The 144179-nt window shown below is 33.1% G+C and overlaps 2 pseudogenes; both read left to right on the top strand.

The window, feature by feature from the left end:
• The first annotated feature begins 70221 nt into the window (after positions 1-70221).
• On the top strand, positions 70222-113437 carry LOC126735688 (uncharacterized; annotated as a pseudogene).
• A 27174-nt stretch (positions 113438-140611) lies between these two features.
• On the top strand, positions 140612-142637 carry LOC126735687 (arginine kinase-like; annotated as a pseudogene).
• The last annotated feature ends 1542 nt before the right edge of the window (positions 142638-144179 follow it).

Here is a 144179-nt window from a genome sequence, read left to right as displayed (position 1 = left end):
AATATAACTTTAAAACGAATTAAATTAAAATATATAAAGTATATACAAATAACAATTTTATAAGATTTTAAGGAATGTGAAAAAAAAACACAAAGTCTTGGTCTCGAAACTTCTATAATAAAGTTAATCATAACTGTTACATGTTTCACCTAAAGAATTAAGAATCATCAGACCTGAATGGTGGGAGACCAATAATATGCACACACGCTACCAAAGAACTATATGATAACACATTGCTATTGTATATAACACATTGTTATTTTACTTTTAAGTCCTTAAGATCAGCCGATAAAGAAAAACGCATGGACTCATTACTAGAACTATGCTACAAAATGGCAAAAAAAGTGAATTTTTCTTAAACATTAAGGTCATTGACAAAAAACAGTTTTGGTTCCAAGACCGAGCCCTGTAGTATAATAATAATCCAAGTTATTTAACCATATTCAGAACGCGCTACTTACAATCTTTTAACTAAGGGATAAACCAAGACAAGGCCATACAGTTCTACTTTTTACAGCAGATTTTAATGGCTTATATAATCAAGAGCCTTACTCTTGTCAAAAGACTGCTGCGAAAACGCAACCATCGTTGATCTATATAATTAAACAATAAAGTTGCAAATTGCAACGTCGTTCTTTTTGAAAACCCAAATTGGGTTATACTGAGTTGTTTAACTTCAGAAAAGTCATCGTGCGAGATTTAACCAATTTCTCTAGGAATTTGGACAAAGTATGCAATATTTTGAAAGTAATTGTAAAATAGGCAGGCTCTTCAAAGTTTCTACCTATATAAATTAATTACTTTTGCTAATTTCAAACAATTTGGAAATATACTCAATGTCCAAGATGAATTTATCCATTTTACTAGGACTGAAAAGCCATTCTCTCCAGAAGAATTTTTGTTTATAATAAGTTCTTTAATTTTTTTTAACTCATCTAGGTTAATTAGAAAAATATGTAATGAGGTCTTGTTTAAAAAAATATTCGCATAACTCGTTTGATTTAATACAGGATTTAAATCCCTTTAAAGTTGTATATTTTCCAGCTCCCACTCTAGTTATTTGACGAACTATTTATTCGATTGGAATAATATCGTCGTTTAGACAGTCTCAATAGACAGCGGTAGATGTAAAAGTGTTGATTAGGCCAACGAAAAATTGAGTACTTTCTGATGATATAAGTTACAATGATTGGAAAAGTTACCGTAAATAGATGTATCACTTTTTCTTGAAAGATTAATATTGAGTGAATCAAATGCATTAAACAAAATGTTCCGGTCGACTCAACTACTTAGCTCTTAAAATCGGTTAAAATTAGTAGTATAGACTAGTGCTAGATGGTAATTTGACATTTAAGGTTATTACGATCAATAAAGTCAGCTTGGAGCTAGTGTAGAGTGTATTAAAATCCTAAAACTGGCTGACAGCTGCAGGGTTTAGCATGTTTGGGTGCCTGAATACTCAGATATTTCTGGTAATGAGGAAGAGAACTCTTTTATTTGACTGGGATCCGCGAAACTGCCCCGAATCTATAATATCTTCTGGTTTAGTTGTATTAAATTCCATTGTTCTTAATATTCTTATAATCTTTAAATAAAATTTTACATGACAAGTTGATTTTAATCCATCTAAGATAATACCTGTCGGTTTTATTTTTTTGTGATTTATTAAGTTAAATATGTTGCTTTATTATACAATCTTTTATACAAAAGATTCGTAGTTTCCTTGCTATTTCAAAGCCAGGACCCTGAATTTACTAGTAGTAGAAAATTAGCTGTTCAAAAATCTTTATCGTTAGAGCGCAGACTCGAAAGGAATCCCAAGCTCTACTGTGATTATTCTGCTTTTATGCAGGAATACCTTACTCAAAATCACATGGATTTACTACTATCAGGGGACATACCACAACGGTCATTTTATATTTTATATCCCACATCATTGTGTGTTAAAGGATTCCAGTCCCACCACTAAACTTCGCGTAGTATTTAACGCTTCAGCAAAATCTCCCGGGGACATGTCGCTTAATGAGTGTCTTCTCCCTGGACCCAAATTACAAACTGATATTTTCGAGTTACTTCTTGGCTTCAGAATTCATTGTTTTGCTTTCACCAAATGTTTAGGCAAAATTTTAATAAACCCCGCACACGCCGATTATCAAAGAATCGTGTGGCGCTTCTCCAAAGATCAACCTATCGCTGATTATCTACTTCTTACAGTTACTTATGGGCTAACTTGTGCACCTTATCTTGCCATTAGATCGTTATTAGCTTTAGCAGAAGAGGAAAAGATTAATTTTTCTGAAGCTTCCCAAATTATTTAGAGGTCATCTTATGTTGACGACATCAACGGTGGCTCAGAGACCATTGAGGGAGCGAAAAATCTTCAAAGGGATATGATATCTCTTCTTCAGAAAGGTGGTTTTGAACTTCGAAAATGATGTAGTAATGATCCTCGTTTGTTAGCTGATTTTCAACCATCTTTTCTTTATAATGAAAGTCTTTCACTTAATTTCGATTCAGACAGCCCCTTGAAAGTTTTAGGTTTTCATTGGAATCATTCTCTTAATGTTTTCCAGTTTTCAGTTAGTTCAATTAATAAAGGATGCACAAAACGAATACTTTTGTATAATTTAGCAAAGATTTTTGATCCTTTGGGATTAATTTCTCCCTTAACTTTTCTTGTTAAGCACTTAATTCAGCGGTTATGGTGCTTTAAACTAGGTTGGGATGAAACGCCTCCAAATGAGATCGTTTTTATTTGGAATAAATATTATTCGGAGATATCTTCTATATCGGAATGTAAAATTCCTCGTTGTTTGTTCCCTCTCAGTTATAAGACCATAGAAATTTACGGGTTTTGCGATAGCTCCGCAAAGGGCTATTGCGCTGTAATTTACCTATGCTGTTTAACTCCTGATGGAGAAGTACCCACTCAATTTGTATGTGCTAAGTCGAAAGTTGCACCGCTAAAAACTCTTTCGATTTCACGCTTAGAACTATGCGCAGCCGTGCTTTTGTCTCGTTTGCTGTCACATGTTTACAAAATTTATACCTCATCTTTCGCAATTCATAAGATTTTCGCCTGGAGTGACTCAATAATTGCTCTTTCGTGGATCAAAGCGTCTCCACATTGTTGGAGTACTTTTCTTAGTAATAGGGTCTCCTTTATCCAAGAAAGGTTACCCATTTCTTATTGGTATCATGTCTCCTCTGAAAACAATCCTACGGATTTCGGTTCTAGAGGCCTGTTTCCGGTAGAGTTAAAAAATAGTTCGCTTTGGTGGGCAGGTCCGAGTTTTTTACTTAATTCAAACCGCAACTGGATCCATTTTGTAAATGTTTCTTCAAATGTCGCTTCCTTACCTGAAGAAAATAAAACGCTAAAACGATTTTTTTGAAAGCCTCATTTTGAAGTTTTCATCATTTGATAAATTAACGCGCATTGTTGCTTATATCTTTCGCTACAAAAATAACATTTGTTTCCCACTTAAAAAACTTACAGGCGCTCTTACGTCTTCCCAACTTCATGCCGTCACAATGGTTTTGGTTAAGCATGTTCAGTCACGGGCCTTTGCTTTAGACATAAGGCTAATTCAAAGCAATCAATTGCCTTCGAAGCCGCTTAGACGGTTAAGCGTTTTTATGGATAGTGATAATATCTTGCGCGTGGGTAGTCGCTTAAAACACTCATTGAGTTTTAATCACAATTATCCTGCCCTTTTACCTGGTACTCACGAGTTTACAAAACTTGTAGTAACTTATTTTTATTTAAAATATTTTCATGCAGGTGTTTTTGATTCAGTTTCTTATCATGCAACAATTCTGGATAGTATCTTCCAACAGGGTCATTCGTCAAATTATTTCAAAATGTGTACGCTGCTTTAGGTATAGACCCCAGTCTATTCAGCCCCCAATGGGTGATTTGCCTGCTGTGCGTCTCCCAAGTAAAGCCTTTTCTTCACACCGGAGTGGACTACGCCGGGCCTTTTAATGTAATGATGTCAGGCTACCGTGGCAGTCGCACCACTAAGGCTTACCTGTGCCTATTCGTTTGCTTTGCCACCAAAGCTTTACATCTTGAATTGGTCTCTAACCGAGGCCTTTTTAGCTGCTTTACGTAGGTTTATCGCTCGCCGTGGCCGTTGTCAGCACTTATATAGCGATTGCGGTACCAATTTTACTGGTGCGTCTAACCAATTGAATGGTTTTATGGTTAATACTGCCTCAACTGAGGGCATATCATGGCACTTCAATCCACTTTCCGCTCCTCATTTTGGAGGGCTGTGGGAAGCGGGGGTAAAATCTGTTAAAATCCATTTATATCGCGTGATTGGTAATCAGTGTTTAACTTATGAAGAATTAAACACAGTTTTAATTCAAATTGAAGCCTTTTTAAATTCATGTCCTCTTACACCCTTTAGTAATGATCCAAACGACCTGACGGCCTTGACAGCCGGGCATTTTTTAGTACTGTAGCCTCTGACTGCTCTCCCCGAGACTGATGTGACCTCGCTACCTGTAAATCGTTTAGATCGCTGGCAGATGCTCCAAAAAATGCATCAAGATTTCTGGCGCCGTTGGTCTAGTGAGTATTTGCACACGCTACATCAACTTGCTAAATGGTATAAGCCTATTGTTAACCTCTCTCCTGGAACTCTAGTGCTAATTCGCAGTGACTCAGCACCGCCCCTGCAGTGGCATATGGGTCGAGTTAAGGAGGTACATCCGGGTTCGGATGGAGTAGTCAGAGTCGCTACTGTTCAAACCAATAATGGCACCTTAAAGCGACCTGTAGTCAAGCTATGTCCTTTGCCGCTTTCAAGCCACTGAAAAATGCAATGCATTTTTGGTGGGCGGTATGTTCAGTTTTCTTAAATTTTACAACAGTTTGAATCATGTAGTTCATTCTTCATTCTATTTCAAATTTTCATTAAACTTTAAACTTTAACTCAATTTCGCTTGGCTCACTGTGTAGAAACAGTTAGTTAAAGTATTTCTATTCAAATGCATCCAAAAGAATGTTTTGAGGCCTTATAAAGAGGTGCGCTTCCAATATACTGAACCAGTTCGTTGAAACCCATTATCAGAAGAAGTAAATTCGCTAAACCGCATCGCTCACGCATCTAGTACCACCCGATACGATCCCGTGTTTATGGGATAAACCTCATTTCATACTGAGAAAAAGCGAGTAAAAAACTGTAATTGAGAGAAAACAAAGTAAGGTCTCATAACCATTAATTGTCACAAAAACAATAAATACAGTCTACTTTTCTCAACAGTGAGCTTTCGATACAGTGCTTTCTTCGCAAAAATAAAAATCAAATAGACAATTTTTTTCGCTTTTAAATCGTGAAAATATTTTTTGAAAAAAAAAAATGGGAATAAAACCCATACATAATAAAGTTTGCAGAATTAAAGAGTGAAATTCGCATTTTTTTTTATGAAGGAGTTACATAAGTGCTACATTCTGATTAAAATTCTAAAACTGAAAAAATAAACAAAAATTTGTCAACATAGTATTAGTCAAGGAAGTTCATTAAAAGGTAGAGTAAATTGGGTTACCACTTCCAGTTTCACCGAAATTAACCACAACTTTTGATTTTTGATAAAATTGCTTTTGTATTTCATGTTCATTTGATAGAAAATTCATATGTTAAGTTTAATATAAACTTTAAACTTATCTGCCAAAAAATTTAAGTTTTTAGTATTCAAGTACAATTATTTTTGTGCTAATTATGTAGTATGCACGAAATACAACATCGTGCAAATGTTTGCCGTGGCTTCGCTAGGTATCGTAAATGTCCTTAGGAAAACCCCACAAGGAAAAGTCTAACGAGGTTAAATCGATGGACTATATCTTCTTCTTGCAGCGGGAAATAGTTATCCACGACGTTATATTAGTATTTTAGAGAGGAAAGAAGGCAAATCGTTGTACCTAAAGGATTTCCTAGAGAAAATCAATATGTGTCAGGATACTTGGATTAATTAAATCGATTAGAAATATAGCGAATTCCGTACACAGTAAGTTTAGAGTTCGAGAGCCACAATGACAATAATTGTCTTTTGTCCAAAAATATGCAAACCGGTTTTGTGAAATTTGCGAAACGGAATAACAAAATTCGGCTTAATACACAAGAGGATTTTTATAGAGATTTATCTGATATGAGCACATTATATAACATTAATTTAAACAAAATTAAATTATTCTTAATAAAGCCATATTGATATATAATAAATTGCTTTATATTTAGTAGATTTCACAATTATTCAAATAATAAAAAAAAATTAAAGAAAAGCAATTGATGCAACACTGATTAATGATTTTATTCCTTCGTTCCAATATGTCATCTGACTGTGGGTGTAATGCCGTAGTTTTCATTTTTTTGATTCCAAACATCTTGAAGATGTTACTAGAATAAGTTGGATTCGAAGTTTCGTCCTTGGTCTGAACAAAATTTCAAAGGTATACTATGCCGGCAGATCTATTATTTTTATTAAGCGTCCATAACATTAAAAGCTTTCTGCTTTGGTAAAGGGTATGCCTTAACCTATTTGCTAAAGTAGTCCATCACGACAAAGACGTAGAATTTCATGCTTCTGCTTCGGGAAACCCACTGACAGTGTTAATAGCAATCCTTTCAAAGGCACTTCTTTTCCCAGGATTTTTATTAATCCAAGTATCCTGACACATATTGATTTTCTCTGGAAATCCTTTAGGTACAACGATTTGCCTTCTATCCTCTTTAAAATACTAATATAACGCCGTGGATAACTATTTTCCGCTGCAAGAAGAAGATAAATAATTAAATAAATAAGATTTAATTATTACCACTAATTCTAAGTTTAAACTTATAATAACTAAACACAGAATGAAAGGTGCACTGTTCCCTGGGCATTTGAACAACCAAAGAAGAGGCTGGGCAGCTACATTAAGCAAATCTTCAGGAGAACATTATGTTGTGTCCAGTTACGTTATTTTAAAGCTGCGCATTTTAATGCCTTCAATTGTTTTATTATAAAGTTGAATTTATTTAATGTAAAATCCATCACCAGTCCATTTTTCTCTTCTAAGCAACATATTTAAATTTAATCGCAAAACAATCGGTATTAGGCCAAAGTAGTCCTAAACCACCAAAGAGAATGGGATAGCTCTCTTCATTTGTTCCTGCTGTCATTTCTGAAAACACAGGTGAATCTTCGGCTCGAACAGTAATGGGAAGAGAACTCTATATCCCATTTAATCTGAAGTTTGGTTGCCCACCAGGAATCGATGTTACTGGAAGGACTACGTCAATGAATTGCGTAGAAGAATGGATGTCATTCATAGCTAAGTTCGCATTTCCATTCAAGAAGCCAACGATCAAATAAAGGATGCATGATGCCAATGCCAAAGATCAGTAAAACAACGGCGACTTGGTTTGGATGTACTACCCTAAGAGACGAATAGGTATGTACTTCAAATATCCTGGGATGGTCCATACAAAGTTCTGGAAGTCATCAACGATGTTCTTTACAGAATACAAAAGCCATTGCGGGGTATTGCTCAAGTCATTAATTTTAACCGACTCGCTCCTTGTTATGGAAACCACTAAGATGCTAAGCTGCGGTAAATCCGACCAGATTGACATTCGATAAATTCATGGCCCATCACTCTTATGGCCGAAAAAGTTGGTAGGGCGTGAACTATAAGGTGCAAAAAGATCTGCTTACTGCTCCAGCTGAGGATGCTCTGTGGCTAAAGACTTAAAAACGTCTAGAAAAAGTGCTAAGGTTTTCCGAAAAAATCTTATGAAAAGGCTGATAGAACGATTTTCTGGTTACCAAAGGCATCACATTAGAAGTCAACCTATAAGAACGTTTAGGTTGCTTTGTATTCTCTAAAGAAGAAGTTAGTTGCCAAGGATTTTAAATCAACTTAGAGAAGGAGCAGTGTACCGATATTGGGAACGCCGTCCTGGTGAATCCAAAAAAGCTGCTAATGATCAATTGTTGCATGCTTTGGGATCTCGTGTATACAGGTGTGGTTTCAAATTCTACATTTTTGCTTGTTAATTGATATATGAGGCTAAAAATAATTTTCCAATGAGAATCAGAATCAAGAGATATAACTACAGCAAGGGTAATCGGGCCATCGACTTCCCAGGCAAGAGAGCCGCCACCCTTGAACCACAAAACACTCTCTCATACGATTTTTAAAAAGAGATGGGAGGATCCATAGCTGAATTTTATTTTAAAAGCTTCTTAGCGGCCCAGATACAATATAATAATATTAGGAGGGTTAGAGTAATTCTAGGAGGGTTTTCATTAAAAATTAAAAGCTAAAAAAGTAAGTGAAGTTATCTATTAAATTATTTCATTTAATAATAATAATAATAATAATAAATAATAATAATAATAATAATAATAATAATAATAATAATAATAATAATAATAATAATAATAACGTTTATTAATCCATATATACATATGTTTACAAAGCTGTAAAAAAACATCATTGTAACAAAAAATGACAGACAAAATGCAGATTAAAAGGCATAATTTCAGCTTCTTAACGCAGTTGAGGGCTGTTGTAACCTATAAAGTAGAATAATTTATTCAAAAAAAGTAAGTACCCAAAGAAAAATAAATAAATAGTGCACAAAAATCGCGGAAATACATTTAAAACATTTCTACCTAAATAAAATTAAAAAGAGAATATACAAAAATAAAAACCTGTAACAAATGCAAAATTCATATTTTTAAATGCATTGCTCTGTTTTTAAATAATATTCTGGAGCTTAGATTTCATGCATTTTCGGAAGCCGTTTGTCGTTAGCGAAAGATCAGTAATATATTTATTTTGCTACAGATGAAATATTATAAGAAAATGATCATTTAAAAATTTCTTTTCGATGTCGTGGAATATCTAAACGCCGTCTATTTCTAACATTAGCCTGATGATGAATATCAGCTCTAAATACCACGCTTTCCAAAAGATATTGGGCACCTCATCTTAAGAATATTGTATCAAAATACCACATAATATAACTCTCTCTTCGATGACATATTAAGCCACTCAAGATCTTTCAACGTGCGACACTCCATATGGCCTGCGAATACCAAAAATAAACCTTATACATGCATTTTGCAACTTTTGTATACGCATTTTATCTCTGTTGCCTAAACAAGGGCCATACACAGTATCAGAAAAGTTAAAATGAGAAAGAATGAGAGAGTCGCACAGCATTCGCTTAGTATCCACATTTAACTCATGGCGCTGTGAATATAAAGTTTTCAACATTGAATAGGCTTTCTACAATTTTGATGTCACATGATATAAGAATCTTAATCCTACATCAATGTACAAACCGAGATTTTTGCAAATATCTTGAAATACGATAGGCTCGTTATTTCCTTCGAATGTATATTTTCCTCTCTCTTTTATTAAAATTCAATATCCAATTTTTTTGAATAGCGAAATAATTCCGCCTGTGTGACTTTTAATGATTCTTCTTTCTTCCAATATTGTTGTTGTTTCGGTCGGTTTTATAAACAGTGTAATATAGATGAAGAAATTTTAAATCACCAGTATTAGGATCCAACTAAGTTTCAACTAACTTTAGGTTAGTATTATAGTCTTAAATGTAATTTTCCAGCAACTATAAATGAGCCCTATAATTTTCATAACAATAATGTCAAGTTCTATTTTCAGAGACGATTTCTTTAAATTTAAGAAACGAGTAAGCTTGTACAAAACGCGTCCGCATCCTAATGTCAACATTATACTCTATTCTATTTATCTCGGATCGCATTTCCTTTCCATTTGTTCTGGAAAAACAGACGCCAAATGCAGCTCCGAGAAATGAAAAAAATAGACAAGGAATTTACCCGCAAGGCGCACCAATTCAATAAAACTGACAAAACTTGTAAAACTTAAGTAAAGCTACTGGAAAAATAGTCTCGGTGTTTTGTTGTTTTGGCTTAGTAACGGTTTATAAGGAATAACCCTAAAACTATAAAGGGAGCATAATAGAAAGTAAAATGGCGGGCACAGTGGTGGAAAAAGACTTTTACGAGACGCTTAAAGGGAATTGAAGTACCCGTTTGAAATGCCTTTTGCTTTTGAAAATATTGAATTTAAGTGAAGTGTTCGGCACGTTCTATCTATTAGAGCTAGTAAGGACCACTTTACACTTGGGTCTAGTTAAATGGCGAATGTGTTTATGCTAGATTTAATTAGATTTTATTTGTTGATTGGAGTTTATATTTCAAAGTTGTTATTTCTGCATCCTTTTTGTCTAAGCTTTCCTAAGACTATGGAGGAATGATATTCGTTTCTTTATATTATGCAGTTATATACTTTTCAGTTTCATTGCATCATATAATAGATAGATGAGAATCACACCGACAAGTGTTTTTTTTTTTAATTAAAACTTCTTTATGCACGTTGAGGAGTAAGCTGGTAAATGAGTTACGAAAAGTGTGATCGGGCAAGGCAAACGTTAGTTAAGAGAGAAATATAAATTAGTGGAGATAGAAAGGGAGGGAGATATGGTTCGTATATTACTGTAGGAGCAAGAGAGAGTCGTGCACGCGCACATTTTCTTTCTCTCTTCCTCTCATAGCCAGTGCATGGAATGTATATGTTAGAGACCGATAGTGAAAGATGATAAAAATTCAATTGATAAGTGCATTTTTAAAGAAACATTGATTACGTTAATTGAATAAATTAGTGGTATTAATTTTACTAATTGAGCAATACTCAAATATTTAAACTGAGGTAAAGAATAGCATAAGAAACAAAAAAATTAATGAAAAGCTGAGTTGCCAAGATTATGGACGACTAAATGGATTATGGACAGAAAAATTTATGTTATTTTTTTATAATCTCAAAAATATATAATAGTATATACTTTTTTTCATAGACGCACAAACAATGACAATTTTTCTAAAATTAAATGCATAATTTAATAGTAGACCACGAATAATTAGAAAAGTGGTGAATTAAACATTGGTAGTTACGAGTAACGCACTAGCGCTTAAGTAATTTGACGATTATTTGACACTTAATTTATAATTTTTTAAAACATTTTTTTACTTTTTTTAACGCATTAGGCATAAAGTTATTTCGAATTTTTTTATTGTTTTTTCGGTAGCAGAAAAATTTTGTATGCTACACCTGCGTAAAATTTCCTTCTTTTATTCTTGCGAATTGTCAAATTTTTCATTTATAAAAAAAGAGTCATTTTACACACTTGTTACATAGAAAACTATTATACAGGGTGGTCCAGTCTAAAATTAATTTTATTACGTGATAGAGAATTTAAAAAGAAATAGAATTTTTATATAAAATTTTTCTCAGAAATGTTTAGTAACAAAGATACAGGGTGTTAAAGTTAAGAATAATTATAAGTTTATTTATCATAACTTTTTAACTATTAGCTTAATTTGAATTAAATTTTGTATGCAGATTATTGTAGTGAACTGCCAATGACTGATGAAGGCAATTTTTAAAAAAATGCCAGTGGTGTAACATACCGATGGACTTGCTCAATTTTTGCCTCAAATCTGCGAGGCGATAAAATATTTTTTTTATAAGAAGTCAACTGTTAGATTCTCCATTTAGTTTATAAAAAAAAGTTATTTTTGCAAAATTATGATTTAAGGTACTGCTTTTGAAATATCTTAATGTAATTGTTCATAAATACCAGCTAAAATGTTGCAAAAATTAAAAAAAAAAAAAAAATCCAGCTTGGATTTGTAATAAAAAGTTGAATATAAAAGATGATCAAAAGTTACCTTAAGTCATTATTATTTTATTTGACAGGTTTAATTTTTCAAGCCTACTTTTTTTTCCAAAATTTTTGTATCATTTTAACTTTTTAAGAGTATTCAAATTAAGAGTAAATTAGGATATTTTAAAAACCGTGCCTTAAATCGAAATTTTGCAAGAACAACTTTTTTTTCCAAATTAAATGGAGAATCTAATAGTTGACTTCTTATAATAAACTATTTTATCGCCTCGCAGATTTGAGGCAAAAAAGACCCAGTCCCTCCGTATGTTACGCCGCTGGCAATTTTTTTAAAAATTGGCTTCATCACTAATTGACGATTCACTATATTCACTATTCGGTTTGCGTGTGACTTCGTACCTTCCAAAGATACGCGTTGACAAAAGGAGGCGTACCCATCCTCTTTTACAGTAATTCTTTCGGATTTTAATGCTTGGTATACTCCGAGCAGTAATTTTTCGATTATTGTACCTTTTACTAAACGGCCTCTTAAGTTTAATTTTTTTCTCAGAGTTTACTATAAGACTTGTGTCATTTTTAATTATTATTATTATTACTTGATCAATTACGAGACATTCCCTATGATTTGCGGTTGTCAAATAAGTTACATACCTATAACTGAAAAGTTTAATAATAATAATAATAATTACCGACTTAATTATCTTAAATAATTAGAAAGTGCGGTCGTAGTCGCCATATTTATTAATTACAAGATTAGGCAATAAGTATCTTAAAGCTGTTAGCCCGATATACCTACTTTATTAGCCTGAGAAATGTAGGTTTGCGTATGACTTCGTACCTCCCAAAGATGCGCGTTGACAAAAGTAGGCGTACCCATACCCTTTTACAGTAAATCTTTTAGTATTTTAAGGCTTGGTACACTCCGGCCAACAATTTCTTAATTATTCTACTTGGTACTATAACGGCCTCTTAAGCTTAATTTTTTACTCGGAATGTACTTACTATAGACTTGTGTCCTTTTTAATTCATATTTTAACAACAGTTACGAGGCATACCGTATGATTTGCTGTTGTCAAGTAAGTTAAAAATAAGTAAAAAGTTTAATAATAATAATCATTACCTACTTATTTATTTTTAATAGATAGAAAGTGCGGTCGGGGTCGCAATATTTATTAATTACAAGATTAGGCAATAAGTATCTTAGATCTGTTAGCTCTATACCTATTTTATTCGCCCAATATAGGTACCATATTAAGTAAATTACTTGATTGCCATACTGAGTTTGTTTTTATTGGTCCGTTTTTTTGGAAATAGGCAACAGGCTGTAAAAATGATGCCAGTATGCCAGTAATTACCCATAATTTACATTTACACAGCCTATTTTAGAAGGTGATTTTATAAAATAAGGGAAACAATTTTTATTACGTTTTCGATAAGCACGGCAACGTTCGGCGTTTAATTTACGTTTTTTAGCTCTTATTTTCTCTTCTCTGGAGTCAGCTGTTATTAAAGAAGGATGAACCGTTTTACATTTCCGCCTTTTATTTACAGGTACTTGATTCGCATCATCGCGTGATTTATTTAATTTTTGGTCCTGAACTAGTTGTGTTTTTTTTTTGCTTGTTTTCCATAATTCTAAAATTAGAACAATAATATAATAAAATATTTACAATAATTTATTGGCCTACCTGCTGGACAAACTGTTGAATACAATTTTAATACATAAATTGGAATGAATATTATTATAGACACTTTTAAACACGCATACACACTTTAAACACTCAAAAAGCTTTAAGCCCGTAGCCCGTACTTTGCAAAGTTGGTTGGTACATAATATAACAAGCTCAAAGCCCAATAAACAAAATCCGAGCGTTAAAGTCACATTGGCGGTTCCGAAGACTAATTACTCATAAATTTTTGAGAAAATTCAATTTTTTAGAAAATTCGATATAAAATCAAAGCCTAAACCCAAGCGTTCAAATTAAACTGCGGCCTCAGACTCTAACTCACGAATGAAAGGGTATGTTTTCTTTTGCTTTAGTTTCAGTCGTCCACTTGTTCTCATAGGTGTCAATATTAACCCCCATGATTATTAACACATGGCATCGTAACGTAGGTATTCATAAAGTGTAATACTAAACTCTCCCGATAACGGGGAAGTCTATCTTAACTAAAATACCTAGACTTGAAACTGAGATAAACCTCATTAACACCCTGTTTAACTATCAAAAAAGTTCTTTTTGATTTACATCTGTTCAACCTTTTGCTTTTGTTTCGAAGCAAAAACATGCTATTTTTTGCTTAGTTGTAGAAAAATAAAATTAAATAATATTGTAAAAGTATGTTTTTGTACGACCAGCCTATTTTTTGATAGTTTACCATCGTTTTGATATACCAAATGTACATAAATTTCAAAGATTGTTAATTTTTAAGATTGCCGATTTTATGAATGATTTTTAGAATGATCCGGTTCTTATAAAGAGTGTTCCAAAGAACAAGAATACACCCAGTGCGCATAAATTATCTTAAAGAGTCTCTGTGACTTTCAACTTTTTCGATTTTGAATTTTGTAGCCAATTATTAAGGCCAATGGTTCAAAGAACAAGAATACACTTAGTGCGCATAAATTACCTTTAAGAGTCTCTGTGATATTTAAGTTTTTCGATTCTATGGCGGGTTCTTATAAAGAATGATCCAATAAAGAACAAGAATACAATGGGTGCGCATAAATTACTTTAGGGATTCTCTATGCTTAAGTTTTTCGATTTTATGGTTGAATCTTCTTATTTATATGTATCTATGTATATAGGTAGAATCAATTACATACCACTTTTGATACTACGAAAAATTTAAGTTGAATATGATCTGTTTAAAAATTAAAATTTTATCAAGGCTCGTGAGCGTAATTTTGATAATGATCATTCTTGCCATGTACTAAAATAATAATATGAACAATTATTAGGTACTAAAATAGATATTTTTTCAGCTATATTACTTCGTGCCTTATGGAAGATTTTACTCTTTTCCTTATTAAGATAACAATACTACGAATATTCATAAATAGCCAAACTTTGTATTTTTTAAGAGGGCCTTGACCCCGTATTTATATTGCCTAATGCCTAATGCAAGCAGCGAACCGACTTGACTCGACTATACGCTGGTCTCTACGGTGACGGTCGGGGCGGCGTGGCGCACGCCCAATGTCGCTTAGCATGTCGCATCCCGTATACGATTTCTCGGATTATGATCCCAATAGTATTTTCAATACTAAAAACATAAAAATAGTAGATCAGGCGGTCATCAGATCCGTTAATATCTTTCCATCTTTGAGGAAAATTATCATTAAGATATGCCCTTAAGAGCTTAAAGTTATGACTTAGGGCACTATCTTGTTGTAGATAAACAAAATTACATTGGGTAATGGAATATTTTTGAGCAGTTCTGGAATAACCTTCTCAAGGGTTTCTAGGTATCCATGTGCTGTAAGACCTTTTTGAACAATAATTGAATTGAAAAATAAAATATTTGAAAAGTTGGGAATTCAAAGTGGTAATAACTTATTCGTTAAAGTTATAAGAGTTGATCAGAAGAGGGCCGATAAAAAAAGGCCAAATAAAAATCATTTAAAACTAGTCTAAATTTGTCCGCAAAGCAATACGGAATAAATAAAAATTAAAAACTACATCCTAAATGGATAAAATATCATATAATTCCACTCAAACGTAGCAAAGTGCTCGACAAGATATGACACAAAAGATAAGTAATAAAACAGTGATTCCTTAATAATTTTTTTCTCCAAAACGGTTCATTTAATTTATAATTAGCAAGACTGACTTTTCTTTAGTTTAACAACATATTTGGCAGGAGGGGACACGAACGCCTTGTAGCTGAAAAACCTCTAAAAATTATTTGAAGTAACATCTGCAGAACTGTGAATTGAAAATGTTTAGTATACTTTTATAAAGTTTATAAAATATAAACAATTTAAATCTGTAATAGCTCTTAGTGTTAAACAGACTTTGTCAAGCAACAAGAAATTGTGATTTTCTGTATATTTTTCTAAAAAAATCAAAAGTCTAATATTTTAGGTTTGCTTCATTGTATTATAATATACTTGCCTACGTCTTTAAATGTTTTTTTATAAACACTGATTAAATAAATAATAAAATAAAAAATGAAACTTATAATCCTATCAGGTGATTTATATTTGACTAATTAAGACGTAACCAAAGTAAAATTTGCAACATTAGTTTTCTGATAATAAGCACGCAACTGACTTTTGTTTATTTCCCGCCATATTCCGCTTCAACTAATTAAACTTTAACTTTCCTAATTCAAGTATGTTCTTGTTCCTGCCCTAATCCCTTGTGGAATATAAAACTTTTTTAGATGGATACTTATGTTAAAAACCTGGAAAAGCATAATCTCGCAAAGCTAGGCCAAAAAACTTTTTTCTTCTCAGTGCGAAAACTTGTTTGAATAATAAGTAGGAAAGAAATGAGAAAACCAGAAAAGGAGAAAAACCGGGTAATGCACTTGCCAAGGCGCTGTGAACGGGACATATTTCTTTTATTCTCTGGATAAAACGGATTGTTGAGGCCATATCGAATCTGATAATGAAGTAATACCACAGAAAATGCGTTTAGAGGCGTTGTTCGGAAACGAACGGAATTCACCTTATTTATTTGGAGACTTAAAAATAATCATTTTATATATTTATATATTACTTATTATAGATGTTTATTGCCTTAAAGTATTTCCTAATTAGTTCCATTAATTATATATTCTTAGGCAACATGAAAAATTTATAATAAACTCTTTTTCCATTTGGATTTTATAGGAAGCCTCAGGGCAAAAAATAAGTAGTATATATATATTAAGTCTAAGAAAAGCTCTATTTGTAACAAACAGGTTAAAAGGTTAAAGTAATGTAAAAAATAAACCATTTTAATTAAATTGGTAAGAAACTTGATACTTGAGTATAAATGAGCATCGCATCCATTTAAATTATGCATACTTAATTAAAAATTTACTTTAATTATTAGCTCTTGACTAGGTAAATCGGCTATTTTTAGAGAGTATGCTCAATATATATTTGCGAAGTTGCGAAGATTTGTGGCTGCTTAAGTAAATATCAATTAACGTATAATAATTTGGTTGTTGTCGCCCAATTTAGAAAGTAAAATCAAACAACCTGTTGGTTCATAGGTACAATGTATATTCTTAGTTAATTAATGGGATCTAGTTACATTGTTTACATAATTTTAGTATAATTATTATGATTCCAGATAGTATTATGCTATTAGCACTTTCTTAATTATACACAATTAAACTAGGTGTTACGACTTAAAAAAAATAGAGTTTATGGATTTTACCATACTTGACACACAAGATTGCTTAGTATAAGCATTCATACTAGTAAATGTTTAAACACAGAGACACCATCTCAATGTACTAAAGTTATATAAAAAGTTAAATATACAAAATATCTGGATTTTATTATTGATTAGTATTTTTAAATAGGATAAGCATATAAAAAGCGTAAACTTTAAGCTTCGTAGACTAGTGTATAACTTAATTACGATTTTTTTGTAAATCAAAATTTTAAAGTATCTATAAGCATTTTGGGTAGGTAAAAGCAATAGTATAATGCGATTTTCTTTATTTGTAAAATTTAGGGAATTAGTTGTTTTATCTGTATGGGTATGGGTAGTTTTTATGATAAGGATAATTATGAGTAAGTACACTTTTAATGTTGTACTATATTTATATCAAAATATATGTTAGGTGGTTTGTTGAGTTTATGTATCTATTGGTTGTTCACCAAATATATTGTTATTTGTCTTATAGTTAAACTTATACTTGTATCTTTTTAAAATTGTTTTTCAACTTCCTTTTTACCATTTTTGTAAATAGATATAAATAAAGATGTTAAATAGTTCCGTTAAATAGTGTCATGTAAACAGTAGCAAATAAACGACCTATTATTATTATTTTTATTATTATAGTTTTACTAGAGAATGCCTAAGTCAAGAAATATGCTACAGTTAAATGAACTTAATAACACGTTCAAGTGTAGAAATACAATAAAATATTCTAAAACTTTATTTATTTTTGTGTAATATATTAATTGATTTGATTTGCGTTGGATATCATAAAATTACCTATATTTGCATATAGGTTTTTATGATTTTTCTGGTTTTTAATGAATAATAAAGCAACTAATAAAAATTATTTTTTAATTTATTAAGAAATTAATACACTTCTAGCTTTCTTAATTTAAACTTTCCTTAATTACATTTTTTTTGTTCAAAGTGCATCGTACCCTTTTGAATTATGCATTTTTAATTAAATATACAATTTTATTGATTTTTGACTAAATGTGATGGCTTAGCTTAGAGGTTTTGCTAAATATAGGGTTATCCATTTTATGCTTGGGAAAGTAAAGTTAAATAAAACACACAAGATATTCAAATGGAGACGAAATTTTATTTTGTTTTAAAGATTGAATCATTTCATTATATGTGAAACACAATATCATTTAAATGTCCACCGCGGGACCTCTGACAAACTCCAATCCTTTTAAGAAAATTTTCAAGCACTTTTCGGCACATTTCAGGTGATATCTCGGCTAGAATTTCACAAATGTTGGCTTTAAGTTGTTGAAGAGTTTAAAGGTTATTGGCGTAGACACGATCTTTCGCATAGCCCCACAAAGAAAAATCCAAAGGTGTGAGATCACAGGATCTTGGGGGCCAATAGATATCACCTAATCTTGAAATTAAACGTCCTGGAAACTTCTCTTGCAAAAGAGCTCGGTTGGCCTATGTTGTGTGACTTGTGGCCCCGTCCTGTTGGAACCACATGTCTTCCAGATCTTCTTCTTTAATTTCTCTCCAAAAATAATTGGTCAACATGCTTCCATACGGCTCAGAGTTTACTGTTAAGGCTCTCCTACGATTGTTTTTAAAAAAATACGGACCAATGATACCACCAGGCCACAATGCACACCATACAGTCACTTTTTCGGGATGCAAAGGCCTTTCTACGATCACCTGAGGATTTTCAGAACCCCATATGCGGCAATTCTGTTTATTTACGTAGCCACACAGTATAAAATGAGCCTCATCACTGAAGAAAATTCTGCTCGAAAAATGAGCATCAGCAGCTTGTTGTTCAAGCACCCAATTTGCGAATATTCTGCGTTGTCCATGGTCTGTAGGCTTAAGTTCTTGAGTGAGTTGGACTTTGTACGGATGGAGGTGTAAATCCAAACGCAAAACTCGCCACAGTGAGCCGTAAGACAAAAATATAAATTTTGAGCACGCCGAGGAATTGACAAATTTGAGCCTTCCTCCACACTTTGAGCCACAGCAGCAGTATTTTCAGCTGAACGAACGTTACGGTGATGCACGTGCCTTAAAATATCAGTAACCGATCTAGTCTCTTCAAATTTTCTTACTGGGTTCGAAATTGTTTGCTCTGTAGGACGATTATGTCGACCGGAGAATCACCATTTTTATAGAACAATTTAATAAAAAGTAGTTTATAAATTTAATATCGTAAATGTGTGGATTTGCTATGATTTTACTTACCTTTAGAGAATAGACAATGAACTAGTTATATAAACCAGTAATTTAGCCAAATATAAACGAAAAAATAACTGTATAGTAAGTTTGTTCGATATATCATAAAATTACCTGTAAAGTGTCTATATAAGTTACAATTTTTTGGCTTGTAAAGAGTAATGAAGCCTAAGTTTATACACAGATCGTTCGATTATCAATTATTTACGGTGATTTATTGAAAAATGTCTTTTCGCGATCGTGAAATGCGTATGCTCTATCGGCTAGCCTGCTACCACGATGGCTGTCAATGTGTCTTTTTAAAATTTAATAAAAAAATATATTTAGAGACAAATCAGGAGATTAAGACAGCCACTCTAATATCGCCCGTTTAATTTATAAGACCGTTAGGAGAAGTATATGTTATTGTTAAGGTGGCCAAGACATATCGTGTATTATAAATATTCTTCTTCTTTCTCTGCCATTGCTTGTCCACTCTTAAACATAGGGCTCTTCAACTTCCTTCCATTTTTTTCTGTCGTGTGCTAATTGTAATCAGGTCACACCCATTATATGATCAGCCCATCTCTTCTGAGATCTGCCTATGCGCTTTTTTTTTGTTTATCTCGGTCTGCATTATTTTTTGCTACATGCCTTTCCTATTGCCCTTTAAGTTCAGCTATCCTTTTCACTACATCTCTCACCTTTGTGTTCGCTCTTATTCTTTTATTTATTATTTTGTCTCTTTGACTAATAGCCAACATAGCTCTTTCTATGGCTCTCTCAGAAACTCGAAGTTTTTCAGTTTTTTTTCTTTTGAGAGACATTTGTCTGGTCAGAAGTATTTTTAGTATCCTTTCACCCAACTTTCGCGCATTTCTGCTGTTATGAGATCTTTCTCGGAGGCTCTGTTATTTTTTATCTACTTTAGTTCATGTCCTTTTTCATCTGACATAATTTCTAGCATCTCTTTTCTATGTTGAGAACGTGTGTCGATGTCGTATGGTCTGGTCTTCTTGAGGTGGCTAGATCTTGGTAGAAACTTTTATTTAACTTGTTGTTTGTCTGATATAATTGATCCGTTTTTATTTTTTATATTTATTCCTAGCTTTTCCTTCGAAGTATGTATTATATTTTCAGTATTATAATTGTGTTTTTAATAATTTACCCGCAATACTAAATCTATTTTAAGGAAGGCATAAATTGCAAAAAAATCTTATTTTGTATTATGATATTTAAAGCTACTCTGCTAATTTTCCTAGAGACAATAACGAACAATAGAGAAATTATGGTAAACATATAATGGAAAAGTTCATTGTGTTTGATTCCTGGGAATCACGTTAGATTCCAAACATTCTTGGTTGTGGTGCAATTCGAAGCATTGAGAACTGTGCATAGTCTACATATCCGAAGTAAACTATGGGCTGACAATGTATTGTAAGGGTTGACAATGTATTGTATGACCCATGTGATAGACAAGGAGCGGCAACAGATTTCCGGGTGATATTGTACAGGGTTCTATCCTGGGACCCTATATAGCAGCAAGAGATAAACTACTTGGGAGAGCAGAGTGCTGTCTGTCAGGCTGAAGTCTTCAATGTATTAAAATGCGGACGGAAAATTCAAATTGTATCGATCTGACATACAGCAGGGTTACTATTTCGGCCACTGCAACCAAAAAAATAATGTCCAAGCTCGTATTGGAGTGCATAAAGGTCCTGGAGGAACTGGTGAAGGTGTACTGCGGGATCCGGTTATCTGGATTGGCACCCAGATAATTTACATCAGCCTAACTAGCTTGGCGGCTAATTGGAACCTGCAGTTATAGAAAAAAGAACTTAGATGAGATAAGCTAAGGTACACAAAATCTCTGCCTTTCTCTAGGTTTAAATATCTGGCTTGTCTGCTGAGTTTAAATATTTAGGTAACAATTACAGTTTACCCAGCAAAATTAAGTTTTTTAAACCAGAGTGCTTCATTAGTTAACCGAAGGCTATTGGCCCCTGGTAACCCTCAGTGGGGCACCACGAGTTTATTAGGAGAGTTATGTGCAAACCGACCAGTTTGTCTACTAACTGCTTTACAATTACAATTAAATGGCAAAGGCTATTCATCTGTAGAAAGTTTTTTTTAATATTAATTGCTGGTAGCTGTCTCCCTAATGACTTATGACAATATTTTTTTAATGCCATTGATCATCGGAAAATATCTTCTAAAATTTATTTAAATTTAATATAGTTATTTTATATTTAAGATATGAAACTCTTCCTCAATGATCATGCTATTTCGTGTTTGGTCCAATTACAAGGCATTAGAAGCCATTTTAATCAGCTGTTCTTATTTCTGAATACATTCGACAAGTCGTTCTTGTTTATTGTGGCCTTTAATTTAATCAAAATGCGACTTGAAATAAATCCTCACCCTCTAAAACCGAAATGCAACAGTAATACCAGTTGATTATATGAACTTTTCTGCTAGGAGTATAAACAGTCATGACAAATTAAAATAACACTTTTTGTTTCAATAGTAGTGGAAATTTAGGGAATAATTTATATTTTTAGCCTTTTTTTGATCAAAATTAAGAACAAAGCCATAATGCCCATTAAGATTATGCATTCTTAATTAAAAATGCATTTTTATCTATACCATACACCTAAATAAATTAATATGCTCTCTTCGGAATCTTGCAGCGCGTTAGCCGATTAGAGGAGATGAAGTTTTGCTTATATCTGTCCATTTAATTGTGAATTGAAGTCAAAAGTTCTAAATTTATTTTAAGGTAGCTAATATATTTGAAAAAACGTCGGCGAATTTTAATAAATCTGGAGTTCTAACACTAACTATTCCTCTAAGGAACAATAAGCCTTAGTCAGTAAAACTATTCTAAGTTATTTCTTGGATTTTCTCCCACACTGCTGCTGCCCTAACCTTAAGGGGAGATAAGGAGGTGATAGATATTTTAGTCATTAAAGCTAATAGATATTTTTATCTGATTGAGATTTAGGATGGGATAAGCAGCATAAAGGTTTGTTAATTATTATATACTAGTAAAAACAACTTTTAGCCCAACACACAGACCTAATTCCCTTCTTTTTTTTTTGTAATATAAATACGAAGCGGAATTGCCATATGAAAAGAGTAAATCAAAGCAAAATATGATTAAAGAGACTCAAAGAAGCTTAGATTAGTAGCGCTCTTTGTTGAAGCATAACACTCAAAAGGCAATTTTTTAGTTAAATGTGCCACGTACAAGGTTCTCAAATTTAAGAAAGTTGCTTACCTGAGTACTTTACCATCAATTTAATTTTTTAAATTTTAAGGGTAAGACTGGTAGAATTACACCATACACTGAACTTAATTTCTTCATATACTAGATATCTTTACTGTAATAAAGTACTGTAACTTATTGGGATCCTATCATTTCAACAATTATGGCCTTATTCACGAATATGGTAGAGTTACTCCAGTTTTGGTCCAGGTACTAGTTTGGCAGTTGAGGCAGATTATTAATATCCGAAGACTGAGTCCTGTGGGATGATGACTCCATTTGCACCCGATTTAAGGCCACATCCTGGAAGCTTTATGCTTCAAGCTTTTTTAGTAATATGTGATGGTCTACCTAGTCAAATGCCTTTGATAACTCATAAGAAACTGAGGCTGCGGCTTCCGAATGTAAAGATGGTAAAGATGTGTAATGATGTATGCGTTGGCATTTATTAAACCCACACTGATGGTGGTCAAACTAGCTAGGTTCGATTATTTTTGCTAGCATACAAAATAATACAATTGACAGGAAACTAGAAGATTTTAGTTAAACTAAAATACTGGATAAGTGAAGTGGCAAACTTGAGATCGTCAATAATCACATCACAAGTTTCCTCACATTTGCATTGAAAAATTCAGTATCCCAATCATAGGAGACAATATTTAAATACATTAATATTTGACTGAAAACTTCTGGATATAACTAAAATTCACTCTTAGAACAACATAATAACTACATAATATTCGAACTGAATATTGTTTCTTCTATAGAAAAATTATTTTATTTTTTGGAAGTTTATTGTGGCAGTGGGCCATAAGTGATCAAATTGCCAAGGCATGAACAATGTCGGTTTTTGATGGGTAGATCAACGAAGACTTCAATGAATAGGAGACAGCTTCAAAAGAGGTAGATACGTTGATTTTCTATATACAAACTTATTGTCAATCATTCTGTTATATATTATAAAAATTGATTAAAGACCGAAGTACAATGGTGTCAAATAAATATGAATAGGCTTTGAGAGAGAGTCTCATTGTGGACCATTTTTTAAAATCATTTTATTATATGTTACCCTCTGTATAAAGTAATGTAGATTCCTGATGTTTGTAGATAACATAAAAGTTTTCCGATCTATTGCTTCTGCTGATCATGCAAGAGTCTCTAGAAAGACAACCAGTAATTAAATTACATCAAAATGCTTTAAAATAATAATTACAAGATGTATGGTATCATTCAGTGGCAAACATTAAATGGCGTAAATCATCACTGAAATTAAAGATCTATTCTTTGCGCCCTAGTATCGACCTACTCTGGATGAACCATGATCTAAGAATCTGAGCTATTCAGAAAAAGTTGGACCTTCTCTATCGACCATGCTTCAGTGGGTTTTTAATCTCTCATTCACCTAATAGACCATAGGAGTATTTTAAAGTCTAATTTTCAAACTTTTATTATCTTTAAAATAAATTTATAAGCGATGCCTTTGCGACCTGTTATCGTTTTCAGGGATTCGCCCACATCCTAACTTGCTAAATTCATGTTGACCTTTATCCAGCCACTACAAGGGAACACGGATTCTTTTGTACGAAATTCAGTCGAACGATTTCGTCGAACTCTTTCAGACAACTAACAGTAGACTCACCAATAACTCAGTAAGTTGTGATGTTAAGTTGGTGAGGTGCACGATATAAATAGAGGTAGAGAGTACAAACTTTCTGGAGCACATCAATACTATTACGTTCACAATAGAGCTGGAAAAGGAGTCAGAACTGTCCTTCTTGGATTTTCTTTTAACGACCAACTGGATGTTTAAGAACATTAGTCAGTATATGGCAAACCAACATATACAGGACAATACCTATACTACAACTCCAATCATCTTGGTTAAACTAAAATAGGAATCATTAAAATCCTGTATAGGAGGGCAGATACAAAATATAACAACAATGTTAACTTCAACACTGGAGTGACACCAGTACTCATTTATTTCCAGAAACACATACGCAGCGATCGCAAAAAGTTAATGTATGGGCTGGTATACCGGAAGATCATATTGTTGGACCTTTTTTATGAATATAAATCTTAATGTTGAAAATTACTTGAAACTTCTGTAGGACTCCATCAATCCTAGAATAACTGAGTTACTTGAACAAGATGTTATCCTTCTAGAAAATAAACTGATATTTCAAATGCTGTTTTTTATCATTTTTTGAACGACGTATTTTCTGGATGATATTTTGGAGAGGTACCGTAGAATGGCCTGCTAGATCTCCCGATTTTACCCCTTTGACTTTTTTTATGGAGTGATAAAATTAAAGTCTTTGCCACAAAGGCTGACGTCCTCGAAGATCTTCGAGATAGAATTATTATAGGGGCTCTGGGATATGAGGAGATGACGTCAGAGAAACCCTTTCATTATTAAATATGACGTGTTCAACAATTTTGACTAAACCATTTGTTTTTCAAGATATTTAGGTTGGACTGTTTTGTCTCGGACATTCTGTATATGTCACACTTTCTAGTTCAGAAGTGTTTATCATGCCGATTTTATTTTCCAACACTCTCTTCAAAATATATTTTCAAATAAACAACAAAATCTGTATAAAACATCATCTGTTTTACATATTCTTATGGAACCAGTTACATAACTTCCTTAAAATATGTCGTCTCACTATTCCTACAGAGTTCGATTTAAAGTTGATGCTTCAACTACAAAGTTAGCTCGTGAGACACACGAGCTGTATATGTATACACCGAAAATTTACATTTTTATTAAAAGCTGCGTTCATTTTGAAGCCTTAGACTGGTATTGGAATGAATGTTACATCAAAGGCTTTATTATATGTGTGTTTTATGAATAGAAGCTCGTTTTCAATAAAAGAAAATATTTAGTTTCATATTGTTCACATATAAAATGACAAAAAGTCGGGATATTTTATTATGTTGTTGCAAAAATATATAAACGTTAGTTTCATATTCACTATTCTCTTTTGCTCCTATTTTGTAATTTAATTTAATAATTTTACCTATGGGTCCGCTTTTTAATGTTTTATTAAGGGCCAGGCATAAATACTTGTCTAATACAATAGTCAGCGATATTTACTTGTCATCCTATTGACATTAATACTTCTGAAGAGTGGGACTTCAATATGATAGTTCAGGAGCAGTGGGATGATTCAGTGTTTGACTATATTTTTGACTCTACTAATGGTTCAAGAGATTCCAAAGCTTGAATTAAGAAATATTTCATATAAGTCAAACTTAAAGACTACTGGGCTAAATGGAAATTTGTTGAGTGTACTCTTGAAAAAAAAATGCAACGAATGCGCCTGTGCCAAGGCCTCAAGAACCGGGACCAGAGGATAAATGATGCATTCTCTTGCTCGTGTAGCCTTTCAACTAATTATGTTTAATGTAATACGACCTTGTTCTAGCAGTTGCTCTGGAAATCAGTGAAAAATTCCCATTCCACATCAAGAAGCAGTAGTCGTAAGTGTGGTGGTGCTACAGCTCGGCATGTAGGCTTAAAAGTCCCTTTTAGCCAACTCCGGAATTATCCACCCCCACGCCTTTACCCCCAATGCATAGCCTTCACTTTAAGTCAACCCGTTCTTTTAATAACACGTTGTTTCAGTTGAGATCTTTAAGATATTCCCATTGAGGTATCGTTGTCGTTCTTCTTAGGCGACTCCACCTACCGCAAATTCCTAATATGTGGTATGAAATTTTCTTCTTTGTACTGCAATTCAGAGAAAGGACTTAAACAGAAGCAATTCGAACATTTTCTTCTACTAAGAAGGTGTAGACGCCTGTTTAGGCACTTCGACTAAGTCTTTGATCCCCTGTTGGCTCTTTGTGAGCAGTCGTCTTAGCTTAGAGCCGTTATAATCCAGTATCATTTCCCTTTGTCTAGACAGTATCATTCTCCTTTGTCCAGACCCAGTTATTAAGTTCCTGGAAAATTTGTTTTTTAGTAAGGTGAAGATATGGCTCGGGACCTACAAAAGGATTCACAGAACCTTGTTTTGTCAGTTCATCAACCCGTTTATTGCCCTTAACACCCTGCTGGCCTGGAACCCACCTTATTTTCTGTATGTGAGTCTTTCTAATGCGTCTCTGTACTCCTGGTATAGCGTTTGACTGGCCCTGGGTTTTTGGATTATCTTGAAGAAAGCTTGACTATCAGAGTAGATACAAATCCCCTCGGTACCGACTATTGCTTCCCATTTGTTCTACTTTAAAGATAGCAAATACCTTCGCTTGGAAAACTGTGGCATTTCTCGTCAGCGGAAAGGATTCCCTATGTGCTCATTTCCATCCTGTACATTTAGGCTTCGACTGACGTACTTTTCATCCATGTCACATCTGTGTATCAGGCCTGAAAACCGTTTAGCTTGATTTGGTTTATTGACGATTCTTTCCTTGTCGAGACTTCCAGCCAAAAGCTTTTCGTTACCTTAATTTGCCACTCGCTAGATACATCTAGATGTGAAAATTGGTATATTCTTATTTATCTTGTAAGCGATCATCATATGGCCTGGTCACAAGTAAACATTGCTCCTTTATCCGCTATCATTCATCCTCTTATGTGCCGCCATAGCTTCCCTTTTAATCCAGACTATTCCAGTAGCCCAAGAAAAATGTTTAGAGGAGACGCAAGTGTTTTTCTTATGGTTTCAGTAATTCCCAAACAGATCAGTTTTTGTCTGGCCAGTTTTTGTGTATTGATAACCTTTAATACCAGTGGCTACCATACCACGGTTCCGTATGAGACTCTTGGTCGTATGACAGATTTAGACCTCATCTTATTAAGGCTTTTGCTATATTTTTACTGCCTGTTCTAGTTGAGTTTTGAACGTCAGTTTGCTTTGTAAAGTAACTCCCAAGCATTTAACGAAATTTGATATTGGGCCTCAAAAAGGCAAACAAGATCAGTGAAGCCTGTCAAATTTTACCTCTTAGTAAAGAGAAGGAGCTTTTGGGTATTAGTGAGAAGAGAAAACCAGAAAATGGCATATGTAAAAGAAACTAAACAGTATTCTACTACTCAGGCAGCAACAATCTAGATCACAGGAACGAAGTAAAATTTATCCTGAGTGAACAAATGGAAAGCTGCATTAAGAACGTAATAACAGATTCCAATGGGCTTAGGCTGTTGCAATTAGAAACTAGATTTGCTACTTTCAACTTGATGTTTATGCGCCAATTGCAGAAATACCAGTTGTTAAGACTGGGCAATTCTATATACAGCTAAGAGAGTTGCTCGGAGCAATTAAGGCTAACGAAATAACTATCATACTCACCGACTTTAATGTTAAGGTTGGAAACGAACCTATGTTACAGATAACGGGCTCTTTTGGACAGAAGGAGCGAAATGAGCGTGCAAATGTGCTAATTTACTTTAGCCAGGAATATCGTTAGCTCGTTATTAAAAACACATTCTTTAAACTTTGTCCACGTTATCTCTATACATGGAAATCACCAGATGAGTGAGAAATCAGATAGATTACATATTAGGTTTGTTCTCACAGCAGTAAGAAACAAGTATTAGATAAAAAAATATGCGCAAAAGAGTAAAATGCGTTCGCACAGAAACTTCTGATCGGTTTCAAATCAAAAGTTTGATGTTCTTACACAAATTTCTGATAGTCAGACTTGTTTTCGGATTTATTTCAAGCAAAGTGTTAGAGAATTCGTGTAGCCAATCAACGCCAATATTCGGAATATGAACATAACCTCTAAATTGTTGTTTGTGTTTTGTCGTTTTGTATAGTCCCTGATATTCGTTTCGAAAAATTGTATTTTAAATTGTTGGATTAGTTTAAAAATACATTAAGGAAATGAGTGATTTTGAATCGTCGGAAATATCAGAATTTTGTTGATTCCGAGTTATGTTGATTCCGACACAGACTTTTAAAGAATATTTACTTGAGGAACAGATAAGGCCCAAAAATCAAAACTATTTTGATGAAACTGTCTTCTAATCAAATAGAACAGAACTTCTCGACCATTATAGAGTAAACCCAGAAGTAGCAAATAATTACGCAATTTCAAACTCTATTAATAATATTTTTAATTTGTAGTGTAATTATTTTTTTTTGTTATGTTTTATTTATTTTCCCATTTCCCACTGGCATAAAAAAGTAAAGTTATTTTTCTTGCTGTTCTTTTTTTCATATGGACTCCACTTAACCCGTATTTGATATTCGCACAGACGGTTTCAAATCGATCAGAAGTTGTAATATTTTACGCATGCGTATCAAGAATGATTTGAAAACAGCTTCAAACTTGTAAGAAATTTGTAAGTTTGTAAGCTTGTTTGAAGCTTGTAAGAAAGAAGACCACAGCAAAGTTTCATTTCAGACTGAAACTATTAAATAGGAAGAAATTACAGCCAGAATCTAATATTCCAAGTCTTACTAAATCAAAAACAAAGGAAAACATACGAGCCGAACTTCAAAAACTCTATCTGACAAATAATCCTTATGGCAAAAATGATACTGAACAAATACGGAAAAGGCTTAAAACCAACATAAATGTGACTACATGACTACTCGACTGTGATGAAAGAACTAGTCTAAGACCCTGAATGACAGAAGAAATACTGGATTTAATGGAACTGAGGGGATTAGTTGCAAAATCAAACTAATAGATATAATGGGCATACCCGAATTATAAGGAACAAAGTAAAAAACGTCAATATGAATGGAACTATAAAGCTCAAAATCTTCACGGACTCCATGACAGCTTTAATTTCCATAAAACGTTAAAAGAAATGTGGTATCGCAAATACTAATAAACTAATGAAATCGCGGGAAGTATGGTAAAAGAGTAAGTGTAGATTTTGTTCACAAAAAAGTTAATATGTTATGCCTCCCCAAAACTGTCGGAATTCGAATATACTATCGTCCACAAGAGCGGGGTATACCATAAGGACGCTGATTGCCTAAGCAGGTACCCAGATTCTCAGCAGACATCCTACAAGGGCTTGAATGTGCGAAAATCCTATATCAAGGGGCAACAGTAAAAGAACTAAGCCAATACTGCCCAATGGACTGCCACTCAGCAACATCGATGACCATATCCGAAATTAAAGACGAAACTTATGTCATTACCCACCCGAAACAGGACATGACCATCTCTTGTGATAAAAGTAAGCCTCAGAAATTAGACACGACATTAGCACGTCAAGGCTCCATCAAAATTTTCCTCCCATGCAAATGCCACCTCAGCGTAGGCAATGCAGTTATTATACCTGAAAATTTCCCTTCCCCAGAAAACCTTACTACCAATGCAATAGTAACCCACATAATACCTGCAACCTGGTCAAATCTAAATTCCTATATTCTCAATCCCAACATTATTAGTACCCCACCACTCTACAAAAACATTTCTGAATGCCTAAATACAAATTGGACACTAGAGATACCCCATCTTAACCTCACATCCAGCGATAACACCTTAAAGAATATTCTAAAATCAGTAGAGAAAAACTATCAAAATGTAATCACTTATACACATAACTTTCACGGGGACTCATTTTTTCTAATTTGGAACATAACCATTTCAATCTGGGTAGCGTACATCCTAATTAAACAAAATAGAATAGCAATTGTAGCGGCAGTTCCACAAAAACGTGGAGAAATAGACTGTCATGAAAAAAGCCCCTCAACAAGTTTAACGCCAGATACTTCAAAAACAAACCAAAAAATTCAATTACAACCCAAAATCCCATGCCCATTAGAAGTGCAAAAACATTTGACGAAACAATATTATACCCAATCCCCGACCCAGACAATGACCCCGAACCGAGCGTCGAACCAAACGCCATGTCAAGGTTCCGGCTAGATATAAAAAATAGTGCTAGCCTTTTATCACTGTCCCCTGGTAAAAAAGTAGATGCTAGTATAAAACGCATCGAAATAGAATGATTACTTATTATTTTATGCAAGCTTGCATATAGTTGGTATATACTGGGGCCCTTCTGAAGATGATGCATTTCACCATGTTATTTAAGCCTTAATTGTAGTCATGACAATCTAAACAATTGAAGGATAAATATCATAGTAATTTGCAAATCACATCAGAAAATGTATAAATAATTTTGATTTACGCGCGTATATACATATTCGAAATGAAATTTATTGAAATAATAATATATTGAAATGAGATAATAATGGGGAAATATTATAAATATATCGCCGGTAGGCGAGGGACAGCGAGCCTAAGGCACATACATATTTAAGTAAAAGCTAAAAAGAAAACATATTATTAAAAATAATGTAAAAGAAAGGGTCTAATTAATAATCTATAAAAGTTAAAAAGACATACATAAATAAAAGTTATTTAGAAGAGAGGGGATAAACAATTAATAAATAAAAAATATATATTTTTTTGGTTTTCTATGAATAAAACACTTTATTATCTAAACTCGAAATACAAGAAACTTCAAAAGATCTGAGACAAAGGAAAATAAATAAAATTTGATTATGAGTCAAATTATCCTGAAATATAGAATACAAACACTGCGAGTAAGTCAACAATTTCTCAAGACATAATATAAAGATTTAACATGAAATCAAAATGAATAAATATAAAACCATTAAGCACCATATAATAGCACATTCTTACACTTTGTTCTTTCTTTACATGTAAACATACCATGGATGTTACACGTACAAATTCAACCTGAACAGAAAATAAGGGTACGCTCCTACCAGAACCACACGCAATAGTCGATGAAACCAGAACCAGTGCCAAACAGGAACAGCTTACATCCGCGCACTGCCTTGTTGTCAGTCCTGACCATCCCAATCGCAGACAGGGTGAAGCCAGAGCCATGGCCATCCCAGGACAAGCCAGTTACCACTGCGCCAATGGTCAAAGTCCAAATTCGCCCGAACTCACGACGCTACCAGCAGCGGCTTCAACCTGTTCAACCTATGATCTCCAGTAGGGGATGGCAACATTACGAATCATGGATTCAGCTGAAGATACGGCAGGGGCCATCCGTAAAACACAGTAAGCTTATGGGAGAGCTTACTGGAAATGGTCAAGAAGGGACAAAACAAAAACCGCCACAGCAGCTGCAATGAAGGAGTCTCTGCCTACAGGCTCCAGGAACCCGACGGCGTTGAAGGACTGGTACAAAACAAGGGAGAAGTCAGGCATACAAGGGGGTGTCACGTGATGTCGCAAGGGTTGCCAACGGACGAATGAAGGCGTCAAACCCATAGGCGTTCCAGACGAGGAGTCAGACATACATGGGTGAAGGTGTCCTAGGACGACGCATGGAGGCGTCAAACCTGTAGGCGTTCAGACGAGGGGCAGGCGAAAACGCTTTGAACGTCGCCGCGTCGCCACCTTATGGACCGGACCCGGATGCTGAAGACATTTTGTGTTCAGAGACTACGTAGTGAAGTTATATTTGTATTTTGTGGCAACAGACTTAAAAAATGTGGACATCAAAAGGATAGTTACTTTAATTATAGTTAAAATTTAATGAATAATTAGGGCTCAGTTCTAATTAATTATATGTTACTTAGGTACATTGTTGTTCTGATCTTACTAATTGTAATTTTTTTTTCTTTTGGGTCTTCTTCGATCATGATTTCAATTATTAACAATAAAGCTGGAGGCCAGCTTTTTTATGCCGGGGGAATATGTCAAACGAAGATAATTCATTAAAAAACATTTTAAATTTTATTTTATTAATATAAAAATCACTTAAAAATATGTTTTCGGTATACCAGGTCATTTACTCAAAAATTGTGTAAGTTACAATTTCCTGATTGCATGATGAAATAACCAAGTCATTTCTATCGTAAAAAGATTGCAAAAGTACTTTGTCGACAGAACGATGGTTGGGAAAAAACTGGAAATTCTGCTGACAAAGAAAATGAACACTAGGATACGACGAACGAAATTTAGAAGTAGTTACGACCGGGTCTCGGGCAAAAAGAGGTAACCGAAAGCAGTACGGAAAAGCTTTGTGAAATGTTTGCTCCAAGAATAATAATAATGTAAGTACAACATTTTATTATATCGAAGAAGACCACAATTATTGTCACTTTATTAAGTTACGTAACATTACTTTCACTTTAATTAATGAATTCGCTACATATTCCTATGTACTTAAAATTATTAATCCTATTATGTCGATCTTAGTTTATCTCTTGTCAAATTAGCTCTTTTATTTGAGTAACTCCACTTAAATCGTTATAATTATATTTTGCTGTAAATACAAGGTATTTAGTAAACTATACAGTGCGAACGTAAAGGTTGGAATAAATTCATTTAAAATTCAGGGGTATGTTCAAAAAAAAAACGCTCGGACATGTCGATTTTTATTTTTAACTGCGGGTTTTCTTACTATAATTTTATGTGTACAGGGTGGCCCAAAAATAAGTTACGGTCATCAACGTAATTTTTTTAAATGTAAACACCTATTTTTTATTTTAGATTTACCATTACCATTTTTAGAGTACCATGTCCTATACCTAAACTCGACCGTTGACGATTGAACACAATAAAAGGCTATTTTTGGAAGAGTTATTTATATCAAGCAACCTATCAGTTATTGTTTGGTTATTTACATTTGTGGTTGGTGTTTTTGATTGTTAACTTGTCACAATTTGTTGACATCAAATAATTTTGAGTGAACTTAGTTTGATTTAGATGCCTAAGCAAAGTTTTGCTTGTGTTAAGTTTATCAAAAGATAAAATTAAAATTTCAAAAAATGGTACGTCTTAGTGAGCGAGAGCGAATAGAGATTTTGATGATGATTGGTTATGGAAACAGGATGCGCACTCAGATGGAAGTCTATGTAATGTATCATGCCAAGTATCCTGATAGGCCACGTATATCTCAAAGTACTGTCAGTAAAATAGAACAGAAATATCGGGATTTGGGTCATGTCAGGGATAATTATACGAAAGGTCGGTCAAGTATATCAGAAGAGAAGCAAATAAATGTTTTGCTGGCAGTTGAAGAAGATTGCCATAAAACGACTCGCAATATTGCGTTAGAAAATCAGATATCCCAGACATCCGTCGTTAAGTATTTAGGTATAAATAAATGGCACCCTTACAAAGTTCAATTGGTTTATGAACTAAATGAAGATGACCCAGATAGGCGTTTAGAATTTTGTGAGAGACTTATGGACTTGTGCCATGCTAATCCACAATTTTCAAAAAAAATTGTATTTTCTGATGAGGCAACGTTTTGCCTTTATGGTAGTGTAAACCGGCAAAACTGCCGATATTGGGCTACTGAAAATCCGCACTGGATGATGGAGGGCCACAGCCAAGTCCCTCAAAAAGTAAATGTTTGGGCGGGGGTGATTGAAAACAGGGTTATAGGGCCCTTTTTCTTTGAAGGATACTTGAATGGTGAGAGGTATTTAGAGTTTTTAGAAAATGACTTGGTTCCATGCCTTGCCACTTTATACCCCGATCCAGAAGATCCGGATATATTAGATAATTCCTTATGGTATCAGCAAGATGGAGCTCCAGCCCATTACACTCGTCCCGTGCGCCAGTACCTGGATACCGTTTTCCCTGGACGTTGGATTAGTCGGAGGGGTGCAATTGAATGGCCGGCCAGATCGCCGGATCTGACTTCTTTAAATTTTTTTTTATGGGGGTATCTTAAGTCCAAAGTTTATATTAATCGGTCAAACATCATTGAAGACTTAAAAATTAGAATAACGGAAGAAATAAGATTGATAGAACCTTCTGTTATCGATAACGTTTTACAAGAATTTCAGCATCGACTGGGATATTGCCAAGAGGTTCGTGGCAGCCATTTTCAACACTTAATAAATTAATTAAAATATTTTTATGTTGTCTTGCTTGATATAAATAACTCTTCCAAAAATAGCCTTTTATTGTGTTCAATCGTCAACGGTCGAGTTTAGGTATAGGACATGGTACATGAAATGTACTTAGAATTTGATGTAGAACCTAAATCTAAAATAAAAAATAGGTGTTTACATTTAAAAAAATTACGTTGATGACCGTAACTTATTTTTGGGCCACCCTGTATACATAAAATTATAGTAAGAAAACCCGCAGTTAAAAATAAAAATCGACATGTCCGAGCGTTTTTTTTTTTGAACATTTCCCTGAATTTTAAATGAATTTATTCCAACCTTTACGTTCGCACTGTATATTTTGTTTCAATGCTAAAGCGTACCTTCAGGTCCCAGTTACATGCAATGTATGTAACCGTCACACGGCCTTGTCCTAGACTGGCCCAACCCCCGGTGTGACAATATACATCAGCGAATTCTTCGTCGTGTAATCTAAGATTCAACTTATGGCTATTTTCTACAGTATTTATATTCTAACATTCATACCAGTATTCGCACCCTCATGCCCTACTGGAAATCCCGATAATATTTATTGCTCAGTAAAACCTATCACAAAATAATTTAGGATACAATGTCCTCAAGTTTCTTACTATTTACTTAGTTGATATTACATACTTATATTTAATTACTCCTACCCTACGGTTTATAGTTCTATATATTCTTAAATCTTCAAAAAACCCTCGCTACTACACAAATAACACGCACTACCAGAAATAAACCGATAACGTCACTTACAAATGATCAAGGAAGACTTATTGTAAATCAGAAAGAAATTAAGCAGAGCTGGTTCAAATATGCATTGACCCTTTTTCACGATAACCGAAAAGACAACGCGAAAACCTTGCATAAACAAATAAGTGGTCCAACGATCGACTTATATTATCATTTCCAAGAAAAATACCGCCAAACAATGCGAGGACTTGCGACTTATTGGCCTGATAGGCCACGCACTAAGCCTTTCCTCAGAATAATAACTGCGTTAGTAAAATCATAATAATGTAAAGAAATTATGGGTGAGCCACACTTCGGTTTTCTTAAGAGACTGGGAACGAGAGAAGCTATGTTGTTGCTAAAGCTGGTAAAAAAGTGCTATGATCAATAGTATGACGTTTTTCTCGTTTATTGATTCAAAAATCCAAAAATCTCATCCATTCTTTTCTAAGTGACTAACATACAAAATTGACGAAAAACAAATAAAAACACAAAGTCACGGTCTCACAACATGTAATTTAACGGGCTACACGTGTTTCGCTCTAGTTAGAGCATCATCAGGCCTTTGGAAGCCATCCACACACTTCACAGTACATAAAATGTGATGGCTTCCAAAGGCCTGATGATGCTCTAACTAGAGCGAAACACGTGTAGCCCGTTAAATTACATGTTGTGAGACCGTGACTTTTTTTTTGTCAATTTCGTTTATTGATTGCCAAACAGCTTTTTTCGATAATGTCAAACATTATTTACTTCTAACAAAACTACGAGGAATCGAAATAGAAGAATATTCAAATTACAGAGCAACTATATTGAAACTAGAAGGTGAAACTATAAACGACACAGTATCAACCGAAGCTTTCGATGTAACCAAGAGACCACGACAGGGTTTTATTTTGTCTCTGATGCTATTTAACATGTCGAAAAAGTATTTCATTTTGCTCTTAAAAATAAACTCAGGGGTAAAAAAGTCAATACCCAACTCATAGTCAAAACCCATTAATAATATTAGATACGCCAACGATACCATGATGTTGGTTCCCACTTGGAGGATCTTCAGCATTTACTGAATAAGATAAGTATCATCGGTCGACAGTACGTCCTGTATATTAACATCTGCAAAATTAAATCCATGGTAATCGGCAATATCAATGATATCAGTATTTCCTCCTATACCAAGGCTTGCCCCTGGACCTCCGATTAAGACTGATAAAATGCCGAAACGTCAAGAATTGGAGTGAGGTACCAGATGTGGCAACCATATTTCGTCGGGCAGAAGATAGCACCCCTACAATAATTTGAGGAATATGCGGAAGATCTCTAACGTGCAGGATGCATATCGACGCTCGCAAATAAGAACATCGTAACCCGATTTTTGACGAAATTGAGTTAAGACTACTATCTAGTATGAAATTTTCTTCCCTTTTCTTTAAAGTAATAAAAAATTAAGATTTTTGAAAAAAACAGGAATTTAAAAAAAAAGTTTTATCGTATCTGCTTCGCAAGAAAATTGGCGTTAATAAAATCGTAACTTAAGTTACAAACTCTATAAATGGCTAATAAAGAACTTACATTACATACTTAATAACAAAACAAATAAAGTATGTCAAAATGTCAACAAATGAAAATGTCCATTGACGTGTCCGAGCGTTTTTCAAAAAAAAAACAATTGCCTAATTCATATTGAATTTATGCGTGACTTTCCGCCCTATCTGTATAATAATAGTAAAATCATTTAAAAATATTACCACCATCAAACAATAGTTTTCTGGTATCAGTACCAGAAAAGTTTTTTTTATATTTCTTATTTTGATTTTTTGATATACCTTTTAGAAGAAAACAGTAGTGATACTGAAAACCACTGCCCCAATACGAGCTTAGAACAAGCACTAGCACGCTCCCCAATTTTTGATGGAAGTGATTTTGATCCCGGATTTGATGAAGTAGATCCTGCTGTATTATTATTTGGTACTACTCAAAATGGATTACCTGTGTATGAAGAGACGGCTACTTCTGCAAATGTACAGTATTTAGAAAATACTGATGGGGATATTCTGGCTATACATACTGAGGTACTAAAATCATGAGGTATAAAAATTGCAAGGGTATGAATATGAAAATATTTTTTATTGCAGCTTGAAGATGATGCTAATGAAGAAACAACTTCAATGGAAACGACTGTTTTAAAGGAAGTGAATTTATCCGTAACTATAGAAAGTAATGTCGCTAAACAACTTCAAACTGATGCTGAAAAAAATATATCACCCGGTAGAAAAAAGTTTAGAAATGAGAATAATTGGAAAGTTAAAATAGCTAAAAAAAAAGAAATACAGGTCAAGAATATACGTCTTACACTACCAAAAAAATTGTTAAGGCTAGAAAAATCAAAGAAAGTTGTGTAAAGAAAAAATGTCGAATGGAATGTTACCAGAAGATTTCAGAAGATCAGCGAAAGAACATTTTTTGTAAATTCTGGAAACTAGAAAATCATGATAAACACATGGACTTTTTATCAAAGCACGTTAAAAAAATACAAAGGAAGGCAGAAACAGTGAAAACAAATTCAAGACGTCAATTTACAATGGAGTATTATTTTACAGTGGATGAACTCATCATTAAAGTATGCAAAACTTTTTTTTAAACACGCTTAGCATTACTGACATCTGGATAAGAACTGTAATGCTTAAGTTAGATAGAAACACGATTGGAATAGAAAGTCCAGATGGCAGAGACAGAGTCACAAGTACAGATCCAAAAGTTGAAGCTACTAGGAAATTTATAAGGCAGCACATTGAGTGTCTTCCCACAACCGAGTCACATTATATACGTAAGGAGTCAAATCGTAAATACCTACAAGTTAATATACAGTCCATAGCACAGATGTATAGACTGTACTTAGAATGGGCCAAGGAAAAAAATATTAGTCCGATTGCTACTTGCAGACAATATCGGTATGACTTGAGCATGAGTTTAATATAGGGTTTTCTTTACCAAGAAAAGACCAGCACGAGGTTTGTGATAAGTTTTTACTGGCAGATGACAGCAAAAGAGAAGAACTTGAAGAAGAAAAAGAAGACACCAAGCTAACAAAGACGCCCTAAGAAAATTAAAGGAAAAGGACAAGGAGCAGGCAAAAGATGATAAATCATTAATTAACGTTGCCTGTTATGATTTACAAAAAATTTTAGTTACCCCACACAAAGATGTCAGCATTTTTTATTACAAATTAAAATATAGTACGTATAATTTAACGATTTTTGACGTTGGAAATATTAAAGGGCATTGCTATCTCTGGCACGAGACAATTGTAAAACGAGGAGCTAATGAAATTGGAAGTTTTGTGTTGGATTACATTAAAAATCAAAAACAGAATGGTGTCGATACTTTTGTGTATTACACAGATAATTGCGCTGGTCAAAACAGGAATCGGTTTGTTTATGCCATGTATGTGTACGCAGCGGAAAAATATAGCGTAAATATTACATACCGTTTCCTGGAAAAAGGCCATACGCAGAACGAGGGAGACAGTGTCCATGCTCTTATAGAGCGTCAGAAAAAGGGTAAAGTAATTTACACACCAGAGCAGTGGATTATGCTTATAAAAATGGCAAAAGTTACAGGTGAACCATATAATGTTATAGCATACATTAGCATAACCATATAAGTCAGTCAAGATATGGTTTATGACTTAAAAGGACTAGCACAAACACCCGAAAGAAACTGGACAAATCAAAAACAGATCAAAATGGAAAAACTATAAGATGGAATGATATAAAAGAAATTGAAATATTATCTGACGACCCTTTGCAAATAAAAATTAAATATGATTTTGTCGATGAGAATGACCATTGTTTGCTAGATTTAAAGAAGAAAACCATTAGTAAGAGAATGAAACTAAAGTTAAGTTGCCAAAACAAGGGATTAGTCAAGGCTTATGAAGGCCCACTTAAAATATCCAATAAAAAGTTCGATCACTTACAATTCCTATGCCAAAAAGGGATCCCCGATTTATATCATAATTTTTACCAAAACCTTCCCCATGGAGATAATGAGGAAAACGAAGATTCTCACTGAAAATTTATTCCACTTCTGTCGAAAAAGTAGTTGATTTTTATGTTCATTTATTTATTTGTATTTTCTAAAATAAATATTTTGTCTCTTTATCAGTTTTGTTTTCTTTATTTACTTGCAATAGTTTTGGTATATTATATATCTGTATCTATATACAATGAGGGCGTAAAGTCACGCATAAATTCAATAAAAATTAGGCAATAATAATTGTTGTTTTGAAAAACGCTCGGACTCGTCAATTGAGATTTTCCTTTATTGACATTTGCTGGCTCTGTATATCTGTATCTCCACTTATTTGTGTGTAATTTTTTTTAATTTTCAGGTCTTTTAGGCAGGCCTTTATTATAAACATTCTAATATCGTATCTTTAAATAAGATAATAACATTTTAATAAATGCTCGTATATAAATTATTATCGTATCTTTAGATACGATAATAATTTTTTAACAAATGCCCGATATGTAAATCTTATCTCAAGATGCGATATTAAATACCGAAATATGGTCAGATAATAACATCGTAACTATTTTAAACCTAAATTTAAAAAAGAAAACCCGATTTTCCAACAATTTTTTTCTTGAAAAAGGTGCCCTAATAACATATTTACACCGTTTTCAAATTTTAATGCTTAATCCGTAGTGGTTGCTTTACAAATCATAAAACAAAATCTGAAACTTTAAACCCATTTTTCTCAAAACGTGCTTTTTCGAGATACGATGTTCCTATTTGCGAGCGTCGATATGGTCGCGAAAGAAGAAAAAGAAGATAGTCAAAATCTGTGTATTGCAAACACAAAATATCGGTCTCAATAAAATTCCTTTATTTGTTAAAGTGGTGACACGTGTTTCGCTCCTAAGAGCATCATAAGACCTTAAGAAGGTTAAAAACACTCTTGACTGGGTCAATTATACACACACCGAGACTTTATGTTATTCGCTTTTGATTTATTTATATCAAGGTCTCTTTGAGAATATGGACGATTTCTATTAATGCATAACTTAAATGGAAGTGACAAACACATTAATATTTTTCAATAATCTCGTAATACAATTTGTTTGGAGGTCTAAAAATTAGAGAAGGAAGTGGCAATATTGCTTGCAGAATACTAAAGAATAATCAAACAAGATATATTCAGAGCAAATTGTTTGTTATTGGCTTAGCTGAGCGCTTTCGGCGTAAAAGTTAGTTGAATGTCATTTCTTTATTTTTAATATAATAAAAATAAAGTTAAACCTAAAGATAGAGGGATACAATATACTTACTTGTCAGTTATGCATAGAAGCTCCATAAATTGGGAAAAATATTGTCACAAATTAAATTAATGTTAAAGACTTTACATATAACACACACTAAATGCGGGAGGACGGATAATTTTTAAAAAGAGAGGACGTTAGTACCATTTTATTTTTATGCTTAAAAGACGGGAAAAGCAGTGTTAAAATTAATTAGAGTCATCCTACTGTCAACTTCAAAATCACATGTCGAAAATATAGCGGGAAAAAATCGGTCCAGAAACATTGATCGCGAAATTGTCATAAAATGTATGTGTTAAAAAAGTCGTGGAACAAACTAAACTTCAACAATGAATTTGTGTGTGGCTAAAAATACTGTAGTACAAAAGCCAAATGAGTTGTAATTTATTTAAAGGAGTAAAGGCAAACTGAAAATAGCATCAGTCGGAAAAGATGTTAATTATAAAATTGTTAATTATGCAGTCTCCTATGTACAGGGAACGTATAGTCAATTGAGATTTACTTGTATATTTAAGCTTAAGAGATTTTTATTGAGCACAATAGAGATATAGATATATTCATGAAAATCCAGTCGGTTGTAATTTTTAGGAGTAACTTGTTGATGGATTTTAAAATTAGATTTTGGACTAAAATTATGGTTACTAGATCTTATAGTCTAAGATTCCACCATATTACGACCTTCACCCATAACGTTACGGGATGAAACGTATGTTTTCATAAAATGTAGTATATTTTAAAATGTATTCCGCAAAGGTTGCCTGAGAAATCTTGTGCAAAATATTAATTATTAATGATTAAAAATTAATTTTTTTTTAAACATTGCACTCATTCTGTTACGCATTAAATTGTGTACTAATCGAAAGTACGTAACTTGTGAAATATGCATCCACTGGGTTGTCTTCTTTTTTCTTGTGCAGTTACTACACAGTCAGGTGCGCGGAGGTGATTCGTAATAGTAATTTGCACCTATTGAGTTATGCAATAAAACATTACATTAAATTAAAGTTAATTTTATTGCAAACATAGAGTTGCTTGCAAAAAACCTGTGCATAAACCCGGTTGCCGATTTTTAAAAGTTTAAATTCTCGCGCGGCTTAATGCGAGTGACAAATATATATTTATATATGTATACATATATTAAATTCATTCATAAATATATTAAAATTTACCCCTATTACCTATCTTGCAAATTTTTATGAATATATCACGAATTTACATATTTTAGGCTAAAAGTGCTTATAGGCATGTTTGGGACCATTTTGAGGTGCGGTCCAAATACATCATTTTATAAAGACCACTTCCAGGTATGATTTTTGAGCCACACAAAAAACACTTTTTAACCATTTTTAAGCACGTTTTTCTTTTCAAAATGAGGTTAATTCACTATGATGATGCTCCTACTACTAGCATGTACAACTATCGCTCTCTTTCTGTAACTCATACACAGAGCATGCGCATTCGATAAACTAGTGGAATACAGCTGTAATGCTGTGTCTTTGTCTATCGCATTGGATATTATTCTCGGACCTCTCTATCGCTCGCATCAAGCCGCGCGAGAATTTGAACTTTTAAAAATCGGCAACCGGGATTATGCATAGGTTTTTCGCAAGCAACTCTATGTTTGCAATAAAATTAACTTTAATTTAATGTAATGTTTTATTGCGTAACTCGATAGGTGCAAATTACTATTACGAATCACCTCCGCGCACTTGGCTGCGTAGTTTTTATAAAAATAAATTTTTATATTAAACTTAAGTGGCTTGCGATACATAATCCTAAATCAAAATAGCGTCGCCAATTTTTTACCAAATAAAATTACATAAAAACTTCCGTATATCAAAGCCTTATAACATCATATTTCTCCCTAAAATACCCCTATAATAAATCATCTCCTTCAGGGAAGAAAGTCAAGGAAGGAAGAATATAAAAAATAAATTTCTTACCTCTACGGCAATTTTCAAGATAGAGTGCGCAACATACGTGTTTATAAATTGGGCCTTTGTATGGTTGACGGGATTTTTTTTAAAAGCCACGGTCGTGTTGAAAATATATGTATAATGGAACGCGTATGTTTGCTTTCAAGTGGATAATGAAATTTGTCTTATCTTTTCACGAACTTTCTTGGAAACACTCTAAGAAAATTATATTTAACAACAAATTAAATTATGAGACATATATTCAGGATGTTATTATTAGAAGCCCTATTATTGATTAAATTTTTGATAAATATATTTGATTTTTAATCCGATATGAAAATAAATATCACATCAGCATAAATGGGTTCCTTGATCAGGCTTACATCACCTCAAAATTAAAGAAAATTATGAATAAGTCAATTATTCTCTAGAAAATCATTAAGCAAATTAGAACTAAAAACAACAAACCTGAGACTAACAATAAAATTATTTTAATAGCTAAAGTAATTGTTGATAAGAAAGAAAAAGCAGAGGTATTTGTTACTTACTTGTTATCTCTTAAGTTAAATTTACAATCAATAAAAAAATGCTGAGTGGAGAAAGACTTTAATGGTGTTTATAATAATTTAAACTTAAGTGTAATAACTTCCTAACTTATTGACTTATTAAGGTTAAAACTGTTTTTTTATTTAAGTTTGAGGATTTCGTGTAAAGCATCGAAACACGTGTCGTCTTTTTAAAGATATATACTTCAGATACGAGACTTATGAACTAAGACTAAAAAGTTTTTATGAACATATGTCCTAAACGTTAACTTTTGAGATACAGGATGTTAAAGTTTAAAAAAAATCAGTTTTTTAATAATAACTTAAACAATATTATAGACATTTTTATGAAATTTGGTACATGTATTCTATGCATCAAGGCGGATTTTTTTAATATTTACCATGCTTATGTGTACTGTATATATGTAAATATGATATTACATTTAATTTATAAAAATAATTTTAGAAATTATTTACCATTTATATTACTTTACTATTATGTTGCAAAAAAAAAATTAGAAATTTAAAGAGAGTATTATACATACGTTTTCCATTAGAGGCAAAACACAATAAGACACTTTCTCTTTCTATGAATCCCAGGAGAATTTAATTATTTAAAACGAGAGAATTCCAAAACGTAAGGATAACGCCGTTTCCTCAGCCGCAGCTTCTTTATTATTTATAGAGATAAGACGCTGCATGCAGGGGGTTACTTTTTAATTAATTTACATTAACCTTTTTTTTATTTTACCCAAACTATTTTAATATTTTATATGGTTTTAGCTGTCACATAGTCTTATTTTGTTAAAAATTATTCCATCAGAGTAAATTCGCTCAAAAAAAAAAAATAATTTGAAAGTAGATCGATTAAGATTTAATAAAATTGTAAAAAAATACTTGGATTTGTGATCAAAAAACTTTGATTTTCTCCATAAAATCCTTAAAATCCTGTTTTACCTGAAGAAGGCATGGTTAAACTTTTCCTATTCTTTAAGGCTTTAGAAAATTAATTTGTTAATACAAATATGTCAAAATTTTGTTCTATGATTACATAATAGTTATTATTCTTGAAAATAAATAAACAAAAAGTGATAAATTAGACGTAATGTTTTGTGATTATCTTATGACTTTAGTGTATGTTTTTATAATTTTTCTTACTTTTTTCTATGGTTATTTACTCATAAAGCACCTCGTGAAATTGGAATTATTGGCCGCAAATTACTAAAATTAGTATAAAAATTAAAACTTAAAGTTATGTGTAAAATAATCATTTAAGTTTAAAAAAAAGTCGCTTTGAGTCATCCAAATTTTAAACTTGGAAAAGAAAAGGAATTGATATACAAAAAAAATATTCAGTTTATTTGGATGGCGACTTGGATTATTACGGCGGAGTTCTCTAAGAAAACCATGTATTTAATAAGAAAATTAGAAAACTTATAGAGTACACAGTAAAAATTATTTTTTTTGTGATAACAGTAAATACAATTTTCTTCAAGTTGCATACTAAAAAAAAATTTATAAGAAATAAAAATATTATGATATTTAGAGACATTTTAACCCTAAACTTCAAAATCACCAGATTTTATTCCCATCGGGAATTTATGGAAACACCTGGAAAGAAAGATAAGGAAACTTGATATCCAGACTAAAATTAATAAATAATTTTAAATCAAGAACAGAACGTAAAGATTTCAGTAAGTATAATCGAAAAATTAATACATTTTTTGTTTAGTTGCCTGTAAAGCATTTCGACGTCTTTTCTTTCATTTTTCGGGTATCTTTTACCGCAAAATGTTTGACTTATTTTTTATTATTATTAAAGTTTTAAAAGAAATTGAATATGCTTTCTTAAATAGTCAAAAATTTTTTGCGAATAATCTAAATGAAAACCTTAATTTAAAATTTTTGAATTTATGATTTTGGACTTCCAAAAAATTGCATTTTATTCAAAAAGCTGTTTTATATTAAATAATTAGGTGAGAAATTAATTATTTTGTTTTGAAACCTTAGCAAAATATTCTAATTTATTTGTGAAAATAATCTTAAACATACCAAAAATTTGATAAAAAAAATATTTTTATTTTTTTATTTATCTAATAGTGTCAATAAGTATAACACTATTGTGTATGTCAATAAATGTACAGTAAGGACGCGCAAATTGAGACAAATTCATTGAAAATTTAGGGATGTGTCCGAAAAAAAAAATGCTGAGACATCGATCAATCAATCAATCAATCAATCAATGCTTTATTGTCAAGAAATTGTTACAATTTGTAGACAAAGCTGTAAAACAAAAAAGACACAAAAATGCAAACAAAATACAATTAAAAAAAAGAAAAACAAAACAAAATTAAAAAAAAAATAAATAAATAGAATAGATTATCTACAATATATACAGATTAATACAATTTATCTTTCGATTTTTTTCGATTTATTTTATTTTTCGATTTTTATTTTTTGTCGCGATTTTTTTGATAATGAATTCATGTATTTATGTATACATGAACCAAAAGTTGATAGTCGTAGCTCATTTTTGGTCCACCATGTATACATGAACTCATCATCAAAATTTCGACAAAAAAAAAATTAACGTGTCCGACGGTTTTTTTTTTCGAACACGTCCCTGAATTTTAAATGAATTTGTGCCAACTTGCGCGTCGTCACTGTATAATGCGAGCACATGTATCCAAAAAAATATAATAAAACGTATAATTAAAAATTATTTTATTCATCTTATTATGAACAACCTGCACTTTTGAAATGCAGTCGTTAAATATTTCAAATATTAGTAAACACTAAAATTGCACTTGCCAAGATGTCATGTATTATGTTAATTAAAAAATAACTAATGAATGTGTCAAGACGCAGCCTCCTATTCAAGAAATCAGTCTTCTATGCTATTTTTATTAATTCAATGCGTTTATTTATGTGATTTAGTTTTTTCTTCTTATGGGCTTATTTATGAACCGATTTAAAAAATAATAATATCAAATTATACGGAAAAAAAAATCTGATTGACTGAAAACAGATTGCTAATATAGTATTTAAAAAATTATACTATTGGGTAGTATGACATTGTATTCTCAATGTGTCTAATAAAAAAAGTATGAAAAAAGAATAGTGCAAGAAAGATTAATACTAGGGATCTTAGACAGGGTCACACGCTTTTCGTCCTGGAGCCAATGCAGGACATATTTTTTTAAAACACAAAACATAGGGGGGCTCGGATAGGTAGGTAAACAATAGGGAAAAAACAAAGCGATCTCCAAGTAACTAAAATTATTACAACTAGTGCATATACGTTCAAGTTATATTTTCCTTTTGGACAATTTCAAAAATTTTAGGAAAATAGACTTCATTTTATCGTCCGCAATTAAGTTTCCTATAAGTGAAATATGACACATAGGAAGCAAGCCAAACTCTTTCAATTTATTATGCAGAATCATCACTGCGTCAAAATTATTTTTCGCATTCAAATAAAATATGGTTCAAATCATCAGTTGACTCAATGTCACAATTACATATATATGAGTCATTTATTCCTAATTTATGTAAATACTTATTAAAATTACCATGACCCACTAGAAATCTGAAGAAGGGTGTTGTCAATTATCTTGGAAAGTTAAATTTGGAAACCATACTATAACTGCTAAGGGATGCTTTTATTAAAGTGTATGTATTTGAAGTATTTACTAAATATCCAAGATATTTTCTTTTCCAAGTTCTTAAAACCTTCTTTCGAATAATTGGAATTATATCAATAAAGTGTACTTTGGAAAAAATTCGATCTATCTTAATTGCTTTCTTGGCCTCTTTATCTGCTAATTAATTTCCAAGCAATCCTGTGTGTCCTTTTAACCAAATGAATGCTACCTTAGTATTAGGTTTATAAAGATTACTGATGTTGTTTAAATTTAAGTCCGTGTTTTATTAATGAATTAATGGAAGTTTTTGGTTTCAGTATAAGCTTCAGCCAATAGAGGCCTGTTTTTATTCAATCAGATCAGTTTCAATCAAAACAGTTTATGCATTTTATCTATTAGTGGGTTATTCCGATATTGCACATTCTTCATCAAAAGTTTTTCTGCTAAAATTTTTTGTCTTCGTTCGTCTCTGCCACTAAAGTTAATCGATTGAACCTGATATTTAAAAAAATAAAGTAAATTACAAAATTACTAACTTGGACATTTTACGTAAGCGTGTAAAAGATTTAAGCCATAAAATGCAATGAAATCATTTTTTTCATGATAAGTTGATTAAAAATTAAAACTTTCAACGCATTCATGGCACACTATTTTAAAATTTGAAAAATTGATTTTATTTGTGAGTATAAAACAAAAAGTAGTAGATGTATCATCATTGTTCTCAGAATATTATTTTCAATCGAAATACGTAATAATATATTAAGTGCCTCATTTAAAATAAGAAAGTGAGTGTGACTTTCCGGTTAGTCCGGTTAAAACGGAAAACAACTGAATATGTCAAAAGATGCTCTTATAACAATTCCATCAACAAATTAAATTTCATTTGTTTATCTTGAAAAGTAAAATAGTTATTAAGTAGTATATTAATAGTACACAGTGTACGAAACGCCAGTAGAATTCGTAGAAGGACTCCACAATAAAATTTTGAATGCTTCAAATACTATTAAAAGCAATCCAGGTATTTTCGAAAACATTTTAAAATCTTACAAAAAAATTTCAAAACTGAATATTTCAGAAACGGTTGAGAATTGGATAAAAACATATGGGTTAATTTATCTTATGTTGACCCTCTGAACATGTTCCCAAAATTTTCCCTTCTCGAAACATTTTGTATATATGATCTACCATTGGTACTACAACATGGACAGTGCACAACATTTGCTGATGACACTACACTTTTTTGGAGTGGAACAGATTCACATGCCCTCAGCATTGTGATAAACCAGGATTTTCTTCGCTTTCCAGAATTTCAGATTATTGTTTTCTTGTGTCACCCGTTATATTACGGTCAAGTATTCTTTGAAGTCCACTATTGGAGAAATTCCGTACTAATGTCATAAAAAAATATAATAAGCCTAAATACGTAAAACGCATAGCTGTAGAGAGTATTTTATTTTCCATACGATTCTTACAGTTATTTCAATTTATATTTATTTATGAGCATTAAATATTAAAACCCACATAAAAACTTACCCCAATAGCAGAATTTATTTATTCTAGTAATACTAGATATACATAAAATCTATGTACATACACTCCAGTTTTGTATACATGCTACCTTAATGGGGCCATATTCTGTCAATACAAAATTTATGACCATTTGCCACAACATATTAAAGTAACTAGTCACATAAATTATTTTGAAAAATAACTTAAAATGTTTTTAAGGTAATTTTACTTACTCAATGATTTATTTAATTAAGAACAGTAATGCTTGTAAAGTTTGGCTGATGTTGTACTTGCATTTATATTTTTGTATAAATAAATATATTTAAAACAAAATAATGAAATTTTTATAAGGTATATATTATTAAAGATATAGGCAAATGAGTATGTAAAATCAAATAAATTTATTATAAATTAAAAAGTGTTTTCCATATAGATACAAAGTTATATTATTGTAAAAAATTGTTAGAAATAGGTTAGTCTTTATTATATTTAGAATAAAAAATTACTAATAAGGCCTTAATGCCAGTTATTTTGTAACTGTTTTATGGCCTGAAATAAACTCTTGTTAAGAGAAAAAAACTAAAATTATGAAAGAAAAGATTTAGTGAAATTTTTTTTCTTAATTTTTTTTTAGAGAAAGATTATATAGTTTGAAACGTGAGCTAATGAACTAAACAATATAAATTTGGTAAAATGATAATTTATATTAACTTATTCATTTATTTCTTTGAAGGGATCAGTAAACCCTGACACTCTAACACATTTATTGATTTTATAACTAATTTACTAGAATTTCTTGCCTGATCACTATTACTAATTCAAGTTGTTATAACGCCTAGGTGTAAAATATAGGTACACCTGTGTGCGTCATCGCTTATGATTGTTATTTTACAGAAACAAATAGATTTAATTACCTTAAATACTACAATACCTAATCTATTAGCACTTAACAATCTATGAAAAAACTATATTATAATATAGTTTCTAGACTATATTATAATACCCACTTAAATTCATAGAAAAAAGAGGAAAAAATATTATATTTGTTTTGCACATACTTAGTACATTCTTTGCTAATTTTTTTTTATTCCTTTTAAGTCAGGTGGTAGAACATTATACATTTTTGGCGCCAAATAAACTAAAGATTTTAGGTATATAATACTTTTGAAATTATTTGGTATGATTAATTTATCTCTAGCTTTTGCTCTTGTATTATGATTGTGATTTATTGGGTTTTTAGCAATATCATGATTGAGAATGTGTGAACAAATTGATGTTATATATAAAGTTCTTATGTTGGTGATATAGATATTCTGTGGGGTAAAGTTTTGGCTTGTATAGTTAGTGTTAATTTATGCAATATACAGAGTGTTTGGCGGAGAGTTAGTCAAACTTAATGGGCATATAGGCTCAGATAGAAGATATTTTCTTAATAAACTTGTGTTCTAAGTCTCGGGTTTTTTTATATCATTGATTTTGTGTTAATTTCAGGATTATTATTTCAAAAAATTATGCCTTTTGATATCTTTAAATTTTTTCAGCATATTTTTCACGTTTTTTTTTACTGAATCTAAAAAAATCAATATCAAGTGCAAATAATACCGAAATAATTCGTTTTGAGCTCAAAAAATTAATACAAGTAGCAAAAAAAGTTATGAAAGGTAACTTTAACTTGACGCAAAAAAAACTAAAATCTATCAAGATGTTCAGGTAGTTTTAAAAACATCTCCAATTAATACTCTTTTCAATGATATACGATGTGTATAACAAAGCCGATTAACTTGCCACAATTCATGACTTTAAAGGACAATAAAGTAAAAAAAAATATTTTTTAATTTTATGTACATATTTATTTCAAAATTACAAATTTTATTAAAACTGCGCTCCCCTGGCTCTAATACATGCCCTACGTCGCCGTCGCATTTCCACTGTCGTAAGACGAAGCCGCATCTCTTTTCTGATAGTTTGAAAAGCGGCATCGATTCTTTGAATGGTCAAATGAGGAGCTCGTGGAACATGCTATGGGGTTGTTATCATTTGTCGTGGTGTAACTTTTTAGCTTTCTTACGTACCCAAGTCGTTAATTTAGTATTGTATCGTTTCTGTAGTTGTTATTGGTATTGTTAATACTGTTGTTATTGTTGCTGTTAATTGAGTTTTTATATTGTTTTTATGACTTTCCATATTTTCGTATCATTATCGCCACAATGGCTACATACACTATCGAAGAATATGCCGATATTATCTTTGCTTATGGAAGAGCCAATGGTAATATGCGAGAAGCACAAAGAATTTATGAAGAGCAATACCCCAATAGGCGTGTGCCCCACCACAACACTTTTGCGAACACTTTTCGTCGATTAAGGGAAACAGGCAATCTAAATTTTCAAGAACCGAGGATCCATCGGAGGCAGTATGATATTGCTGTAGATAAAAACGTAATTCGCGCATTCGATGAGGATCCCACCACTAGTACAAGGAAAGTAGCTACAGATCTGAACATTTCTACCTGGAAAGCATGGTCAGTTGTCAAGGCAGAAGGAAGGCATCCTTTTCATTACACCCCAGTGCAAGGTAATTTCATACTACATCAACAATTTAATTCCGCAATTTTTACTGGCATCGTGATACTCTATTCTACGCCTTCTATAAGCCGACTATGAGCGACGGGTACAATTTTGCCGCTTTTTCCTCCACGAAGACGTTGAAAATGAACACTTTTTAAAAAGCATCTTATGGACAGATGAATCGACATTTACACGTGCGGGGTTATTTAACAAACATAATTTACATTATTGGGAAAACAAAAACGTAAATCCGCATTTGACCAGAGCCAAGTTTTTCCAAACAAGATTCAGTGTTAATGTTTGGGCAGGTGTGATTGGGAGACACCTCATCGGTCCACACTACTTGCCGAGAAACCTTAACGGGGACAATTACTTACATTTTTTACAAAATGATCTTCCACAATTATTGGCTAATATACCCATATTTAATGAAAACGGGCCTTCCAGAATGACGAGTGTCCTGCACACTATCGGGCCGCCGTTAGAGAATTTCTGGACAATACTTTTCCCAATTCGTGGATCGGAAGAGCAGCATCCATCGCATGGCCTCCACGGTCCCCTGATTTAACCCCTCTCGATCTTTACGTATGGGGACGTGCGAAAGAACTCGTGTACGAGGTGGAAATTGACAATCCAGACCACTTAATTCAAAGAATCAATGCCGCTTTTCTAACCGTCAGAGATGAGATGCGACTTCGCCTTACGACAGTAGAAATGCGAAGGCAATGTAGGGCATGTATAAGAGCCAGGGAAGCGTAGTTTTAACAAAAGTCGTAATTTTGAAATAAATACATAAAATTTAAAAAATATTTTTTTTTATTTTATTTTCCTTTAAAGTCATGATTTGTGGCAAGTTAGTCGGCTTTGTGTTACACATCGTATATCATTGAAAAGAGTAATAACTGGAGATGTTTTTAAAACTAAAGTTACCTTTCATAACTTTTTTGCTACTTGTATTAACTTTTTGAGCTCAAAACGAATTATTTTGGTATTATTTGTACTTGATATTGATTTTTTTAGATTCAGGATACATTACAGACTAAATACAAATGTAAAAAAAAGGTGAAAAAATTTAAAGATGTCAAAAGGCATAATTTTTAGAAAATCCTGAAAATAACACAAAATCAATGATATAAAAAGACCCGAGACTTTTAGAACACAAGTTTATTAAGAAAATATCTTCTATCTGAGCCTATCTATATGCCCACCAAGTTCCACCCTCCGCCAAACACCCTGTATATTTTCAATTGAAAAACATAAATAATTCGGTCTGTTTACCCCAGTAAGCGAAAAAGTAATGTTATTTGTTTTTGCTACATTTAGGCGTAATTTATAAGTTTCCAACCAGTTTTTTATTTTATTCAGGCCTTCTATAGCATACTGTTTTGTTTGATCCCAACTCGAACCATTAAAAAGTAAGGCAGTATCATCTGCATATAAAACAATGGTTCCATTTGTAAGTTTAATATTAGGAAGAGAATTTAGGTAAATTCTTAACAAAAATGGACCAAGTACAGTACCTTGTGGCACTCCTATTTTTATAATTTCGATATTGCTTTATATATTATTAGCCTTAATAAATTTTCGTCTATTTTGTTAATAATTTTTCATAAGCGTCATTGCGCTTCCTCTTATTACTACGCTGCTCTAGAGCTTACTATGTGGTACCGTATCAAAGGCCTTTGCCAGGTCAGTAAAAATACCCAGATATTTTCTGTTATTAACTAAATGGCTAGTGTTCAGCAGAAGTAAGTTTGCATAAAACATCTGTAGTACTACAACCTGGTAAAAACCCATATTGTTTATCTGATATAATATCATGACTATTTAGGAAGTCTAATAATCGATCTTTTAAACTCTTCTCGAAAATTTTAGTAAAACATGTAATTTGGCTAATTGGACGATAATTTTTTAGGTCCTGGTTTGTGAATAGGGGTAACAACTAATATTTTAAAACTAGATGGTATTTTCTCTGTTTCATAAATTTTGTTTATTATGTGTAGTAATGGTTCAAGAATTTCTACATGGATTTTTTTAATTAGTGTAGCAGATATACCATCAGTACTTAGACAACTTCTGTTTTTGAGATTTTGAATATGTTTGATTAGTTCATTTTTAGTAACCGAAGATAAAAACATAGACCGACTGTGAGTTTTTTGAAGGCAAAGGACATTGTTGGGTTTTGGAATTTTCTTTTTCATTTCAATACCAACATTTGTGAAGTATTGGTAACAGAAGTTAGCTGTTTGAAAGTCATGTTCAAAAGCCTTCCCGAAGTGATCATCAACTTTAATATGACACTTATTCAAAGTTTTTTTTTATTAGTAGCGCCATTTTTTTCATATCATTTTTTGCTAAGGTAAAATGAGAATCATGCGTCTCCATTCACTTATTAATTAAACATTCAGTTATTTAAAATTCCTTACATCTTTCGGATACAGTGGTGTCCAGGTGATAAAAGGTTTAAAATTGGTATTGGATATACGCCTTAGGGTTCGATTTCATTTCAAAAAACCCTCTATTTATAATTATTGTTTTTTTATTTATTTACAGTCTGTTGTTGACAAGAACCAAACAGTATGATACGGTATAAACATTATGTATATAGTGGTCGGTCCTTGTAAACAACAGAATGTAAATAAATAAAATTAAAAATAATAAAATAAAAAAGAAAACAATAATATTAAATAGAGGGTTTTTTGACATGGAATCAAACCCTGGAGCGTATATTCAATACCAATTTAAAACCTTTTATCGCCTGATGATAGACACCACTGTGTCCGAAACATGTAGGGAGACTGTAGGATTTTCATTTTACCTTAACTCCACTGCAAGTATGGACTATTTCTTCACTATTTTTTTTTCTTTGTTAATTTCGGTTTTATAAAAATTTCTTTATTGTTTTTCTATTATTTTAGTTGATTGGCTTCTGTATCTTTTAAACTCATTTTCAAGTTCTATATTGTAGTTACTTATCAGTTTTTTTTTTAAGTTTGTCCCTATGTCTAATTGAAGAGATAATACCATTTGTCGATATTATAATTAATTAAACTATTAATTTTACATATCTTTAGCTCTATTTGCATGAAAAAAAGTAAAAAAAATTTATTTATTTATATTTTTTCGCAATTTAAAACAAACTAAATAACAATTTCGTTGTCTCCAAACACAAATCAATTTAATATTTTATTTAAAAATAAATCGTTTTTATCCAATTAAACTTTAAAACCAATTAAAAAGAAACGTTTAAATTTTTTTTATTTATAGAAAAAAACTGTTTATGTAACTGGAGAAAAATGTTTATATTTATTTTATTGTGTCTTAATTTCAATTATCTAAATCAAAGTAAACGTTTACAATAAATATTACACATGCGCTATAAATCACTCTTTCCATTCAAAGCATATACATAGGTACTTACTTTGATTAAAAAACTGCTATATCAAACAGAGCTGTAGAAAAGTGGAAACGTTCAAATTGAATAAGCTGAACACTAATATATTAAAGGATATACACTATAACAATACTTCACTTATTACAATTTTTCACACAACAATTTCACAATCACTACGTATTAATGTTTTTTATTATATGATAAAGTTATTATAAAAATGGTGTAAAAAGTCTATATTATTATATATAGGTACCTAAGTTCTAAAAAACTAACGTACTATAACACTATAAGTTCGATTACATATGTTACTCCGATATGTTGTTAAATATTGTTTGATTATTATGGGATTATATTTAAAATAAATATTATAAATTACTTTTGCGAAAGTTTTACGAATATAATGAAAATAAAGTTTTGCGCGTCGTGTCGTAATTGTGCGGATTTTCGAAAACGAACGGAACAGACGCCCTGCGTCGAAGTGCGGCGTCCGTCGGCACGCCAACGAATGAGCGTCAAAGGGCGCTTCGAAATACAAGCGGAAGTTCTGAGAAGTAGTGCGCATGGGGATGTAAAATAGGGATGAAGAAATTTTATTCATCTTATTTTATCGTCATATAGAAAAAAGGGTATAATTATTGGTTTTTTTTTAATTTAATTAAAAGATTGTATTTTACATATTTTATAAAGATTTTATAATTTTATTTATTTATTATTGTGTAATAGATTGGTGGTATAAAAGTAAACCTATTTTTTTTGGGAAAATACCGATTAAATAAGGTTTATAATAGGGTTTTCTTGGCAGTCTATTTCTGTTTTATATCCAACGGATTAATAATTTCAGATTCGAAATTTTCAATAAAATCTCATCAACATTAATAGCAAGACTTGTAACGAAATAAGTAAATAAATCATTTGCTTTAATGTGAAAAAACTTTCTAGATTTTTCTTAGATAAAACTAGTAAAATAATAATAATAATAATATTAATAATAATAGTATGAGTAACAAAAAAAAAACAAAACCCATGCCACATATAACCCTCCCAATCATAATATAGCAGAAGTTTAAGACACTCTCAAACAAAAACTAAGTGTTGCTGCACAACGACTTCGAAGATATAAAGAATCTAACCTTAGGAAAACATCCAATAGGCTGTTTCAGAACAACGAGAAACAGTTTTATCGGAGGCTTAGAAATGTCACCAATAACGACAGCGGAAAACCACCATCTAAACGACAAGTCAGGGAGTTTTGGGAGTCAATCTGGTCCGTACCTATACAACTCATAATGTCGAAGCACCCTGGATACAAAAAGAGATTGATAGAATGGAAGAACTAAGACCAATGGACGAGCCGATTATATCTCCTAAGCTGTTGAGGCGGATAGTGGAAAATTCCTTCAACTGGAAAGCAACTGGTAACGACCGAATTTATAACTTTTGGTACAAACGGTTTAAATGCACTCATACACATTTAGCTCGTCATTTCAACAAATTTTTGCAGGAACCAACCACAATACCAACTTACATTGCGCAAGGACTAACATATTTAGCTTACACCAGATGATGATAGCTTGATTTTTAACATACCTAATTATAATTTTTTAAGGAAAGATCGGACTGGGCGGGGTGGCGGGGTTGGTATTTACGCAAAGAAAGTTATTATGTTCTCTTTAGTAACATTTCCCCATATAACCGATGAGTTTGAGTATTTAAGTATAAGGTTTATTGCAAATAAAAGAAATATTTTATTAGTAAATATGTATAGGCCACCCTCTTCTAGCATGCCTACATTTCTTGAACTTGTTGAAGAAATTTTTACTATATCTGTTCCATGCTATGATAGTATAATTTTTATGGGGGACTTAAATATAGATTTACTGAGACCAACTGCAGCAACTCAAAACTTTAAGTATCTTTTGGAAGTATTCGATCTTCGACAACTGATTAACAACCCTACTAGAATCAACAATCGGTCTAATACCCCTATTAACGTCATTGTAGCTAGCAGTAACATCGAGTGTATTAGCTCTAAATCTACCTGTATATCGGAGTCCATAACTGATCATAATCTAGTTCAAGCGATTTTAAACTTACCAAAATCTAAATTATGTAAAAAAGTTGTTAGGTCCAGGGACTACAATAGTATTAACATGACTTCATTTGGGAAGGCCCAGCAGCTACAGTGGCATAATATTTATTATATTTCTGACATTAATCAAAAAGTGTCATTACTTACCAATAATATTCCCTATTTAATAAATAAATACGCTCCATTTAAAATAAGACTATATAAGTATGGACCATTTACGCCGTGGATAACGAGTAATATTAAATATCTAATTAAATTAAGAGACAAAGCTCGCAAAAAATATACTCGACAAAAAACTCTCGTAAATTTGACATATTACAGGCAATTAAAGAATTATACTAAACACGCAATTAATCGCGAAAAAATTACTTTTTTTAAGCAAATGTCTATAGAAAAGGGTAAAAAATTTTGGAACTAAGCAAAAAAACCTAATTTTACTAAAAAAAGGATTGACCCTATTCCTAAAAATCTCAATTTACCCTAGGACTTAATTTTTTTTTTCGAACACCGTGGGCCCTACTAATTCAACATCATTAGAAAAACTTAACTTTTATAATTCAAATACATTTAGTCACTTTGAGACGGAATTTAATATAAGTCTTATAACTGAAAATAAAACTGTCGATATTATAAATAAAATAGGGTCAAATGCAATAGATGGTGATGGAATTTCCATTGGAGATCGTAAACTATGTCTTCCTTTTTGTCTTAAGCCATTAGTTAATATTTTTAATTCCTGCATCTTAGAAAACCAATTCCCCGATGATTGGAAAAAAGCGATACTCATTTCCTTACCAAAAATACCTTGTCCAACAGATTATAAAGACATTAGACCAATAAGTATTCTCCCTGTCATTTCAAAAGCTTAGAACGTCACGTATATATTGAAATAGCTGACTATGTTTATAATTTAAAAATTATTCCTGATTGCCAGTCAGGATTTCGCAAATCTTTTAGTACTATAACAAGTCTTATCAGTATTCTTAAAGAGGATTCAAAGGAAATACTTGCCTAACTCTTTTAGATCTAAGTAAAGAATTTATTGTCCGAACGGTGAATGATGGTGAATTTACATTTTCAAGGTTTTTGTCATTTTAAAAAGGGGTGCCTCAGGGTTCCATATTAGGCCCCTTACTTTTCTCTTTATATGTTGCTGATATGAATCAGTGTATCGAAAATTCTAAGCTGCACCAATTTGCTGACGACTCCCAAATTTATAATTCTTTTAAAATATCAGACGTGAGGTGGCACAGAATAAAATTACCCCCGACTTAAATCAGATTGCTTTGTTTGCTGAAAACCATAACCTCAAATTAAATGCTTCAAAGTCATGTGCAATGTTTTTTTCACAAAATAAAAGTTATCTTCTAGATTGCATGGAAAATTTTAAAATTAATATTAATAGAACGGTTATACCAACCGTTGCGGAAAAACGTAATCTAGGGGTTATATTCGATTCAAATCTCAGCTTTGCCTCCCATATTAAGAACAAAATTAAAATTGCTTACGGTCGTATAAAAAACTTATATCTATACAAAAATCAGTTACCATCAAACACCAAATATTTGCTTTGTAATTCGCTTGTACTATCTTTGGTGGATTATGCAGACATTGTGTATGGCGACTCACTAACCGTATCTCTGTCAAGGGCGGTGCAAAAACTGCAACATAGTTGTATGTGTTTTTCCTTTAATATATCGTATAGAGACCACATTACTCCTTATCTAAATTCACATTTTACATTAAATATGAGAAATAGAAGGAAGTGTCATATGTATAATTTAATTTACAAAATAATTAAATCACACTGATAAAAAATATATGTAAATTTACACACCAGATCATTGGCCACTTTGATGCCATATCACATAAGCGTATAATTACATTTCATCTGAATTTTACATTTTAGTTTTACTACATGTATGTGAAAAGTTTAAATGTATATTTACAACTTACTATTGATTATCACATTAAAAATGTAATTATTTAATGTAAAAGTAGAATTATAGCAAATGTATAATTACACCAATTAATGTAACCAAACTTACGTAGATTTAGTGTGTAATCTTACATAAACATTTGTAAAATTACACATGATATTTCCTACGTAATCTATGAATTATTACCCCGAGTTTTTTTTACTTAAATAATTGTATTATAAAGAAAATGCTAGTATTTTTATCTTCAATTAACTTTATTTGCCAAATAATTTCCACAGGCACCACCAATTGAATCGTGAGCTTCTTCTATGGAAATTGTTTGACGAATAAAGTCAATTCAAGTCATATCAAATTTCGGATATGAAAATACTGATTTTTATTTATAGTACATTTATTTAGCTGTTATACATATTATTATGATTAATTTTTATATTATTAAAAAATTAAAAAAAAAAATCAGTTTTATTTCACCAGGTTTAATTAAACAAAATCTGTACCTAGTTAAAAGAAAATAATTTTCATACAAATTTATATTTTTTATGTAATATGTACTAAAATTTAAGATAAAAGCATACTAAATAAACTCTGAATTGCCATATCAATTAATTTAATTACATGTTCATATTTTAAATACTCTCGAGAACTGTATCTAAAATATGAATTTGTTATGAGAATTATCAGAAAAGCAAAACACATAGTATTATAATACAAAATATCTACCTTAAATAATAAGTATCTATATTAAATTAGGAACATAGTAATATATTAGGTTATCATAGTATGATGTTATTAAAAATTGTCAAATAAAAATTATGTATAACCAGTTTCACCTGCTTATTTAGCAGTCATAAATATATGTAGAAAAAACAACAAAAAAAAGTCATTCTAGACGTAACAACAAAATAAACATTAAATACAAATTTGTATTCGAAAATAGATACCTAAAATAATACGTATATTAAATTAGGAACATGGTAGATAAATTTAGGTATTATGTTTTCATAGTAGGTATGGTATCAAAAATGGTCAAACTAAAACCAGTTTCATCTGCTTATTATTTAACAGTCATAAAGTAAAAATAAGATAAACAACAAAAATACAGTCATTCTATACACTAACCCAGAACAAAAAAAACAGTAAATAAATTAATTTAAACAAATTTATGAAAATGCTTTGGTAAGATTTTTCATCAAAGTAAGAACTTTCCCTTTTGAAGTTGATTTAGCTTTTGTGCCCGAATCAGAATGAATTTGAAATATGAAAAATGAATGTGAATAAATGAAACCTCGGTAACATCTCCAGAGTTATAGCTGCTGTTTTCGGAAAAATCAGATTCATTACAAAATAAAGTCCAAAACACACTAATAGGCTTTCAATAAATGATGTGTCCTCATAGATCTCTTGCTTTTCCATAAAGACTTTGTAATATTTAGTTTCGCCTTAGCTAAAACATATAAGATCAAAAAATTGCTTTTAATTACTTACAAGTCGCCAAAATTAAAATATATTGAGACAATTGTTCAGGATTTTCCGGCTGATCCTAAAAAAAATTATAAGAATTTAATTTATAATAATTTGATTATTCTTACATGATAAACTAAAATTGATTTTGACAAGTCTTCTTTAAAATATTTTCCATAAAATTTTACACATTCTTCTATTTGGTTAATTTTGTCATAGTCAGGATTGCATAATTTTTTTTCGACACTATATTTAATTATTATTTAAGGCATATATTTTCAGGCATTTCCTTTTTTAATGTGATTATAAATATGCGACTGTTAAAAATTAAAAATTGACTTTTGTTAGTTTGTACAAACTGACAATTTTCTAAAGAACACTTGTAAATAATTTTATTAAGTTTGCTTCCCGACACGACAGGTTTATAATGACTTTCGATTTACGAAAAAAAGGAAACCGTTTTCTTTTTTCGTGCCGGTGAAAATAAAGATGTTTTTCATGTTTAGAAATAAAGCTAAATGTTAACATAAGTACACACATATATGGCACTTAAACATTACTTACCTGTTTCTTTTTCTTTTTCTAAACAATATTAAACACTTTTTTTTAAACCACACCCCGGAAACGCATGCACTTGCAAATCCAAACAAACATTTATGACCGTGTTTGGACCTATGTTGGTCGGCTAGTCGGCTGCAGCGTGGTCGGCATCGGTCTCGTAGTCACATGGCCCTCATCCGTTAATCGTATTGGTTAAGTTCACAAAGTACAATGTAAATTTACATTTTTTATGTATTTTCAAATTGTAATGTGTATTTTTAAATGGTAATGCGTACTTTTACACAGTAGCATTTAGTTCTAAATGGAAATTCACAGGAATTTTGAGAGTTATTACATAGGTTATTGTAAAAATATACTCAAAATGTATTTTTGCCATAAGCTATGGAAATATGCACTCACTTATGTGCTTATATACAGTTCTAATTATTTTTATGTAAAAACACTTTAAAATACGTGTAAAAAAAATGTAAAATTACCCTAATTTTTATCAGTGCAGATCAGCCGCCATATTTAAGAGACTTATTTTTTCACCATGATTATATACACAATGTAAGAAATCCAAACTTGATTAGAATTCCATTTCATCGAACATTAGGTTTTAAAAAATCATTCCAATATGTAGGTATTCATATGTGGAACAAGTTACCGGATTACATTAAAAATAGTTCACCAAAGAAATTTATTGCATTATGTTAAAGACATTCTTCTTAATTCTCAACTAAAAAAGGCATTTTAATAAATTCACACCACCAAAATTAAAAATTTTGGAATATCTATTCATTTTTGCGTCGTGTTGCCCTGGTTTTCCAGCCTCGGCTCGTGTTTTTTACCGCCCTTCCTCCTCTCTGTCTATTGCACAAGTGGTACCTGTATTAATGTAATTGATATAGTAAATTATTACATTATTTTTTTTATTATTTTTAGCTTTTATATGTTTTTAGGGTTTAATCACTTATTTTCTAAATAATTATAATTGGGAAACTCTTTATTCTTCTTTTAGTTGTAATTAGGTTAGTATTTTTAACGGTCTGAGCAGCACATGCGCGCTAGCTCGTGTATGTATCAGTTGTTTTTATAATCGCAGTTCAGTCCGCATTACTCTTAGCATTGTGTAAATTCTTGTAATAAAAAAAATTTAATTTTCTATGTACAATGTTTAAGTGGTAATAAAAGTCTTTTGAATTTGAGTTCATCATTTGAGACATCCTGCAAAATATAGGCCTATCACCTGCCTACCTACAATCTATATAAAAAATATAAACTGCTTACAGCATGCATTGCAAAAATAATTTATAAGCACTGCAAAGACCACGGAATTATCGCTCTAGAACAAAAGGGCTGCATTAAAAGTTCTCAAGGATGTAAAGAACAGTTACTTATAGACACTATAATTATGGAACAAGCAATACAGAAGCAGAGAAACTTATACACCGCCTTTAGGGTATTCGATACCGCTCCACCACTTATCAATTTATTAAAACATATGATGGGTTTCTGGACCACACATATGCTTAATCAAAATCAACATGGATTTACCGTTAAAGATACCAGGGAAAACCTATATAATATTACACATCTAAGGTACATGGATGATATCAAAGTCTATGCTGGGACATCAACGCATGTCAACTCATTGCTGCGAACAATTGAAATATTTTCCCACGACATTAAAATGAGCTTTGGTACCGATAAATGCAAAACTCAAACAGTTATCAAAGGTAAACACAACACCAACAACTTTGAATTATAAGATGGTAGTCCCATTCGGGCTATGGAAGAAGGGGAAACCTATAAGTACTTGGACGTACATCAGTCAGCCCATACAGAGCACAAGAAAATGAAACGCTATATATAATACGCTATCCCTGTCTTAACGTATTCTTTTGGAGTCATTAGGTGGACAAAGACTGATATAGAGGAGATTGAAAGGAAGACCAGAATAACTCAGTCAGCCATCGAAAGACTTACTCTTCCCAGATCCAAGGCTGGCAGAGGACTAACTGATATTTCTTTTCTCTTCAAAAAACAAGTAGCAGATCTTCAAAAATACTTCCTCACTATGACGGAAACTTCTTCTCTTCATAGAGTAGTAGTGCTAGCGGATAACGGATACACACCCTTGAATCTCCGTGCAGGTATAGCAGAACCCATAACTGTAACAAGATCAGAGTACACAGCCATTAAAGTTAACACATGGAAGCAAAAGGCAACACACGGGAAGCATCCTCACGAACTTAATGCCGAGCATGTCGATTATGAAACGTCGAACTACTGGTTGACTCGTGGAGATCTATTTCCTGAAACTGAAGGCTTTATGATGGCTATACAAGACCAAGTGATTGCTACAAGAAATTACCTTAAGTACATTACTAAAGTTGAGAAAGTAATCGACGATCGATGTAGAAAATGCCTGCGCGTACCGGAGACAATTCAACATATAACATCAGAATGCACATCTCTATCAGCTGCCGAATATCTGCACCGAGATAGCTGTGTGGCAAAAATTATTCATCAAAAACTGGCAAAACTTTATCATCTAATTGGCGAAACTTGCCACGATTACCAGTACAAACCAGAAACTGTACTTGAAAATGATGACTTTTGCCTCTATTGGGAAAGAACTGTTTTGAGGGCACCGACTTCAAATAGACCAGATTTAATCTTAATAAACAAAGCCCAAAAGAAAATCTTTCTAATTGACATAGCAGTGCCAAATACCAATAGTGTCCTAGAAACGACACACACTAAACTTGCTCATCGACACTAATCTAGGTCACGAGATAAAACAACAATGAAGGCAAGATAATCTATATGTATAATCCCTCTAGTTATTTCATCCACTGGAATTGTCCCTTTAACACTGTCCAAAAACCTTAACGCATTGGGTCTTTCCTCCTGGACAATTATCACTAATACAGAAATCTATTATACTGAATACATGCAACATTGTTCGAAAGTTCCTAAATCTACCATAGCAAAATTCATTTTGCCTTCAGGCCGATGAAATTGACAACACCGCTATCAGCGAGCTAAAACAGAATAATAATAATAATAATAATAATAAAAATAATAATAATAATAATAATAATAATGTACTTTATTTTAAACGCAGATGTAAATGAGTTAAGTAAAGTAATAACTTCCAATTTAGTTTTTTAGTTTGCTGATGATACGTATTGTATTCTTATTGCCGAAAATTTATTTATACTGTCAAAAAAAACAAGCATTGCCATAGCCAAAATGTCAAGATGGTGTCGCCAGAATAGGCTGAAGCTTAATATCTCGAAAACAAATATTGTCTCATAGACTCATCAGACATCATGGTTGATCGCTTAGAGGGTAAGAGTATCCCTTAGGTTCTAGAGAGTAAGTTTCTGGGAGTGTTAATTGATCAGAAACTTTCCTGGAATGATGGAAAAAATGTTCTCGAATGAGTGGAATTGGAGTCCACCATTTTCAAATTGTTGCGGGAAAGAAAAGTAGCAGGTCAAGTGGAATCTCCCAAGCAAAAGCCAGGACGACCTACAAAAGTCCTTGATGAAAATGCTAAATGTATAATTCGAAGAAAAGTTCACTCTTTTTATTTTAAAAAGGAAATACCCACCCTAGACAAAATTTTAATGGAGCTTGGCCGAGATGACAGTATTCCGTTGATAAGTAGAAAACTTTTATGGAAAACTTTAAAAAATATGGATTTTGCCTGGGAAAAGCATAACCGCAAAGCACTTTTACTGGAGAGCGACGAAATTGTTTGTTGGAGACGACAATACTTGAGAAGTATCAAGCAGTACCGCAGGGAGCAAAAGAAAGTTTTTTATCTTGATGAGACGTGGATTAACGAAGGTTATATAGTCCAAAAAATGTGGCAAGACAAAAATATAACCAGTGCTCGCCAAGCTTTCATAGAAGGCCTGTCTACGGGTATTAAAGTACCTTCGGGAAAAGGAAAAAGACTTATAATCACACATATTGGAAGCGAAGAGGGATTTTTAAAAGAAGGTCTGCTAACCTTTGAGTCGACTCGCACAGGAGATTACCATGAAGACATGAACTCAGACGTTTTCGAGGACTATTTTGGTGAAATGATAAAATTTCTTCCGGCTAATTCGGTGGTGGTTATGGATAACGCAAGCTATCATTCACGGCGAATAGAGAAGACGCCAACTTCAAGTTGGAGAAAGCAAGAAATTATCGATTGGCTGACTGCAAAAGGTATTGCGTTTGAAGCAAATTTGATAAAAAAAGAACTGCTGGCAATAGCAAACTTACACAAAACTCGTTTCATGAAATACGCCGTGGAAGATATAGCCGAAAAATATAATATAACTGTACTGCGCTTACCGCCATTACATTGCGAACTAAATCCTATAGAACTGATATGGGCGCAGGTAAAAGGATTTGTAGCAAGACAAAACACGACTTTTAAAATGAAAGATGTTAAGCTACTGTTTGATCAAGCCATTACGGAAGCGACACCAGAGAATTGGCGAAAAGCAGTCCAGCATGTAATTAAGCAAGAGGACAAAATGTGGGATCTTGACAACCTCATCGATCAGACAGTCGATCCTTTAATTATAATGTCAAGAGGTGATGACAGTTCGTCAGATGACGAAGAAGACTACAATCTATTATAATTTAAAATTGTTATACACTGTTCAAAAAGTGCCAGATCCAAAAGTGACATTTTCAACTGTTTCACTCCACATATTATGTTCAATAAATTTGTGAAAAAAATATATTATTCCATTTAAACAAAAGTAACTTTCTAAAATAAAATAGCATTTAAGTACATTAATTATAAGTTAAAAAACAAGTCCCAGTTGCACGCCTTTGGCGAACCGTTTTCAATGTTTATCAGTGGGTAACAATGGGCAAAACTCATAAATTGACCCAAAACCGGGTGGCACTACCTGCAATCAACGAAAAGAAAGAATTTTACATTGAAACTAATACCCAACTAAGGTAGTGGCATAAAATATTGGTGGATCACCAGGTACCACTTTTGCATACCTAATGAGGTTTTATTGCTCTACACACTTCTGAGAGTATAATCGGGAAAATTCATACAACTTGTTATGTAATAAGATATTTGGGAGACTAGTTGTGTTTGGAATCTTTATTATCGTACTATTATGCATATGTTCAATCAATTATTCAGTACAGTTTAATGTTTTAGTACAAGTCATAATACAACAATTGCAATAGGAAGTGCTCTAAACATAGTTCTGCATCCGACTGGTAACTGGTTCTTTGGTACGTCCCGACCTGATTTGAACTATAAAACTGAACCGTTAGGACTTATAATACTTTTATACCCAATAAATCTAACAAGACACTACATTATTTTGTAATATACCCAATTTTCACAAATTTAGACATACCATTCTTCTGCATTAAAGGGACAACATGTTTAATATTAATGTTAATTTCAAACCCGTTTTTTTTTCTTTGTTTCATGATAACGTAACACCGCTTTCCTGTAATCATAACTTACCCCACACGTAGCCATTACAAAAAAGACCGAAGGCTAAAGGCATTACAATGTACCATCTAAATCAGGGAACAATGCTGTACGTATAAAAAAGGGTCCCCGTGCCAAGATATATTAATTATAATTTTCAGCGCAGCGTGGATTCTCCCAGGCCCTCTTCTCCTCTTTCTATTTTTTTTGTATTCTGCACTTTAGCTCTGTAGTTCAGACAAATAAATAATGGTTCACATGTTATTTTCAACACTTAATAATAAATTACCACTTATTTCGTAGAATTTATTTATTATTTCTTTCAAGTTCATAGCGTTAAAAAATATTTAATGCTATATGTTTCTTTCTCTCTCCTTTTGTTACTTTTTTGCTAATTTTAATAATTAGTTCGGTAATACTTTGTTTATTTTAGTTTATTTACATTGATTTTGCATATAAAAGTTCACCCGGTATAACACACGCGTTTCTTGATAAATTGTTAATATTTAAACTCGACCTATCTTACATTTCCTTACTCTCTTACTGCAATGTTCCTTCCATAAAGCCTTGTTTTTTTATCCTACTTTACCCTATGGACCCCTCGGGGCGAGAAGAGTAAGCTATTTGACCGAGGTCATCCGCCAAAAACTTAAAATACGGAACATGTGTGCGATACCGGAAAGCTGTAGTACTACAGCAATTATTCGATCGGTACCTAAATCTCATGCGAGATAATACCGAAGTGCATCACGTCTTTGTCGATTTAATGAAAGCTGATTGGAGTGTTCCTTATATCAACATCTTTTACTTCATTTATTTTTTTCCTTTCACGTTAAATTGTGTCTCTTCTTATTTTGTTTCTATTTTATTTCGCTCATTACATAGTCACTAAGGGTGTGCGTCGAAAACAGAAGGATCACCTTATTTCAGTGTCACTGGAGCAGCGTCCCTATTTTTTTACAGTCTGGCCTTGATAACTTGATAAATAATTAAGATTGAAATAACCTTAATATAAGTTACTAAACATATATTATAAACAGGCCCGAAACACTATGAACTATTTTTAATAGGGGCTATCCCACAAAAAGTTGTAAATTAGACAAGACAATTTTCACGAGTTTTTTCGATGAACTGTCTGTTATTAATTTCGATTAACTGATGTTAAGATGATGATGATGAAGGTTATCTTGTGTCTTTTCCAGGAGCAAATGCCGCTTGTTCTTTCAATATTTGAGGCAACAGAAAAGTCCTCAGTCTTTCGCGTATTAGTATAACCATACTTGCTTATAATATTAATGCGACTATTCTGTAGTTGTTGTAACCTAGCGGAGTGGAGTTTCTTATTTTAATATAGGGATAAAAGTGCACGTTGTCTAGTCATTGGGCCACTCACTTCTTTTTCCTAATTCTTTCTGCAGATCAAGTGTACCGTAAACTGGGGCTACTTGCACACGTTTTCAGCACATTTCCCAATGTACCCCCGTACATTGTAACTTTACAACTTTGCAAAAATTACATTGTACCGACCTATTTAAGGGCTACCCATGGCTGGTATAAAAATTGGAAGAATGAAGCCATTGGTCCCAAAAAAAAATTTGTTTGTGGGGTGTGCAAGTTACCCCATGGTTGGGGCAACTTGCACATCCATGAAAAAATGTTTATAAATTGCATTCTAAAGCATATTCTGTGCATGTTACCCCTTAATCATATGAAAAAAAAACTATAACAAGGGCCACCGTTACAACCAATTAAAAATCAATATTTTTAAAGAAAAAATAATATATTGTCAAAATATATGAAGCTTAAAAATAAATTCTGTTTCTATAAATGCTTAGAAATATTAATAAGATGTTATTAAAAAATAAACAAACTTTATCTAGCAAAACTTTGGTAAAATAAAGCACATTCTTTGAAAAAATTATTATTGTCAACTGGGAAGTCCTCGTCGGCATCACTGTCATCGACTGGAGATTCATTGTCTTCCGAATCCTCACACCATTCGCATTCAAAATAAGTGTATTTGCTGTCTTTATTACAGGGTCCACAAATCCAAGCTCGACACTTCGTGCATTGTATCCAATCAATTGCGCATCTGTAATCTTTCCAATTAATCTTGTAGATACCACACTGAGAGTTATTAGTCTTTCTTTGTCTCTTGCTTTTCCTGGTAGGGAGTTGCTGAGTGCATGGCAAAACGCTAGATGAAAAGGGTCCTGGTTCTTCGGCTGTAGTTCGAAATTCCTCAGAAACGGTTAGAGGATTTACAGAAATATTAGGGTCTGTAACAGTGCGAGACGCATCACTTTCAGGTTCGACTTTTTTTCCCCTTTTGCGTTTTTTCTCAACCCCTGTTCCACGGTGCTCTTTTAACAAATCAACCAAGCTGTTGTTTAATACTCTTTCGATGTCTGCATTTTCTAGTCCACCAGGAATGCGCTTCAAAACATCATCGGGATTTACAGGATGCAAACCAGTTGCTCTAAATCCTGATTTGAGATTCTCTGCTACATTTTGACTTACCCCTTTCCACAATCTGTCCAGTAGGTTCGGAAATTGTTCTTTCGGGATACAGCCTTGGAACCGCGACTCCTTTCTCCACTGATCGAGAATCTCTCTCCATTTTCTTTTCATAGGCGCAAATACGGTCACATCAAGGGGCTGCATTAAATGCGTGGCATTGGCTGGGAAGGGAGTTATGTAGATGTTATTTGTACCATATGCCTCTATCACCTATGAAAAGTGGCTTGCCAGGTTGTCACCAAGGAGAATTGTCTGGTCGTTATTTTCTCTGGTGAATTCGACGTGAGGCAGGAAAACCTGGAAGAACCACATTTCGTGTCGTAAGTTCATATCGAACCATTTGCTCGCACTGCTCGCATATTTTGTTCCTCGTGGTCGACCTTGCGTCCAGTTGTCATAAAGATTCAAAGCTTTATATACAACCATTGGTGGTAAAAGGTCTCCGTTGGCATTTCCATAAACCATTAAACTGATCGTAGCTCGGGAATGCTCCTGAACTCTTTTCACTCTCTTCGTGTTCCTTGACACTACCACCTTCCTGGACCCAGGATCATCTGTAACGTTGGTTTTATCATAGTTATACAAATGTGAGCTTTTAACTTCTCTAATTGCTAAGTCAATATTATTAAAGAAATTTAAAACTTCATTACGATCCACTGATGCTCTGGATCTCTTTATGTTTGAAGCCATTCTAACGCTTAAATGGTTCCTTTTTATAAATAATTGTAAGAAATCAGGTCCAGGGAAGTTATTTTTGAATATTCGAACATTTTTTCCTTGTTTGTCCAAGAATTTTTTTATTACGTCACTAATATCAACTTTTGTGAGAGGTAATCCCCAATTTGCTACAACACCCAATGTCTCTGAAATGAGAGCCTCTTCTTGATCTCTTAAAACCTTTGGACGACCAACTGATGTCGAGTGTGCACCAAGAAGTCTTCGACCTAACGTAGTCCGTTCTACTTTGAAAGTTTCGGCTGCTAATTTCCTCGACATACCCGCATTTACTGCATCTACCGCTTGGCGCAAGGCGTTCTCTGAGTAATTCCGGTAATTTCTTGCTCCCGGGGTTTTTTTCTACGTACGAATCATTTTTATACTTTATTTACCTGTATCAACAGAAAGCCGGCGATAAAATACAAAATAACATAACCTAAAAAAAAAGTAAACAAAAATACACGTGGTGTGCAAGTTACATCGGAGCGGGCAAGTAGCCCCACATTACAGTACGACATTTAAAACTTTTGCCCAATTTCGATTCTTTAGTTTTCTAATTTGACGATCAAAGGAACTTAGCTGAAGTGAAGTTCAGTCGTAACTATATGAAGCTTAAGTCCGAGTATATTATCTTAATTAGTTACTACGTAGTTGTTTAAAGCAATCCAGTTGCAGCTGATTTTCGAACATTTTGAAGCCAAAAAAATAAATCAAGAAAACAAAAAATTAAATTGCCGTTTTAATACGTTTTAAAAACTTGAAACAATCGCATATCAAAATAATTGGCAAATGTTAAACCACGAAAACAAGAGGATAAATTCTCAAAAATTAAAAATATTTGCTTCTAGAATTGTTTAAAACAACTTTTGCAGAAGTTGTGTGTTATTAGATACCGGAAGATTGTAAAATTTATTGAATGTATCCGATTGTCTGACCATCCAGCAGTTTTGCAAATAGTCTCCAAAGGAACACTTTCTCGAACACATCGAAGCGTGTATGGTTGAATGCGGCTTTAATTTGTTATGCTACCTCCACACTCTCGGCGAGTGTCAAGCGAGAGCGAGGAGTGTAGTATGTGCGCTCGCCTCATCTCGGCCTTCCGCGCCTGGTCTCGACATATATTTGTCGGTTTTTTAGGCGCCGATCAAAGGAAGCATGAGGCGAGAGGTCGGTACGGGCGAGCGTAGCGTACATACTCTCGTTTCTATCGTCTGCCGTCGTATTTGACGTCGTTCTGAAATTCTGTAGTTAGCTGGTACGACTTTTGCGAGTGTTTTATAGTTATTTTGTTTTTTGGAAGTGGTTATTAAAAAAATGGCAGAATGGACTAACGAATTTACGGTACAGTTTTTGGAAGCATATCAAGTGGGAGATGTGATATGGGACCCAAAACATAATTTCCACAAGGATAAAAAAAAGATTAATGATGCATGGGTTCGATTAAGCGTGAAACTGGATATTTCTACACCAGTTTTAAAGAAAAAAAAGATTCTTTAATGGCTACATTTAGAAGCCATTTAAGAAAAAAAAAGAAATCGATTAAATCCGGAGCTGGGGCCACCTAGATTTATAAGCCTATATGGTTTGCTTTTGAAGTTATGAAGGCTTTTTTGGGAGGAGTGTACCAATGAAAATCCATCATAAACACCGAAAATTTTGAGGTAAGATTAAAAAAATTGTTTATTTTTATTAGCAACATAAAACAATAAACCAAATTAAATATTTTACGTGTTACAAAAATATGAAGTAAACTTTTCTCCTATTTGAGTTGCATGTTGGGTTGATCTGCGGGGTATATTCTGTAATGGTGTAATAGCACAAGTACTATCTACTCCTTGTCTCCATGAACCAGATTAAATAATGGATCCATCATCATCTAGTATATCAAAGGTGCCAGTAGGGGTATAAGACCGTTCTGATGTTTTACTTATTCTCAGAAAGTTATGTAGTAATACACACGTCATAGTTAGTCATAGTGATACTTTATCTACTTCCAGTGAACATTTTCTACCACCAGACGACTCGATGACAATTTTTGGTTATATATTCGTTTTGGTGCCTGGATACGGTTTCATAACATGAATACTAAGTTCAAATGCTCCGTCGCCCAAAAACATAAAGGGTGCTTCTATATTTGAACCTGGCAAAGGACAATGTTCTGACAGATTAAGTTCGTTTGAGCAAATTTTTTCCCACAACAAACTATGCTTAAGTACGCCACCATCACTTATCCTTTCTTGACTTCCAATATCAGCAAAAGTCAAGCAAAAGTTACTGTCAACCAAAGCTAAAAGAACTATGCTAAATAATCTTTTATAGTTGTAATATTCAGATCCGCTGTTAGCTGGGCATGGTATTCATGCATGTGCTTCCCGTCGATTGCACCGACGCAGTGTGAAAAACTTCTAAATCCCTTTTCCATTGCCATCCATTCTTCTGCAGTTGAAGGCATCTGCAAGGAAAAAATTATTTAAAATTTAATTTGTTACTTTGCAGTATTTTATTAACTTTAAAAATGTCTAAATATTCTATTTTTATCATTTATAGGAACAAAATACTGAAACCGAAGAACTGCAAAGTGTAGCTGACATAAGTAGTAAACCGTTAACATCAAATGTTAAAATTATTGGCAAAACAACTTCAAGCGCAAACAATATAGGCAACCCCAATTCGAGTCAATCTTCTTCAGCATCCAGATCAACTCCTCGCCGACGTGGACAAGTTCCTCCTGAATTACAGCAGGCTGGGCGCGATATGAAAGAAGCCTTTTCGCCACTACAAAACGTGCTGAATAAAAGACCTCCTGAAGAAGACGAATGTGATCTTTACGCAAAAATGCTGGCAAAAAAATTAAGAAAGCTTCCCGACGAAGAAAGGCAGCTGTTAATGTAAAAAATTGATGGCATGTTTATAAAACGTTTACAGGCATCACGTTCTCATTCTTCCTATTACAATCAAACTACATACGATAATCAACCTTTGCCCTCGTCCTCAGAAACATACATTTCTATTCACCCTTCAACATCCTTTTCCCATTGTTCTGATTATCCCTCTCCCCTATCCCCCCAATCTATATATTCTGGGAATCAGTATACAATTCTCCCAGAAAAAAATGTAATAATTATGAACAAGAAAGTGTCCAACAACAGATATCCCAGTCTTCCGCAAGTCCAAGTCACATAACTAGTTTGGAACATGCTTACTTGATGATGGTAAAATTTCAATGAACATTAAAGATATTTTTTTTTTTGTAAAATAAATAGAAATAAATGTGTTAAGTTCAAATTTAATGCTGACCTTTATTTCATCCTTTAAGGCTTCGTTGAGTGCAGTGCACACTTCAGGTATAATTTTCGATATAATTTGGCTCAAAGACTCTTATAACTGTCGCCAGTAGTCAAAAATCTTAATGTCACTGCTAGACGTACTTTAGCCGGTATGGCTTCTCTGAGTTGTGTGTTTTGTTTGGAAATAAATGGTGAAATTTTGGCTAATAAATATTCGAAATCTAGTGACATCGAATATTTTTCGAAACCTAGTGACACTTTGGTAGTTCGAGAGTGGCTTGATGAAGATTTTCGAGAAAAGTGGATTAGCAGACGTGGTGCAATCGAATGGCCTGCGCGGTCTCCGGACCTAACCCCACTAGATTTTTTTCTTTGGGGCTACTTAAAAAGCAAAGTTTATAAAACCCCACCTGAGAGTATTGAGAATTTAAAAAATAGAATATTTCAAGAATGCAGAGAAATTAGCGGGCAGACCCTTGCCAATGTTCGTAAGGAGTTTGAAAATAGGCTTTTTTATTGTCTTGCAAATAACGGCGCGCGTTTTGAACATTTAATAAAATAAATTAGTTAAACTAATTAAATTTGTTTTTCTACACTACCGATTTACACTTTAATTGCTTCTTGGGCAATCAATTTTATTTTTTTTTACAACCATTGGTAGCATAATGAATGCCCTTTAAAATAATGTATCACACTATGGGGTAGCCATTTGACATACCAAAGTTTGGCGTAAATAAAATATTCATTATTTCTAGACATTTTCGCTAACTATTTGCTTACACATTTACTGATTTTATTTTTTTTGGTCCGTTGAATAGAGAATTTTACGCTGCTTACTATGATGTATCACACAATGGGGGTTCCAATTTGAAATATTAAAGTGAGGTTAGCTGGAGGTGAGGAGATGATTGACAGAACTTCAGTAAATGCATAATTAAACGTCCCCCTGTATATCTAATTTGACGTGTTTCATTTCATATCTAATTTGATCGTTTTAAAATGAAAGCACTGTATATAATTACTGCACGAATCATCCCCTAAAGTATGGCCACGTACTTAACTAACACTTTGAATACATAATTATTATATGTATTCTGTTTTAGAATATGCAACAATGTATGGTATGGTACATACATGGGTTCCATATTAATTTATGTAGTACTTAAAAATTACTACCTTGTTCCATTTTTATGTATTTTCGTCATCCACCATCTTCTTTTTTTACTTTTATTATCCGCTTTCACTTTAGTTAGAAAATAAGTTAGACAATACTTATAATACGCACACGTAGTCATAGCAAAAGCACAAGCAATTTCTACTTCGTCCATCTTAAATTCGTACTGAAGTGCCGAGAGTGTGGATGCTTGTTCCCGTTACCTCCCCTCGCAAAAAGTCTCGGCGAGAGTGTGGAGGTAGCATTAGTATCAATGGCCGCTAGTGAAAGCGTCTTTTTAACTTATTTACTTAAGGGCTGGGATTCTAAAATCACGACTCGATCTCGATACAATCACGACTTGGAATTCGATCACGACTCGGTCGTGACGACAAGAGTGATTCTAAATTTCAATCGTCGACTAAACTCGTTTTATTCAATTTGATTTAGGTTTCTTGGTATATATTTGTTCTTTTCCCTAATATTTGACAGATAGAAACGTCAATTGTCTTTTCTATTGATAAACACTAAGAATTTTCATTTATTTTGTTAATTCTTTTCGCCTCCGTGTTTCTTTATTTAAATATATGCCTATATTAATTCTTTAAAATAAAAAATTATTGTTTAAAATCTCCACTACCTATTGGGAAATAATAAATGAATTCATGGTAAATCAGAAAAACTTGTTAGGTCCATTCATTTTTGGTTTCAATATGGCAACATGGGTGCAATCAATAGGACCTATAACACCAGGGAAATTGGATCTCTCCATGAATGTTAATTTATCTCTCATCTCTTATATTTGGAAAATTAATGAATCGGTCAGCAAGGTGATTGTCAATAATTTCAGTTGTTTTATGAACCCAATGACTTGCAGTAGTTTCGCTAATTCCTGTGGCATAAGACTTGACATACTAGAACTGTCCATTTAAGGGTAACTCTGCTTCCTCTGCCTCTATTTTTAACAGAAGGTTGTGGAAAATAGGGTCGAATTAGATCTATTAGTTAGTGGTATGACTATTGGTAATTATGAATGAAACAAATACTTTTAAAAAAGGATTATGCACGTATTAAATAAGGAAGAAGCTATATCGTCTTGTGTATTTACCACCGGCGTCTTTTGTCTTTTTGAAAAATCTATGTAAAGTCCTTGGCTAAGTTCATTTTATCTTACGAATTTTCAAAATTTTTCTTTTTTTTATGCAGGGTGATTAAAATCGTTACTGAAATACTGATAATTTTAACAATTTTGCGCTATTTTTTTTAAAATTGAATACCCTGTATCTAGTAACGCTGTTTGATAGATCATTCTTTTATCTTCCATTTTATAGCAACAAATACAACAAAATTTGATACAACAAAAGTGCAACTTTCGAAGCAGAATTTCAAGACTTAAACAATCGAAAGCTTTAGACAAATCACAAAAACTGTCGCAAAAAGGCCACTCTTGGATGACCACTTTTTGATTCCAAACTTTCGACCAAAATTCACCTTTACGGATTTCAGGCAAGTAAGAAATGTAGCCCTGCTTCACAAGGGGCCTATTTAAATTTAAAAATTGGTTCAAAAATTTATATTAATAGTTGACAGTGTACATTAAAAATACGAGTAGTGAGTGTATCTGGATTTATTACATTGCTTTCTTCTTAATATAAAATAATTTTTATAATTACTTAAATCCTAACTTATCAAGGTTGGCTATTATTGGTAGCTTTCTTTGTATTTATTTTAATTTCTGTTTGACTTTTTGTGGGTGTGAACAAATTAAATTGATTTTTGTCACTTGTAGCCTTTTTCTTCAGCGGTATAAAAAAGCAATTCAACATATGCTATATGCTATGCTAACCATACAGCGCTATTGTCGACTACGGTCATCAAGCAGAACAAGTCGCAATAGTTTTCAATAAAACTGTATAGACCAAATTAGAAGAATAGCATTCCTCAACATAGTGGGAGACATGAGAATCATATTCACTAGAGCTATGAATGTTATGCTGTGTATGACGCTCCTGCACTACTCATAATGACTCGCTTTCGCTCTCTTGGAATTAAGAAAAATACTCGCTTCCACTACTAGAGGCTACAGGATACTCGCCAAACTGTGCATTCAAAATATCCCGCAAAATCTTAATTAGTAAACAACAACTTTGTTTGAGTCTAACATGTACACAGGGGCAAGAGGGGTGTGTTTTTTTACATACATATTTGCCGATTCTCTGTTGTCAGGTCGACACAAATTTCAAACGGAGAAATTTTTTAGAAATATTTAGAAAATTTTAACAACCATTATAACGTTAATTTAACTTATTTGTGTTGTATTTTATAGCAAAATTTAAAATAAAAAGATTAATCTATTTTAAGAATAAATATATTCATCATGATCATTTATCATTTTATCATCAACATTAACTGCATCTAAGATTAATAGTTCTACAGTAACCATGGGGTCTAGGTCAATAATTACTATTTCTCATCCAGGCCGTTTTCGTTTAACTGCTACACATTTCCTGATTCTGCCAAGGAAAAAGTACAAATAAGAGTTTTATGCTATATATTATCTTATTCTATATATCTTATTTAAAAGTGATATAGTATTTTATTGTGTTATATTTGTTTAATTAAATGCAATTATTCAAATGTGTAATATTACAAAGATTTTTATAATAACATACATTTTATTGATCAATTAAAATATCATAATACACTTTTTTTATTTTTTTGTTTAATTTTGGTAATACTATATTTTTATGTACATTATTCCAGGGTAAAATAAAATGATGTCCTGGGGACCTAAGTACTGATGATTCCACCGCTTCAAAAGCTAAAGTTAGTCGTCAAATTATGGAGAAAAAAAAAGAACAAAAAATTAAAATTCGAAGATTGCAACAAACAAATTTGCGCCAAAGAAATCGAATTAGATGTCTCAAGTCATTATTGAAATACTTAAGAAATAATAACATAATTTTCGAAAAAGCCTAACATACTACATATTTTATTTGACTTGTAAAATTTCTTGTTTGTATATTACTACTAATAAACTATCTAATCTAATCTATTGTACATAGTCTTTATTCTTAGGTAAGCTTTGTATTTTAGTATAAATTAATAGGATATGATTGGTATTAGGTATTATATAGGTCAGTGTTAAATGTCTCAAAACTATTGTATAGGCTAAATACCCATAATAAAAATCTTAAAACCTATAAAAACCCTGCAACTCCTTCACAATTTGAACATCCTTGTAGTTTTAACTCTTTCCGCTGAAGCAACTGAGTTTTGTTCAATACAATAAAATTTTGTAAAATGTTAAAAATTTGTGTCTTAAAACATGATTTATTAAGAAATCTATAATATTAATAAAATATTTAATTTCCATAAAAATGCTTTTTATTAGGACCCTCCTCTAATGCAGTCCATTGAAAAAACACATAAATAGCTCATAAATGGTAATATTACTTATACTCAAACTCTGTAATAATTAATGATTATTTATCATGTGAATATTTGTTGACGGCGTCACTGGTAGAGAGTGTTTGTATCCGTGGCATCAACAATGCGATCGAGCGGTGTTGCGAAGCCATTACCGTTTTCTCGTTTCTTCATACTTTATTTACATTTACTTAACTTATATTGACTTCGATATAGAGTATCTTATCATCAACTTGATATTTTATTAAAGGGGGCAGTAGTGTTGTTTTGTGCCTTTGGAAACAACATAAAATTTTTATGATAATATAAAGTGATTTTTGCCATTTCTCTATAACCATTTGGCATCATTGCATCAGAGATGTTTCAAGCAAACAAACCTGCCCATAGTTCCACGAGACGCCACTAAAAAGCACCCGATTCCCGCCGGTGATCGTGTATGTTCGGAGAAAAATTCGGTCGTTTGACGTGAATGACAAGAATAACGACACGAATGTTCCCGCTTTTTTTGCGTTTGTTGGTTGTTTACTTTCGTAAAAAAGTTCCAACTAATTTGAACGATTATTGCGATTATACTGAACTTTCCTTTGTTTCTTTGTGAAATATTGACTTTATTGTTGCTTATAGTGTTTTAAAATAATACCTAAAAAGCTGTATTAATTCCAATTCAGCGATTTTAGCTGTAAAGATGGACGGCCCTATCAAACCATCAGAATCAGGACCAAACTATCAACAAAAATATGTGTCACTTATGCAGTAAAATGTTTTCTTCCATTTTAGCTAAGAACAAACATATTAAAGTTATTCATAAGCAGCAGCTCCCAGATAACCCAAAGTCACAGATTTCTTGTCCCTTATGCAAAGAGATTAAGTATTCTTGTGAGACTTATCAAAGACTTGAAGCTCATTGACAGGTAAGTCATGATATCAAAATAGAGTCCTCAACTTACCATTTTTCCATCGAAGAAAGATTTGAGGAATGGTTAAGAGAGCATAAAATAAGCCAAACTATGCACTCGTTCTCACAAGAAAAATTGAAGACAAGATTGAAAAAGTATATTGTTGCAATCGAAGCGATTTTAGAGGTAAATTTGTAGCAATTTCAATTCTAGCAAAGTATTTATTACATACTGCACATATTCATTGTACTATTTAGTGAAAGATTGTTAAACATGTACTTAATGTGTAGCTGGTGCAGGTAACATTATATAGTCCTTTACTGTATCCACACAAGGGGCCTGGATGATCACCAGTAGCATGTTGATCATCCAGGCTTCTGATTCTGTTTTAGGTGAACTCTTTGGGGAATGTTCTTCCAATAATATTGAAGCTAGCCATAGTCTAGAAATTGAAACTTTTGTTAATGAGAAGACGACTGAAAATTAACAAGTAGCAGTACAACGATCGAACAAGCAATCAACAAGAGAAATTGAAATTAAAAGTGTATCAAACTTTTAAAAATCTTTAAATGATGAAACTTATGATAAGTAAGTTACCTTTTTATAAAATTATATAAGATGTATTAACATATACCTGTAAATGTCTAGGTGCATGAGACAACATGCATGACATTCATGATGGAACAAATAAATAAGGCAAATACAAGTAAACAAAAAATGGACAAATAAGTTTATTTTCCATCAAAGAAAAAGAAGGAGCAGTAAATAAAAATAATAAATTGTGTATTTTTTTCTATTTATCAGTATTTTTTTTATATAAGAGTAGGTATATTTTTATAAGTTTAAGTATATATGTATGTGTGTATTATAATTTTTTATGTAAGTTTTAGGCAAATATTTCAAAAAACATTACCTATCTCATAAGTTTCTTGCAGTTTCTTCTTATGAGTATTAATCGAAACTGCGAATTGTAAATTAATATTTTAGCTATTTAAGTTTCTTTTCAAATCAGTCATATACATGTCTTTGCAGCATTTATAAAATAAAACTTTTAATATATGGTACATTTATATAACAGTATAACTAATCCATTGTGTTTCCACTTACCAAAATTACCTCTCTACCTGGTATAAAGTTATTTAAAAAATAGGTACTTATTTCAGAAAGATTAATAATATTTATATATTTAAGATTAAAATTAAAGTACAATACTATAACAATATTCTATAAATTTTGTACAATGTTTTATAAATTTTGTTTTCCATTTATTTATTTTTTTTAAATATACAATACCCTATTGTTTAAGTTGGGCTTTTCCTTTTGATATGTCCACATATAGAGAACTTAAAAAAATAATAGTTATTTGTATAACAAAATGGAGCAAGTGCATAGTTTCCTTAAGTGGATGAAGTTTGATCCAGCAAAAGCATCCACAGTGAGGAAATGACATTGCTCCTACAGTACTTCATTTTCTACTTTCATTCTTATTAATAAGCACAATTTAATGTAAAAAATTAATTTTCAGTTTCGTGTTTGTGACCCAATATCTTCAATATTGCGGAGGGTTGTTGGGTGGGGTCAGAAATAAAACAGAAACCTGTTTACCTAAATGTCGACGTTTCGACTTCAGTCATCCTCAGGACACTGAAATAGATTCAAGTAATTACAGAGATAAAACAGTAATTTCAAGTACATAAAAAACACTATTAAAATAAATGTTCTTTAAGTGTACAAAAATTAAAACAACAAAAACCACGACACAGTTAAAATTACAATCCGTTAAAAAAAATTTTATAAAAAAAAACAATATAAAATTAATTTTTTATACATTACACCTCTTACCTAAGTCTAGGTTTCTTAAGTTATAATTAAACCACATTTATAATAGAAGCGTAGAATTATTTTTAACATGGGTTAATTTGTAGGTGTTATTGTGGGCAAACTAGAATCAACAATAAGCCAAGAAACAAATGTTGTTATTCTTCCGAGCGTTTGTTTATTTAATTTTTATGATTCAATGTTATGTTGATAAGTTAAGGATTAGTAGATCAGGAAGATGTATGTATCTATACGTTCGACATTTAGGTAAACATGTTTCTGTTTTATTTCTGACCCCATCCAACAATCCTCCGCAATAGTAAAAAATTAATTTTATAAAAAATAAGCAAGATATAGTCAAATAAAAAAATTCAATTATGCAGGGAAATAAAAATTTTCTTATAAGGTAGTAGAAAAATAAATTTTTTAAATAACACTTTCTCAAAAATAAACTGTAGTAATTTTAAATATTATCCAAAATCAAATAAATCCATGTCCGCCCAAGGACATTTTTAAAAATATTTATTCAAAACAAAAAATTCAATTTCCATTTCATTGGATCATTCAACCAAACTGCATTTTTTTGATACTTACATTAGGGTATTATGTATAAAATTAATAATTCAATTTTCTTGTTTGCATCCTTTATTTATATTTAATTTATTATTTAAAGAATCAATAATTATTATTATTCCGGAGGCGCTATTTTTTATTTTAATTAAATTATTATTCCATTAATTATTATTTACATTAATTCTTATTGCCAGAGACCGTTGCTTTTAGCAGCAAACATTGCTCTTTTGTTGGTTGCCCGCCATTCACACAATATTTAAATATCCGAATGGGACAGTCGGAAATAGCCGAATGGTGACGGGAATCGGGTGCTTTTTAGTGGCGTCTAGTTCCACGGCATGCTACTTCTAGCCTTTCAATGTTCTAAGCGCAAAATAAACATAAAGGAAATTGGCACCAATCGAATGACAGGCATCAGTAACATATATTCAGTTAGTTTCAAGACTCTCAAAAAGGGTCAAATCTTTTGGTGTACACTCCAGAGACCACCAATTAAATATAGTGCAAGCATTAGGCATAATGCCAAGTGTTCTTTAAACAGAAGCATATAGTAAAACCCTTGAGGCAGAACTTTAAAGATACTCATGCAAGTCCGCGATACTAATTAACATATAAAAATATTTAAGAGTGATGATAAAATTACGATAAAAAGCCGAAAAATTATGATCTTTATTTAAGGCATATAATAACTGGAAAAAAAATAAATGTTTAGAAATCAAAACTGCTTCCATTTTTATTAAAAAAATCTGTAGTACCTGTGAAAATCCAATCTGTAGTAAATTTCTCCTAAATTCTAAGCCCCGCGGTTACACCGGCAAAAATACCATGTATCGGCCTGTAAATACTTTTAGAAAGGGCGCGTTCAGTTTAAAATGGAAAGGCATTTTAGCTAGAACGGTAAATTTCTCTTAATGGCCCAAAATGGAGGCTGAGTAGTGGGTATATTCCAGTTGAAATGACCAAACATTTGGTGGAGAGACTCGCACGATAAAATACCTTTGCTTTTAATATGAGAGGGTAAATAACAATTATTTTGGATTTTATGACAATTGAAGGGTGGAAAAGCTAGAGAGCCTAAGTGCCAAAAACATAATTTTACAGGAGAGCGTGTTTTAATTTGTGGTACTTAGGTCGCCTAGCTTTGACGTGCTGAGAAGATTTTAAATTGGAGGGCCTAAGTACCGTGTTATTATTATTGGGTATTTTAAATAACGGATTGTGAACAAAACTAAAAAACTTTATTTCTCGAAAATTTTAGTTAAAAAATAACATTCTGTATTAATACAAAGAAAAGAACCAAAACTTAAAATAAATGAACAAATTAAACTAGTTTGGAAGACATCTGTAGAATTCCTTATATTCTTCTTTACCAAGATACGGTACCATCTCCAATAAATTTTTCCTTTTATCTTGGTTTATTACTACTCCTTTAGGTTTTTCCAGGAATGTTCACAGCTGAGAAAGCTGTGTCCACTGATAAGAAATTTGTGAGTAATTTCTTTAAATTGGCCATGAGCTACAAGCCAAATTAGCAAAAACAGCATCATGCGATTTTTATTCTGGCCAGTACAGTTATCTGACCAGATGATTAACCGTTCCTTGTAGCAGAAAGTATTAGGTTCGTTGAGTACTGTAAGAAGACAGGAGGCAATCTCGTCACCACCTCTGGAAGCTGTGGCCTCATGCCACATACACATGTAGGCCTTATTAATATTGCTAATGTGTACTGCCAAGTTATAACACGAAAGCTGTCTTTTATAAAACATGTCACTATGGGTTAATGTTGGAACGAACATAACCTGTTGTAAGTCTATAGAAATGACAGTAAACTGACTAGATGGCAAGGTTGAATTAAAAACATCATTATGCATATCTGCAAGAGCAACTTTGTATTTGCTATGATGCAAAGCTAATTTCGTTTTGGCCTCAGAACTTTCGGAGTTATTCAAATTAATAGAACATGCCAAAAAATCGCACGTCTTGCATGTGTCGGTCCTTGGTCGATGAAACGACAGATTGGGGAACTTTGTCTTAAATATTCGACTATAATATTTGTATGTAACCACGGAATTTGGATATTTATCTTTGAATGCATGAAAAACCCGTTTGATGTTAAGATCCGGACTAAGGTAATTTTTAGAAGACTGACTTCTTCCATAATGACTCTCCTCTGCCGGAATTGAGTTTATATGATTTATAACAGATAACTCATCCCTTTCAGTAAACTTTAGGTTTTTTACTCCCCTTTTTTCTTTAAAGATGTATTCCCCATTTTGCTTTCTTAAAACAAGATTGTGTACTCTCTTGTCGGACAAAGCGAATGTTTTTTTACATACGTGAAGTAATTTTCCTGCTTTATCTGGAATCTGGTAATAAACTGAACATTGCCTTCGACTCGCAGCTGGCGTGTCATAGTGGCCATGACGCCTTCTTTGAATTTCGGCTATTTGTATGATTCCCATTAGGTAGGTTCCTTGGTTTTTTTCATCAAGTGAATAGAAATCTTGGTGAAGCTTTAACCTTTGTTCAAAGGAAAGCACGCGGCAACTGTACTTGCATTTATAAGTTACCTACAAAAAAACAACCTTAAGTATCCAATGAAATGTATTAATCAATTATTTTAAGATCATTTAAATCAACAAAAACAATACTGATGTCAAAACTAGGTAGGTACCTAATACAAAGAATTGGTAATTTGGTCAATAAAATTAAGCCATTTAAAGTTAACTAAAAAGTTTTTGTGCGAATTACTCTCTTATAAACAAAAATGCTCAATCATTTTATACCAAAAGCATCTACACCATGTTGTACCTACCTATAAAGTTAAGAGGCGTGGTTTTTAACCAAGCAACATGCTGGTCGTGAAACGTTATTGATATTTCCGCGTTAAATTATTATTGGAAGCAATTCGACATAACCATAAACTTACCATTTCCGCTGGCAATGATTTTGCAGGCCGCAATCTGCCACTTTTAGTTTGATATTCCTTTCCACTGACTCTTCTTTTATTCCTGTCATTTTTCTTATTTATTTTAACCTCCATTTGCACGTCTTCTTCCATGGCAATAAAAATTTAACGCAAACACGTTCGAAGCAGAAGGTAAACTGACAAATAAATAATAAGGAACAATGCGACAGGCGCCGCTGTTGGCACTTAGGCCCACAAGCTCGACCTGCCTTTCTGGAGATAGGTCCTACGTTTATGTCATGCGTGTTTACTGGCGCTTTCAATGGTTATATGGACTTAGGTCGCTTATAGGACATCCATCCCAGTAAATAGGTCTGTTTTTTGCAAAAATGTTAATACTAAAATTTTTGGCACTTAGGCTCTCTAGCTTTTCCACCCTTCAATTATAAATCTCATATATATGTGATAAATCTGAAGCATAAAGTAAAAAGAATAAAGAAAAGCGTCGTTTATATCAAAGAAGGAAATCATACCAATCAATCGATACTTTTAAACTCACAGAACACAAATATAGAGAGGTGCGGGTTGCCTTGTTAACGCGAAGAAATTTTGGCCCTCTACTGAAGTTGCAATAATTCGAACTAATTTTAACATTTGTAAGTCGTAACTATTGGCAACCCGCCTAACTAATCAGATTTAAAAGAAAGCATGGTCATATCCGGCAAATTTGAGTTCAATAAAGCGCGGGAAATTTGAATTCTAAGACGGGCTTGAGAAAACTACTAAATGTCACAACCTGCGGGTACTCCATTCGCTTAAAACAGATTGTCATCCATACATGAATACAGGACAATAATGAAGTAATAAAATATGGAACAGTAAAAGACACTATACATATTATGTAAATGGAATATGTAGTATTCAACTAGTTGTTTAACAACATTATATTTAATAGTAATAAATTGCCCATTAACAACAAAGTGATATAGAGTTGACTTGTTTTCAATGTACTCAATAGTTAACTCTTTTATAGTGGCTATATTAGTACTACCTTGATCACAAATAGTTCCACACACCTTCATCCCAGTTGAGTACAAGTCTTTAATGCAGTTAATTCTAAGGTTTTTTAACATCTCTGTCTAAACTGTATTTTGTGTAAGAAAATAAGATACTGACATTTTATACGTTTTTTAAAAACTTTGAATCATGAATACAAGAGCTTGGTATGCTCGATTGGAGTGTTTACTCAAAGCTTTCAAACCCTGAAATTTGTTGACTATATTTTTTTCTAAAAAAGTCTAGAATTTAGAAATGTTCTATCAAACATCAAGTCACAACAATGATCTAAATCACTCATAGACTCGGTCAGCAATTTAAGATGTTCCAAAATTGCTCTGATTTGTCCAGAATTGAAAGATATCTGGAGTGTATAGCTTAAAGAGCGCTTAGAGATGGTAATTGGAAAAAGTGTCTTAAATATATTTGTAAAGCTATGGACTGCGCTTAAGGATTGAAAGGGTCATCATTCACTGACCACCTGCAACCAGAAGGTGGGTGATTTGCATTTAGTATTTGAGAGTTAATGAATTCTTTAGTTACTTCATTAAGATTTTCTTGTATAGACTGAAATTTTCCATCACTATAAAGAGACTTTAAAGAAGCAATATATGCTCTTTATTTTTTCAGAAGTAACCTAAATTTAGGTAACTTGCTCATGGTGGATTTATGGACATTATACATGACTTCTCAATATATAACAAGATCAGCATTAGTAAGAATGCCCTGTTTTACTTTCTAAGAGAAAAGAATATTAATCAATAAAATTTTTTGAAATATTGGAACAAACCCTGAAGGTGAACTAAGGAATAATTAAGGGTAAATTATTACATTTTGAAAACAAAGACCGACCGATTAACTTCCATGCTTTTTCCATTCGTTTAGTCCATGTTGTCTTCACCAGGAAACCCTATGCCTAGAAAACTTACCCCAATTTAAATTCTATGCTATGTAAATAGAAAGCCAATCATTTCTGCTTTTTGACCCACGAGGCGATGCCTTCCTAAAACTAAAAAGTCAACGTCAAAAGTGTCAGTACTGTCAAATTTTCCTAATGTCAAGTCACCCTAAGATGGCCGCCGTCCGAAAGTCCGCTTTGGCCAATCAAGTTTCATGAAGCTGTTTAAACTCTTGAGTTTTGATGTCATATCCTAAACGATTTGCCATCTCGGACCTCTTGTTTTGACACTTGACAGTTAATATAGTTCCATAGGTTAAAAATGGCGGCGCTACCGGCATTGGTAATTAACAGTCAATAATGATATTTTCCACAAGCATAACTGTCAATATTGTCACTATTTTGCCTTCTTTACGTAAATTGTATACTGCAATGTAATGTGTCTAATATAGAAAAAGAAAGACATGTCCATTAATACCTCTAAAAGAACATTATTTTAATGATGTAATATTTCAATTCTAAACTAAATAGATCTTCAAAGCTTAGTGCATTTACCTATAAATTTCTGTGATAATATATATGGATTCTGTTTGGACTTTTCAGATATTCAAAGAATTCAAAAGTTACTCATGTTTACTTGGAATACGTGGTAAAGAGCATGCAAGAAGTAAATTAGCTTAATATGAAGAAGAGAAGAATTTTACACTCGGTATGTTTTTTTTTCAAACTTTTAAAATACAAAACTCCACTCTACTTGGCTAATAAAATTGTTTATAGAACAGATGTACACAATATTAATATGCGTAAAAAACATATTTTAACAATTATTTTTCATAATTAAGAAATTATCAAAAGATCCTTTTCATATAATGTATCGACATATGTTAATAAATATCAAATTTCAGATTTCCAGTTCAACCAAAAGTATTTAAGAAACGAATTGGGGACTTACTGCTTTGTAGTCAGTGAGCTGATGTCGTGGTGTTGATAGGCCCTTATTGTATCTAAATTTGCATTAAATTATCTGTAATTATTTCTTTCAATTCCGATAATCCTCTCTCCTTCTTAAATCCTTACACTTAATGCTTAAATAAGGAGGAAGCTATATTGTCTAATGCAGACCATATACCCAAGCGTGTCGTTTACCAATCGCCAAAAACTAGGCAATCCGCTATACTCACAATTCACAATCTTATTTAGAATCAGGCATATCGAGTGATCGTATCGAGATTTTAGTGCGTGATTTTGGAATCACAATGATGGTTTTAAAACAATATCAATAAAAAAATAAATTTAGTTCGTGAAATGTCAGCGTCGTCACCTTCATTACCGTTATTTAATTTAATTTTTGTTAGCAACACTAAAAATGTTCAGACTGACCAACATCAAAAGGACACAACCACTATAAAAATGGCGGCCCTCAGGCAGTGGTCATTTTTAGGTATCATGGCCATACGCATTAGCAGTCCAGGTATATTTATTAATTTCGTGGTTGCATCTCGTTTATAATTGACCTGACACATGACTTAGTTTGATTGATTCTTTTCCTGCTGATAACGCTAAGCAAGGAAGGTTGTTGGACTTTGAGTATTAGTTATTTAAAATAAGAGGTATGTATTACCTGATAGGATTGGGTTCAGTATTTTTGTTTGTATAAATCCCTACTTTAGGTAAATCTTGGTTCTCTGTTCTTACATACTGGAACCTTAAAAAAGGAAGTTAAGCTAGTAATAGGTCATATAAGGTTGTTTCATTAAACATACATATCATCAGGAAATGTGTGTTTTTATTCCTAAATTCAACCACTTAAAATACTATTCTACGTAACCTCAACAATATGTAACAGCGCAAATTTATAATTAATTATATTATTATATACATACAAAAATACATATTTTAAATATATATGTATATAAAAAATGGCTTGAATCATTTATCAATATGTATGAAGCTAACTCTTTCCTCTGCTCCTTTAACGCAGTCACATAATCTCTTCTCCTTTACCAGCACGGCTTAAACGTCTCGATTTGTAATACATCCAGGTTCAAACAATAAACGTCGAATATAAGGGATATAATGACCAAGTTATCGTCTTTGCTGTCAAACAATGGCAAACGTGTAAGCTAATCGAAGTGTGAGGGTCATTCCCCTGGAATATCGGAATTATCTACTATACGTAGGATCATCCGTACTTAATTCAAAGATAAAGAAGTTATTAGAAGGATATGGAGCAGGAGCGAACAACCAATTTGTGCTAATTCTCTTTCGTTAAAACTACATATTTTTTTAAATCAAACGATTTAACCCCTAAAGCCGTTTAAATACCACAAGCTACCCCGAACAATTTGCAATATTTGTTCATATTTATTTAGACATCAAGGCCTTTCATGTCTAAAAAATTAATGAAAATCGATAATGCTAATTTTCCACAACTTCTAATCAAAACTGTTTTGTAAAAGCAGCATACTAAATAAATGTTATTTTATATCTAGTGAAGCACTATGTGTACACAACTTTGCTCTTTCCTATCTAAAACATCTAGTGTGAGTGCTGCCCAAGAATCTCTTCGGTATTTTTTCGATTTCTTCGGCATACTAATTCTCCTACCAGATTAAATAAAACTAGTTCTACTAGTATAGACTATATCGCTAAATCTTTTAATCTGGAGTTCGCTGACTGTACTATTTTAAATTCTGGTTTTTCAGATCAAAAAGTAATACCAATTGTATTCTTTGAGATATACGAGGCATGTTTTTAAAGTAAGTACCGTCTTGATATAAAAAATCAACAAGTAAATTTTTTCAAACAAAACTTTATTAACCTGAAAGAGCATTCTTTCCTCTACTTCTCTACATAAGTTCCATTATTATTATTAAGGCGCTTGTCGTATCTTGGAACCAGCTTTTGTATGCCGTCGTCAAAGAAGCTTGCCAGACTGGACAAAAAAAAAAAACGTTGGGACACAATTTCGTAGAGAACACTTCTTGATACACCAGGAAATTATTTAGCTAAGGACGACATTGCGAACCGTCTGTTTTCTTTCACTTTACAGTCCAATTTTTGAATGAGATTAATGGTAATGACTGTAAGTCGCCCACTTCGTTCCTCATCATGAACGTTTGTGCGGCCATTTTTGAACACCCTAAACCCATTTCCTCACCATTCCTTCACTCATAATGTTTTTACCATAAACTTCACTGATTTTACGATGAATATCAATTGCTTTTAAGCCTTTAGCACAGAGAAAACGAATCATACCACACACTTCTTAGTCGGCGGGATTCTCGATCGAAAAACATGCCTCGTATATTTTCTAAACTTTAAGTACTTACGTCAAACAACTGATTGGAACTTCCTCTCTGATCATAACGATACTGAGTTTTCTAGGTTTAGTAAGTCATTATCTACAAGTATCTATATCAAGTATCTATATAATCTATACAATCTTCAGTCCTTTTTTTTTGCTGAATGCAACCAGGAATCTTTTAAAGCTTCAGATGAAGCAAGGTTTTAAATAACATAAATATACTGGGGTACGCATCCTGTTATAAAGGCTTTGATTCTTGGTAGGGTTACTGTTGGACTTTCAGCAATAACTTTATTCAGACAGCCCTGTGAAGATATAAGGCCCATAGTGTGTGGCATTAAATTAGGTGTAACAAACTCATATCTGAGTGCATCAATGACTATTATTACAGTTTTTTGTACTAAAGGGCTGTACGCAGCTGTGGTATTAATAGAAATGTTACCTACAGGGTGAGTTTTTTAAAGTGTTATAATGCGATATGTCAAAAACGGCTGGAAATTTTTTTTTGACATTTTGGTGACATTTCAAGTATACCGGGGGGCACTTTTTGTGATATTTTTGACATTTGTCCCTTCACTCCCCTAAGAGGGGGGGAGGGTCACTTCCTTATTTTAAATAGAATGACGTGTTTTTTATTCTTAAATACGAATCTACATAAAATATGAAGTCTGTTTACAAAAAATTTTTAAAATTGCTCTGCTGGTTACGGAATTATGATCAAAAATGTTTTGATTAAATTTAAAAATAATTCGAATATTCTACTACAATAAAAACAAATTATTTCCTACTTTTCAACTATTTATCGTCTATGTATTATGCCTAAGGAGCTGTTCGAAGTGACCGCCTTCGACTTCCAAACACTTTCTTATCCTTTCTTGACATGAGTTTCGTACCCGCTGTAACATTGCTGGTGTCACTAATGAACAAGCAAAACGAATCCTGTTCTTCATGTCCTCCTGGAGTTGTAGGTGCACTAGCCATTACTTTGTCTTTTATAAATCCCCATAAAAAAAAGTCAAGGGGGGTCAAATCTGGCGAACGAGCAGGCCAGTTGACAGGACCACCTCGACCAATCCACCCGTTTTCAAAAATCTCATTTAAATAAGTACGGGCCTGTATGGCATAATGGGGTGGAGCTCCGTCCTGCTGAAACCATACGTTAGGATTTAAATTTTGGTTTAGTAGACGAGGTAACTGATTTCTTAAAAAAATCTGTGTAGACCTGTCCATTTAAATGACCTTGGAAAAAATGCGGACCAATAACTCTATCCTCGAAAATACCACACCATACGTTCACAGACCAGGGATGTTGATTTGGTACAGTTCTCATCCAGTGAGGATTATTTGCTGCCCAGTAATGCATGTTGTGCCTGTTTACCTTTTAGAAAAACAAACAACCAAAACTTGAATATGTTCTAATTTAAATAACTTAAATCTTACCTGCCCGCAATTATTAAAAGAAGCCTCATCAGAAAAAATAACGTTTATAAAAAAATGGTTATTTTCACGCATTTTTGTTGAAATCCAAGTGCAAAAATTAATGCGATTCTCAAAATCATGTCCGTAAAGCTCTTGATGAAGTGTAATGTGGTAAGGATGAAACTTGTACCGGTGCAGAATTTTTATAATTGATGATTGACTAATTCCAGCAGCTAAAGCAAGCCGCCTGGTACTGATTTGAGGATCAATAGCTACTGCTCCTAATACAGCAACTGCCTTATTTTCATCTGTTTGCGTTTTAATCCGATTTCGTCGTTTACTTTTTAGACTACCAGTCATACGACTTCTGGTCTCCAGTCTCTTAAAGGCCATATGAGATTTTGGAATATCCGGAAACCTCTCGGCCCACACTACTGCAGCCTGCCTATAATTTTTTCTGCACTCCCCCAAAATTAACAACATATCTACTTCTACACTGAAATTCGCATCCATTTTTTTCTTTTTAAACATAATTTACTTGTTAATAAAACGTCAAAATTTTTATGTGACACTGCTTGTTATGTTGCCATGGAAATCCTACTGTTACTAGGATTTTCATTTCCATCCATACTAGTAAAATAAACAGTAGGATTTCCATGGCAACCGGCTGTTATTATGGTAAAATATTTGAATTATTTTTAAATTTAATCAAAACATTTTTGATCATAATTCCGTAACTAGCAGAGCAATTTTAAAAATTTTTTGTAAACAGACTTCATATTTTATGTAGATTCGTATTTAAGAATAAAAAACACGTCATTCTATTTAAAATAAGGAAGTGACCCTCCCCCCTCTTAGGGGGGTGAAGGGACAAATGTCAAAAATATCACAAAAAGTGCCCCCCGGTATACTTGAAATGTCACCAAAATGTAAAAAAAAAATTTGCAGCCGTTTTCGACATATCGCATTGTAACACTTTAAAAAACTCACCCTGTATATGGGTCGGAGGATCGTTATTAAATGCTGTGATGGGGTTTGACATAGGAAAAAAGCCCTGAAGATATAAAATGACTGTTAAAAGTAAAAATGTTAAGTTTTTGGGTGTTTTCATAGTTGTCATTTAGTGGCTGTTAGTTTCCTGGGTAAATTAAGGTCTTATTTAATTTAAGTTCATAGTTTTGATCTACAAGATGGTCACTTTTAGTCAAAAACTTTACATTTAGCAAAAATTAAAAATTTTTAGAGTTAGAGTTAGATGTTATAAAGGGCTATAACTGCCAAAGGATATAAATAAAACTTTTCCATACAACTGTTAGGAGTTACAAAGAAACTGTTAAATATTACAAATGCAAATCCGGCAAGACCTACCATAGCAAATGGAATAAGTGCATCATCGTCAGCGACAATAAATCAGACATCAATTAGTAACCAAATTCAAAGTATGGTTAAGGGCACAGGAAGAGTTTTGGATATAGCTGCAGCTACCGAAAGAAAGTGGTACTATGTGGGAAATTTACATCCTGACTGTACAGAGGAACGCCTAAAGGATCATTTAATCAAGAACGATATAGATTTGTCCAGTTGTGAAAAATTAAATAGTCAGTTTGATCATAAAGTAGCATTTAAAATATCTTTTGAGCCACAGTTGGAGAAACTTGTATTAAACAGTGATCTGTGGCCTTTGAATGTAGTGGTCAAACCTTTTTCATTTCGCCCTATGGGACGTCGCTTCAACGGGATGAATACTTCGCAGAATTTTCGAAGAGGCTTCAACAGGAACCAGAGAAACTAAGTGTGACAGTAGGTGAACCTAAGACACTAAATATTGTATATCAGAACGTAAGAGGGTTAAATACGAAAATAGATGAGTTTTTAGAGAGCATTTGGACTACATCTGATGAATATGATATTGTAATATTAACCGAAACATGGTTGCATAACTCTGTAAATGATTGTGAAATATTTCCAAATATATTTAATGTATTTAGAGTTGATAGGGATTTTCAACTAAGTGGAAAAACCAGAGGGGGTGGAGTTTTACTAGCATCCAAAAATAATTTCTGTGTAAGTACTGTTGACACAGGATTTATAGATGAAAATATTGATTTTTTATGTGTAAAACTTACAAAGGAAAATTGTAAATGTTTGTATTTATTGACATTATATGTAGCACCATCTTGTACTCTTAACTCGTATGAAAGATTATATGATTTTCTAGAAAAACAGCAATATCTGTTTGACTCTGACATTATTATTATAGGTGACTTAAATATCACAAATCTTAATCGATATTACCAAACAGGAGAGTCAGACAGGTTTGTAGAGACATTTTTGCAATTTTTAAATTTTTATGATGCTACACAAGTCAATTTTGTTTCCAAAAGCTTAAATCATATACTAGATGTAGTGGTTACAAAAAGTAACTGTACTGTTTTAAGAAGTGACTTTTGTTTTGTTAAAGAAGATAAACACCACCCTACTCTTAAAGTATCCTTGTCATTGTGCTGTAATAGTAATCAAAAAGAGTTGGCATCTTTATCGTCAAGGTATATTTTCGCAAGGCTGACTTTTTATCTATGTATTACCTTTTTCTAAAAATAGACTGGAGCTTTCTGGAGTCTCACACTGATATTAATAAAGCAATTGATGAATTTTATAGAACTTTATATTCAATTTTTGATATATGTGTTCCTAAAGGCGGAAAAAAATGTAAAAAATATCCTGTTTGGTTCACAAAAAATATTATAAATAAACTAAAATTCAAAGAAAAAGCTCGGAAAAAATACAAATTAAGCAAAAATCAAGATCATTATCTTCAATTTAAAAAACTTAGAGTTGAAATTAAAAAGGATATAAATACCGCCCACAGAAAATATTTAAAGGCAATACAAGACAAAATCAGTGTAGACTCTCCATCTTTCTGGTCATATATAAATAATAAGAAAGGATCTGTGCATATACCCAACAAAATGTTTATGGACAATTCGGAATTTAACTCTGGTGAAGAAATATGTAATGCATTTAGTGACTATTTTAGTAGTGTTTATTCGAGGGAAGAGGGTAATAACCCGAATACATTAGAAAATATTTATTCACCGGAAATAATTTTAAATAATGAAAATATAGATGATGTAATTGATGTTATTAAGAAATTAGAAGAGAACAAAGCAATAGGTCCAGATAATGTTCCAAGCTATTTGTACAAGGGATTTTGTGATATATTAAGTTACCCATTATGTTTTTTGATTAATCTAAGCCTTAAAACAGGAATTTTTCCCAATGCTTGGAAAGTAGCAAAAATATGTCCAATCTTTAAGAAAGGCAATAAAAGTAAAATAAAAAATTACAGACCTATTGCTGTGCTCTCAGCACCAGCTAAAGTGTTTGAAACCATTATTTTTAGAACTATTTATCGTACTGTTAGATCTAGCATATCAATATTTCAACACGGATTTTTAAAAGCTAAATCAACTGTAAGCAACTTATTAAGTGTCACTCAAACTATATCTGATGTGCTGAATCAGAGAGGTCAAATGGATATTGTATACACAGATTTTGAAAAAGCTTTTGATAAGATATCATTTAAAATATTATTGGATAGATTAGATAGAGAATATGGTTTTCATAATAATTTGGTGCATTTTATTGAGTCCTATTTGTATAACCGTAGACATATAGTTGTGATTGGGGGACATAGTTCGCGACCATTTACTCCTACTTCTGGCATACCACAAGGCTCCAATTTGGGACCATTATTTTTTCTTCTTTTTATTAACTCTCTGACGCAAGTAGTAACTCATGCTACATGCTCGCTGTTTGCTGATGATCTCAAATTATATTATCAAATAAATAACATAGATGACTGTAGAATGCTACAAGACGATTTAAATAATGTTGTACAATGGTCAATAGAAAATAGATTATATTTTAATGTCAATAAGTGTGTAGTTATGTCTTATAATAGAAAACAAAGAGATATATTATTTCCTTATAAAATACAAGATAGTCTATTGACTAGAGTAGAAAAGGTTAAAGATTTGGGTGTGTTATTTGATAAAAGATTGACTTTTAATCTACATGTAAACGAAGTGGCAAACCGGGCATGCAAAATGTATGGATTTATTGCCAGAAGTACTAAGGATTTCGTGAGTGTTTCCTGTCTCAAGCAGTCTCATTTGTACGTAGTTTGTTGGATTATGCATGTATAGTGTGGTCGCCATATTATAACTGTTACAAATATACGTTGGAGCAGGTGCAAAATAAAATGCTCCGCTATATCTATTTTAGAGAAAGGGGGGTATATGACCGTGAGGTGTCAACCACGACATTACGCGAAAGATATGCCCTCCAATCATTAAATAAGAGGAGGCAAAAATTTGCAGTTATTTATCTATATAAAACAATAAATGGGCAAATAAATGATCCTACATTTCTTTCAAGGTTGAGTGTGAATGCTCCAGCGTATCTTACTAGAAGATGTAAGACATTTAATATGTCGGATGTAGCTCTTAATAATAGACATTTGAGTTCACCATTATTTAATTTGTGTGAAACTTATAACAGAATTCAAGAAAGCATTGATATTTTTAATACAAGTTGTGCTGAACTCAAGTGTCGGTTAGATATAATTTTATAGTTAGTGCTGGCCAGATTAAGTTAGTATTAAGTATTATTTTGAATTATTTTTAAAACATTTGTTATCTTTATTATTATTATTAGTGTATTATTATTATTATTATTATTAGTAGTATATTAGTATTATTATCTTTATTATTATTATTATCATTAGTATGTACTTTGTAATAGGACCGTTTACTTAGTAAACTTCTGTAAAGTACATGAAATAAATAAATAAACAATAAGTTTTTACCAAAAAACTTTTATTTGTAGAGGCTTCTAACTATTTTAAGTTTATTTGAAATCTTTTGGGAGTCTTTTTAATTTCTTTAACATACGACTTCTTAAGTTATTTTCACAAAAAAATAATTAGTTTGCAGAGGTTTATAACTACTATAAATTAATTTAGTTATTGACTGTGAATATCTGGACAAAAAAATATTAAAATTCCTGGGGAATTTCAGGAGATTCGAACATTATATTGATTAAATAACAGCGGGCGCGGACTATAAATAGGTTGTTGACAAACGATATATGCTGCGTTCTAGATTTGGTCGCTGGATATCGATAGAGCGTTAGCTTCACAGATATAAAAAATATTTAAGGCATTCAATGTTTTAAGAGTATATTCCTGCTTCAGCAAGGATAACCCGATAGCAACTTTTTTGCGATTTTTCTAAAGCTCTTGACTGTGCAAATCATAATATTAATAAGTTGCAGCACTGAGGGCTTTCTTGTAGCATCGTTGACCTCAGCCATGTTTTCAAGCAGCGAAGAGTAGAAAAAGAGCGCTCAGAGCTTGCATTTGTCACAGGCAGTGTGCAAAATATACGAAGATAAACATTGATAGTCGGGAATATTTCAACATCACAGTTCTCGAAAGCTTGTAATGCAGTAGTTGGAAGTGGATTCGCTGAATTCTTTTTCTTCTGCTACCAATAGCACTGCCAGTGGTTCAACTCGCTTTTGAACTTAAAACGCTGCACGATGTTGTCATCAGTTATGAGTCCTTTGAATCTTTCTGTCAAACAGCTGATAAGATTTTCTTCACAGATGGTATCAACAAAGGAATGTATACCGAGACCCTGTAGTAATCTTCGCAACTGTTAATGCTGTAATTATCGCGTTTCGTTTGTTGGCCACAAATTCTCGGTTTTTGTTCAGGAACATTCAGTTTTTGTGCTAGTTTTTTCGCATCTGAATAAATACTTCTGAAATTTGCATCATCTTTTTCTCTCCGATCTTGAAACGTTGCAAGCAGCGTATCTATCATCATTGATGCTTTTGCATTATCGATGGACTCTTTCTGAAGAAGTACGCTGAGTGAATAAGTCAATGATAAAGTGTTAGAAAGACAGAAAAGTCCAACGATAAATTCGAATTTGCACAAAGCTGCAATTAATTAGGACTGTTGCTTTTCCGGCTGTTTCCTTGTTTTTCCACTCACTGATTTTTGTCAAAGATTCTACAATCAACGACATTGTGGAGGCAAATTGAACAACAGCATCATGACGTTGAACCCACCTTGTTTCGCATAACTGTACCAGGTATCCTCCAAGTTTCTTTGCCAATGCAGTCGTACGTTTGGGAAAGGACTTCTTGAAGAACTTGTTAACCTCACGTATAGTGCTGCATACCAAGTCAATCACTCGCATTTTGGTAGATTTAGATATGGTGCTGTTTAGTTTGTAAGAATAATAGGGTGTTACTATAGCGTTTTCCGCTTCTTTCCGGATTTCGTTAGCAGCTCCACGATCTGATAGCATCACAGCACACGCATCAGTTCCTATTGCAACGCAGTTGAGATTCATTTTCTTAATTTCTGAGAGGACGATTTTCCCGAGAGCAATCCCGGTAAGTGATAATTCCACATCAGGTTGGCTGTCTTCTTGAGCGTTTTTAGTAGAGAGTTCTTCAGTTTCTTCTTCCGAGTCGTCAGAGTCACTAGTTTCTGCAGAATTATTCTTTGACAGTTTACCAAAAGCATCAATAAACGTCATGAAATCTTCTCTGATGCTTGGTCCATTTTCAGTTGAATCAACATATCGTAGAATATTGTACTCAACATTTTTATTAATGAGTTTGGAAATGTACATGGCAAACGTGAATAATGTCCTACAAAGTGTGATAGTCAGCTCAACAAATTGTGTAAAAGCGTTCACAGTAGATGGACAAATAATTAATATAGAAAACTTTATATTTCGATATGAAAAATTGATTGTTGAAGATTGGTCGATAAATTGTAACGTCCGTACAAAAGCTTAAACTGCAGTTTCGCAAAAGGTGATATAAATTAAATTAAACAACAAAAATCGAAAGGGCCTAACAAACTCTTTCATTGTCTCGCACGTTGACAGGAAATAATTCACATACATTTATCTTTCATTTGCGTGAGATACCTCATGCCTAACTATTATCTGGCAATCTAATGTACATATCCTATTTGGAATTGAAGACAAAATTAAAAAACCATTGCAAAAAAAACCAATCGCAATGTCATTGTTAGCTTAAGCATCTATTTGGTGGACGTGGAGAAGTGGTTTAGGCCCTTTGGATTCCTAACTTTTTAATTTCATCAATGAAAAATGGAGTACCTGGGCTTTTCCTGAAAGATCTGGAGATTTGTCGAAAAAAGTAAAACTTCGCTTGGGTTACTTTCTTTAAAAAATTTTCTCTTGTATTTCAGCTTTGCAGCACTCAATTGATTTTGGCTTTTCTTGCATATATAAGTAGCTCTGGAAGATGCGTTCTCAAGATGAACCTTTAGAATTGTATCACCTACATTAATCATCAACCTAAGTGTTGCACAAAAGTTCCCCTCATTCTTCATTGGAGGCTCGTCTGGTTTCATTGGCCCATCATCTCTATGACCACGGAACGATACATTTTGCCTGCCCAAAAAAAGTGGGCTGTGCTTCAGAGGTGCTTCACTCATCACTCCTAGGTGACATTATTCAGTTTAATAATTTAAAAAAGCAGTGAAAAGTCTGAGTGGAAAGAATTTTTTAAATTTTCATAAATATATAAATTTGAAAGTTGCATCTATTTTTTCATGTAAATTGGTCGATATAAAACTGTGCAAATCGAAAAGTTTTTGGCGGGGGGGGGGGGAATTTCCTTCATTTCCCCCCCCTTGGATCCGCCCCTGGCTTAAGTAATATCTAACTAACAAAAGAAAGTTTGTAAGAATAGATATGACGACGTCTTCTTATAAGTCCATAGAATATCGGGTGCGACAAGGTTCAGTTCAGTTAAAAGTTAAAATTAATAAAACGGCCCTCTGTTGGAGCCGTGAGGTACACCGGAAAAGACTTGAATTTCTTCATTAATTATGTTATATATACCTGTCAATTCGAATTTGATTCAATAAAAAATTGTGAATCCACTTTAACTTTAACGTCAGTATAAAAACTGTCCACCTGACTATGGTTCTCAAAAGCGTCCAATAAGTACTGCTGATATATAAGCAAATTGGTTAAGGTAGATTTTTAATTAATGAATATTAACGCTCTTGAAGCATTCATTGAAAATATTAACCAAAAATTCTTTAAAAAAATGATTGATAATATAATATAGCTCATTGTCAGAATATAAAATTATACTGACTATCCACAGAAATTCTGATTTAAATCTCATAAAACATATTATTAGGGAAACTTGTGATTAAATTACAGTGACTTAATTATTTGAAATATTAATAAAAATACGAGTGTTTTGCAGAAGTATGGAAATTTAAAAAAGACGGAAAGAATATAAATATTTTTGTAACTAGCTTTTTTATTTTGACAAATGTATAAGATATTAGTCAACAAGAATCAGTTATTTAATATTCGTTTCGTACATAAGAAGAGAATTTCTTTAAAATGTAACTTAAAACTGGCAAATATAAACTATTTTAATAGTTAACGCGAAACTTAATTTAAAATAATAAATTATCGCTAACAAAAGCAGAAAATTGTTTTATTAAATGGAGGAAATTATTTAAGTAATTACTTTGCTCTGTCTTATAGTCTTTGACAGTTATTGTATTCACTCCAACGAAGTATTTTACGAGCAAAATGAATTTTAACCGTCTCCTAATGTCTGCATTATTATAGAAAGTTATTGTCTGCTCTGTTCTCTATTTGCATAAGTTTTACTGCATAATTTTGCTGCATACTATAGTAGATTTCTTATGGTAATAAACAGACATAAAAGAACATAGCCTGTTTACAGTCAATTAAATAAAGTAATATTTTTATTGTAACAAATAACATTAAATTTTTTTTTATTCATAAGTCTTGGAACTAACCAACTGATTACATACACTAATGACAAATTCATATGATTTTAAAAATTTGATGTCAGTTCGATCAGTACATCCTGAATTATAGTGGTTTAAGTGAAACTATTTTTGTGTTCTTTCAACAAATGGAAATACTGAGTTTCATTGTTGAAAAACATGAGTTTCCGTTGACCTGGCATCTAAGATATTTGTATGACTGAACACGTTAATTTGTTGGTTCTGTACCTGTAGAATACCTCTTCCAACTTGATTTTTATTAATGACCAAATTGTGCGCTATTATTTGCCATATGGTCCTTAAGGGTAGTTTTCCAGTGTATATTCGAATATTTTGTTTGAGTAAATATTAAAAAGTTGTGGTAAAAGCGTTGATTGAATAGACGTTGATTCGACGTACGACATTCGACAAAGTGTTAAAGTAGGAGTAGATACTCAGTGACGTCTTGCCTTGTTGACATCGTGACCGTGTGTTTTCGTTGGAGAAATGGAATGGGAACAAGCTAAAGTCATAGCCTTTATTGAGGCCTACAAACTAAACACAAATCTATGGGATTCAAACCAAAAACTATAAGAACAAGAACTTGAGGCACGATGCCCTTATGGAAATTGGTAAAGAATTTAACATCAAGAAGCAAGCGGTAGAATAAAAAATTAAAAATTTTTAAAGACAATTTGCAAGAGAAATAAAAAAAAAAGGACAGCAAGAAATCTGGCTCTGGTATGGAGTGTATAAAAGTAAATGGTTTACTTTTAAAAGTATAAAATTTTTACTAGACAAAAATAAGACTTTGAGAGCTTATCTATGTATTTTTATTTTTAAACGACATTTTTCACCCATTTTTACCTGTTTTTACCAACCAAATTTTAACCTGTTGTTAACTGACAGAATATTTACAGTTTGGCAACAACATAATTGTTGTGGCCAGTATAATAATTTTAAGAAAAAAAGAAGTTATTTTGCTCTGTAATTTAGTAAGTTAATATGCGGGTACAATTGAATAAAAAAATACTGATGCATCATCTTCTCGGAAAGAAAAAGATCAAGCCTGGGAAAAAATTGACAGCAGAGTTTAGTGCAAAAAACCCTGTGCCAGGGGTAGTTCGAACCCTAAATAATCTTCGAACAAAGTATGAGGGTATAAAAAAAGATCTAAGAAAAAAAGTAGCCAAGAACAAATAGGAAATATTTAAAACTGGTGCCGGTAGTGCAACCATAACACTTACCACCTATGATGAAATAATTTATAATTTAATAACACTGAGTGTTTAGGGACTGCCTTCAAGGTATGATGATGATAGTAAGTGACAGAATATGGTAAATCAAATTTGACGTTCCTATATGGGATTTTTTAGATGCATGTTCTCTTTTCATTTCTCAGTCACATAACAGTGGCATGGCCAGCAAAGAGGGGCAGTTGAGAAAAGGGTGTAACCTTAAGTCGGGCATTAACATATTAAATAAAGAGAGATTTAACCAGATGAAAAATAGCAAAATACTCATACAGATTAAAAACAAAATTTAGAATATTATACACAAACTTCTTGCAAAACTATGCAAGCTCCAACTCTTTGAAAAATTTGAGGTTATAAATTTCCTGGTAAACCTTTTATACGCTGCTTTTTCCTATTGTTTACTTATTTTACTATTAAGCAAGAATTATCCCGGTGGTAAGACAAACAAGAAGTTCATAATTTAATTTTTAATGTTACCAGCAGGATAACTTTTCCAGACACTCTACCAGCCGGCCCATAATTTGGCCCTAAGGAAGCATGCTACTGTGTGAATGGCTAAAGTCTCTACTGTATTGAAATTCGGACAAAAATTCCTGAATTGCGAAAACCGCAATACAATCGTACCAATCTGCTAAGAAAGAGCTATCTGCTATCTGGGCGATAGGCGGTTATTATAAGGCTCTGAACCTATAATTGATATAGCCATGTGTGTAACTATTGCATTAATGAATAAGTGAGTCTACTCAAAAAGTAGACACTCCGGAGATGGACTAAAGCACCTGGCATGAGACACAAGTAGATGGGCCCACTGCTTTTCCCAGCAGACAACTACTTCGGTTGGAGAGACGTGAAATTTGGCTAATGATGGGTCTTTTTAACTGGACACTGGCCTTTAAGACATTACCTTTACACCATAGGTATTGCGGACAATTCTGTAGTGTTGGTAGGAACATGAAAGTGTAGACCATGTTATCGGGCAGTGCCCAGTACTCACGCGCACTAGCTTCATACATCTGGGTAACACCTGCGGTTTCTCCAATGACATTAAGCCTTTAAAACCAGAGTGCCTCATTGGTTTTTCCAATGCTGTTGGCCTCTGGTAACCCTCGGTAAAGAATGATGGGTCAATTAGGAGTCCTATGTGCATACCAGCTCAATTGACTGCTCACTGTCTTACAATTACAATTACAACTTTGCATTGCTTTTCCACGAACCGTATTCTCCAGATAAGACCTCTGACCTTTCGCAAATCTAAAAAAAGCTTCAAGGAAGGAAATTTGGCACCAATGAAAAGGTGACTGCCTGATTAGAGGAATATTTTGGTTGTTAACACAAATTGTTCTTCAAAAAAGACATCGAAAAAGTAAAGTAGCGTTGATACTGCTCTGTCTCATTACCACGTAAATGCAATTTAAAGTCTTAATACTTTTGTCTTACTTTTTAAAAAACCAAAAACATTTATTAATAAAAAAAATTGTCCTATATAACATAAGGGATCACATATTTATAAAAAAATAGTATAAACTTAGCCATAGGGAAAGAGATAAAAAGATACAATCAGGGATATCCACCTTTCCCTGGTTCACATGCGTCTAGTTGCCCTTTTCATGATTTATACAGGGTCGGCCAGCGAGATCCCCTTAAATTTCGTGAAGTAAAAAGCATCGTATGTCTTGTGCCAGAATTTCGGGAATAATTTATTTTTTTTTGTAGCTGGTCCACGTGTCAGGGAGAACAAAGTTTTTGGTTTGTCTGGAATTCAATTTACGGCAGTCATAAATATTCATTTTAACAAGGCCCTATGATAATTTCCTAATTTGTATTTAAATGTTAATTTTTACACGTTTTTACCAATATAAAAAATTATAATATTAAATGCCTAGATTAAAGAGTATCATCTTAGACTTTCTTATGATTGTCTACTTTTTAAAACTAATTTTCCTATGATTTCACTTCCACATGATTGGTAAATAAAATAAAGAGCTAATCATTTATGCCTTATAATAAAAAATGGGTGAAGGTATAAGTAGGTTTTTCAAGACTATAAGAAGCGTTACACAACTTCATTAGCTATGACCATATTCTTATTGCTATTTTGCTAACACAGAAATGTTTTGTGTATTTATGCTTCCGAAACCCCAGACAGAGCAAATAAAAATTTTTGAATGACTGTACATTCGTTTTGAACCTTCTTTCCTCAACTTCTTATCCAGCAACTCCAATAGTCTATCCAGAAAAAAAACTTAATTTAAACATCCCAGGAGCTGCACAACATTGATGTACTATTAATATAAGGAGCATTCTTTAAGGCTCATCACAAGTTCTCCTTGGCTAAATACGGTGTACTTCATCTTAACTGTACTAACCAACGTGAGTTAGTACAGTTGAGATGAAGGCTCTCATCATGGTAGATGCGAAATCCTAATGAAGAAAATAGCTTCATAGAAACTCATCAGCCACTTTCCACCCACTTTACTTATCTAGGGAATTCATAGCCTCACTTCTGTTCAGCTTTTAGATTATGTTAATGTTGGTCCAATATTAACAAAAATTACAAAAGTTCAGGCAATGCATCAAATTATATAATCACAAAAAATCTTTGAAAACCCTTTCCTCCTTAATATCCTACCATTAAAAATCCTCTTTAGAAGAACGTCTTTTAGAACGTCAAACAATAAGTTCCTGACAAGCCAATTCTATAGGGCTACAGCTTTATAAAATCAAGGATCTGATCACCATGATCATATTATGAGAACCCTCAGAAGCAAATCAGCTTTACTAAAGAGAGGAAGAAAATCTTTGGGTGAATCATAGCTACAGCAATCAGTTCTTTCTGCACAAGAAACTTTCATCGAGGAACGCAACATAGGCTTCAGATCACGCGAGTTATGTATTTTATATTGAAAATACACTTAAAAAAAAATAATTTTATTAAATTTGACAACCAAAAAATAACTACGTTTAAGACGAAAATTAATTATGGAGTGTTTTTCTATATCTAATATTAATTAATCGTAAGCTAATTAGTATAACAAAATAATATAAACTAAGCATAACAACAATATAAAATAAGCACTTTCATCAGAACCTTGAGGTCGATGTCCGGGTTGTACTGGAACTGGGTCACATAACTCTTCCCTCCTCAAGTTCGGAAAACATGGGTAACTTTGTTTTGCGAAGAGGAATCCGGGCATCGGGGTGTTCTTTCTTAGGCTGCTTCTTCCTCTGCATATATTTCCATGAGCCATAAGCCATTGCACATAGGATGACAATGGCTAGCATCGCTGTGGGGGTTATCCAGTGGTAATTTATGGTGGAGGTTTCGATGAGATGAAAGTTTACCGAAGACAACGTTTTTTGAGCTACAGCCAATTCTTTGAAGTTCACCTCTTCTAGTTGAAGGTTTGACATTGGAATTTTTGGGCCTATGTCTGAGAATTTCGGTAGCTGCATCACATACTGAAATTCTATTTTCTTCTCCTTCGCGTAGATTTTGTTCTCTATCTCGATAGGGCAGTCCGGTATGGTTATAATGCTGGCCTCTTTGATTTTGTGTAGTCCTTGTTGACATTGGCTTCGTATAATGGTTTCACCAGATGGTATCGCAAGGATTTCTTCTCTCTGTCTTCTATTTGGGGGGCACTCTTCTTTTGAAGTCCAGTAGTCGTTTTTCGCAAGCATAATATAAGGGTTGGATAGAGAGATTGTTTGGTTCAGGATGGGGATGGGGTATATTTTGTATAGTGTGAATTCTTTTGGAGAGGTAATTGGTGTGTGAATAGAAAATAAAACTATTTTATTTTTTATGATTACTTGAACTGAGAAGAATTTGTAATGATTAATAGGTTCATCAAATTTTGGGACGTGATTTTCGCCATATAAATTTGTAATATTATTTACCATTTCGGTGACACAGCTTGGGTTTATTATTGAGTTATGCATTATGTTTGCATGAGCAAAGGATATTGCGTTTTCTATGTTATTTATAATTTGGTTTATGATATTTGATTGAAACATTATGTTATCCAATATAAGGGATGCATATAAGATATTTGTTAGGTCTACTTCTAAACTTTCTAATATTTTTAATTGATTTGAAAGCGTTTTTTGATTATTCGTGAGTTCTTTAATGCTTTTCGTATAGGTCTCCATAACGCTGGTCAAGATGATATTTTTATTATTTACTTCTTGTTTTAAGTTTTCTTGTTTTTGGTTAAGAGTGTCAAAGTATTGGTCGAAACTTTTTTCGTCGTCTGAGTCGAGAGAACCAAATAACCATTTATTAATTTTACCAACAGCGTTGAATAGTCCTCGTTTCGGTCTTAGGGGTAGTGTGTGGAACAACTTGGTATTTGATAGAATGGATTCTAAAAATTGATATGTTTGTGAAAATTTTTGTCTTGTTAGGGTTGCAAAATGTTCTGCTTTATTTAGGTTCGTTAGGGTTTTATTTGAGGCATCTAGGATGTGTTTTATATTAAATAAACAATTTTATATCTGTGTTAAATTAATATGGTAAAGAGCAGTATGCTGGGAAATCGTAATAAAGGTTTTGCCTTGAGATGTTGGAAGGAGAGGATTATGGATTTTTTTAAATTTCTAAGGTTGTAACGATGCGTAGTACGAGAAGGACCAGGTAGTGCTTCATCTGAAATGATTTTGCGTTGAGGTTTTATTACGTTTTTGTGAATGTTTTTCTTTGTATTTTTATTTTGAGAAATAATGACATTTTTTTTAGTTGTTATAGGAGGCTCAACTTTTTTATATCTGTTACTTTCTTTTATTTTTGATTTTTGGGGAAAGGTTTTAGTAAATAGGGGTTGGTCAGGATCTACGCTAATTTCTTTTTGCCTGTCTTTATTAGCTTTATTTAAATTAGAAGTCTGTTGTATAGTAAGTGATTCATAAATTTCTTTATTCATGGCTTTTATATTTTCCGAGTGTTTTTGAATGTATTGCGTCAATTTTTGTTCTTCTGAAAGTTCGAGGGGATTTTTATAGTCTAGTTTTCCTCCAGCAATTTGGAAAGGGGTGTATTTTAATGAATTATGGGTCTAATTATTATACGATAGAATAGCATAGTTCATAAGATTGATGAAATTTTCATTGGAACTTTTATTTTTTAGGGTTAAGGTTATTTCACTCAATGTGGAGTGTAGGCGTTCTATGGGGCTGTTTGAGTTTGGGTTTCGAGGGGTACAATAGTGAAGTTCAATTTGATGTAGGCCGCAAAGGTTTTGAATGACCTCGTTTTTAAATGTCGAAGCATTGTCTGTCGTAATTTTTCTGGGCAGGTCATAGTGGTTGAAATAAATAATTCATTTATTGGCAATTTACTTGTTGGGGTTAGTAAGGGGTACGCTTGACCTAATTTTGAGAAACTGTCGATGATGGTTAGGAATGAAGTATTATGTGTTTTATATACATCAATGTATAAGTAATCGAATGGTTCATAACCAATAGGGGTGGGTTTGAAGACTAATTTATTTGGGTGTCTTTCGTATTTTGTTTTTTGGCATACTTCCCTCAAGTTTACGTATGTTTTTACGTCGTTACGTACGTACGTGTTTTATAGAAGCGTAGGTTCGTATCCTACCGACTGCGTCAGTTATGTATTTTATATTGAAAATACACTTTAAAAAAAAACTAATTTTATTAAATTTGACAACCAAAAAATACGTTCAAGACGAGAATTAATTATGGAGTGTTTTTCTATATCTAATATCGATTAATCGTAAGCTAATTAGTATAACAAAATAATATAAACTAAGCATAACAATAATATAAAATAAGCACTTTCATCAGAACCTTGAGGTCGATGTCCGGGTTGTACTGGAACTGGGTCACATAAAGTCCAGTTCAGAGATCTATTAGAATCTTTGATGTGTCGCAGATGCCGCACTAACTAGTCCGTGCGTCTATGTCGTATTTATTGTCGCATGATATACACGTTTAAATGGCAAAATTTTATATAATTTACCTATGAAATCATTTTAAATATACATAAAACCCCATGTTGTACACTATTTTTTATTTGTCTTTTGAAAATGTCAATTTTTAAAAAGAAAATAATATCACAAGAAAATAATATCAAAAAATTGACCGCGGACTAAAATCCAAGCATTTTACAAATCATTTTAAATACTTGCAGCACTCCCAGACTGTCACCTCTTTTTAGCTAGTCTATTAAACAAAGATAAAATGCCTACGATCTGGCGATTCCTACTTTAAGTTGTGCAAGTGATTGTGTATCTCTCTCTATCCCACTGATTTTGAGGATTACGGGGCCGTACGCAGATAAATTTTTGGACCGTTTTTGTATTATTTTCGTCGTGTTTTTAAAGAGATCTTTACGGATGGGTCTATCCATAGCCGATCGATAGTTCTAGCCTGGACACTTATCCCCGCTTCCATCGATACCTCACAACAGAAGCCGAAATCATGCGAGGCGACGACCGCATCGCGATGGCAAAAATTCCGCGCTGGGCCACGTATTTTGCGTTAATTCGAAATAATATTTTACTGCAGTTATTATTGTAGTTTATAGTAAGATTATGCATTTAAACTTTTATACTACCAAACTATTTTGATACTCGCTTTGAGTTTTAAAAAGAATAAAAATTCGGTATTTAAATTAGGTGGGTAAATTAACAATTTTATTTTTAACTTACATTTTACAATCTTAATTTTATTTAGAATAATGCCTACCGTTTGCTGCATTCCTGTTTAAGCTCAGAAAAAATTAAAATGGATTTTAATTTTTTTTTTGGTTTTTTTTGATTATCTTCGGAATCATTCAAAATTTCTATTTTTTAAATAAGCAACAAAAATTTGGCGTAGGTACCTACCTAATTTTGTTTTCGGCATTAACGTTTTTACGAAAAAGTAATACAGCAATACAAAAACTTTCCCATAGCAACCAAGATAACCCACAAAAGTGTCAAGAATAAGTTTTTGAAAATTTTTTTTTTCAATAATCTTCAAAACCACATAAAATATAATATATATTTTTTTATATGGCATATTCTTTTATAAGTAAATAATGTGCAACTTTGGGGTAAATTATCCATTTTCGTATTTTGAGGGTAGACGAATTTGAAACACCGTTTATGTATATTTTTCCAATAAAATAAATAATAAAAAATATTTAAAACATTTATTATATACCTAAAAATACGTAATAATAAAAAAAATATATTATCTTGTAAAATGTAAAATATTAGGTCCCGCGGTATCTCCACTTAGTCGTTCCACTGTACGGCGTGCGCCACCAAATCTCGGCTTCAATTTTGACGCCACGAAACCAGTGTCACGGCTAGAACTCTCGATCGGCTACGGTCTATCGCCTTTAAAATAGTTGTTGGATGGGTCTATCACCTTTAATAGTTGGGGGGGGAGTCATGTGAGGTTATTATTTGATGTGTTTTGCCGGTTTTGCTTTTTTACACGTTTATTAAAGTGGAGAACTTAGAATTTGGCCTGTATTCGTCTAAATTTTTTGCAGTTTTTAATGTGAGGAAGTGTGTTTTTTTATTTGTGTTTGTGGATTTGCTTTAATATTATACTTAAAGACCTTAAAATGTTTCGACCCTGGGAAAATAGGCAGGAAAATTTGGCAAATGAAGAGGACAGTGTTTGTGCCGGCTTATGGAGACCGTGGGTGCACAAAAAAGACAGTAATATTTGTGGTGAAAACAATAAGAGTGATCTGGACAGTGATTTAGACTCATATAGTTCTGATAATTCATTTTCTTGTGTTGAGGAAGCAGAGGAAGAAGCCAGGGAAGTAAAAGCTATAGGGGAAAATCAAGGGGTTTTAAAACGTAATTGCTTAAGTACAGACGCCAAACAAATTTGTTTAAATGTCTATAACAATCTAAGGAATGATCCTCAGATCACAAATGATTGTAGTGCTTTGCAAAAAACAGCGTTTTTAACAGAGGTTCCATTTAGTACAATATGCTATTTTGTAAAAAAAGGGATTAAAGACAGAAAAAAAGGAAAGATCCAGGACAATCAAAGGGACTTGACATGGACATTGCTAAATTGCTAAGGGAAGTTGTGTATTCTAAATACAAAAACAACGAGGTTCCAACTATAGAAATGGTTAAGGACACCTTATTGGCAAGGGACAAACATTTCACAGTCTCAACCTTGCGGAGATACCTAATAAAACTTGGATTCAAATTTAAGATGGTTAACAAATGGGCTGCTGTAATGATAAAAGATGTTCCACCGAACCGAGGATCTCGGATGATCATTATTCATTGTGGTTCAAAAGAAGGTTGGGTGAAGGATGGACTGAAATTGTGTGGCAAAAAAATAGAAGAGTGCAATGTGGACTATCATAGAAACATGCATGCAGATATATTTGAAACGTGGTTTGAGAAAACATTAATTCCAAATTTAAAGAAAAACAGTGTCATTGTTATGGATAATGCATCATACCATTCAAGGCTTTCTGAGAAAATCCCAAACACATCTTCACATAAATTGGAAATTGAGACATTTTTATTAAAACATGATCTCTATTTTCACGAATCTTATACAAAGAAACAATTATTGGAAGTTGTAAATACCAAATCATGGGAAAAGCAGTATGTAGTAGATAACATAGCTAAAAAGTATGGTGATATTGTCCTCAGACTTCCTCCATATTATTGTGTATTTAATCCTATCGAGTTGATTTGGGGACAACTAAAAAGGAGAATTCACAGGAAAAATAAGTATCCAAAATTTGATAAAAAGGGTTTAAATTTGATTAAGGAGGAAGTTATGAATTTAGGAAAGGAAGAGTGGAAAAAGTCTGAGGAAAAAATTATAAGATATGAAGAGGAATATCGTAATTTGCATCAGATTATTTTGAATGGAGGCGACCGTTTCATTATAAATTGGGATAATGATGAATCTGATGCAGAAATTGAAGATCTGTGGCTAAACTAGTTATTGTTGCATATGGTAAGACAACCCTTTTTTTATTAATTAAACAAGTTAATTTTTTTTTTATAGCTTACTGCCTCTGTTTGTCCTTCAGCGATACAATAAGGACTGCTTCTTCCTGCCTTCTCTGGGAAAAAGTCCATTTTTTACCATAGTAAGAAAACCCCTTTTTTACTAACTAAACCAGTTTAATTTATTTTTACAGTTACTGCCACACTTGTTCTGTCTCAGAGAGGCAAGACTACTTCTTTCATAATTCACTGGAAAAAAAAAGCCTATTTTACATCTGAGTTGTAATTATTTAAAAAATTAATAATTGTAATTTTATTATTAATTTAATTTAAAAATTATTTCCGCTACTCGTGTACACTTTTTAAATCTGTTTTAGTATCCAAATGCTTTATTGCGACTGTGCGAGATGAAGTTGGAATCCATAGCGGCAACAAAAAAACTGATTCCTTCCTTAATGGAAGAAACTTCTAAAGAAAAAAAGGAAAAATTGAGTTTAGAAAATTGTATTAACTCTTTGGGCCAGATTCAAATGAGTAATTTTAAGAATTTGTATAAGAATTTTAGTTTTTAGTATAAGCATTTATTTTTGTTAATTTTCATCTAATCTCTCCTATTATGCACAATAACTATATATGAGGCAAACAAATTAATAAATATTACATTCAGGATGCAAAGTGTGTTTTTTTTTATAAGTAAAACTTGTGTCTTTTACACACATAAGATATAGACAGCTAGATGATTTCTAATGTAAAAGTTTATTTTAAAAAATATACTTCCACTTTTCTGATTACATAATTACAATAATATATCATAATATGTATTAATTTAAAAAAACCAATAATAAAGGACATTGAATGTGGCAGCCAAAATTCCCGTTAATAATAACCACCAAATAACAATAAATCTCAATACCCAAAAAAAGGAAATTATAAAATTTGAAGATTAACCAAAACATTTTTCCCTTTTGTGTCAAAAAGTAAATCTTAAATGCCTTAATCCACAGAATAAATGGGTCTAAGTAATTCGTACCACCTATTCTCTCATCACTTGTTATAAACATCACACTGATGGCGCTAAAAACTAAATTTATTAAATTAAAATTTTTGGTTAGACTCATTTTACGTGCTTAAATCTTATATTTAAATAAAATATTATCTTGCTATCAACTATCCTGAATTTCTAACTAAATAAAACTAAACCGAAAAATCCCCAATAATAAAGTTTTAAATACAAATAAATTTTAAGGCCGGACCTGTGCAACTTTTCACGCTTGAGTGACTGTGATTGAGGTCAGACGTCTAACAAAATAGTACGTGGGCGCATGTAGTCAAATTTTAGGAATCAAATGTATAAATTCTTGAAAAAATGCTTAAAGCATTTATTTATTTTATGGAATGATTAAATATCGCTTAGAATATTATTTGACTCTTTCTACATAAAATTTTGCGATTTAAACATGCATGTTGTGTGACAATTCAAGCAACACCGGCACACGTACTATTCGCGGAACATCAAAGATTCTAATAGATCTCTGAACTGAACTATTACTCGCGTGATTAGTCATAAATAGAAAAAGTCTAGAGCCAAACAAAATTGGGAACCCAGTGCTTAGGAATCTGTCTAATAAATACCTGGATGATTTCACTAGAACTTGTAACGCAGTATTCCTATACAGTCACATTCCATACTAAGCAATGAACCTGAAAATTTGTGGAATTATTAATATCCTATCAGCTATAGGGAAACTCGTTAAAAAACTAATATTAAGAGATCTAGAAGCCACCACTAAGAGACTTGAGATTATCTTTCTGGAAGAATTCGGATTTTAGAGAAAACACTCCATGGAGAATTGGATCACCAGACTTCATATTTTAGATGAAATAAACTGTAATGACCATACAGGAGCACTCTTCCTCGATATCACCAAGGCATTATATTAGGAACTTATAGGTAAACTCTAACAAATTCTTGCAAAATTTCTGGGCACCAGAGTAATCCGCGCCCTTATGCAGGCCAAAAACTTTCAGCAAAACATTTTGTAATTTTTGAAATTTTTGTTAGCTAAATCCGAGTTTTTGCTGACAAAAATTTATTTAAGTCCTACTAGCTCCTAGCAAAAATTCTACGAGAGTCCACTCCTATTTAACATCTACATGTGACCACGAAGGAGAAAGAAGATGAATGAGACCTTTTAAAAAGGCGATACTAGTTTCTCCCTCGCCTCTAAATGAGGTATGATAATACCTGATATTTTGATAACAAATAAGTTTTAAAAACAAGTAAGGAGAGTAGTATCGCATTCGATTTATATTTGTGCGAAGAAATTTTAATCACTTCACGATTTGTTAAGAAGTATCCTAATTTGCTACCCATATCCCATAGTACCGTAAGCAAGATCAAAAAACAGTTTCGGGAAAATGAGCATTTAAGACAAACAAAAAATCATCATCGGAGGGCGCTCAGTGAAGAGATCAAAATTAATGTTCGCTCTCTCAAAGAAAGTCCCCCCTTTCTATACTAGGCATATAGCTAGGGAACTCGAAATTAGCCAATCTTCAGTGACAAGAGTTCTTAAATCTGAAAAATATCATCCTTATAAAATAACAATCCCCCAGGAACTCACCGAAGATCCGAAATAAAAGACTCTCAGTTTTGCGGACAAATGATGGAACTACTAGACAGGAATGTTGTAATAAAAAGTCTTATTTTCTGATCAATCAAAGTTTATGTTGAAGATGAGGTAAATCATTAAATTTGTCATTATTGGGCAAATTTAATGATTTTTGAACGAAGGCCACACTCAACATCCAGAAAGAGTCAATCTTTAGGCAGGAACTGTTGGTGATGAAGTTATGGAACCGATTTTCTTCTTGAACATCTTAATAGAGCTTATTAAGATATTTAGAATTCTTGCAGGACCTTTTTCCGAATTGGGCTATTTTGTTCAAGCTTACTTCCGGAATACAAACATCTGGTATCAACAGGACGGTGCGTCTCCTCATTTTGCAAGACCTATTCGTAAGTACCTGGATGTATCTTCAGGTACATGGGTTGGCAGAAAAGGACCCTTTAAGTGGCCACCCAGGTCTCTGGATTTAACATCTTTGGACTTTTTTCATGGGGTTACTTAAGAAGCAAAGTTTTTAAAACCAAACCGATAAATATTGATAATTTCAAAGAATGAATAAGACAGGAGTGTAGGCTAATTCTGGTGAAGTAAGATGAGTTTCAGCTCCGTTTAGGGTCATGTCAGTTAGTAAATGGACAACATTTTAAACACCTATTACAGAAAGGCTATTAAAATCATTTTTTGAATTAGATAATGTTTGTTAAATATCTTAAAAGACAAGGAGTAAAATTGAAATTTGGCATGCATGTATAACCTCTTTCAGCTTTTAATATTGGTCATTAAAAAACAGGATTGCCATTAAAAAGAATAATCAATGCCGTCACATCTCACATTTAAGACACTTGGCATCAAAAAATTTTACACTAAAATAAAGGCAACTTAAAATACTAATCGACATATCCGAGCATATTAAAAAGAAAAAAACATCTTTAATTTAGTGTCGTACTGCATACAGTGAAGACAAATACGTATCTTTGCTAACGTACATGCACCCTAACAGAATTTTCCTAAAGCCAGGTTTACACGGGTCAAGTAAACGGTCAAGTTACTTGCCTTACGTGGTCGCGTTCTACTTTATTTGATTCACAACTTGATTCAAAAAGCGTATTACCAATGTAAGTCGACAGTTAAAAACATGGTGGAAAATTGTATTGTCATACGAAATTGTGTTGTTAATCTCACAAATAAATACTCTCCTGGAAAAACTTGGAGGAAGAGAGAAATCTTGAAAAAATGATATGGTGTCGAAACTTACACGGGAAGAAAGTCGAGGACCTTTCACAAATTTAATTAGGGAGCTGCGATTTAAAGATTCTAAAGAATATAGAGTGATGCTCAGAATTACTGCTAAAGAATTTGCTATTTATTAGGCTTAATAACGCTATAAGTTCAACAAGAGGACACTATTATGAGAGGTACTATCAAACCAGAAATCTATCTATCGTGATTCCCAATTTATCATGATTCTCATTGCTTGTGAAACTGTATATGACTGCATAAAGATTATCGTAAAGGTATGTGAATAGATATTAATACAACATTTTTAAATTGTTATTTAGACTCCTTCATAAAAAAACAAACAAATTCAATTGTAACATTTAGTTTGTCAGGTTACATGTTTGCGAGATAATATCTCCGATAGCAGCATCATCATTTGCAACTGTGTCCTCGTTCAGGACGGGGTAATTGGTGCTGTATACAGGAGTAGTTGCAGTAGATGAATCCCGAGAAAGGGTTGGTAATTGAATTGCAGTTAATACGGAAGCCGCAGAAGAAGAATTACTTTCATTTAACGCATTCAATTGACATTTTTGTATTACTCTTTGAATTTGATTTTGCGCCATGGCAATTAGCAAGGGGCAGTTTGTCTAAACTGGCTGCAATGAACTTGCCAAAAACTTTATGTTCACTGATGGATTTAAAAGTTATTATTTCCTGGAGTTTTTGGACTTTTACAACAGTTGGGGTTAGTGCCTACTTCTACGCAAAACCTGTTTTACCAGTCGATTCTACTCAAGAGTATGTTTTGCTGGTCGAAGGTCTTATAGGAGTCTTACGAGAGATTTGGAGACGGTTCTTCAATGAGTTGTTCCTCTAGCAGATCTTGTTGATTTTCCCTATAATGTAATATTTTTTTTTTACTTAATGATTATTTTTAATTTTTTGTTTAATTTTGCAGGTTCCTGATATATATGATGCATGGAATAAAGTTGCGAATGGGTTTGTAGCAGGATGGAATTTTCCTTTCATTTGTGGTACCATTGATGGCAAACATATCTTGATGGAGGCTGGCAGTCAATACTGCAACTATAAAGGGTCCCCCAGTGTGGTACTATTGGCAATTGTAGATCACGATTACTGTTTATTTTATTTTAAAGCAGGAACAAAGGGATCTAAGTCAGATGCTGGTATTTTTTAAAACAGCGAAGGAACTCTAGAAGAAGGATTACTACCCGATGGTTATTTTTCAGTTAGTGAGGATGATTTACCACTAAAACCCTATCTACTTAAACCACATAGTAGATACCAACTACCTCTTACCGATGAAGCACCGATTTAACCTCTTATCAACTCAACCAAGCACCTAAAGCCAGAAAAATTGTAGAAAATGGTTTTGAAATCTTTAAGGTAAATTTCGTGTTTTTGAAACAAAAGTAAAGATAAACGTTTCCTCTGTAAATAAACTGGTTAGTGGTGGAATTGCAATTTACATCTGGTTACGAAAAACGTCACCAGATCAATACTTCAATAATGCACAATTGGTTGATTGTGAAAACCAACACACTGGCGAAATAATACCTGGACAGTTGAGACAAGAGATGCGAAAACTAAGAACCATACGAAGGTACCTGAAATGAGGGTGTCGCAGATAGCAAAACATATGCAAAATACATGCATAATAAAATAGGGGATTTTTTTATTTTTGAAGAAGGAACAGTGCCTTGGCAACGAAATTTTATAAATTAAGTACCAGTTATTAAATAAAAACCCTCTTGACTTACTATGCTTTTCGTTTCATTTTCAGCTGTGTAGCTATCTATTACTTTTTTCATTTGTCGGAACCACTTGACAGTTGGAACGTATATATCATCCGGTTTAGCTCCTGATTTCTTAGACTTTTTAACCTTGAACGCATCCTGATTATAGGATGTTCTCATTATCGTTATTTTTTGCTTTAATTCTGTCACACCAAAAACTTTCTTTTGCATCCTGTTCGGGATGTCCTCTTCAGCTGCTTTTCGCATGTTTTTATTGCGATAATTTACACTAATCTTCTTGCATTAACACTCTTTTTTATTATAGGGTTCAAATAAATACATGGTTTCTTTTTCTGACGACTTCGTCTTGCTTCAATTCATTCAGTTTCATCACCAAAATTATTTGTTTATTTGTGATCAACATGGTAAAAAATCTGAAAAAACACAAAGTATAAATCCACAATCCATGCGCAAAAACTTGTTTATTCTCGCTTTTCCTATTTACATTGGTAAACTGATCCATAAGAGCCAGGGAATAATGGTTGCAGTCAAGTAAAGTTACTTGTTTACCGTGTAGAACCACTTGACTTGCCTCGTCACTTGATACAAGTCTCTACTTTACTTGACCGAAGTTGTTGAGACGATGCAAGAAGAAAAAATATCTGACTTTACTGCTCAACTTCACCATTTACTTCACTCGTGTAAACCCGGCTTAATGGATTTACAGGGTCAAGTTGACGCCAAGCCTCATTTATGTTTGTCCTTCCTGGGCATGCGTGAACAGCCCATACTAACAAGAATTTTGAATGAGTTAACTGGAATTTGGACATAGAAATACTGCAAAAGCATATCAGTAAACTAAAGATGCTTTAGGTTTATCGCGTAGTTATTAGTAAACAACTCTCTCATCCACAACCCTCATAGATAAAGAGGGCTAAAAAAACCTTGGACTGCACTCACTGCAGCAACTATAGAATATCATGCAGGGACTACAGAATATCTGTCATGACCAACTTAGCAGGACAGGAATAAGCTAGGCGACATTACTTTTAATTAACCAAGACAAGTCATAACAGAAAAAAAAAGCATCTGGTTGCTTTTCATTTTTGAAATGAAAGCATCTCTTTTAAAACAACCTAAAAACTGTTCATAGCAACATAAACGATTATTTATAATCTCTTGACGTGTAAAAAACAAAGTTACAGGAAATATTCCGAAGTAACAGCGAGGTCTTCCACTCAGACCATACTTCTCTCCCCTTCCTCTGTCCAGGACTCGCTCATATCTTACACTCGGTTTGGTAACAATAGGTTTTAGATATGGATTTGCATAAATATTTTCGAGTAGTGTAGCTGCGGAATCCGTTGCTGAATATAAATCGGGAGATGAATCGGAGACGCAGGAAAACGCCAACACAAGTCGTTATAATCGAGGGAGGGAGTCAAAGGGAGATTAGAATCGCCGCTGTTTTAATGGCCAAGGGAAGTCGTTAGCATTATAAAACACGTACGTACCCTTCGATGTTTCAAATCGTCTTTTTTGTCTTCCTAATTTTTTACTATTTGAAATATTAGTAAATTAAAATAATAATAATAATAATATTTTTAATTAATCATTAAAAAGTTAAGTTATTATTTGTAAGTTTGGCTATTAATTAGAAATCAATAGTCCTGAATTGAATTGAATTGTCGAAACAGTGGGCTGCCAAGGCTACCCAAGTATTTGAACCTAGCGCCCGTGAGTGCTGGGCACTCCCCGACTACATAATAATAATAATAATAATAAGACGTTTATTAGCCACCAATACAAAAAAAAGCATAATTACAGAAGGTAATATGATTATATACATGGAATTGAATATTAGAATATTAAACAAAGAGAGCATATTAAAAACAATAGGTTATATAAAGAATTTAGTTAACACAAGTAAGGCAACTAAAAAGCCATGCATTCAGACTTCCAAAAAAAGAAGGAAACAACTTCCTGAATTCTGTTAAGGCTTATAATAGAAGAAGTGAGAGAAAAAAAAAACAATTCTTATAGACAAACTAAAAAAAAAACAAATAGGTAGGCATATACTTATGAGGGGAAAAAGCAGTAGGGGGAAAAATGGATGAAACGGAATGAAAGAATTCTTCTTTTTTCTTCTTTTTTTTTTTTTTTAAACAGTTAATTTTTGAATAATAAATGTTAATAGAATATTTTACGTTGCATTCAGTTAGTTACTATGTGCGTAGTATTTTAATAAAGAAAAGCATTCAAGAAAAATTAAGTTTGATTTAAAAGAAGAAGCTTGGTTTTTAATTTAAAAGTTTTTTCAGTGACAGTCAAATTAATTATTTTGAACTTATTAATCAAATTTGGTACGACATAAGAAAAGGATCGCTTAAAGAGTTCTTTGCTATGGCTAGGAATTGTTAAAAGATTTTTACGTCTTATATTAAGATTATGCACATCAGTACGATAGGTAAGCTTTTCAAGTAAATAAGGCGGAGTTTTTGATTTAAGAATATTGTAAGAAAAACATAAAATATGTAATATTCGTCTATTGTGCATATTTAGCCAACCTGCTTCTTTTAATTTATAAGAAATATGTTGCCGTCTTCTTATACCAAATATAAGTCTTAAGCAAGAGTTTTGAAGTTTTTGAATTCTACCTGAGTCGGAGTTATCGAGACATGGTCCATAAATTGTGTCGCAAAAATTTAACGGTGATAGTACTAAAGCATCACAGAGCAGTTTTTTGATACTTGAGCTTAAAAAATGTCTTTGACGATATATTGTTTTTAAGGCAGAATATCCATTTTTTAGTTTAAGGGTAACATGTTCTTTGAATCTAAGTTTATAGTCCATTACTATTCCAAGATTTTTTGCAGAGTTTTTAAAACTTATTATATTGTTATTAAGGTGTACATTTAAATTATTTAAAATATTAGTTCGATGATTGTCACTACAAAAAAGAATAGCTGCTGATTTAGTGGGGTTAATCTTTAGAAGTAATTTTTGAGTTTCTATATTTAAGGTATTTAAATCCTCATTTATATATTGATTAGCTTGGACAACATTAGTGTGATGAAATGAATAAAATAGCTGGGTGTCATCTGCATAGCAATGGTGCTTACAGTGTAAAATTTTTTTAGTAATTTGTGAAGTATAAAGAGTATAAAATAAAGGACCAAGAATGCTACCTTGGGGTACCCCAGAGGTAACATCCAGTGCATTTGATTTATTGTTATTAAGCACTACTCTTTGTTTTCGATTAAACAAGAAAGAAGACACCAATGCCAACGCAGACTCAGCAAAACCCATATATTCTAATATAGCCAGTAATATTCTGTGATTTACCATGTCAAAGGCTTTAGAAAAATCTAAGAGAATCAACACCGTAGCTTTATTTTTATCAAGTTCCTTAAAAATATCATCAGTCACTTTAGATAAAGCGGTTGCACAACTATACCCCTTACGAAACCCAGACTGGTATTTAGGAATTAAATTATTTACATTTAAATATTGAACTATTTGATACTCCATAACTTTTTCTAATATTTTTGATAGTATAGGAAGTACAGATATTAAGCGAACATCATTAAATTCAATAGGATTTTTTATTTTGGGCAAAGGAATAACATTGACTTCTTTCCATTGATCGGGAAAGCAGTTTTGTTCCAAACATACGTTTATAATATGAGTGAGTGGTTTAATTATGGCAGGACAACAAAGCAAAATCAGGGTAATGTTTAATTGATCAACGCCAAATGCTTTAGATTTAATAGATTTTAAGTAATTTATTATTATATCTTGTGTCACCAAATTAAATTTAAATTCAGCCAAATGATTTAACCTATGTTTTTTAAAATACCCAACAAATTCTTCGTCAGGGTTATTATTGTTTTTGTTAATATTATAAAAAAAAATATTAAGTTTATCTACATCTTGCATAAGAGGAGGAAGTTGTATATTTGATTTATTAGAAATATTTAGTTTATTAAGTTCTTGCCATGTTTCTTTGTTATTACATACTCTAAATCTGTGAGCCAGGTATGCCTTTTTTTCCGCCCTAATTGAACTAGTTGCAAGATTTCTGTACTGCTTATAATTTTCCCAATCCTCGCGACTTTTGGTGTTTCTAAATTTACGTAAAGCCGAGTTGCGAAATCTTTGTATAAATCTAATATTAGGAGTAATCCAGGGGCAATATGGTCTAGTTTTACCCTTTACGTTTTTTTATAGGAGCATGTAAGTTAATTAATTCTAATAAAGATTGAGTAAAAAAAAAACTTTATTATTTAAATCGGCCATATTATACATATTATGCCAGGGAATCGATTCAATATCAGACTGAAATAAACAAGTGTTGATATTTTGTAAATTTCTATAAGTGAAATTATAAATTTGAGGCTTAGGTATATCAAAGTTTATGTTGCAGTAAATTAGCATATGATCCGATATTTCAATATCCCTTATTCCACAATTCTCCACCGACTCTAAATTTGAGAAAAGTAAATCAATTAAAGACATAGTGGTGTTGGATATTCTGGTAGGGTCAGTTATAAGCTGTTGCAAACCATATAATTCAGTAATTTCGCTTAATGATACCTTAAAATTCAAATCTAAAAAATTTATATTAAAGTCACCCAAAAGTAAAATAGACTCATAGTTAACATAAAAGTCGGTCATAATATTTTCAAGACGGGAATAGAATAGATGTATGTCGCTCTTGGGAGGACGATATATATTACCAATTAAAACTTTTTGATTATTTACTTTTAATTCGATCCAGACATGCTCAAGATAATCGCATGTTTCCTTAAGAACTTCACGATAGTCGATACATGATTTTACATAAACAGCTATACCACCTCCCCTGCTTAATCGATCTTGCCGTATGAGACTATAATTTTGCAATTCTATGACTTCGTTGGTAACCCCTGCATGTAACCATGTCTCTGAAACCCCAATCAAATCATATTGATAACTATCTACATGTACTTGAAAGATATTAAAATTATTTAAGATGGACCTTGCGTTAATGTGTGCACATGAAAACATTATTTTAAAGCAAAATAGAAAATTTTTTGTTAAACAATTAAGGTAAGTAAGTACAGGAAAAGGAGAAAAAAAAGGGAAAAGGGGTTAGAATAGGGAGTATATGCTTACAAAAAAAAGAGAAAAAAAAAACAAAATTAAACCTAACAACTATCTATAATTATATACACATACATACATATACATATATTTTTCCCTTTTAATGAACACCGAGTTAAGTAAATTAAACACTTATTTACTTTATTTTTATCGTGTTTGTACTATCCTACTCAATACAAAGAAACTTTAAGCAAAACAGAAAATTATAGTACCTATAAATACGTTAAAAAATAAATCATTTGCATTTAATTATTTAACATTTTCAATTTTTTGGCTTTATTGTTATTATATGCATATATATTTAGTAATCATTAGCGTAGAAATATCATTAAACAATATTAGTACCTAACTTTCAATCATGAATATTATCTACAACTTATTGTTTACAAAATAATGCAATTCAGAAAAAAAACAAAGAAAAAAGCCTTTAATTTATTTTTATATCAACTAGGCATGCAGAGAAATTTTTAAATTTTTATTATAATAATAGTATGCAAAAGCCAGTCGATCTTTAAATATAAGTTTAGTTTAGAGTATAGGAACGTCTGTATTTATTTTTTAGGAAGATATCAATAAACATTTTCATTATAATAGTAAAATACATGCACAACCTAATGACCAAAATATTAACGTATTTAATTAGAGAATTCATTAGAGTACCTGTTTTATGTGAAGTCCAGTGTTTACCAGCTGTCATTTTTTCCATTGAACTAACCAACACTAGTTTCGCGATAATTATTCACCTACGATTAAGTCATTAAGAGCTTGTTCATCACGAATTAATTTCCGCACATCACCTGTTTGCACATATACCAAGCCGTTATAAGTCCACGATTCGGAACTAAATGCCTCTCGTGCCTTTTTTAATAATTGTAAGTTTGTTGATGTTAATAGTTCTGTGATTAGAATACGCGAGCCTTTAAGTTGTTTTTTGGCTGAAAACACACGATCTCGCATCCAACGGCAAACAAACTGGACCACTAGGGGGCGGGGCTTTTGGTTCTGATGTTTTATGTTTTTCCCCATACGGTAGCAGTGGGATAAGTCAGATTTATTTATTTTTACAGAAAGTTTGTCATTAAATAAAGTCGCAACCATATTAAATGGATCAGAGGAAGACTCCTCTAACCCGTGTAAGACTAACGAGTTTAGGTTTTGATTTACTTCCACTTGGGAAGTTTTTTTTTGTAGGTTGACGACGCTTAATTTTATCTCCCTTACCTCCTGGGAAAGCTGCCGTAAGGAGAGTGTCATATTTTCTTGAAAAGAATTCAGTTTATTTAAAAAACTGCTGTTTTCTTCCCCATTCATAAGATTTTGCGAAGATTGTTTGTAGTTCGTAAACTCTGTGCGCAAAAGGTTAAAACCATCGGCAAATTGTTTTGACAGTTCCTCCACACGTGCACTGACTGATTTTAAATTAAGGTTTTGCCCTTTATTTGACATTTTTCTTCTTATCCTTCACTTTACAGGGCTTATAGAGGCACTAAATAACTGCACTGTGATAGAAGAAACTAAATTTTTGACCACTGGATTACAAAATTTAATAACAAAGGTAGGAGCACAAACAACTAATGCTTACTACTCAAGCGCCATCTCGAATTCCAACGGTTTCATCCTCCTCACAGCACCATCGGCATTCCGGGTTGTCCGCAATACCGATAGTATGGAGATGGCTTCTTAAGTGCCAGTGACCGATTAAAAGACCTGTCACTAGCCGAATTTCGCGTCTTTTTAGGCGTAGTAGATTTTTGGTGAGACAGGCAGACGGCCCACCTATGTGCGCTTTGGCCTGTCTCATACCAGGGGACTCAGTCCATTTTCGGTGGGTCCACTTGTCCAGCAGACCCTTCATTGATGCGATCGCAACGCATTTGGCGATACCAACTATGGGTTCCGGCCTCATCGGCACATTCGCGGATCCCAGTCTGGCAAGAGAGTCCGCTTTTTCCTTACCTGCATGGCCTGCGTGGCCAGGTATCAAGACGAGCTGGACCCTCCAGCCAACCTGCACCATTTTTTTCAGGACTTTTATGCACTCTAGTACAAGCTTGGAGCTTACCTTTGCGGCCGTGATAGCCTTAATGGCAGCCCTGCTATCCTAGCATATTGATACAACTGTATTGCGGTGTCCGCAGCTTAGGATTTTTTGTCCGCATTTTAATACAGCGAATACTTCGGCCTGGAAGACAGTGGCGTGCTCTCCCAGCGAGTATGCCCTACTGGTATGTGGGATCCCACCACAAAGCCTTGATCCAGCTCTGTTATTCATTCTGGAGCCATCTGTGTACCAGATGGTCCCCCTATTAAGCAATGCAGGTCTGTTGGAATGTTGCCACTCCTCTCTGCCTGCAATGTGCGTCACGAATGCCTCGCAGTCCACAGTCACTGGAGCCATGCAGTCACTGCCCATCAGAAGGAGAGGACATTCCTGTATGGCCCGTGACCAAATTTTTGCGACCGGTCTCGACAACACGTAGTTCGCCGAGGACGTATAGCCTGTACGCAGTCCTCATTGCCTCGAATTGCACAACGAGGTCCAGAGGCAGAAGGCTCAGCAGAGTCTCGAGCGCTCTAGTTGGCGCCGTCCGCATGGAACCCGTTATACTGAGACAGTCAATAGTCCTTAATTAATGTTATGAAGAGAACGTATCTTTTCTGAAGAAACAAATTATATTAAAATTAACAGCGTTACAGCTAACTTTAAGCATTCTTTTTCGACCACTCGACCAATCTACTTAAAGCCGATTGAAGGTCAATTTACTGCTTCCATTACTATTAACCTCTATAACCTTCAATCATCAACAAAAAACAAACTATCCTGATATATACTTATCCGCTATTACTTATTCAATAGCAAGTGATTCACGTGGTCGAACAGCTTTGAGTAATTACTATAAATGTTATTAATATAAACAAGTCGAAGCCATGAGGAAATCAGGCTGCACTTCCTTTGTGTCGCAGACCTCATAGAAATTTTCTCTTCTTCTAATAAGAAGTAACTATTCGTATTTAAGGCACCTGCGATAATTGACTCACAGAGCTTTGTGAGCCACATCGCAGGAAGTAAGACTCGAAGCTTGCAATATAAACTATCGGTAGAACCCAAACCCAAAATCTAGCCTATAAAGATCCTAATTAAGAAATTGATTAGCTTGGATTATATCAGTAATTTGAATGAAAAATATCACTGTCATCTGCACAGCATTGGCGTTTGCAGTGACGATTTTTTTTGTTAGTTATGAAAAAATTTTAAAACGAACTTATGGGTTCCATCTGTATCATGTGCAGCGCGTTCAGACTCTCGAAGCAAGAGTAGATTTTTGTCGTGTAAGATGTTGAGAAGGATGCGAGATGGAAATTGGTTTAAAAATATCTTGTGGGGCGACGAATCAACCTGCCGCAAAGATGGATTTTTGAATCTCCATAATTTACATAGCTGGCAATTGGAAAATTCACATATTAATAGAGAAGATAAATCGCAATACCAATTTAAAATCAATTTGTGGACAGGGATTATTAATGGTGAAATGATAGGACCGTTTGAGTTGCCGCAAAATCTCAATGCTGAATATTATCTCCATTTTTTGCAAAATATTCTCCCCATCCTTTTGGAAAATGTTACTTTAGACATTCGCAGAAATATGTGGCTGCAACGCGACGGATGCACTACGGTGTACAAGTTACAAATTTTTTAAATGAATCCTACCCTAACCGATGGATCGGACGTCTAGGACCTATACTGTGGCCCCCACGGTCACCTGACCTAAATCCTCTTGATTTTTTTTATTGGAGATGCCTCCAAGAAATTGTATACAGGAGACCCATACAAAACATTGAAAATCTGCGCGAGCGCATCCAAACTGCTGCTCAAGAGATAAATAGACCTGGCCACGCTCAACGGATTAAGCGATCCTTTATAAGAAGTTGTAGGGCGTGTATAGCAGCAGGTGGTGGCCTTTTTGAACACCTTTTGTAAAATTGCAAAACACAAATAAACCGAATTAATTTACATCGAAAACAAAAAAGATTTTTTTTTTAACAAAATAGTTCTTTCGGCATTAAAACAACAATTTTTTTTATTGAGGTTAACAAAAAATTCAAAAAGTTTTTGTCTTTAATACGGAATGGGATAAATAAGTTTTTACGCTAATGGGCACCAAGATTCTATTATTATTTTATTGCGTCATAGGACAAACTTTTTGAAAAGAAAAAAAAATCCGATATTGCAATTTTGAAAATTTTTCTTGTGAAAAATATTTGCATAACTGAAAAATTTTAATACGCATCATAAAGCGCATCTATCGGCAAATATTATCCAACCGAAGAAATTGTGATTTTTTTTTCATTTAGTGACACACCATAAAAAAACTGATTACAGGTAGGTATTTCTTAAAATTTCGCAAAAATCAAAATATCTCGAAAACCGTAACACATTCGTCAGAGCTATGTTGGATTATTCTGATTGGAAATAGTCCAATCTATTAGGAGTTCTTATTTGGACCACTATTTACGGGACACCCTGTATATACACTATATACTTTAAGAATCGTTGACGAAATTCCATTCAGTATTACTTTTTCCTCCCGATTGGTTGAAAAGGACGATATCAAAACTATAGCAGAATTATAATGCTACGGTATTGGCCCTTTAGGATTTCATGACATGTCAATTGACATGTCAAAAGCCTTGGTAAAATCCAAATGAATCAATACTGCAGCACTATTATTATCAGAAGCTTTATTAATATTAAGCATTACTTGAGATAATGCGGTTTGACAGCTTTAACCCATACGAAAGCCTGATTGATTTCTGGAATCAAGTTCTTGTTACTGACGTTGCAAAAAAATAGCAAAATGTGTAGCTGTTGCGTCGTTAAAGCGAGAGTTTGCTAGACAGCTGGACTTTTCGAAGATGTATAGAGGTATCTGGCCTCCATCAGACAAGGTAAGACATAGAGGTATATGTCTTACCTTGTCTGATGGAGCCTATCTGACCAAATTATTACATTTGAGTAGGCGCAAAGTTTGACTAGTGGCTGGTCTTTTAACGGAATATTGGCATTTAATACACATTTCATTCATCCTAGATATTGTGGACATCTACTACAGCTATTAAACGTAATCGGGAGTATCGAGCATTTATACGCACTTGGCTCAAATATTTGAGGAAGTTTTTGGTATTAGGGTAGCAAGATTTCGAATATACAAAAAAAATTCAGGGAAGGTGCAAACAACAGTATGGATTGTTAAGGCAGCATCTGTTCTGCACAACTGGGTCCTTAAGACCTTTATTAGTTTATATTTTTCCAGAGTATGTGTTGATTCGGTTCCGTGGCAATGGAAAATGTTATAAAGTCGTTTAGTTTATTTTAAATAGTTTTTATAATATTTAGAAATATAACTTCACCCAAAAAAATATGTAACTAACAATATATACAGGGTGTCAATTTGAAAACTTCTCACCCCTATTATCTCGAAACGGGTTGGGTTTTTATAAAATCGCTAGGACACGTCGATTTTATTATCGAGGGGGAACAATTTTTATGCAGAAATCACTTCGCCTCTTTCAACCCCCTACCCCCAGAACCTCCCTCTCAAAAATCTTAAATGGCAATAGGGGTTGAGTGATACCTCATTTGAAAGAACTTTTTATTCTCTACATTTTGGCACCTTATTTTTTAAATTTGAGTGCTGCGTTGCCAAGTTAGGGTTATTTAAACATTATTAAATTACTTATTATTAAACATTATTCCTGTAAGTGTTTTAATTACGTTAAAGCTATGATTTGCATTGAAACATGTTATTTAGGTTAATATTACATTGAAACATGTCATTTAGGTTAATATTATTTTTACTAAACATTTGCATAGCCGTTACAATTATGGTCTTTACAAAAGCACGCCTAAAATTTATTTTATTAGCACATCTACTTTAAGAGGTGTTCAAAGTGTTCTCCATTGTTCTCCAAACAAAAATAAAGTCTATTCTCAAATTCTTCCCGAACATTCTGAAATACCTCTTCTGAAATAGCCCTACTTGCCTCTGTAATTCTTCTTTCTTTTTAAATCTTCGATATCATCAGGCTGAGTTTTGTAAACAACCGATTTTATGTGCCCCCATAAAAAAAATCTAACGGCGTTAAGTCTGGTGACCTAGCAGGCCATTCTATCGGTCCCCTTCTACCAATCCATTGGTTAGGGAATCTGTTATTCAACCACTCCCGCACTGGCCGAAAATAATGCGGCGTAGCTCCATCTTGCTGAAAGTGTAGTTCGTTTTCTTGCAAAATGTTACCAACTTGATTTTCCAGTTCAGTTGTTATCAAAGGATCAATTACCTCTTCAAGTAGGTGTAAGTAGAGCTCTCCAGTTAAGTTTTGTTCAATAAACAACGGTCCTATAACAGCATTTCCAAGAATACCGGCCCAAACATTAATTTTTTGTGGCCGCTGTGTAGCACCCTCTCTGAATGATTGAGGATTGTCCTCACTCCAGTATCGACAATTCTGTCTATTGACATGGCCGTTTAGGAAAAAGGTACATTCATCACTGAAGCAAATGTTGCTTACCACAATTGCACGAGTGTTTATTAAGTTGGACATAATTTCGCAAAACTCTATTCTCCTATCAAAATCGTCCTCATGAAGTTCCTGTAAAATTTGCATCTTGTACGGATGATATTTATGTAACTGTAATGCTCGTCGTACAGTTTCATGTGACATTCCAGTTAGACGTGCTACTGTACGGAGAGAATTGGTGGGTTCTGCAACGAATGTTCCCAAAATCTCTACTTGAGCATCTTCGTTTAAAACACGCCGACTTGCCCTTTTTTTGTTTCCAACTGAACCCGTTTCATTAAATTTAGCTACTACGTCCAAAAGGTATCTGTGACTTACATTACAATTAGGATTTCTATTATTAAAAACTTCTGCCGTTCTTCTTGCGCATCTTCCTTGCTCGCCATAAATTAAAATCATTTCAATTCTTTGCCTAAGCGTGTATACCATAGTAACTAACAATAACACACAAATTATCGAAATAAATTTTAACTGATTTAAATACCTAGTGACATTGACTGGTAGGAAAGTTCACTAAATACTATTTTAAATTTCGGATCATATCATCGAACTGTATTGAGACGAATTCCATTTCAAACGAAAATAAACAAAAAAGAAAAAAAATTAAATGTTTATCTTTCATGATCAAAAGAATTTGTCGGATTGATAAACACTTTCAGTGAGAAATGCACCGGTTCGCTTTATGGTCAAACACGTTCCAATAGAAATCATAGCTTCAACGTATTTAAAACACTTACAGGAATAATGTTTAATAATAAGTAATTTAACAATGTTTAAATAACCCTAACTTGGCAACGCAGCACTCAAATTTAAAAAATAAGGTGCCAAAATGTAGAGAATAAAAAGTTCTTTTAAATGAGGTATCACTCAACCCCTATTGCCATTTAAGATTTTTGAGAGGGAGGTTCTGGGGGGTAGGGGGTTGAAAGAGGCAAAGTAATTTCTGCATAAAAATTGTTCCCCCTCGATAATAAAATCGAAAGCGATTTTATAAAAACCTAACCCGTTTCGAGATAATAGGCGTGGGAAGTTTTCAAATTGACACCCTGTATAATAAATTTCTAAAAAACAACAAGATAAAAAATAATTATTCCTTACCAAGTCTAAGTGTCTTTCTCTAGGAATAGAAACATTTCTCAAAAATGTATCAGCCTCTGTTCCTGTACCACTTTTATTGGCTTTTAACATTTTATTCCGTTCAACGTTGTGCGTGGTTCGGATACTTTTAATTTTATTTTTTTACATCGGTAATAATTAAATCTTCTATTTTCATTCCGGAACATAAATTTTCATAATTTTTTGCCAGCAATAATACATTTTTTTAATCGTCAATTTTATTTTTGCAAGTGCACTCCTCCTTCTGGTATAATTCCAAAAATTTTGCGATATAGTCATCCCTCCATTTAAAGTTAGACATTTTTAACATAAAATATAAATTTCTGTCTCTTAAGAGAGCAAAAAAATAAACAGAATAACACGAGAGCAAAACATAACCTCTAAACAATCACAACGGTCTTTCAGTGCGATTAAACACTATAGTTCGTATGGTCAACCACTCTTCAATTTAATTAAATCAGTCGCATAGAACCACGATAAGTGAAAATATATTTCACTTTTATTGAAACGCAAATCAATAAAGCAATATGGATCACATTAGACTATTTCACTTCAATGGCATAGATTCAATAATATTGACTAGTGAGAATCCACCCTAATTTCGGCTTTCAACGCTTTGATGGTTGCAGGCTTATTGGCATAACTGCATGACTTCTGATTAACCACAACCAAAAGGTTAAAGGCGTTAAGTCCCAAAAGCATGAAAACGCAAGCAAAACCATAATCGGGAATTTCTAATTTATATTAATGATCTGTCAAGCTTTCCGAATGATTCTAAACTTATTCTTTTTGCTGATGATAAAGTATCATCCCACAGATTCTCAGGTTCTGCATTATTTGGATGTGACACAAAAGAATGTATTGGATTGGTTTGTATCAAATCAACTTAGCCTTAACAGGTCCAAAACTCAAAATCTAAGCTTCACCTTTCGTTGAAGTAATCCAAGTCTATCCTGTGATGACTATTGGTTTGTTGTGTGAAACACGGTATGAGATGAGATATAAGATGAGACAACGTCTTCCTGAAACCACATGTCGTCAAGATCAATAGCTTCCAAATGAGGCACATGAAACTGTGTTACACGATAACGGTCACTATTCACCATTACTAAATTAACTTCTTTGTTTTTGAAGAAAAACGGTCCAATTATTCCTCTAGACCATAATGCACACCATACCGTGACACGTTGTGGATGCATTGCTTTCTGATGAATCATTCGTGGATATTTTAAGCTCCAAATGCAACACTTTGTCTATTAACGAAGCCACTGAGATGAAAATGCGCTTCCTTACTGAAAATGCTTAAGGATCCAATTGGTGAATTCTCTTCACTATCTGCTGGCAGATAGTGAAGATAGTAGGTTACGAAGATTAGAATTCGCTGAAGAGCGTCTGTTGAAATCTCCAATTCTTGTGTTCCATGACGAATTAACGCCTCTGGCCTTTCTGTCAAACTCTCGTGATGTTTTGCTCTGAACGATCTCTATGAGCTCATATCGTATATCACATCACTAACCGAATCAGAACTTTCGAACTTTTTGAATCTTCTTCTCACACTAACTTCCATCTGTGAACTTTCGATCTGTCACGTCTAGTGGCGAAGCGTACGAGTAGACAAGGTAGACGCTGTCTACCCAAAATTATCCAGTTATTTGTCATTAATTTATCACGTATATATTTCATGTAATTGTTGATTTAAAATTTAAAAAAAAATTAACACAGAACGTAGTCGCTCTCCTTACTATTATTATACACGTTCGGCGGTTGAAAAATTTCGAATATGATTTTTGTGTAATGTGTAAGAAGGAGACGGAGTAGAGCGAGAACAAACTTCGCTCCACCCTGGGCGGCTATCGCGTCGTCGGCGTCATTGCGCTTATCAGTCCGGTTGAAGTTCGGTTGCAATTCCTCGCATACCTATGTACGTGTTAGCAGATCATGTTTACAATTTACTTCAACCTTTGGTATGAAGACTGATACAGTAATAAAATAAAAATGGTTTTCACTGCTGATCAAAAGATTAATACCATTAAATGGTATTGTCATGCGGATAGTGCAGAAGAAGTTGTCGGCCGTTTTATATTTGCATATCCTGATCAGCAAGTCCCTACTGCTAAAACAATTTATAATATCTGGCATAAGTTTGAGCAGTCGGGATGTGTAAATCGGTGTGCAAAATATTCTAGTAGCGATCAGGAACCTCGTCGAACACCTGACGCTAGGATTGAAAAGGAGGTCAATGTGTGCTTTTGTGGAAGTAAGTGAACCTTGTTCTAGCTCCCAAATTTCTGAAGAACTTAATATTCCAAGTCGTACAGTGCGCGATATTTTGAAAAGAAATAAGTACAAAGCCTATAAAATTAAAAACACTCAAGAAATTTTTCCAGAAGATCAAATAAAATGCTTGGAGTTTTATGAAACCTTAAGAAAAAAAATTGATCAAAATGACGACTTCACAAATAATATTTTATTTACAAACGAGTCATCTTTTTCTCTTCTAGGTCGACATAATTCTTCAGTCGTGAGATATTGGTCTCGGAAAAATCTATATTTGAGTGTACAATTACGAATTCAATACCCACAAAAGGTAAATGTGGGCTGGTATTTTAGCCAATCACATTGTAGGGCCTTTTTTTTATTGATGGTACCTTAAACTCTGAGAAATATTTACTTTTATTGCAACAACATATTATACCCGCTGTACGAAACTTGGATGTTAATTTTGAGGAAATTTGGTTTCAACAAGACGGATGTCCCGCTCACAACGCTAGACGAGTGCAGGACTATTTAACAAACACTTTTCCTGAACGGCTTATTTCCACAAGAGGTACCATACCATGGCCCCCGCGATCTCCTGATCTGACGCCTTGCGACTACTTCTTATGGGGCTATTTGACGGAAATTCTTTACCAACACCAACATGAAAGAGCCGTTAATTTGGACGAATTGCGACTTAGAATTATTAATATTTCTAGGTCCATTACACCTGAAATGTTAGCTAATGTACGTAGAGAATTTTACGACAGGTTGGGATACTGTGAAGCCCAACAAGGAGGTGTATTTGAACACCTTATTAAATAATCCAATTAATTAGAATTATTATTTTATTTAAGAGTTATTTTTCATTTTATTTTAGAATATTGCATTTAATTTTCACCAAAGGTTTTTAAGATTTGCATATTAAAGTTGTTTTTTTGGCGATTATGAGCACGTTAAAAAACAACATAAATTTTTATCTTTCGTGTGCGCGTAAAATTCCAATACTTGATTCGAGGCTAACCTACCCATCTCCAAGTGCTTGCTAAACATCACTGCAGAGACAACCAAAGAGACGCGCAACTATGCGCTAATAAAATATCCGATTATTTTCCATCTTTGTCTCTCTTCGTGAAAGATGAACGTAGATGGCGCAGATAGCGTTTGCCGCCATAATTCAAACTTTAGCTATTAAGCATTTAATGAATTATTTCAATTAAAATCAGCCGTTATGTCTCAGAAGTCAGAACATTATAATTATGTTCTGAGACAGAACGGCTGATTTTAATTAAATAAAATAAAAAGTTAATGATATGTTTTTAATTGCTCAGAACGATGGCAGACTTCAATTAAAACAATGCAATTTAATAACATTTAAATTAAGGAACTAAATAAACTAAATATAATTCTGAAACGTTATGTATTGTATTTTCAGTACATGGTATAACTAACTATAAGATGTGCATGCATTTTCTTAATTATTTTCATAATTTATAATTTAAGACGGTAAGAGTAACATGCATATACATAAATGCAATTAAAATACAGAAAGATTTTAATTATCACAGTACTATAATAATATTCCAAAAAATAAATCCTATGGTGTAACACTCCATGGAATACCTATTTTAACTACAGCCTTGACAATTACCTTAATGAACATATTTCTGTTCCTAACACAAGTCAAAACACTGAAATCTGTATCCTACAAAAAACTACAACTACTAACTACTGTAACCAAGTTCACCTAAATCCGGTAGGTAATAAAATACGTAAAATTTAAGCACTCATCCAAAATCTCAACTAATGATGTAAAACAAAACAAAATTAATCAGCAGCAACAACTATTCAGCCATATTGAAATTCACGTGTTCATGTTGAGCAAGGATTGCACTGTTGCCGTACTTAATTATAATTTTAGAAATACTAGAGAATTGGACACAAGCTATCCCGTATTTTTGCATTCATTTAGACGGAGATGGAAGAATGTTTTCTCTTCACTGCTCTGATAATTAAATACATTTAGCATTGCGAAAAATTAGTATTGTGGAGCCACCTTAGCTCACCTTTTATAAAGGAAGAGAGAGACAACGAAATACAATATATACAGATTAAAGAGAACAACAACAATAGGATAAAAATTTCTATATAGTTGCACGTCTCTTTGGTTGTCTCTGATCACTGCCAGCAAGCCGAAATTAAATTCACATTGCGAGCGGCACGGAGAATCGGCGTCGCTATCGGTGGGAGGTTACCGATTCAGTCGTTCTCTGTCTACTCTCTATCTATTAGGTCTAATACATTAAAACTCAATCCGTAAAAATTCAATTCGCCAAACGTATATAGTATCTAAACATGATTAATCTAAAGGCGCGCCCCGCCTACCGCACCGATTAAAATAAAACCATGCATGTAAATGCAGGGCTGACACGCAATTAATGTATACGAGCCCCAGGAAGACACATTGATATTTGTCTTCCGAAATTCGGAGCATCTAATCGAACCAAATACGCATCAAGCAGGCGACACAGGTCTGGCCACATCAGCATTCATTGAACATGTTTCTTCAACTTTTTAGTGCTGCCTACCCTCCGCTGGCAGTCACGTGATCTCCTCGGTGGCACTAGCCAGCCAATGTGATCTACTAGTAGCATGATAGTGTCTAGTTTGCAAGTAGTGTTGGTTTCGTTAACTGTATTTTCTATTAATTTTTTCTGTTAACAATGAATATGGTCGACAGTAACAAGTGGTCGGGTAAAGGCATAATTACCTTCCTAGATATATTCCGAAATTATCCTTGTCTGTGGGACGCTTCGTATGCAGACTATATCAACAGAAATACCAAAGACTCAGCATATAAGGAGATATTGCAGAAACTTGAAGAACGAGGACTGAAAGCAGATACTAGTTAGTTGGTGTCTTTTTTCTGGATAAGCGGAGTAACTAACTCTAATAGCTCTTTAAATGAGGAACTGACACTTTTAAAATGTTTGCATATGATGATGGATCTTCCAATTCTAGTTTCTTAAAAAGTCTTGCTGATGCCTCCAGATCGTTTCTTCTTAATATCCAGGATCTAACCCACCATCGCCTTTTCTTTCGTTTCAACATCTGTTCACACAACTCTAACTCCAATATTTAACACACGTCTTAGAACTTCACGACTCACACCAATAGATGACATGGTATACACAACACATTATACATAATGTTTTTAAGTCATCAACAGAAACTGTATTAACAGCTAGTTAATCTAATGTGAACCCTTCAGATCCGCTGGCTGATGAAGATATTTATCAGCGGCTGGTTAGAAGCAGCTGCTAAACAGCCTAATCTGACCGCGGCTTTACGTCTGCGAAATTTACTCGCAGGAAAGACATTCGAGCTTTTGTCTGTCGAAGTCGACCAGCTATTTTATTATGCTGTTGAGGGTTATTGTTTACGGACACGCTTGATCTGGTCGGCCGCAATACATCTTCAGTTTTGTTTCGTTTTGATGAATCTGCATTTGGTATTTAGTGGGGGCCCGTGCTATAGTAATTTAATAATTAGTATTTTTATTTTTGTGTGTATAGAAAAGGTTTTTTTAGTAGATATTTTAGTGGTTATTTATGAACGACTGTTCGATATTGGCAATTGTATTTTTGTTGAGTTTTTATTTGTCTTTAATTAGTTTTAAAATTAATTAAAATAGATTTTATGAAGTTATGGTTATACCTATGTTGTGTTTTATGTAAGTTGTATTTATTTTTATGCTATGTATTATTATTTTTTTCTTTTTTATATCACTGAATAATTTTTCTCTTTGAGTTCATATTTTATGCGCTTTCATTCCTTATTTCATTAAAGTGAATAATATTGAATACTCTTTTTTTTTTAATTGCCGATTTTTATTGTTTGTCTACCCTTGAAAAAAAAATTCACGCTTTGCCACTGGTCACGTCAGAATCATATGACATTATGACTGTCAATTATGGCGCGCAATTTTAAGTTCTTATTGAAACAACCTTTCCTTTAGTTTATATTTTTTTCTTAAATATACAACATTTATTATTCTTGCGACATATCCTCTTATTATGACTTATATATCTTCTTATTAGGACTACTCCTATTAGACAATAAAATTTTTAAATTACGAATTATTAAAAAGTTTCGAAATATGTATCGGTGGAGCCACCTAAATATTACACTTCGAAAATGCAATTAATGTATCTAGAGCCGAAAAGGTAAACTATTCGTAACTACAAACAAACTATCCTCTCTTATTTCCTACATGAGTAATAGAAATATTAGAAGTAACTGTTTTATCAAACTGTTACCTATAATACTACTGCGGCTGTTACCTGTAAAATTCAACATTATATTTTTTTCTGTTTTGAAATATCGGAAATAATAAAATAAATCTTAAACCATGCAATTTGTTTCTAACCCATTTTAAATCTACATATAAGAAATATTACGTAATAATACTAGTGTTAACTTCAACAAAATTATACACTTTTAAACGATATATCCCCCTGTCCCGACAGGAACTTTTCGTTTTGTGCCTTTGCTGCTGATTTCAGCAATTGTCCTCTATAGCAATTACGAGTTACAGCGTGCCCGGAAAAGATTTTTATCTGCAAAGAGGGTTCGGGCTATTAGAAGGAACAATTGACGATAAATGTCGTCACCCATCAATCAGAGGGTCGGTCTTGGAACGCGCCAAATTAAAAGGGCAGGAGGCAATTGAAGATAGCTATGGGTGTAGTAGACCTTTTTGGTTTTTATTTTTTTCCGTGTTCTCGTTTGTTTCGAGTGTTGGATTTAAGGGCATTTGAAATTGTTTAAGAGGTATTAAAACAGAGGAACAATGCAGGATGTAGCTCTTATATATTTTAACTCGATGATGGTTAATATTTTAGGAGATAACTTCCGACCAGTATTATTGTTGTCGATCCTCTCAAGAATGGTTGGGAAATACATGATTAAACAGATAGCTGACTACTTATATAGGGTGTTTCAGAACTATGGGATCAAATTTCTGGGGGTTGTTCAGTGCAACAGAAGAATCCATTTGAGTATAGGAACCCATGTTCGGAAATGCGTCACTACGCCACTACGGCCCTAAGACGCGTTAAAATTTGTAAATAACATTAATTACCTAAATAGGATCTGCTGCATTTATTTTTGCCTTTTGTACATGATACCATAACAACAATTGTTTAAAATCAATTATCAATGTCAATTTTACTTACAATTCTTAAGCATTTATTGCTTATGGAAAACTTTACCAATCAAGAATTGGCGGATATGCATTTTGCATACGGAGCAACAAACTGCAATGCACGAGCAGCATAGCGGTTGTATCATGAACGTTATCCCGAACGACAGCATCCTGGACACAAAAAGTTTATTGCGGTTCATCGGCGGCTCGCTGAGACAGGCATGTTTAAGACCAAGATGCATGATACTGGTGTTGCTCGAACCGTAAGAACGGTCGAATTTGAAGAAGAGTTGCTTCAGCGAGTTGCCGATGAACCATCAAATAGCACACGTGTCGCTAAGAATATGAATACGAGTAATGCTTCTGTCTGGCGGGTACTACACGAGCAACAACTCCATCCTTACCACTTCCAGAAAGTTCAAGGTATGACTGCAGCCGATTATCATCCTAGAGTTCAAATTTGTCGATGGCTTCTGGATCACATTATTGCACAACCAAATTTTTTACGATATGTTTTGTGGACCGATGAAGCCTCCTTCACAAAAGACGGTATTTTTAATAGTAGGAATAGCCATGTTTGGGACGAAGAACATCCTTATGCAATTTTTCCAAGAAAACATCAGAATCGTTGGTCTGTCAACGCACATAGGGGTATTTCATTAATCTATGCGGCCAAAATTATTTTTTTGTTTTTATCTATGCCAAAGGATATTTTAAAGTAAATAACATCTTATTTTAATAAGTCAAGTATATTTAATATAAGAAAATTAATAATAATAAAATTAATAATGATAAAAAACTAACATTCGTCAAATAAAATATCATCTTCGCTGTCTGATGGATCTGCAGTAGTTACGCTGTCTGGAGGACTGGCAGGCATCAGAAGTGTTATGGTTTCTGGTAGAAAAGATCCCAATTTTCTTCTGTTTACTTTCCTTATGCGACTTAATACCGGATCGGAACTTAAAAGAAGCCGATTAAAAATGTCCCTGTTGCAGTCCTTCCTGGAGAATTTTCGGGCAAAATAATAATAATAATAATAATAAATCGTCTTTTATTAATCATGCATATACATTACACAGATCTAAATGTTTTATAGGTATATACATATAAGATTAAGGTTAAAGAATACAAATGGCGAAGTTTAGCCTTAGGCTACTCTTACACTTAACCATCCCTATTCTAAATCAAAAAAGAAGTGAAAAGTAAACATAATTCATAATGACACTAAGTATTTTGTAAATTTAACAAATAAGTTTTAAACTGAGACCTAAAGCCGTTTAAACTAATATCTCTTAAATAGGGATCTAAGGAGTTATATAAAGATACTGCATTATAGGTAAAACCTCTTTGAAAGAGTGCTGAATGATGTTGTGGCATAGTAAAGTGATTTCCATAACGAAGTTCACGGTTATGAATAAATGTTCGAAATACTAACTTTTCCCTCAAATATACAGGAATATTTGATATTAACAACCTCATTAGAAAAGTAGCAAAATGATGCTTTACCACACCCGACATATTTAACCAATTTAATTGTTTAAATTCTGCTGAGACATGATCATATCTCCTCAGACCAAATATGAAGCGACAACAGTTATTTTGCACAACTTGCAATCTATTTTTTGTCACTAAATCTAAACAGGGGTAGTACACTATATTACAATAATAAAAAATTGGCAAAACCAGAGATTCACAGAGTTTTTTCCTAATATTAAAGTCTAAGATAAATCTGTTGGCATAGAGAACTTTCATTTTTACATAACTTTTTTGAAGTAACTTATTCACATGATCTCTGAACCTTAAATCAGTACTAATGATAAGCCTCAAGTTCTTCGCATTTTTAGAAAATCTCAAAGTTGTGTCGCCCAGTTTCAGGTGCAACCTACCTTCTAGCAGTTTTCTTCGCTTTTCTGCACAAAAGAGAAGTACCTCTGTTTTTTCAGGATTTATCTTTAAGTTATGTTCTCTTGAGTAATCATTGATGGATTTTAGATCGTCATTGAGAGATGCTTCAGCTTCTGCTGGTTTATTGGGGTCAAAATAATGCAAAACCTGTTTATCATCTGCATATGACTGTGAATCTGAATTTTTGATTACCTGGAAAATGTCAAAAATGTATATTAGAAATAAAAGTGGTCCAATTATAGATCCTTGTGGTACACCAGATATCACAGTCTCAGCAGAAGAAAACTTGTTACCAATTTGTACGCGCTGTTGTCTATCTGTCAGGTAGCACCTGAAAAAGGAGACAGAGCATTCGTCAAAGCCCAGATATTTTAGTTTAGCACACAGTAAATCATGGTCTATCAGATCAAAAGCTTTAGAGTAGTCCAGGGAGACTAGGACAACCGCAATATTTTTGTCTAATGCCCTTATTATGTTGTCAGTTAAGTTCAGAAGAGCAGTAGTAGTACTATGTCCAGACCTAAAGCCTGACTGATGAACTGGGAGCAAATTATTAAGATTTAGGTAATTTAATACTTGTGTGTGAACAGTTCTTTCAAGAATTTTAGATAGGACAGGCAACAGGCTTATGGGACGAAGTTCATTCACAGCAGTTACTTTTCTGGTCTTAGGAACAGGAAGAATTATGGACTTTTTCCAGTCCTCTGGAAAATACCCAGCTTCTAGGCAAGAATTAACAATATGTGTCAAATGAGGTAGGATAGCAGGAAGGCTAAGCTTTATCATAAAAAGTGTCAAATTGTCATGACCAGAAGCATTGGACTTAATGGAATAAATTTTTTTTTTCACTGAACTGGAATCTATCATATTAAATTGAAAGTGCAAGTTGTTCTTAAGTTTATTTGTGTTATAGAAATGTATTTTTTGGTCACATTTATTTGATTTTTTAAATACACTCAAAAAGTAGTCATTTGCACTATCAGGATTAACAGAGTCAAGTGGAAATTCACTATTAGAAGTTTTTGAGCTTACATTTACATTCATATTTTTAAGATTTTTCCAGAGTAACTTACTATTTTTTTGTTGTTCCAAAAAACTTAAATAGCCCTTTTTTTCCCTTCGAATAGAAGCAAGTGCAAAGTTTCGAGCCCGCTTATAAGCTTCAAAATCAGCTAATGACTTTGATTTTTTATATTTTAAGTTAGCCTTATCACGTTCCTTTAATATGGCCTCTAGAGCTGGTGTAAGCCAAGGTGCTGGGGGTTTATTAACGCGGACGGTCTTTATTGGTACATGTTTGTCAAATAATTTTATTAGGTTCTGTGTCAGAAATTGTACTTTGTCATCTATATTTGGAAAATAATATATGTTATCCCAGGGTATTTGTAAAAGCTCTGTATTAAAAAAGTTTTCATTAAAATGTTTGTAACTGCGGAATGATATTATTTTCCGGACTCTTTTAAGATTTGGTAAGCGTATATTACAAAATGCCAACTTATGGTCACTTATCCCGATAGCAGAGATGGTGCCAACATCCATAACAGCATCTGCATCACTAAAAAATATAGGATCTAGTAATGTTGATACTCTATCAGTGACCCTTGTAGCCTCATCAATGGTCTGAGTGAAACCAAAAACATCAAACACGTCGGATATTGGATTATTGCTGTTAAAAAAATTAATATTTAAATCCCCTAGAACCGTTACATAGTCGGAGGTTGATATTATTTCTGGTAGAATATTGTCGAGTGCATTTGCACAAGCCCCAATATTATTCATAGTACGATATATGACCCCAGCAGTAATAAAGACCCTGTTTATATTAATTTTTAGCCACATATTTTCAAAACCATCTATATCTGTACCTATATTAAGGTTAAGAATCTCAGCCTTTAAGTGAGATTTAACAAAAAACAAAAAATCTTGACGGTATGCTCGGAAATGTTTATTTCGGGCATCTGCAGCCTCTTCGGAGAGCTGTCCAATGGGCAATAATGCATTTTTTATTATAACTGCACCATGAATAAGTACTTTATGCATAGTTGGACTCATTGGGTGCCAAGGGTACAAACTAACATATAACCTAGCAGTTTCCAATGCATATATGTTGTATTTTTCATTATTAGTTATATAACCATTTGAAATTACTTCCAAAATTACTTTTAGTCTATAGATTAGCTCATAGCTAATGCCAGTTATTTCTGATGACAGTCCTTCTGAGTCTTCGAAAAACCTCCTGTTCGTGTTGCCGTCATTTGTATTGCCGAAATTAGCCTTTGGCATATCCACTAAGAGTCCAGTTTCTCGGCGAAATCTTTCCTGAATTTCCAGCTTTCTCTCCTTTTCCATACTTTTTTCTGTTTCGGTCTTTCGTTCTCTGTATTTTTTCACCGGCAAGTTATATGCCAAGTGGAGGATAGTTTCGAAAAAGCGAATTCTCGCATGTAAAATTGAGAGTCCAAACTCTAAAGCTTTAGAGCAGACTGGCTTTTCTAGATTTAACTGGTTAAATTCTTTGGAGGTTGCACCACATATATAGGCACTTGCTGGTTGATTTAGTGCCTGTAGCTGCATTGCAGACGTTTCCATCCACCATTGTCATGATAAAGACATGCCTAACTAACAATTCTTTTTCTTGTAAATTAACACGTGTTGGTTGAAGTCCCTGTATAGACTTATTTATATACTCAATTTCTTCCTGCGTAACATCTGTACTTTCTTTTACGAATCGAAACCTTATTGGTCTACAGTACCTGGGAGATGAGGGAGTAGGATTTTCCCAGACTATATTTTTACCTTCTTTACCACAAACTAGTCTTAGAGGTACAAAACAGCTTTGAAATATGTTAGCGTCTGAGTCGGCGTCATTTTCAAATTTTTGTTTGAATTGACATTGTTGTGAGCCATCATAGCCCCATTTGCAAATAACCTTTAAACTGTCTTTTTCTTCCTCTCTCAGCGTTATTAGGACTTCGTTCAGGTAGGTAGATAAACGCATTACGGTGAGATCAACCAAAGCTTGCAAATTACTTTCGGCACTGGTATTGGTTACGTTGCATTCTTCTGTTGGTGGGTAACATTTTTGTTTTTCTTTTTGTAAAAGACTGTAACAAGGAAAAAACTTTTTGTTCGTATTTCGGATTACCTCATATTGTCTTCGAGTTAAATCTGCTTCCACAAACATTGATAGCGCCTCCAATGGAGCAAGTTGGGTAGGCTCTTTGGTTTTTGTTTCTGAAAACGCCTTCTTATATTTCGTAGCACGTAACGGGCTACTTGTGGTTATTTCCTTTAGTATGTCGGAAGCATCGCGTTTTCCGCTTTTTCGCAACTCAACCTGAACAGCATGAATGATAACTTCCTTGGCTAATGAAGCCCGTATTTCTTCGGTTTTCCTTCTTTTAGTACTTTCACTTGATTCTTCAAACATCTTAGGTGGTCGGCCTGGCCTTTTTTGAATAACCACGGGAATTTCAATTTTAGTTCCTTCTAACCATGATTGATTGTATTTTAAAAACACATCTTCCTTCTTATGGGCCTTTACCCACCTTTGCTTCGTTTGTGATTTAAAACGTGCAAAACTGGCTTTAAAACTTTCAATTTGATCTTCTGTAAAATTGTCACAGGATAAAATTTGATCCTTCAAAGCATTTAGTTTTTCTTCCAAACTTGGTAGACCCAGGGCCTGCATACGGTCGAACATGTTTCTACGGGTCACTAGTTTTACTCCCGAGGGACCTTGGCAATCTATAACAAAAAAATGTTCGCCTGTTATTACTCTTACAATAACAGTGTTTTTATTTTATTTTTATTCAGATAAAAATAAATCAATTTAATGTGCCCTAGTAGTACTTATCCGCGCTTTTCCGCGACTAATTATAAAAACATTTACTTCTACAGGACTGAAACCTTTAATCGTAATAGAAATAATAGCTGGATCTAGGTGGAAAGTATATCAAATCCATTAGTAAGCAAAAATAATACCCAAAAAAATTTTCATAATACTTGTTACGGTTTAAATTTTATTAACTAAATAAAAATATTTTAGAACAATTTAAATTATATCGAAATTAGTGGATTCTTACCTGGTCTATCCAAATCCATCACTACCGCGTCCAAAATAAAGGCACAACTATTATTAATATTCACTGAAAGCGTAGCGAATTGAGAAAAATGCGAGAAACAAAAGTAACAGCACGAGCGACGGTCGACTTCAAACTAACGCTGGACGAATGGTGCGCACGGGAGAAAGGCGTGAAAGGTGGGGTGTTATTCTTGGATTAGTTGCTTATCCTATGCCGTCGTTTTTTTTACCTAGTTTGATAGTTAGTGAAAAACTAACTTTTGGCCGCGCAGATCTCGCAAATACCCGTATGTGCAACGTATGGGCAGGCAATTGGGCCATACCTTCTACCGGAACGGTTAACAGGACCTATTTATCTGCGTTTCTTGGAGGAAGTTCTCCCAGAACTCCTTGAAAATGTTCAACTAAACATTAGGCAGCAAATGTGGTTTTAGCATGATGGAGTGCCGGCTCACTTTGCTGTACAAGTACGCGAGTATTTGGCTCTGCGGTTTGGGCACCGTTGGATTGCCAGAGGTGGAGCAGTTTCTTGGCCTCCTAGGTCACCCAATTTAACGTCGCTCGATTTTTTCTTATGGGTACATGTAAAGTCTTTTTCTACGAAACTCCAGTAGAATCAGAGCTAGACTTAATTGGACGAATAACAGTCGAAGTAAGTCCGCCGAAATCATGTGCGGCGTTTAAATCTGTGCATTGAGGTTGGAGAAAGACATTTTTAACAATTGTCGTGATGGTATCATATACAAAAGGTAAAAATAAAAGCATCAGATCCTATTTAGGTAATTAATATTTTTTCTAAACTTAAACGCGTCTTGCGACCGTAGTGGCGTAGTGACACATTTCCGGACATGGGTTCCTATACTCAAATGAATTCTACTGTTGCACTGAACAACCCCTAGAAGTTTGATCCCATAGTTCTGAAACACCCTGTATGTTCAGTTCAGCTTTCGGTTGGGAAAGAGCACTGTTCTTCTGGTTTTTGATATGCTCACAACTATAATGAATGCATTTTTTATGCACCAAGAGTCTAGTAAATGCTTTATTATTTCTGGACTTCTCTGAGGCTTTTGATTGTGTCCCTCATACCTTACTGTTCTCTAAAGGTCATTGCTTCAATGGGAAGAAATTTAATGCAAATAAATAGAAAAAAAAAATGATGGTTGACGTCGCAGTTTAGGAAAAACTTGAAGGAGACTTCAAGGAACTTGAAGGTTCTGACTCTAAGTTTCTTTTGAAGAAAAACTTTACCAGGGAAATTTTTAAACACCTTAAAACCAAGAAAACTTCCTTCGGATCCTCCCCTTTTTGGACTGCATCCAATCAGGTAATGAAATTATTAATTCTGGATGTGGTATCTACTAAGCTACTGCTAATAAAGCTTACACACTATTTACTCCTTGTTTCAATCCTATCGTTGAAAACTATCATCAAGGATTCGGCAAGGTTCACAAATTTCCTAAGAACTGGAGTGCTTGCCAGCGTATTTGGAGACCTCGTCCTCACTAGCGAATATGGTATTTCTACCCGTGTAAGGTGTGAAGGTGCATGGAAGGATACCCATTCAATCTTTTTTTGACTGAACAATACAAGAAGTTTCGTCCCCTTTTTCTAAGCTCGAAAAAAAACTGAAGGAAAAAAGTTTAGCGAAAGCTAATCGACGCTCACTTCTTGTTCAAGGAAGATGACAGATTCTTGCAGGCTGGCAATGCTTGCTGCTTCTGACGAACTGGTGGTGGGACCTGTCACAATGACAAAAAAATATTCTTGGCTCTATGTAACGGGGAAGATCCTCTTTCTTGTCATGTTCGTGCCAATGCAAGAAGCGTACAGTCGTCTTGTAACTGCTATCGAGAAGCGCATTTCTTTCTCTCATAATGATAGGCCTGATTTTCTTACTTTCTGCCACACACTGTTCGTGCATCAGTATACATCAAAGAGCTGAAACTAGCCACTAACAAAGCTAAACTTAGAGAGATTGCTGCCAAATACAACTTGCAAGTCAGTGGTACTCGTAGTGAACATACCGAAGCCGAGTTTAACGTCCCTAAAGCACGAAGAAAGATCACAGACATGTTCCTGTACTTCTTTTCGAAACGGTTGTATTTCGGGATGTAGTGAATATAATCAAGGTGAATAGTGATGGTCCTATGTGCTTTCATTTTCTGGATAACTTTGATGAAAATACAGCTTCAAGGCTAGGGACCTTCGATGGCGTTCGTAGGGCTTTTAAACTACAGCCTTAATTTCCTGAATAACCTTACAACCTTCTTTTGCTCGCTTGTATTTTCGAAAAGTACGTATGGTTTGATGCGCCATGTTGACACTGGAATAAAACTAACCACTATTTAAGTGTGGCCAGATAGATAGATTTCCGACCGTTCTACTACCTATCCCTCCAAATCCATAATCCACACAATCGAATGGTTTTGACAGATCACACAATATATGTGCCTTGCCTCTCTGGAGTTCACACATCTGAAAATAGCATCTTAAGTTTTTTTAGAAGACTGAAATCCATCTTGACTTGGGGATAACACATTGATTTATTTTAGCAAGCCTTTCAAAAAACTTGATAGAGAGAATAGATGAAAGTGAGGAGATTGGCCAAAGGTATTGATAAGAAAAGTGATAAGAGCTTCACAAGCCAAATGACCCTACGAAATAACTTAAAAAAGAAAAGTTTTTCACTAGACTTGCAAGATTGCAAACCTTGCAGATCTATTGACAAGTCAACTTTAGGTTAACCAAAATCACAAAAGGACTGGAGAAAATTGGCAAATTAACGAGCTTAACTCATTAATGCTTAAAGATTTTCAGCAGATTAAAGGCTGATAGAGGATATACAAAAATTCAGGTAAAAAAGTAATAAAATCAAGTAACAGAGATCAAGAAGTAGTTTTAGGTCGTTAACGAGTAAAAAAAAAGTTGATTGTAGCACATGATGATTCTAAAACCTTTTCTAAACCTATATTAGGAAGAAGAATCTATTTGTGGAAACTGAAATAAATTGAAAGTTACAAAAGTGAATGAAAACTAACTTAAAGCCATGGAAATCGACTACTGGAGATGTGCAACAGGTAAATCAAGAATAGATAGAGTTAAGGATAAAACAAATTATCGGGGTTTCACCTGACGAAATAAGGAGTAAACAACTTATGTTGCATGGCCACGTACAGAGGATATCCGAAGAACGGCTCTCCAAGCAGTTATTAGAGTGAACACGTCAGGAAAAAAGCGAGGAAGACCAATGAAAACCTGGAAAAGGAGATAGACAGGAATATTAGGTTTAGGGAGCTGGGGGGCGACGTCTAGCAGGACCGCGATCAGTAGGGACTGAAAGTCATAAGAAAGAACGTAGTAAAAGAACATTTTTAATCAATAATTTAATTATTAGCTTAAGATAAGTGCCTGAAAATTGATCGCAAAGCTATTTTACTTGGATCAAGGTTCGAATCTGATGGACTAGGATTATTTAGAAGGCTTTCAAAAAAAAAGCTTAACATCAAAGTTCAATTCAAGTAAATAAATGTGCATTTATGTAAGAGTGTAACTAATATACTTATACGAGGTCTGGCTATTAAATAACAAGACTGGTTACGAAAAAGGGTTTTATTATAAAAACTATTATACATTCGAATGATCCCCTTTAATATACTC

This window comes from Anthonomus grandis, chromosome 4 (genome assembly GCF_022605725.1).
Source record: "Anthonomus grandis grandis chromosome 4, icAntGran1.3, whole genome shotgun sequence".
NCBI lineage: Eukaryota > Metazoa > Arthropoda > Insecta > Coleoptera > Curculionidae > Anthonomus > Anthonomus grandis.
The sequence above is the reverse complement of the archived record's forward strand: the minus strand, read 5'-3'. Positions and strand labels throughout refer to the sequence as shown.